This window comes from Oncorhynchus mykiss, chromosome 13, assembly GCF_013265735.2.
Source record: "Oncorhynchus mykiss isolate Arlee chromosome 13, USDA_OmykA_1.1, whole genome shotgun sequence".
NCBI classification, from domain to species: Eukaryota; Metazoa; Chordata; class Actinopteri; order Salmoniformes; family Salmonidae; genus Oncorhynchus; species Oncorhynchus mykiss.
The window spans coordinates 21028317-21153178 of record NC_048577.1 but is presented as its reverse complement, the minus strand read 5'-3'; the positions used below and the strand labels follow the sequence as shown (position 1 = coordinate 21153178).

General features: G+C 42.3%; 6 protein-coding genes and 1 long non-coding RNA gene across 14 annotated transcripts in view; 3 read left to right on the top strand and 4 right to left on the bottom strand.

Annotated features, from left to right (window-relative positions):
• Nucleotides 1–6656: 6656 nt before the first annotated feature.
• Nucleotides 6657–36816, top strand: LOC110485924 (integrin alpha-L). The gene is made up of 31 exons (XM_036940587.1): nucleotides 6657–6867; nucleotides 9200–9314; nucleotides 10147–10244; nucleotides 10463–10530; nucleotides 13399–13513; nucleotides 13716–13846; nucleotides 14685–14827; nucleotides 14958–15111; nucleotides 25839–25974; nucleotides 26199–26275; nucleotides 26516–26639; nucleotides 26781–26923; nucleotides 27157–27297; nucleotides 27453–27650; nucleotides 27773–27903; nucleotides 28065–28219; nucleotides 28732–28898; nucleotides 29096–29218; nucleotides 29373–29443; nucleotides 29558–29699; nucleotides 30116–30214; nucleotides 30556–30635; nucleotides 30868–30945; nucleotides 31052–31130; nucleotides 33182–33289; nucleotides 33386–33427; nucleotides 33551–33676; nucleotides 34911–35024; nucleotides 35123–35152; nucleotides 35262–35372; nucleotides 35469–36816. The coding sequence occupies exons 1-31, from the start codon at nucleotides 6819–6821 to the stop codon at nucleotides 35691–35693; spliced, it is 3573 nt and encodes a 1190-aa protein (XP_036796482.1). The 5' UTR covers nucleotides 6657–6818; the 3' UTR covers nucleotides 35694–36816.
• LOC118938239 lies at nucleotides 10114–13345 on the bottom strand. 2 transcript variants are annotated; one of them, XR_005035491.1, is made up of 3 exons: nucleotides 12935–13345; nucleotides 11239–11592; nucleotides 10114–11102 (listed from the first exon to the last, which is right to left on the bottom strand). It is a non-coding gene; the product is annotated as an uncharacterized LOC118938239 (long non-coding RNA). The 2 variants fall into 2 exon arrangements; XR_005035490.1 differs by having other exon boundaries at nucleotides 10114–11592.
• A 9070-nt stretch (nucleotides 36817–45886) lies between the features above and the next one.
• Nucleotides 45887–81028, top strand: LOC110485921 (integrin alpha-L). 2 transcript variants are annotated; one of them, XM_036940588.1, is made up of 31 exons: nucleotides 45887–46012; nucleotides 49593–49707; nucleotides 52765–52862; nucleotides 53080–53147; nucleotides 56003–56117; nucleotides 56326–56456; nucleotides 57325–57467; nucleotides 57598–57751; nucleotides 60099–60234; nucleotides 60457–60533; nucleotides 60774–60897; nucleotides 61039–61181; nucleotides 63043–63183; nucleotides 63386–63583; nucleotides 63706–63836; nucleotides 64023–64177; nucleotides 65875–66041; nucleotides 66239–66361; nucleotides 66516–66586; nucleotides 66693–66834; nucleotides 69800–69898; nucleotides 76950–77029; nucleotides 77235–77312; nucleotides 77419–77497; nucleotides 77740–77847; nucleotides 77944–77985; nucleotides 78109–78234; nucleotides 79235–79348; nucleotides 79451–79480; nucleotides 79580–79690; nucleotides 79791–81028. In XM_036940588.1, exons 1-31 carry the CDS (start codon nucleotides 45964–45966, stop codon nucleotides 79842–79844), a joined length of 3402 nt encoding a protein of 1133 aa, XP_036796483.1. In that variant the 5' UTR covers nucleotides 45887–45963; the 3' UTR covers nucleotides 79845–81028. The 2 variants fall into 2 exon arrangements, with proteins under 2 accessions (XP_036796483.1, XP_021412829.2); XM_021557154.2 differs by lacking the exons at nucleotides 45887–46012; nucleotides 49593–49707; nucleotides 52765–52862; nucleotides 53080–53147 and adding an exon at nucleotides 54014–54146.
• Nucleotides 81029–84398: 3370 nt separating this feature from the next.
• On the bottom strand, nucleotides 84399–95434 carry LOC110485920. 3 transcript variants are annotated; one of them, XM_036940586.1, is made up of 12 exons: nucleotides 93577–95434; nucleotides 93289–93424; nucleotides 92613–92841; nucleotides 92197–92526; nucleotides 91994–92154; nucleotides 91728–91844; nucleotides 91437–91551; nucleotides 91069–91178; nucleotides 90823–90962; nucleotides 86296–88016; nucleotides 86097–86198; nucleotides 84399–85863 (listed from the first exon to the last, which is right to left on the bottom strand). In XM_036940586.1, the coding sequence occupies exons 1-12, from the start codon at nucleotides 93648–93650 to the stop codon at nucleotides 85202–85204; spliced, it is 3897 nt and encodes a 1298-aa protein (XP_036796481.1). In that variant the 5' UTR covers nucleotides 93651–95434; the 3' UTR covers nucleotides 84399–85201. The 3 variants fall into 3 exon arrangements, with proteins under 3 accessions (XP_036796481.1, XP_036796480.1, XP_021412827.2); XM_036940585.1 differs by having other exon boundaries at nucleotides 91994–92175; nucleotides 92218–92526; XM_021557152.2 differs by having other exon boundaries at nucleotides 91994–92526.
• Nucleotides 95435–98717: 3283 nt separating this feature from the next.
• Nucleotides 98718–102473, top strand: LOC110485919 (group XIIB secretory phospholipase A2-like protein). 2 transcript variants are annotated; one of them, XM_021557150.2, is made up of 4 exons: nucleotides 98718–99667; nucleotides 100623–100699; nucleotides 101401–101566; nucleotides 101916–102473. In XM_021557150.2, exons 1-4 carry the CDS (start codon nucleotides 99412–99414, stop codon nucleotides 102032–102034), a joined length of 618 nt encoding a protein of 205 aa, XP_021412825.1. In that variant the 5' UTR covers nucleotides 98718–99411; the 3' UTR covers nucleotides 102035–102473. The 2 variants fall into 2 exon arrangements, with proteins under 2 accessions (XP_021412825.1, XP_021412824.1); XM_021557149.2 differs by having other exon boundaries at nucleotides 98719–99667; nucleotides 100623–100711.
• Nucleotides 102474–102560: 87 nt separating this feature from the next.
• On the bottom strand, nucleotides 102561–107373 carry LOC110485918. 2 transcript variants are annotated; one of them, XM_021557148.2, is made up of 4 exons: nucleotides 106934–107373; nucleotides 105586–106846; nucleotides 105208–105300; nucleotides 102561–105034 (listed from the first exon to the last, which is right to left on the bottom strand). In XM_021557148.2, exons 2-3 carry the CDS (start codon nucleotides 106552–106554, stop codon nucleotides 105226–105228), a joined length of 1044 nt encoding a protein of 347 aa, XP_021412823.2. In that variant the 5' UTR covers nucleotides 106555–106846; nucleotides 106934–107373; the 3' UTR covers nucleotides 102561–105034; nucleotides 105208–105225. The 2 variants fall into 2 exon arrangements, with proteins under 2 accessions (XP_021412823.2, XP_021412822.2); XM_021557147.2 differs by having other exon boundaries at nucleotides 105204–105300; nucleotides 106934–107372.
• Nucleotides 107374–114630: 7257 nt separating this feature from the next.
• Nucleotides 114631–124862, bottom strand: part of LOC110485108 (repetin) — a 10831-nt gene continuing 599 nt past the window's right edge. For both annotated transcript variants that reach the window (XM_036940583.1, XM_036940584.1), the window contains exons 2-5: nucleotides 123316–124732; nucleotides 120993–121130; nucleotides 115984–119803; nucleotides 114631–115887 (exon numbers count right to left, since the gene is read on the bottom strand). In XM_036940583.1, coding sequence (XP_036796478.1) covers nucleotides 119336–119803; nucleotides 120993–121130; nucleotides 123316–124732 — 2023 coding nt within the window. In that variant the 3' untranslated portion in view covers nucleotides 114631–115887; nucleotides 115984–119335. The remainder of the gene's footprint in view (nucleotides 115888–115983; nucleotides 119804–120992; nucleotides 121131–123315; nucleotides 124733–124862) is intronic.

Sequence of the window (124862 nt, the reverse complement as noted above, 5' to 3'; positions counted from 1 at the left end):
GCTCTTTATGGCCATGTCTGAGGTTCCCCTCGCTTATGAGTAGTCCCTGTATCTGTCTGCAGTTGTGCCAAAGATACATGCTCTTGTTGTTCTCTTACAGATTACAGGCTACACATTCAGCCAATTTGACACAACTGTGGGAAGCATTGGTGAGCTTGCGTAGTAAACAGTTAATATTGTCGATCACCAGATTTGATTTATTTATTATGGCAATTCTCTCTCCCTATAAGTTGACGTTTGCACTGCACCCAAACATATAGCGAAACAGAAGATCAGCAATCTGTTCACTAGCGCATCTGACCGGTGTTGATTCATTTTGCTGGTCCATCCAGAGGGCCGAGTGTGCGTTTCACTAGCCAATCTGTTGCACTTTTTCTTGCAAGGGCAGTGTTGGGGCTACTGTCTCTGCCTGAGTGGAGAGGAATTAATGGACTCTGTGCCACAAAATAAGTGACAAGATGTTGCAAAACATGGCCAGATAATTTCAAGTCATCAGTCTTAAATCAAAGTTGAGTCCTGAACCTTAAGGCTTCAAGTCAAGTCTCAAGTTTTTTTTTATTTAAATTTTTAATTTAACATTTATTTAACTAGGCAAGTCAATTAAGAACAAATTCTTATTTACAATCACGTCTTACCCTGGCCCAACCATAACAGCGTTGGGCCAATTGGACTCCCAATCACAACCGGTTGTGATACAGCCTGGAATCAAACCAGGGTCTGTAGTGATGCCTCTAGCACTGAGATGCAGTGCCTTAGACTGCTGTGCTACTCGGGAGCCCAAATCGGGAGCCTGAATCTATCAAGTCGAGTATCAAGTCATCAAATTTGTGACGAGTCAGACTCGAGTCCAAGTCAAGTCATGTAACTGGAGTCCACAGCTTCTGCTGACTTGTGGTAAGACTTCCTTTAGGCAGAACAAACTTAAACTTGCACCTTATTCAATGCTGATTTTAATGTCATTGGGAAAACAGAAGGTGTCAAGTATTTTTTTTCTTCTCGCAAACATCCTTTCTGAATTTAAAAGTAATCCTAGAAGTAATCATCTAGTTTTTCAAAAGTATCTCTAATGTGATTACAATATTTTAGCTGGTAACATAACAGATTACAGTTAGTTTTTCTGTAATCAATTACATGTAACAGATTTTTGTTTAAATTTCTTTTACTTTTTTATTATTAACCCCCCCCCACCCCCCCCCCCCCCATCTTCGGGGGACAAATATCTTAGTTTTTTACAGCTTTTTTGCTACATATACATTTATTTCTGAAATAAAACTGAAATTGTAACCAGCTTTGTATGGCTTGTTTAAAAAAGGGCGATGCTTTAAACAAACTTTCATTTTCAATTAGTCGGAAATTGAAAGTTTTAATCTGTATGAAGGCAAAAAGGCTATTTTTGAACAAAGGATAATCTACTGGAGAACCATTTTTGGTTTAAGTATAACTTATGTATGAGTGAAGCTTTTAGTGAAAGGTTTAAAGCTTTAATATTGAATCATTTTAGCCCCCCAAACTCATATTCATTATATAAATAGGCACGTCTAATTTTGTCTGGCTTAGCATTCAAAATAAAATGAAATATTTAATTTTGAATTTTAAATATCATCTGGAATAGGCAGTGCCATTAGTGTATGTGTCTCGATTATTTTCACAAGCTACCTGGAACATATCCCAGTCCTAGTGATCAAAACAATCCTGAAGCGTGGATTCCGATTGGTCAGACCAGCATTGAATAGTACGAAGCACGGGCACTTACTGTTTGAGTTTCTGCCTATAGGACCGGAGGAGCAAGATGGAGTCGTGGTCAGATTTGCCAAATGGAGGGCGGGGGAGGGCCTTGTAAGCATTCCGGAAGTTTGAATTGCAATGGTCGAGAGTCTTAGTAGCGCGAGTAGGACAGTCAATATGTTGATTGAACTTCGGCAGCCTAGTCTTCAAATGTCTTTGTTTAAAATACCCAGCTACAATAAATGCAGCCTCAGGATATGTGATTTCCAGTTTTCATAAAGTCCAGTGAAGTTCTTTGAGGGCCGTCAAGGTTTCGGCTTGAGGTGGGATGTAAAAAGCGTGGCGATGACGGAGGAGAATTCTCTTGGGAGATAATATGGTTGCCATTTAATTGTGAGCTATTCTAGGTCGGGTGAACAAAATGTCTTGAGTTCCTGTATGTTCCCAGAATTACACCATGAGTCATTCATCATGAAACACAGCCCTCCGCCCTTCTGCTTCCCAGAGAGATATTTATTCCTGTCTGCGTGATGTACTGAGAATCAGAGATGTTGTCAGGGTCCTCATAGTCTCTGTATCCAGGAACTTGGTGTCTATTGCCAGGAACCTTGTCCTGTAGGTTCCTGGCAATAGTTAACCTTCCCAATGACCTTCATAACCATGAGTTCACCTGTCATGTGTTGGTCCAGATTACATCCCAAGTATGTAATGCAGCATTTCTCCTTCACCGCTAGACCATTACACTTGACTGAGAAGTTGGAAGAGTTTCTCACTTGTGTTTGGAACCAAACAGGATACATTCTGTCTTGCCTAAATGCATAGACAGTTTGATGTCGGATAACCACTTACTGACTTTAGTCAGTTCACTGCTTAGGGTCTTTTCAATGGTCTCCTTATTCTTATGTGAAACCAATCATCCACATACTGGAACAGAGGGCATGAACAGACTGAATCCATGTAATGTATGTAGAGCAAGATTAAGAGTTGATCCTGTTACAAAAAGAATCTCACCCAGTCATAACACGCGGTATCCAGTATAGCATAAAAGCCCCACAGGGAACAAAACACAATTTTAAGCAAAACAAAGACACAAAAAGCATACAAATAAAGTGGAAAGACAGGATTAAAGTTGCCACTAGTATCAATACAACCGGAGGAGAAAGTTATGCAAGCCAATGTTGGGTAGCATGGTGGTTTCATTCGGTGGCCACATCAACTTTGATAAAATAATATGGTCTATATAGGCTTCTTAACCTATAAGATAAAACATATTGGGATATCAATAAGGCTACCAAAGAACTAGAAAAATGCAGAATTTCCAGAAATAGAATGGCACTACTTATTTATCTTGCTTCTAACCAGATCAGTAGAGCTGTTAATAATACTTAAGAGTCTAAGACGAATAGCACATTCATGAATGGCAAATAAAACCGTTTTTAAAAAAGACATCAAAAGGAATAAGGTTTTAAAATGTCTGTCCTATTTCTAGGAGATACTGTATAAGAAAGCTCTGGATGATGTTGTTTTACACACATTGAACCCCTTTTTTTGGGGTAGGCACAAAACTACCTCCATACTTCCATTAATCTTTTAAACTGGTACCGGTTACCTTCAGACGAGTCCTCTGACAATTGTGGGGGTCATAGTGTTCTCCGTTTTGCTCTATCTTTCCATAAAGTGGCCATACAAGCCAAACCGTCCGAACGCTACAGTCGTTTTCGTGAGAAGACCAATTTTCAGGATGTTTCATGGTTTTTCCAAAAACCGCTGTAGCTCGGCAATCTTCCACCACAGATGCAGAAGGCCGCCAGAAGGCCACTCACAACTAGTTAATGAGAAGGGTGTGCTTAAAAGGATGCTCATAACTCTGCAAGTTAGGTTGTATTGGAGAGAATCTGTCTTAAATCATTTTCCACACACAGTCTGTGCCTGTATTTAGTTTTCATGCTAGTGAGGGCCGAGAATCCACTCTCACATAGGTATGTGGTTGCAAAGGGCATCAGTGTCTTAGCAGAACGATTTGCCAAGGCAGGATACTCTGAGCGCCGCCCTATCCAGAAATCTGGCAGTGGCTTCTGATTTAAATTCAATTTTCACAGAACCACTTGTTGCAATTTCGATGAGGCTCTCTTGTTCAGATATCGGTAAGTGGACTGGAGGCAGGGCATGAAAGGGATAATGAATCCAGTTGTTTGTGTCATCCGTTTTGGGAAAGTACCTGCGTAATTGCGCACCCAACTCACTTAGGTGTTTCGCTATATCACATTTGTAAGCTTTTGTTCATTTGCACACAAAAAAAATCATACAATGATGACAGGACGTGTGTCCTTGTTAATGCAGACAGAATAGAGCTCCAACTTCTTAATCGTAACCTCAATTTTGCTCCGCACATTGAATATAGTTGCGGAGAGTCCCTGTAATCCTAGATTCAGATCATTCAGGCGAGAAAAAACCACCCAGATAGGCCAGTCGTGTGAGAAACTCGTCATCATGCAAGCGGTCAGACAAGTGAAAATTATGATAAGTAAAGAACTTTAAGCTCGTCTCTCAATTTAAAAAAACGTGTCAATAATTTGCCCCTTGATAACCAGCTAATTTGCCCCTTGATAAACAGTATGTCGCTGCCCATATCATAGCATAGTGCAGAAAATACACGTTCAGGGGCCTTGCTTTAACAAAGTCAACCATTTTCACTGTAGTGTCCAAAATGTCTTTCAAGCTGTCAGGCATTCCCTTGGCAGCAAGACCCTCTCGGTAGAGGCTGCAGTGTACCCAGGTGGCGTCGGGAGCAACTGCTCCATCAGTGCAGATACCAACATATCTTGACCACCAAAGTCCATTTGATGTCACAAAGCTGTCCAGTACTTAAAAAATATCCTCTCCTGTCATCCTGTTTCCAGTGGTTTGCAGAAGAAGATGTCTTCCTTAATTTACCCCCCATAAATGTAACGGACATATACCAGGAGCTGTGTCAGGCCTGTGCCACGTCTGTTGACTCATCCAGCTGTAACGCACAGAATTTGCAGGCTTGTATGCGAAGCGGTAATTGTTTCAAAACATCTCGCCATGTCACTGATGCGTCATGAAACTATTGTTTGATGAAGGCAGTGTATGTATAGTTTTTTTGGCCTTTCCCCCCCAGCATTGTCCCAGCCATATCCGCGGCAGCTGGAAGAATGAAGTCCTCCACAATAGTATGGGGCTTGCCTGTCCTAGCCACTCGGTAGCTCACCATATAAGACGCTTCTAGTACATTCTTATTAATGGTACCTGTTGCTTTTATACATGTCTTACTACTCGAAAGTCGTCTCATCTTTATTCTCGCTCAAAAAAGTCCTGTGGCTTATTTTTCAAATTGGCATGATTTGTTTCTAAATGTCTGTGCAAGAGTGAAGGTTTCATAGAATTGTGAGATAGTACTTTTGCACATATAACACACTGTGGCTGAGGAAAGACACTACTTCCAATATAAGTGAACCACCAAATCAATGTAGTTCTCATCATATTTGCGCCTTTTCGATGGTCCAATGTCCCTGTCTGTTGTTCTGTGCTTTCCCGGGTAAGGAGGCAGTAGCTATTCAGCTGCATCAGATTCACAACTGTCAGTGTCCATGCTAGTTGGTCTAACAACACATGTAGAATTACTGATGCTAGCATTGGATGTGCTCGTGGAAGCAGAACAACTTGTGTCGTCGACAGTTGCAGGTGTAGTACTGCTGGTAGTAGCAGTACTACCAGTAGAGCTGGTATGTGTCTCTATGGACGTGGGCCTTAGTAAATGGACTGTTTGAAAATGTGAATATTTTTTACATGTATTTATTTTATAGAATCACATTTTAATTTGGCGTACCGTCGAAGGCATTGTCCCAGTTTGGGAATACCTGCTTGATGGGTTTTAAACCAGTGGCAAGTATGTAGGCAATTCTGCAATTAATAATTTGCAGAAATTAGGCTTTTCGTTTCATACATATTATTTTATATCGCTTTTCTAAAACCCAAAGATGCTACAATAAGCAACTATAAGGAAAACCAACACAAAAACAACAAATTACCTGGGATAGGGTAGAAGAGGAGGCAGCAAGAAAGAGAACACAAACAATAACTTCTAGATGGTGTGTAGATAGTTCAAAACAGAAGGGAAATGTTGCAATCACCAGAGGACATCCTCTGAACTTTGCACTCTACAACACACTGCAATAAGTTATGCAATGACAGTCCAAACACATAGGGGGTTCCCAACACTAATGTAAGAGTTCTTATATTTAACCTTATTTTGACTGGGAGTCCTATTGTGACCAATGTCTCTTTTGCAAATGAGACCTGTGATTGCAAAGATACACACATCAAATACAATTATGATATGCAAAACAGCACAAACAGCAAACATGAAAGGTGTTGAAACATTTAACACTGTACAAGTGTGAAACTGATGTCACTGCATAGCCAAAGAGCGTTGTGGTTAAAAAGGTACCAACACCCTTCCCCCGACAGACATTTAGCAACTAGCTAACTATTTATCTCATTAGAGAAAATGTCAATGTGTACAATGTGGCAATTGGGACAACATTTGATTAAAATGATTATGTAACATTGAAGCAAGGAGAATCTCAATCAAACAGGGAATCCAGAAGTGTCTGGGGTTAGAAAAAGTCACTTTTCTTGCGCTGCTGCCTATGTGATTTCAAACACAATAAAAACTAAACTATAGTCATATGTGAAATAAAATGAAACTCAACTGAATAGCCAAATAAGCTTTCTCCTATGTTTGTTGTTGCCTCTGTAGTATGTACTCTGTACTCTGTTTTCTTGACAGGGTTCTCACATTTGACACTTATAAAGTATTCTCACTGGGGAAGTATAAAAGAAGGGGACGGGGTAATGTACCTATACCAATCATGCAAAAGAGGAAGCTGCATAAAACACGTACATCCACTTTCTCACCCAAATGATAGTGATTCACAGCAGCTACTTTCGTGAGTGAGGCACACAGGAAACAAAGTGCAGGAAGACGAGTAAGTTTCATTTGCAAAAGGTTGAGTGGTGCAAGATTTTCCTCACTGCATGCTAGTGAACAAAGTGAAGGAGAAGAGAAGATGTCCAGGCAAGGACCCCTCTGCCTGCTCACCTGCATGGCAGCCATGGGTAAGTGCTGACTATCAGGATTTGTACAAAACATCATCAGCTCAACTAGTAGAAACAAGTAAATTACTTTCAATATTACATGTTTTAAATTACAGTTTAGTTTTAGTTTTGCTATTCCTGACTAAAACTAAATATGTTGAACTGTTCACACCATTGTAATCAATAGACAAACTTGAAGTACTGTAGAGGAGTATATGCTTTCAAAATGGATGCTTAACTTGCACAAGGATAATTTATGTAAAAGGAAGGTGCCTAATGTTGCCATTGCCATCGGCTAATGGGGATCCCAACCAAATCAAAATCCAATGCTCTGAATTTAATTGACTTGTTAGTTGCTCCATTGTCACTATTTGGGGGGCTTTTTAGAAAACAGAACTAGTCATACTGTTGTTTCACGTCAATAAAGGTAACCGACTTCCACTTTTTTCAATTTAAGGCAGTAGTTGGTTTGAACCACAGGCCACTTTACCTTTTAAAACGAGATAGTAGTTGGTTTGAACCACAGGCCACTTAACCTTTTAAAACTAGATACAACTTCATTGTCGATTCATGTTTTTGAGACAGTCAATGATAAGCATTAACTATTGGCCATTTATCACACATTTTTCACAGTGAAAAATGAAGTTATTTACAATGTTACAGCTACGTTAACTATTAATGGCAGTTCTGGTTGAACCACAGTAGTCTATAGCACACCTATGTTCAGCCCAAAAAATGTAAATGATGATTCCTCAAAATATGTTTATGTACCTTTTCATCCATGTGCACATCTTCCAGACTGAACCTTTACTTGTTTTCACCAGAGCCTGCGCCAGACTATGATCAGCTGGGGGGTACTGTTTGATGCTATATTTATAGTTAGGCTATATATAATATAAGCAACGAATATTCCACCGACATGGTTATGTGGCAATGCACCACATAACCAATAAGCAAAGCATCAACAATGAAGGTTCCAACACACACGGGACCAGAGCCATTTATTTGGGCTGGACTAACCAATTATGGGACCATGGGCAAAAACATATTTCACCAACTGTTAGCCTAAATGTAACGATTTGGGAGAAGCCCAGGTAAAATGGAGACACGTATAGGCTAACCTGGGTTATCCAGACGATGTGCAGCCCAGCACTTGGCTGTTTTGTGAGTCTCCGCTGTAGGAGTGGCAATATCAGGACCATAGCCAGAGGCCAAGCGCTCGGCCAAATGGATAACTACAGAGATGCTAGCAGAGATGCGTGAATAGTGCAAGACGGGAATAGTGAATGCGCAACAACAGAAATGTATGAATTTACTTTAGGAAAAGTTCTGAATGGACATAGAGAGAATAAGCAAACTCACACACATACCCGTCAAAAGGACCCACCATTTAAAGCCACCAGCGCATTTCAAACACACAACAGCAAATCACATTTCTCCTTTCCTAAAAACGTTGGCTATTAAAAGCCTAGGCCTTGGATAATGCTAAAACAATGTAGCCTACCAAATGAATTGACAACGAAAGTTTGAAGGGGGAGAGAGAGACAGCAATGCGATAGTAGACCTTTATTATGAAGGCCTATATTATATTTAAATCTGTCTCTGGTGGATATTATTTGCCTCTGTCTTGCATAGCACAGGTCAGGTAGCATGGCAGCATAGGCCTACGAATGATTGATTAATATATGAATTACCATACATTTGTAACACATCTCTGTCTTCACTATTCCCGTCTTGCACTATTCACGCATCTCTGCTAGCATCAGCTCCACTGGCCTCGCTCTCTTCCCCTCTCCTCTGTCTATTGATAATAGCTCTGGCACGAGTATCCTAGCTCAAAGCAAATCCCAGGAATAGCAATATAGTTTGGTCACTTATTTTGAGCAATTTGTTTGTTACTAATAGGGAGAAGCAGCTTGCTCTTGCTTGCTGAGTATAAAATAGGCTACAGGGTTGGCAATGAACTGGCAGGCAGTTTGACTGGCTAGAGCATGTAGCTCTGGTGCAGTAATATTTATATCAATAAATAACTGTATCCAAATGTTGATAGGTTTTTTGGGTGGGCACAAAAGTCAATTTAGGGAGGCTTTGCCCCCCGCCCCAACGCCCCCATAGCACCTGCTATGATCTTCTCCCATCACTGACCACAATCTAAAATATGAAATTATTTCCTGTGTTGTAGGGAAGATCAGATATCTAATATTTGTGTGAAATGCTGTTTAAATGATGTATTTTATTGTACATCGTGGATTAGGCCTACTAGACAGCAAATATTGACGAATATCATTTTTATGCATCTAACCCAAATAGTTGTCTGTCATCCGATTGTACCTTTCTTTCTTTTCTTTGCCAGCTGTCTCTTCAATGGCTTTCAACATAGATGAAGCAAACCCAAAAATCTACAAGGGGGAGGAAAAGGATTTCTTTGGTTACAAGGTCCTGCAGTTCATTTCTGGCAAGGAGAAAGGGCAAGTGTTATTGTTATCGTCATAGTGAAAAATGCGAAGTATTATGTTACAAACATCTGCAAAACAGTATCACAAACCTGAGGAAACAAAAATGACCAGAAAAATATTCCTGTGTCTGCAAACATGCACTAAATATATCCATAGCAATGTATTTAGAAATATATGTGTCTCTGTAAGCTCCAAAAGTATTGGGACAGTTACACATTTGTTGTTGTTTTGGCTCTGTACTCCAGCACTTTGGATTTTAAATTATATAATGACTATGAGGTTAAAGTGCAGTCTGGCAGCTTTCATTTGAGGGTATCTTCATCCATGTCTGGTGAAGCGTTTAGAAAGTGCAACACCTTTTGAATGTTAGACGTACAAATATCACACCCCAAGACATGCGAACCTCTCACCATTACAATAACAGGGGAGTTATGCCTCTGTAACTTTCTCACTCATTATTATTCAAGACTCATTGAGGATTATCCTTTCATGGTAGCATCCACATATTATATTCTTATTTACTTTCTTAAATGATGTCAGCTGCACCCGATGCCCATGACTAATGTGTATCAGTGTATCAGTTATGCATACGTTGACGGGATGGAAATTCTGACTTGTGTTCTGTCATATCACACCTCTGACAACATCGTGCTTTCCTCTTTCGCCATGCAGTTGCTATTCTAACCTTAGTAACTGAAAGAAAACAGATATACAAAAGTAATTTACCAACATTGTCAGAAATGTTATGCAACCATTCTTGGATCTAAAGTGTATCATATGTAATAGAAGTGGATGCAGTCTCATCTAAATCGACCGAACTAACATTTTTATTTCTCACCCACAGGGTAATGGTCAGTGCGCCATATCAGAAGAATGGATCTGGTGGAATCTGTAGATGTGCTCAAGACCGAACAAACTGTACAGACTGTTACACTCCTCAAGGTAGAGATGGATGTTGATGATACACTATACTGTACTTACTGGACTGCAATTTAGAAAGGTGGTTAATTATAAGAACATTAATAATTATAAGAACATGTAACACCTATTCACGGTAACCATGGCTAATCGAGTATTAAAATATTGTTGAAATGTCAACAGGATCTTGAAAATGAGAAATACTAGTTGATTCTGCACGTCTGCCTTTTCCCTTTCAACAGAAACTGACACAATCAAGTACATTGGACTGTCTATGGTTGCACAATCTACTTCTCCTCCAACGTTCACTGTAAGATAAACCACCAAACATTTAATTTGATCACGTTCTTGTTTTCAAATACTCCATGTGAGTGTACCGTACATATGTAATATGTTTGGCAGCATTTACATAGGCAGCCCGATTCTGAATTTTTCTTCACTAATTGGTCTTTTGACCAATCAGATCAGCTCCACCAATTAGTGGAACAAAGATCAGAATTGGGTTGCCTGTGTAAACCTAAATGACTTGTTTCACTTGAGTTATAAAACAACACCTCAGCAATCTAAAAATGATCATGGCAAATTCCAGTAACTCTCTCTTTTGAAGACATCTGAGGTCCACCAGACAATCCATTATTTTTAGCACATTTACAATAAGGTGACCACAGTTCTGAAATTAAAACCGGGGACATTTCCAGTTCGGCGGTCAATATATCATTAAAATATCCGTTATTATCTATGAAATTAAAAAAGGGGGACAATTCCGGGTTTAGTGTATTTAGTCTAACAGGCACATTGTGACAGAGAAAACAACTGTTACAGAAACACTACAGACTAGACAGAACTGTCCAATCTGAACAGCCATTCAGTGGTCCTGGTAGTCTGGGTAGAATAAGAGCATAAGAGAACATTAGCAAAATTGAAAAAACAGGCAATAGTCTATGTGAAATACTTAACAACGTAATAAAGAAATAAGACGATGATGTGATTGGTAACTACATAATATACTTATACCAACCTAATCTGTATATTTCTCAGAAGAATGTATCTTCTTCAGGATTGCTCTCTTTGGCCAGCTTCACCGTGAACTCCTGGCAGGGGAGGTTGAAGTTTGTCTTCACAATAAGCGTAGGAACAGTGAGCTTATTTCTTGCTGCTGTCCATATATCATTCATTCCGTTTCTTGGAAAGAGCCATTGTACCTCCTCTGTCTGCTCTTCTTACTCTCTTAACTTTTTCTTCTGCTCCAATCTTTCTCCTCCTCTTTTCTTCACTCGTCTTCCTTCTCTTCACCTTTCCACCTCACTCTTCTACACTCTCCTCGCTTCACTCGTTTTACTCCCTTCATTTCTTCTTCTCCTTCCTCTCCAATCTTTAATAACAAATAGTAACGTAAACTCACCCCATTCCGTACAAATGTGCGCAACCGCGACATTCAAACAAGGCTGCAAAGAAAACTAATGGGACTGTAGCGACTGTGTTGACTTCAAAATCTGGGGTGTGAACTACGTTTCTATTCAAGTGTTGATGGACATGGTAATGGCTCTAGAGTGTTGGAGAAAAGTTGAGAAAACTGACCCTCCGTTACATCGTGACGTGTCATGTCCTAACGTACAGCACGCATAAAGCAACTATTTATGTCTTACAATCTCTCTCCACCAGGTGTAGCACTTCTCTCATCCTTTAAAAATAAGAAATGGACAGTAAGGGGGGAAACCTAGTCAATGTTTGCGTCATCACTGCAAGCGATCATGACTCAAAAGCCACTGTTTACTTCTGAAGACCACTTTAGCACCACCCTAAAAACCCAATTCAAATTCGACACAAACCTTCAAATTAGGTATGTAATGACACATTATATAAACTCTTTATAGTGTTTTATTTACATTTTCGAGGTGATAAATTGGACAGATCGAGTGAAAAAAAGCTGTTTCCCCACACAACATCTCTCCTTCTCACTATCACGCATTAGTTTCGCTTCCCCACCCGCCATTTTTAAAAAGACCCGACGGAGCTCATTACCTTCTTGAATCATGCAAAAACGGGCAGCGTGGAGGTCATGTCATTGATTTCATTGGAAAGGGGAGAAATTGTGCTTTACAATGGTATTGACATTACAGTTGATCTGGAAGTATTACGTTTTTTGGGCGCTAAAATAAGGTAAATTGTACAGACCAAGGCGATGTACAAGAGTGAGTTAGTTTACGTTACACTATTAGATAAAATACTTTGGTTAACAGATTCCCATTGCTTGCCTCATTTTTGTATTTTATCTCAAAAACATTGTTTGGAATAATAAGTTGGCAGGCTCTGTAATCATATCTTTCTTTATCTTTCCTCCTCTCTTCTTCCTATCCAGTCGTCCTCTCCACTCTCTAACAGAAAACATTATGCTAATGTTATTCCTGAAAATGTCAAAATATATTTTCACACTACTTATTATAAATGGCAAACCATTTTAACTGTAATCTACAAATAAATATTCTCAGAATTAATTGTGCACACATTTAATAAAATCATATTTTCAAAATTGCACGTTTTTTAACCTTGCTACCATGACAGTAGCTAGCGATCCTAGCTAGATAACTTAGTCGACATAGCTAATGTTAGCTAGCATAACCAATTTAAAACCTTATAGAGCAGATCATCTATCTATATAATGAATTGAGACATTATAAAATTACTAGCTAGTATCTCAAACGATTGTAACTTACCTGGCTTGAAAAGACGTTTGTGGTGATGTTGTGGATTCACTTGACACTTGTTAGGTTCTGGCCGAGTTTTCCACAGCAGTTTTCTCTAAAACTAGAGCGAGCAAGTAGTTAGTAGAAGAGTGAATGAAGCTGCTATAGCGAGCAGCCCGCTCTGCTGGACAAAACAAGCACAACGCAATTGAGACGTCAACCGGTAGGCTCTGCTGCCCGGTCTTTCTTGCCACGTCAAATATTATTTCACTTTGCAGTCTGTTTTTAATGCACTGTTAAAAACGGGGACACTTCCGGGGACGTCTGGTCACCCTAATTTACAATTTTGGGGCGGCAGGGTAGCCTAGTGGTTAGAGCGTTGGACTAGTAACCGGAAGCTGACAAGGTACAAGGTACAAATCTGTCGTTCTGCACCTGAACAGGCAGGTAAAATAAAATAAATAAATAAAAAATGACGTATTCTCCTCATTCAGGCCTGCAGCCCTGGCCTGGCACACGAGTGTGATGGGAACTCCTATCTGAACGGTATCTGTTATCAGTTCAACAGCCAGCTCCAGATCACCTCGAACTTTACACCTGCCTTCCAAGGTATAAGAGTGAAACTTGAACACATTTGTAGATAACATAACCTAAGATTTGGTATATATTGACTGTTTATTCATGTCATGCTAAATTACATTAGGTCACAAAATATTAATTGTGAATGATAAGATCTGGATTCCTGAATATGTGAAGAATGTTGTGAGTGTTATCCATCATATCCATTTATGTAATTCACTTTCTCTTCCAGAATGTACTAAGAAAATAGTGGACCTCGTTTTCCTCTTTGACGGATCAGGAAGCATGACAAAGGAAGAATTTGATGAGAACAAAGGTTTCATAAACAATATCATGACAACCCTAAAAAACTCCTCAATTAAGGTATTCCTCCCTTTTAAAGCTCATAACTTAAAACCTGCTTGTGAGGTTGCTGAACATACATCTGTTTATCTACACTCTTAGAAGTAAAGGTGCCTAGAAGAACCTTTTGGGTTGCCACAACAGAATAGCCTTTCCAGTTCAAACAGGTTCCTTGAGGCACCCCTCTGTGTAAAGTTTCAAACCATAACCTTAGTTATGGTTTGAAGTGCTGGCAGCCTATCATATTGAAGCCAGGGCTTTCAGATATTCACTTTTTGGACACCCGTTAGCGTAAATGTCATTCCTGGTCATCATGTTAATTTTCACACTGCAAACTAAATCCTTGAATATTTATACATATTATATATTTAAATAAAATGTTAATAATATTAATTATGTTCACATATAGTAATAAAGTGGCAACTATTCCCATTTTGGAAGAGCATAGGCTCTTGAGGAACACCTCTGTATGTCTCATTGACACTACAAAAATATTAGTGTTTAACCTTCACATGTGATGACAATACAGCAGAACAGATCAACAGGAGCGACATTTACTCTTACGGGTGGCCTACAAAATATATACAGTATCTTAAAGCCACGCCCCTACTAAGCCACGCCTCTAATCCAGGGTTCCTCCACGAACCCAATGCTACATTAAACCATTCAAAGTTCCTCCAAGAACCCCTCAACTAACCAAAGGTGCAAATATGAACCACTTGACTTGCAATGGTTCCTTGAGGATCTTCAGGGTTCCTTGAGTCACCACTAATTCTAAGAGTGCATGTGCTATGTTGTTGCATGGAAAGTATGGTATGAAATCAATATTAGTCATCTCTTCCTCTTTTGTAAACGACAGTTCGCAGCGGTTCAGTTCTCAACAAACACCAGGACAGTTTTCAACTTCAGAGACTTCCAAGAGGGGAGAGCCTTGACTAAACTTTGGAAAGAAGAGCACATGGCTGATCTAACCAACACACATAAGGCAATAGACTTTGTCTTGTAGGTCCCAGTTGATAATTATTCATCAGTTTTACTTTCAAAGTTCTGACCGAATACTCAGAATCTGATCAAAGGGGATTGTGGTGTAAGAAAGATAGCTTGATCTGTTGTTTGAATACATCTATTTCAGGAAAAACATTTTTGAAAACCAAGCTGCCGGCGCCACCGCAGATGCAACTAAAGTACTGGTCATAATAACAGATGGAAATCCCAGCGATACTGATAAAAGGTTCAACTCTATCGAAAGAAGTGATAAGAAAAACATCATCCGCTTTGTCATCGGGGTAAGTCCTATAATATCTATAATACCCCCTACACAACACCACACAACTGTATGACTTAATTCCATTACATTCTCGTGCTAGTTAGCTAATGCTAAAGAAGCAGTATATTTATCTTCTCGATTTACCATAAATTGTTGTGGGATAATTAGGAGTACAGCAACACCTTCCATCCCTGGATTGAGGTACATTTTCAAATTGTGTCACTTGAAGTTAACCAAGGTGCAAATATATTGGCATATGGCCGTATCGACTAGTTGATCACCAGTGTATACCAGTGTTAGTGCTTTTAATGTATGATTTCAATGTATGCTGCTTACATTTATGTGTGTTTCCCAAATATTACACTAGTTGGGAGTTTTTTAAAGCTGCAATGTATGTACCTTTTTGGGCCACCTGACCAATTTCACATAGAAATGTGTGTTATAGATCTGTCATTCTCATTGAATGCAAGTCTAAGAAGAGGTAGCTCTGGTAGATATCTTCTATGTGCGCTATTTCTATGCTCCCTGTTTTTAAGCTTTTACTTTCAATTTTGTACACCAGCCTCAAACAGCTGTAAATACAATATTTTTGATCATGGAAAATATATTTTACAGCGGTTTGGATGGTACAGTGATTCTCCACACTTGTTTGTTTTGTTCACAAACTGAAATTAAGCGAACTATTAGAAGTTCAGCAACCAGAAAATGGCAGAGTGATATCTGCATCGTGCATCTTTAACCTGTTAGAATCCTTTAACATTGTGCTACATGCCACAGGGCCTACACACAACAAAGGCCATACTCTTGATCTCCTGCTGTCCTATGGTCTGAATATTGATAACTTGGAAACTGTTGATGTGTGTGTCTCTGACCATATCAGTATTGCTTTTAAAATGCTTTCTCCTCCACCTAAAAATGTGTCTGTTTCCACTCCTTCACCCATCAATACCTCCACAACGGCTAGTAAATTTACAAATGCTTTTTTATCCTCTACTAAGGATCCTGTTCTGTGTCATCACACTGATGATTTGCTGAACAGGTTCAATTACATAATGTATGTCAGGCTACGTTAGACTCGGTGGCACCAGTTAAAACCAAGAATAAACTGTCTGCCAGAGTCTCATCTTTGTTAGAGGACCACACTCGTGCCTCGAACACTCAAATAGCGAATGGAGGCCATTTTCTCGCTTGTAAATATTTGACTGGCATTGGTCAAACTACTCCGGTTATTTCACTGCGTGACAGGCGATATTCCGCCCAAACTCTGTATGCCATGGGCTCTCCAACCCTGTCCCTGCAGCTACCGAGTGCTTAATTTGGGAAACCAAGTGAAATCTGTTAGGGAACATCGATAGTAACATGTTTCACAACTATTCAAAATCAAATACAAATGCGCTATAATTGTAGGCTAACTCTGAATTTGCTTCATTAGGCTAGACCAATTATGTACCAATCTTAAATTAGTGGGTTTTTTAAAATGTTTTTCTGCCATGTGTAATATGCGGTAGTCTATGTATTGTATACAGTGCCTTCGGAAAGTATTCAGACTCCTTGACTTTTTCCACATTTTGATATGTTACACAAAAAATTATTAAATCAAAAAAATCCTCAGCAATATACACACAATACCCCATAATGACAAAGCGAAAACAGGTTTTTAGAAATGTTTGCAAATGTGTGTGTAATGTGCACATACATATATATATATATAGAAACATCTCAAGGATGATCAGTGAAAACAGGATGCACCTGAGCTCAATTTCGAGTCTCATAACCCTTTGCTATGAGACTCGAAATTGAGCTCAGGTGCATCCTGTTTTCACTGATCATCCTTGAGATGTTTCTACAACTTGATTGGAGTCCACCTGTGGTAAATTCAATTGATTGGACATGGAAGAACCTTCCAGAAGGACAACCATCTCTGTATCACTCACCCAATCAGGCCTTTATGGTAGTTTGGCCAGACGGAAGCCACTCATCAGTAAAATGCACATGACAGCCCCCTGGAGTTTGCCAAAAGAAAAACAAGGTTCTCTGGTCTGATGAAGCAAGATTGAACTCTTTGGCCTGAATGCCAAGTGTCACGTCTGGAGGAAACCTGGCACCATCTCTACGGTGAAACATGGTGGTGACAGCATCACGCCGTGGGGATGTTTTTCAGCGTCAGGGACTGGGAGACTAGTCGAGATCGAGGCAAAGATGAACGGAGAAAAGTACAGAGAGATCCTTGACGAAAACCTGCTCCAGAGCGCTCAGGACCTCAGACTGTGGTGAAGGTTCACCTTCCAACAGGACAATGACCCTAAGCACACAGCCCAGGCAACGCAGGAGTTGCTACGGGTCATGTCTCTGAATGTCTTTGAGTGGCTCAGCCAGAGACCGAACTTGAAAATAGACCTGAAAATAGCTGTGCAGAAATGCTCCCCATCCAACCTGACAGAGCTTGAGCGGATCTGCAGAGAAGAAGGGGAGAAACTCGACAAATACAGGTGTGACAAGCTTGTAGCATCATACCCAAGAAGACTCAAGGCTGTAATTGCTCCCAAAGGTTATTCTACAATTTTATCTACAATTTCTAAAAACCTGTTTTTGCTTTGTCATTATGGGGAATTGGGTGTAGGCTGATGAGGGAAAAAAACATTTTTAATCAATTTTAGAATAAGGCTGTAATGTAACAATGTGGAAGGGGGTGGGCTTGGGCTCATATATACAGTGCCTTGCGAAAGTATTCGGCCCCCTTGAACTTTGCGACCTTTTGCCACATTTCAGGCTTCAAACATAAAGATATAAAACTGTATTTTTTTGTGAAGAATCAACAACAAGTGGGACACAATCATGAAGTGGAACAACATTTATTGGATATTTCAAACTTTTTTAACAAATCAAAAACTGAAAAATTGGGCGTGCAACATTATTCAGCCCCTTTACTTTCAGTGCAGCAAACTCTCTCCAGAAGTTCAGTGAGGATCTCTGAATGATCCAATGTTGACCTAAATGACTAATGATGATAAATACAATCCACCTGTGTGTAATCAAGTCTCCGTATAAATGCACCTGCTCTGTGATAGTCTCAGAGGTCCGTTAAAAGCGCAGAGAGCATCATGAAGAACAAGGAACACACCAGGCAGGTCCGAGATACTGTTGTGAAGAAGTTTAAAGCCGGATTTGGATACAAAAAGATTTCCCAAGCTTTAAACATCCCAAGGAGCACTGTGCAAGCGATAATATTGAAATGGAAGGAGTATCAGACCACTGCAAATCTACCAAGACCTGGCCGTCCCTCTAAACTTTCAGCTCATACAAGGAGAAGACTGATCAGAGATGCAGCCAAGAGGCCCATGATCACTCTGGATGAACTGCAGAGATGGGAGACTCTGTCCATAGGACAACAATCAGTCGTATATTGCACAAATCTGGCCTTTTTAGTGGCAAGAAGAAAGCCATTTCTTAAAGATATCCATAAAAAGTGTCGTTTAAAGTTTGCCACAAGCCACCTGGGAGACACACCAAACATGTGGAAGAAGGTGCTCTGGTCAGATGAAACCAAAATTGAACTTTTTGGCAACAATGCAAAAGGTTATGTTTGGCGTGAAAGCAACACAGCTGAACACACCATCCCCACTGTCAAACATGGTGGTGGCAGCATCATGGTTTGGGCCTGCTTTTCTTCAGCAGGGACAGGGAAGATGGTTAAAATTGATGGGAAGATGGACGGAGCCAAATACAGGACCATTCTGGAAGAAAACCTGATGGAGTCTGCAAAAGACCTGAGACTGGGACGGAGATTTGTCTTCCAACAAGACAATGATCCAAAACATAAAGCAAAATCTACAATGGAATGGTTCAAAAATAAACATATCCAGGTGTTAGAATGGCCAAGTCAAAGTCCAGACCTGAATCCAATCGAGAATCTGTGGAAAGAACTGAAAACTGCTGTTCACAAATGCTCTCCATCCAACCTCACTGAGCTCGAGCTGTTTTGCAAGGAGGAATGGGAAAAAATGTCAGTCTCTCGATGTGCAAAACTGATAGAGACATACCCCAAGCGACTTACAGCTGTAATCGCAGCAAAAGGTGGCGCTACAAAGTATTAACTTAAGGGGGCTGAATAATTTTGCACGCCCAGTTTTTCAGTTTTTGATTTGTTAAAAAAGTTTGAAATATCCAATAAATGTCGTTCCACTTCATGATTGTGTCCCACTTGTTGTTGATTCTTTACAAAAAAATACAGTTTTATATCTTTATGTTTGAAGCCTGAAATGTGGCAAAAGGTCGCAAAGTTCAAGGGGGCCGAATACTTTCGCAAGGCACTGTAGACCTATGCATAAGCTCTATGCATATGGGTGTTTTGAATTAATCATCACCTTAGAAAGCGCTGTCCATTTCATTGTGTTAGTTGTTCTCGATGTTGTTGCAAAGCCTATGTTGTCCACTCAGTTTCAACCTGTTGTATCACACTAGTGTGCGATCTGCACTGAATGGCCCTATAGTGACCCCTGTCAATTCTTCCCCTTGGTGGTATCACCCGCAATCATAACATTCCGTTTCACTGCTATGCAGATCACACGCAGCTCTATTTACCAATAAGACCCAGTGACCAAGCTAGCGTAGCTTCCATTCACAAGTGTCTTGTTGACATCAAATATTAGATGTTTGACAATTTATCCAGCTCAATGATAAGAAATCTGAAGTTATTTTATTTGGCCCCCACCGAATCTCGAGCTGCATGTAAAGAAGGTTGTCCAGACCTGCTTTTACGATATCATCTAAGAAATACATCGCCCTCCGTAATTATTGGGATAGTGAAGCACTTATTTTTCTTTTGGCTCTATACTCCAAAAGTTTGGATTTGAAATGAAACAGTTACTATGAGGTTAAAGTACAGACTATTAGATTTTATTTGAGGGTATTTGTGTAAATATTGTTTGTACCATTTAGAAATGACAACACTGTCATGTACTGTCATGTTGTCTTGTCTCTGTCCTTTCCCTTCACCCTGTCTCCCTCTGCTGGTCGTGTTAGGTTACCTTTTCTCCCCCGCTTTCCCCCAGCTGTCCCTTGTCTCCTCTAACTACCCATTCACCCCGTTCCCCACCTGTTCCCTTTTTTCCCTCTGATTAGGTCCCAATATCTCTCTCTGTTTCTGCTCCTGTCCTTGTCGGATTCTTGTTTGTTTGTGTCATTCATGCCTGAACCAGACTGTCGTCATGTTTGCTGTAACCTTGTCCTGTCCTGTCGGAATCTGCCGGTCCATCTGAGCCTACCTATGTTTGGTAATTAAAGAAGCTCTGTTTAAGTTGATTCGCTTTTGGGTCCTCATTCACGCACCGTAACAGAAGAATCCGACCAAGAATGGACCCAGCGACTTCGGATCCTCTCCACTCAGCCGTCGAGATCCAGGGAGCGATGCTAGGCAGACACAAGCAGGAATTGTCTGCTGCTCGACATGCCGTTGAGACCCTGGCCACCCAAGTCTCCAACCTCACAGAACAGGTTCACCATCTCCGCCTCGATCCACCGGCCACTTCCAGGGCTTTCGAATCTCCGGAGCCCAGAATCAATAACCCGCCGTGTTACTCTGGGGAGCCCACTGAATGCCGCTCGTTCCTCACCCAGTGTGATATTGTGTTTTCTCTCCAGCCCAACACTTACTCCAGGAGCACTGCTCGTGTCGCCTACGTCATATCTCTCCTTATTGGACGGGCTCGTGAGTGGGGCACGGCAATCTGGGAGGCAAGGGCTGAGTGTACTAACCAGTATCAAGACTTTAAGGAGGAGATGATACGGGTTTTTGATCGATCTGTTTTTGGGGAGGAGGCTTCCAGGGCCCTGTCTTCCCTATGTCAAGGCAATCGATCCATAACAGACTACTCTATTGAGTTTCGCACTCTTGCTGTCTCCAGTGGCTGGAACGAGCCGGCCTTGCTCGCTCGTCTTCTGGAGGGTTTCCGCGCAGAGGTAAAGGATGAGATTCTCTCCCGGGAGGTTCCTTCCAGCGTGGATTCCTTGATTGAACTCGCTATTCGCATTGAGCGACGGGTTGATCTTCGTCACCGAGCTCGTGGAAAGGAGCTCGCGCTCTCCGTCGCCTCCCTCTCCGCATCACTACCATCTTCCTCTGCCGGCTCGGGTGCTGAGCCCATGCAGCTGGGAGGTATCCGCATCTCGACTGAGGAGAGGGAACGGAGAATCACCAACCGCCTCTGTCTCTATTGCGGTTCCGCTGGTCATTTTGTCACTTCATGTCCAGTAAAAGGCCAGAGCTCGTCAGTAAGCGGAGGGCTACTGGTGAGCGCTACTACTCCTGTCTCTCCTTCAAGATCCTGCACTACCTTGTCGGTCCATCTACGCTGGACCGGTTCGTCAGCTTCCTGCAGTGCCTTAATAGACTCTGGGGCGGAGGGCTGTTTTATGGACGAGACCTGGGCTCGGGAACATGACATTCCTCTCAGACAGTTAAAGGAGCCCACGGCCTTGTTCGCCCTGGATGGTAGTCCTCTCCCCAGGATTCAGCGTGAGACGCTACCTTTAACCCTCACTGTTTCTGGTAATCATAGTGAAACCATTTCTTTTTTAATTTTTCGTTCACCTTTTACACCTGTTGTTTTGGGCCATCCCTGGCTAGTTTGTCATAATCCTTCCATTAATTGGTCTAGTAATTCTATCCTCTCCTGGAACGTCTCTTGTCATGTGAAATGTTTAATGTCTGCTATCCCTCCTGTTTCCTCTGTCTCTTCTTCACAGGAGGAGCCTGGTGATTTGACAGGGGTGCCGGAGGAATATCACGATCTGCGCACGGTGTTCAGTCGGTCCAGGGCCACCTCTCTTCCTCCACACCGGTCGTATGATTGTAGTATTGATCTCCTTCCGGGAACCACCCCCCCCCCGGGGTAGACTATACTCTCTGTCGGCTCCCGAACGTAAGGCTCTCGAAGATTATTTGTCTGTAGCTCTTGACGCCGGTACCATAGTCCCCTCCTCCTCTCCCGCCGGAGCGGGGTTTTTTTTTGTCAAGAAGAAGGACGGGTCTCTGCGCCCCTGCATAGATTATCGAGGGCTGAATGACATAACAGTGAAGAATCGTTATCCGCTTCCTCTTATGTCTTCAGCCTTCGAGATCCTGCAGGGAGCCAGGTTTTTCACTAAGTTGGACCTTCGTAACGCTTACCATCTCGTGCGCATCAGGGAGGGGGACGAGTGGAAGACGGCGTTTAACACTCCGTTAGGGCACTTTGAATACCGGGTTCTTCCTTTCGGCCTCGCTAACGCTCCAGCTGTCTTTCAGGCATTAGTCAATGATGTCCTGAGAGACATGCTGAACATCTTTGTTTTCGTTTACCTTGACGATATCCTGATTTTTTCACCGTCACTCCAGATTCATGTTCAGCACGTTCGACGTGTCCTCCAGCGCCTTTTAGAGAATTGTCTTTTTGTGAAGGCTGAGAAGTGCACTTTTCATGCCTCCTCCGTCACATTTCTCGGTTCTGTTATTTCCGCTGAAGGCATTAAGATGGATCCCGCTAAGGTCCAAGCTGTCATTGATTGGCCCGTCCCTAAGTCACGCGTCGAGCTGCAGCGCTTTCTCGGCTTCGCGAACTTCTATCGTCGTTTCATCCGTAATTTCGGTCAGGTGGCAGCTCCTCTCACAGCCCTTACTTCTGTCAAGACGTGCTTTAAGTGGTCCGTTTCCGCCCAGGGAGCTTTTGATCTCCTCAAGAATCGTTTTACATCCGCTCCTATCCTTGTTACACCTGACGTCTCTAGACAGTTCGTTGTCGAGGTTGACGCGTCAGAGGTGGGAGTGGGAGCCATCCTTTCTCAGCGCTCCCTCTCTGACGACAAGGTCCACCCATGCGCGTATTTTTCTCATCGCCTGTCGCCGTCGGAACGTAACTATGATGTGGGTAACCGCGAACTGCTCGCCATCCGGTTAGCCCTAGGCGAATGGCGACAGTGGTTGGAGGGGGCGACCGTTCCTTTTGTCGTTTGGACTGACCATAGGAACCTTGAGTACATCCGTTCTGCCAAACGACTTAATGCGCGTCAGGCGCGTTGGGCGCTGTTTTTCGCTCGTTTCGAGTTCGTGATTTCTTATCGTCCGGGCTCTAAGAACACCAAGCCTGATGCTTTGTCTCGTCTCTTCAGTTCTTCAGTAGCCTCCACTGACCCCGAGGGGATTCTCCCTGAGGGGCGTGTTGTCGGGTTGACTGTCTGGGGAATTGAGAGGCAGGTAAAGCAAGCACTCACTCAAACTCCGTCGCCGCGCGCTTGTCCTAGGAACCTTCTTTTCGTTCCCGTTCCTACTCGTCTGGCCGTTCTTCAGTGGGCTCACTCTGCCAAGTTAGCCGGCCACCCTGGCGTTCGGGGTACGCTTGCTTCCATTCGCCAGCGTTTCTGGTGGCCCACCCGGGAGCATGACACGCGTCGTTTCGTGGCTGCTTGTTCGGTCTGCGCGCAGACTAAGTCCGGTAACTCTCCTCCTGCCGGCCGTCTCAGGCCGCTTCCTATTCCCTCTCGACCGTGGTCTCACATCGCCTTAGATTTTGTCACCGGACTGCCTTCGTCAGCGGGGAAGACTGTTATTCTTACGGTTGTCGATAGGTTCTCTAAGGCGGCTCATTTCATTCCCCTTGCTAAGCTTCCTTCTGCTAAAGAGACGGCACAAATCATCATCGAGAATGTTTTCAGAATTCATGGCCTTCCGTCAGACGTCGTTTCGGACAGAGGTCCGCAATTCACGTCTCAATTTTGGAGGGAGTTTTGCCGTTTGATTGGGGCTTCCGTCAGTCTCTCTTCCGGCTTTCACCCCCAGTCTAACGGTCAAGCAGAACGGGCCAATCAGACTATTGGTCGCATCTTACGCAGTCTTTCTTTTCGCAACCCTGCGTCTTGGTCAGAACAGCTCCCCTGGGCAGAATACGCCCACAACTCGCTTCCTTCGTCTGCGACCGGGCTATCTCCTTTTCAGAGTAGCCTCGGGTACCAGCCTCCGTTGTTCTCATCTCAGTTCGCCGAGTCCAGCGTCCCCTCCGCTCAGGCTTTTGTCCAACGTTGCGAGCGCACCTGGAAGAGGGTCAGGTCTGCACTTTGCCGTTATAGGGCGCAGACTGTGAGAGCTGCTAATAAGCGTAGAACTAAGAGCCCTAGATATTGTCGCGGTCAGAGAGTTTGGCTCTCCACTCAGAACCTTCCCCTTAAGACGGCTTCTCGCAAGTTGACCCCGCGGTTCATTGGTCCATTCCGTATCTCTCAGGTCATTAATCCTGTCGCAGTGCGACTTCTTCTTCCGCGATATCTTCGTCGCGTCCACCCGGTCTTCCATGTCTCCTGTGTTAAGCCCGTTCTTCGCGCCCCCGCTCGTCTTCCCCCCCCCCCCCCATCCTTGTCGAGGGCGCACCTATCTACAGGGTCCGTAAAATCTTGGACATGCGTCCTCGGGGCCGTGGTCATCAGTACCTAGTTGACTGGGAGGGGTACGGTCCTGAGGAGAGGAGTTGGGTTCCCTCTCGGGACGTGCTGGACCGTGCGCTGATTGATGATTTCCTCCGTTGCCGCCAGGTTTCCTCCTCGAGTGCGCCAGGAGGCGCTCGGTGAGTGGGGGGGTACTGTCATGTACTGTCATGTTGTCTTGTCTCTGTCCTTTCCCTTCACCCTGTCTCCCTCTGCTGGTCGTGTTAGGTTACCTTTTCTCCCCCGCTTTCCCCCAGCTGTCCCTTGTCTCCTCTAACTACCCATTCACCCCGTTCCCCACCTGTTCCCTTTTTTCCCTCTGATTAGGTCCCAATATCTCTCTCTGTTTCTGCTCCTGTCCTTGTCGGATTCTTGTTTGTTTGTGTCATTCATGCCTGAACCAGACTGTCGTCATGTTTGCTGTAACCTTGTCCTGTCCTGTCGGAATCTGCCGGTCCATCTGAGCCTACCTATGTTTGGTAATTAAAGAAGCTCTGTTTAAGTTGATTCGCTTTTGGGTCCTCATTCACGCACCGTAACAAACACAGTAGTTCCTATATTTCAGGGCACCTAAAGTATTTGGGACAACTGGATTGACAGGTGTTTCTGATTAGTCAGGTGTGTTCCATCACATCATTTTTGCAGGCATAAGAGCGCTGTCAATGTTTAGTCTTGATTCTAGGCTTTGCGTTTGCCTTTGGTGGAAGGAGAACTAAGGATTCCATTTTTAAGGCTTGGTTAAGCACCATTCCATTTATTATATATTTTATCTCCCTATGAGCCTGGATGCAGCCTGAGATCCTCTGACGGGCCATTGTTGACCATTTCAAAGTCTAGGTTGAAAACGGTTCTTCATTCTCCTTCCTCCTGTCGTTGTTATTACTTTTTATTTTATTTTCTGATGTGAAGCACTTTGTGACTTGTATTAAGAAGCGCTATACAAATAGAGTTTTTATTATTACTCCTAGTCTCAAGGGTCCAGTCCAACGTCCCAGTTTTTATTTCACCTTTATTTAACTAGGCAAGTCAGTTAAGAACAAATTATTATTTACAGTGATGGCCTACACCGGCCAAACTCGGACGACACTGGCCCAATTGTGCGTCGCTCTATGGGACTCCCAATCATGGCCGGTTGTGATAGTCTGGATTTGAACCAGGTTGTCTGTAGTGACGCCTCTAGCACTGAGATGCAGTGTCTTAGACCACTGTGATGTGGATGTTTAAATATCATTCATATTGAAAAGGAAATTAGACATCACTATAATTCCTGCCCTCAAGTGATATATTTCTTGGCAGGTCAAGAACGTCGATTTGACAAAACTCAAGTCCCTGGCATCAGAGCCAAAAGAGAACAACACTTTCCTCATCCAGGACTACAACGGACTAAAAGGAATCCTAGACAACTTTCAAAAAAAGATCTTCAACATTGAAGGTACAACTCTGGATTCAGATAAACTCTTAGTACTACTTACTTATATTTCAGCAAAGTCCCTGTCAACTGAAAGTTGTTATTCATAAAAAAAAACACAAGGTGGCACTACTGGTCACTTCCTGAAATATACTGGTATTTATTTCTGATGATAACACCTTACTCAAAATATTCCACAGTAGAAGTATCAATGTATCGCTACTAATATCAGTGTTTGTATGTTCTAGGTTCCAAGACTGCTCTGGCTGGAAACTTGACTAAAGAAATGTCTCAGAGTGGGTTCAGTGCTGTCTACGTTAACAAGGTGAGATACACAATAGTAGGTCCAGTATGTTTTATCATCTTAAATGATAATTTGTAATATGTATAAATTGTTTTAAAATGTTAACAACAATGTACTACAAATCCTTGTAAATGCTTAAATACACATTTATAAATGTAATGACCACCATGGCAACTAGTTTATAGACACAGTATATAGTTAATGAATGCTTATTAATAAAAATGTCATACAGTATGACCCAATGTTTTATTTCCTCTACAGGACACCTTGGTTCTGGGCTCAGTGGGATCAAACAACTGGCGTGGATCTCTCTTTGAGACTGAGGGTCTGAGATCAGAGGAAAGGGAAATTCAGGACCCCACATTGGACAAAGATTCCTATATGGGTAATGGAACATTAAGCTCAAAAAAATATATTGCTCAAATGTGAATTTGAACAAACACTATTTTCAAGGCTCTGTAGTTCAGATGTTTCAGTGAAGGGAGTGTAGTTACAATGGGCCTACATGTCTTCATTTTTATTACAGGATACTCTGTAGCTGTTGGGAAGAAGAATGAGAACCTTCTATACTTTACCGGAGCACCAAGATCTGAACACATGGGACGGATCCTACTTTTTAACAAGGTTAACAACAACTGGACTGTGGCACAAAGCTTGCCTGGAGAACAGGTTGGTAACATTAGCTATTTCTGCAAGCAGTGATGTATATCAATCAAGTTATACAATAAGGACAGCATGAAACTAGCTTTTGGGGTTACTTCAAAGGTTGAATGAATCCTCCGATAGTAAAGAGGAACACATGATGTTACTTTTTACGTTTACTTATGAGTTCCATTCAAAACCAAAGGACTTAAAACATTTCAAAACAATTTTTATATGAATGTAAGTATTGATTTTCTCAGATGGGCTCCTACTTCGGTGCAGAGCTGTGTTCTGTGGACATAGACTCAGACGGCAACACAGACGTCCTCCTGGTCGGTGCACCAATGTTTCGCCAACCTCCGAGAGAGGGCAGGATCTACGTCTACACACTGACTGATAAGGTGGGCTGAACTGTGGGATCAGGGACAAGGTGATCTGGAAGCCGAAATATATTCATTTGGATATAAATTTCCATTATCTTCAATTATAATGCACAAAAAGACAGTGTAATATGGATTTATCTTCATGTGATCTCTCCTCGCCCTTCCGTTATTAGCTGGAACTGAGGATGGAGATGAATGTTTCAGTGCCATCTCAGGGTAGATTCGGCTCCTCCATCTGCTCTCTCACAGACCTGAATGGAGATGGGCTGAAGGATGTAGCTGTGGGCGCTCCACTTGAGGACGATCACAGGGGGGCCGTGTATATCTACCTGGGTGAAAAGCTAAAGGGGATCCGCCCTGAATTCAGCCAGGTGAGGCAGACGAAGATGAAAATCATTCAAAACGGCCCTTCATGATCAAAGAAAACAGACATCCCTCCTGGGATATCAATATCAATGGCTTTTCATTAAATGTCTATGTCTTCTTACTGCAGCGCATCTCAGCTGTGATGATGAGATCTAAGCTCCAGTTCTTTGGCCAGACGATTGATGGGAAGATGGACCTGGGTGAGGATGGACTGACTGATATCGTAGTAGGAGCGCGTGGTGCAGTTGTTGTCTTGAGGTACGAGTCCAAAAAATGATAAGAACAGCTGGTTTAAACAGACAGTTGTTTAACCAGTAAAAATATCTGCACTGAACGGGTGCTCAATGAGATGTGGGCGGAGCTACCCAACATCGTACAATGTAGGCTAACATCCCAATCTTTATCTCGATCGCTCACAGGTCCAGACCGGTCCTCAGCGTCTCTGCTCATCTCCACTTCTATCCCGCGGAGATCAGCACTGATAGATTTGACTGTCTGGCAAAAGAGATCATTTCCCCCATGGTCACTTTAACAGCCTGCTTTAACATGGCAGAGGCAACAAAGAGTAAAGCTGGTAAGAACTCTCAGAACTTTAGGAACACTGATGGCTTTGTGCTTTCCAACAGAAATGAAGTCATGATCTGAGACCACATAATTGTGGCCTTGGTGGTCCAGGTCGGAGCCTCGGTGAATAGCTAAATCACTGACCACAATAAGTGTGTCTTGGTCTCTTCCCAGTCTGAAGACCAGTGGAGGCTGTTGAGGGGAGTACGGCTCATAATGTCTGGAACAGAGCAAATGGAATGACATCAAGCACATAGAAACCATGTGTTTGATACCATTCCACCTATTCCGCTCCAGCCATTACCACAAGCCCGTCCTCCCCAATTAAATGCCACCACCCTGTGGTGAAAATGAAGTCCAATTGTATCGAAAGGTTGGGCCTTGGTCTGGATCTGGGTCACAAGAGATAAGGTCTTGACTCCATCTCTGCTTTCTAATGGTGTTCATCAGCAGACAACCATGAGGTTCTGAACTTCTCTCCCTGATAAGGAGGCCATTTCAGACTCTTGTTTACTTTTCCAGAGGTGCTGAGTGCAGGGATGAACGTCTCCTACCTGCTGGATGTGGATCCAGTGAGACAGAGGAGCCGAGCCTTTTACAGTGACACGAACAAAGGGGCCAGAAGACTTCTCTCCACAGTGGAGCTGAGAAAGGAGCGGACTTGCTTCAACCACTCAGTCTACATGACAGTATGATCAATGACAAACTGTAGCTATGCAATACAACAACCATAATGTCTCTCGTAAGGAGGGGATTTAATGAATAACATTAAGTTGTTAGGTTGTTGAATTCTTATTGTGTGTTGATTTTATTCAGTGATGAGAAGAACGAGGGTTTTTCAGGACTATGAATAGGGAAATTAATGACACATTTTATTTTCTTCCAGCAATGTGTGATCGACACATTATCGCCCATAATCATCCAACTAGTTTTTTCTCAATCTGAAAGCCAACAAGAGGGTCTTACTGCCATTCTGAATACTGCCAGTCCTACACAGGCTGTGGTCGAGGTACGAGGATACATTCTGGGTCTGACTAAAACCTGTTCACTTACAATGATCAACAGTTCTAGCGATGACTGTGGACTGAGTACTGTCATTTATCCAAAGACCTGTGAAAACAGGTCATCTAAACACATTCACAGTTGTCTTGAATTCTTCACAGGTGCCCTTTGAAAAGAACTGCAAAGAAAATGAAACCTGTTTGGCAGAGCTTGAGGTGGACTTCAACTTCATGTAAGTATCTGATAAACAGAGGCAACATAAAGTAACTTGTTTGTAGCTGTAATAATTACTGACTGCTCAAAAAAAGTATGTTTTCTGACTCTACAGTCTTGTCTCTCTTATCAGCACATCAACTTTATTAGTGGTGGACCAGAGTTACTTCAACGTGACTATAAGACTGTCCAATCACGGGGATGACTCATTCAACACCAGTCTAACTCTCCTCTACCCTCCTGGCCTCTCATTCTCCATGATGCATCTTCTGAAGGTAATACCGACACCCCTCCATCTATTGTGTAATTCATTCTGATGTTTTCTTCTTGCTCTCATCTAAAACAGTGTTATTGAAACCTGGAGACCTAAAACATGTTCAGCCAATCAAGGGTTTGATGATTCGTTTAATCAGGGGTGTTCCTCCTGGGCTGGAACAAAAGCTTGCCTTGCTCATCTTGTGGGTCTGCAGAACCAGGATAGAAGAACGTTGATTTAAACATCAGTTTTCCGCCAAACATTTCAATTTAACATGTGCTAATTATTCATAAAATGAAGCAACATATTAAGTGTTGAATTGATTCATTCTTTAAATTTTTAACATGCTTGTTTGTTTATTATAGATTATGTCAGTGACTCAGATGTGCAAACCGGAATTATTTACACACTTGACGTATCGTCTGTATTCCATAGTCTACAAGGAGAACGGTGTTCAGCTGTGGTGGTCTGGAAGGTGAAATGGACAGAACTACATGCAGTGTCAGCCTCCCTGTCTACCGTAGTAAAACCACAGTGAGTGATTACTTAGATATACCTGTAAATAATGCTGTGAATCCCACTGGTAAATCTTTTAAAATGTTGTCCTTAGATGATAGACTCAGCGCTAACAGCAGTGACAAAGCAGTAACTCAATGTCATTAAAACAGTTTTGATCTTTGAGTGATATATGCCTTGTGAGGAAAAAATTCAATTGAATCAATTTTTGAATTCAGGCTGTATCAAAATGTTGAATACGTCAAGAGGTCTGAGTACTTTATGAAGGCATGCCTTGAACTTTTTTTTCCCCACTTTTTATGATCTCATTTCAGATCGTCTTAATTTTTTCTTCTTAACTGTGCCATCTTCCTTCTCAGGCAGTGTTCACCAGTAAATTCCATATTTTGAATACATACGACTGGAAGGACACAATGGAAATGACCGTCATCGGACTGAGGTAGAAAATCTGCTTCCAGTGTGAACATGTTAGAGCAGCAGCTAGACGAGAGATTAGAATCAGTCCAGGAAACACCCTTCATTTCCCCATGCGGTCGAAGTTTTGAACAAAACATTGCTTAAAACTAACTCGTTTTATACAACCTCAATACCTTCTACTCAATTATCTGAAGGACTTTGTAGCATTCCATTTATGTACACAAAACATGCATTTACCTTTGCTTTATTTACAGTGACAACGGAAACTCAACCAATAGTTCCCTTACCAGGACTATCCCTGTTCAATTTGCAGTTGACCTGGTAGCAAAAGCGTAAGTCTTCACAAGACTATACTTGACATTTTGTTTGAGAATGACTCCATCAAGTTCATTGAATATAATCGAAGGTGACTTATATATCTTTTTGTTGTTGTTGAAGCCTTCCCCAAGACTCCACCACTTACATGAACTTTACTCTGGAGGACACATCACCTAAAAGACTGGTGAATGTATATGAGGTAAACAATCAACTGCTATTGCTGTGACTGACATTAAACGTGTGATTCACACGATGTGGGGGTAGTGTTCTGTGTTTTAAACAAAACATACTTTATTGTTACTCAAACCATTTACATACATTCAATAATAAGATATTGTGAATTATCTGATTAATATAATAGTTTGATGAGTAATGCAAGATATGGAAACATTAAGTGAATGAGAGAGTATAGAATACAGTATATACATATGAGATGAGTAATGCCAGATATGTAAACATTATTAAGTGACTAAGATACCATAGAATAGTATAGAATACAGTATATACAAAAGAGATGAGTAATGCCAGATATGTAAAACTTATTAAAGTGACTAGTGTTCCATTCCTTAAAGTGGCCAGTGATTTCTTTATTTCTTTATACGGACTCGGGAGAGGCGAAGGTCGAGAGCCATGCGTCCTCCGAAACACAACCCAACCAAGCTGCACTGCTTCTTGACACAATGCCTATCCAACCCGGAAGTGAGCCGCACCAATGTGTCGGAGGAAACACCGTACACCTGGCAACCGTGTCAGCATGCACTGCACCCTGCCCGCCACAGAAGTCGCTAGTGCGCGATGAGACTAGGATATACCCGCCGGCCAAGCACTCCCCTAACCCAGACGACGCTGGGCTAATTGTGCGCCACCCCATGGGTCTCCCCGTCGCGGCTAAAGTGGCCAGGGATTTCTAGTATATGCCTATAGGCCTCTAATGTGCTAGTGATGGCTGTTTAACAGTCTGATTGCCTTGAGAAACAACCTGTTTTTCAGTCTCTCGGTCCCAGCTTTGATACACCTGTACTGACCTCGCCCATGTTGACTCCAATGCTTCCCACAGTTGTGTCACGTTAGCTGGATGTCCTTTGTGTGGTGGACCATTCTTGATACACTTGGGAACCTGTGGTGCGTGAAAAACTCAGCAGCGTTGCAATTCTTGACACAAGCCGGTGCGCCTGACACCTACTACCATACCCAGTTCAAAGACACTTAGATTTTTTGTCTTGCCCATTCACTCTCTGAATGGCATATACACAATCCATATCTCAGTTGTCTCAAGGCTTAAAAATATTTTAACCTGTCCACTCTCCCTCTACACCTATTGAAGTGGATTTAACAAGAGACAAGGGATAAGCATTCACCTGGTCAGTCTATATCATGGAAAGAGTAGGTGTCCTTAATGTTTTGTACACTCAGTGTATAAAGTTTGTATGTGAAAAGTGATTATAAGATGGATACGTTAGGATTTTTTGGACTCGCATCACTCGCACCACAGAGGGATGCTCGCGGTGCTCATGACAGCAAATGCGCAGATACACCACAGGATACAGATACACCATTAAAGGGATACTGCAAGATTCTTGTTCTACTTACCCAGAGTTGGATGAACTTGTGGAAATCATTTATTTCTCTGCGTGCAGTACAAAGGAAGTTAGTGGTCGTTTTACGAGCCAATGCTAACTAGCGTTAGCTATCGCAATGACTGGAAGTCTATAAGTACGGTAGCATAGCTCTCTCACAGTATCCCTTTAAAGGGGTTTACATGTTCCAATCATTTGAAAAGATTGCAAATAAGATGTTTTAATAGGTTTACGCTTACTTCCCTCATAAGCGTACGCCGATTTAAGATAATCAGAGAAAGGTGTTTACATGGCTAATGCTAAACTGAGTATTGCCATAATCAGTTTAATATTGAATTATTAGTGTGCATATAAATATATTCTCAGTCCACAGGAGGTTGGTGGAACCTTAATTGGGGAGGACAGGCTCATGGTAATGGCTGAAGAGGAATCAGTGGAATGATATAAAATACGTCCAACACATGTTTGATGCCATTCCATTTGCTCCATTCCAGCCATTATGAGCCATCCTCCCCTCAGCAGCCTCCACTGCCTCTGTCGCCCTAAGCTTGCTCATTTGGGGGTTTAAGTATATGTTTTGTTACACGTTCTGTGACAAATGCCTTTGTATAAAATCTCAATATAAATGTCATTGTTAGGTTGATTGATTGATTGAATGTGTCATTGTTTATAGGTGGAGAACTTGGGATTTAAGTCTGTACCCATCACAGTCACCTTCACTTTCCCAACTAAGCTTGAGCACAAATTTGAAATGAAGGACTACCAAATATCTGTCTTACAGGTAAATTGTTCACATTGCTTACAAAAATGCTGACATTTTACCTCCACAATTTATTTCAATAGGAAACAGCCTAATACAAGTTTCCTTTCTTTTAAGAACCATACTCAATGTGGAAAGGTTATTAATTCAACAACAGAGGTGAGTATTCAAATATGCCACTCACTCTTGACATTGTTGGTAGTAACCTATTCAATCAGATTACAACTCAGTATAGAAATCATGTTACTGAAACACACATTTTGCTTCTGACTGTGTTTACAGTACTGCTCTCCAGAAAAATACTGCAAGTCCATCGAGTGTGAAAGTTTCCTTTTGGAGAAGTTTTTGACAGTTACATTTGTGCTGTCTGGAAATGTTTCCTTCAAGGACCTCGATCAACATGCAAGGGTCTGTATTAAGACAACTTGAACAAATGATGGTACAGAGTAACAACATGCTAATAATGAATGAGACTTTGGGACAGCAAACATCCCTCTTTAAATCTTTATCATGCTTATTATTCAATAGCACGCTACACCATTTAAAACGTGCAGAGTGGTCAGGACCAGTGTGCTTACATACAACTTATTATACTTTTATATTAGTATATATTAAGTATATATTATACTTTTAAAACTATTCATCTTTTTGTCCTCCATCCACTTCCATGGGATTTCTTCAACATTCAAAAGGTTCCATTGTTACAGACTCCCCTGAATTTCAACATTCTATTATACAAATCAAGATGTTAAGATGTCTTAACAACCGCATCAACTTCATTCATTAAGTTGACTTCCCACTGTTGAATACGCCATGCAAATAGCCTAGTAGTGGCAAATAGCCTAGTAGTGGCAAATAGCCTAGTAGTGGCAAATAGCCTAGTAGTGGCAAATAGCCTAGTAGTGGCAAATAGCCTAGTAGTTTAACAAAACTTTTGCAGGCTTTTGAATGGTCGTCAATGGGCAAAATTGTAGAGCAATAGTTAATTAACTTGAAGCCCATGCAAAAGACCAGGGACATGACCACGGAAGTATGACGTAGGAACGTGTCACTTGCTTGGCTTATTAACTGCCATGGAACTTTCAGAGTAATAGCACTGGGTGAACACGTTCTAAGCATGAGACAATGAGTAAACGGTGACTGACAAATCAGCTACGTTCCCAACAACGTAGACAAAAACGTAGAGGGCATGACTACTTGGTCTACTTCTCTGCTTTTCAAATCTAAAATCAGAACAGAAATATCTTCTACCTATCAAACGATGCAGCTTTGTTAGTTACTGCATCGACTACATTTCCTGTCAACTTTTACAATCTGAAATTTTGACCACTTTCCGAGCGTTTTATACAACAACTTAGACATAACATATGGGTCTACTTCTCTGCGATTCAAATCTGAAATCAGACAGTAACCACAACTATTTTCGTCAAAACTTTTTGAAACAATTGCCGTTTTGACCACTTTCCCAACAAGTTAGACAAAAACGTAGAGCTTCATCTAACTTCTCTGCTATTTAAATCTGAATTCAGAACACTTCTTCTACTACTACCAAAAAATACTTTTAAAGAACTGAAGCAAGTAACACAATTTTACTTAATGTAAAATTACCACCTAGTTCTACTAACAATATCTCACTTTACAGAGATTGTCATTGCCAAAGAAATTCACTGGGGATAGAGAAACAGTCCATTTCATCAGTTTTGTCAAACTCAGCTATGACAAAAAACGATATGTCCAGACAGCGAGTGACCCAAGGGTAAGTTTCCTGTCAAAAACCTAAAACAAAAATACAAATATTTATTGAGCAAAGATTCACAAAAGCATCAATTTTGTATGTATTTATTTGCTCATTAGGATAACTCTTCAAGCTTCCACCAAACACAGGTAATTCCATTTGTGGAATTAAACTGATTAAACTGATTCACTGTATAAGAATTGATTTAAAAAATGCTTGTTCCATCGTCACTCATTGTCTCAAGATGTGTTCCTCCAGATTGATGTTCAGGCTGAGCTCATCATTCCTCCCCATAGAAACCTGATAATAGGGACAGGAGTTGGAGTAGGACTCTTCCTCCTGATCATCATCACAATGTCCATGTATATGGTGAGTATCAAAGCTGCGACAGAAACTTTACTTGTCCATTGTAATGGACCAACACTTTGATTCACATTCTTCACATTGTTTTTCCTTTCTACTCAGCTGGGATGTTTCAAGAGAAAAAGGCCTGTTGATAATGCACAGGAAGATGAGAAAGAAGGGGAACAGCGTGAACAAGAGCTACAGCCTGAGAGTAGAGCAGTGGAGTCAAACCTTCTCCTTGATGAAAGTCAAACAGAAAACAATGGCTTCCCCATTAGTGAGGTGGTAGGGGAGGGACCAGAAGAGAAACAGGATGTGTCAGTCAGAAGCAGGCTAATGGAGTAGAGAAACTCTTTTCATGCCACTTCCATATGGAAGGGACTTTTTAATAGCAGGTTAGGAGAACTTACGCAGCAGGTTAAGATAATTAATGCAGCAGGTTAGAGAAAGGAGTAGAGGTCCGAGCAAAAAAAACTTAGATAGAGATGAATTGTTCGATTAATTAATATAGATTCTGACCTGACCACAGAACCACGCATATCACTCAATATGTGATTAAGTCTGAAATACTTTTTCAAAAATAGATGTTTCATGGACATTTATGTTTGATAAAACATGACCAAAGTGATTCAGTATTATACATACTATATATACTGTTTCAATGTTTATGTCAAGGTAAAAAAATATGACTTTGTATGATTGCTGTAATGTCATTCATTTAAATTACTATGGTCTTGCTAAAGAAATGTATATTATACTGTAAGATGTACACTATATAAATATATACAAAAGTATGTGCACACCCTTTCAAATTAGTGGATTCGGCTATTTCAGGTGTATGAAATTGAGCACACAGCCATGCAATCTCCATAGACAAACATTGGCAGTAGAATGGCCTTACTGAAGAGCTCAGTAATGCATAGCCATAACATGATGCAGCCACCACCATTTCTTGAAAATATGACGTGGTAGTCAGTGATGTGTTGTGTTGGATTTTTAGCAGTATTTATTTTGCAGAGCCTTATTTCAAGCAGAATGCATGTTTTTGAAATGTTTTATTCTGTACAGGCTCCCTTCTTTTCACTCTGTCATTTAGGTTAGTATTGTGGCGTAACTACAATGTTGTTGATCCATCCTCAATTCTCTCATATCACAACCATTAATAATTAAATTCTGTAACTGTTTTAAAATCACCATTGCCCTCATGATGAAATCCCTGAGCAGGTTCCTTCCTCTCTAAGTTAGGAAGGACACCTGTATCTTTGTAGTGACTGGGTGTATTGATACACCATCCAAAGCCTAATTAATAACTTCACCATACGCAAAGGGAAATTCAGCGTCTGCTTTAATCATTTTTTACACATCTACCAATCTGTGCCCTTATTTGCGAGGCATTGGACAATCTCCCTGGTCTTTGTGGTTGAACCTGTGCTTGAAATTCACTAATCGATAAAGTGGTCTTACAGATAATTGTGTGTGTGTGTGTGTGTGTGTGATTTGTTAAGCACATTTTTACTCCTTAAATCATTTAGGCTTGCCAAAACAAAGGGGTTGAATGGTTATTGCCTAAAGACATACATCTACAAACAAACTTTCACTGACATTATGGTGTGTGGAGATCAGTGACACATAATCTCAATATAATCACATTTAAAGTCAGGTTGTAACACGTGGAAAAAGTGAAGGGGTGTGAATACTTTCTGAAGGCATGAAAACCTTTACTTTCAGTTGTACATGTTACTTGTTTCATTTCAACTTTAAGTGGGTAGAGTATACAGGGGAAGTACTATATATTCAAGATCTGGTGTATTTGTTAATTGCACACCAATATACTTTTTGAGTTACTGTAAATACTAAGTTGAGAAAAATGAATGATCAGATCATTAAAAAAACATGCAACATGCAAAAGAAACAAAAACTATGAACAAACGTTTAACACTAATCACAGCCAAATCCTGAAACGGCTCAACATTATATACCTTACTATAAGGAGGGAAAACCAATACATGCTGTTTGTGTATAACATTTTCCTCATGGGAATATGGGCCAGTTGACTGTAATAACACTCCATTGTTCACTCATCGAATAACAGGAAATGTAGTCTGCAGGAGTGGAGGACGAGAGAAAGGGTAAGTTGTTACTAGTTTACTGGCTAAGTGTTTTAGTATGTTACTTTCTGCTTTAGTCAAATTCAATGAACATGATTAGTGTTGATTAATTCTATCAAAAAACATTTAAACATTTTTGTGAGCTGTATGCCTCATGTAACGTAAAATCCAGACCCCATTTAGTCGACTGATCGATTATTTGGTTGATAGGTTGTTGGTCGACAGCTTTTTTTAGTCAAGAAGTCGCAATATAATTTTAAAAATGTCATGGCACATGAGACACCAGTCTGATTCGCACACTACCACTCCCTTGGATTCTGCTCCGGACCTGTTTACCCTGTCCCAACCCAGCTCTCTCCAACCTCAGCCTCCACATCTGGTTTTCTGCAACCCATCCGAGCCCTGTGTTACAGTAAATATCTTGGTTCAATCATCCCCGTTTCCTTTTCTGAGTCTTCTCTTTGGTTCCCCTGTGCTCAGCCTAACACACAGTCCATCAGGTGATCTGCAACATAAGGCACGCAAGGGTATTTGCCAGGGGCACGCCAAACAATTTGATAAAACTGAGAAAATAAGTTACATTTCAATCATTTCAAAATTACATTGTTTTTCCAGAAATGGCTACTGCTTTGGACCTGACAGTGTATGTGAGAGTATTCCTTCGGCCTACAGTTTGTGTGAAGATAATGTGTCTTGTTGAGTTTGGGGGAATGTGACTTAGACGCACAAGGCACGTCTCTCTATTCAGAATGCACCAATTCGTGCACATTCACTGTTTCGTAACTTCCTTCTGTGAATTGTTTGCCCTTTGGTTGTTAGTTTCTATCAATTCTCCATTACATATATCCACTGGTGTAATGCCGTTTCTCGACTGGATTTACCACCGTAGATAAAGCTGAGGAGACAGCGTTGCAGAAGAGGTGTGAGAGTGCGGAACAGACAGAGACATTGCAAGCCTTACCTTCCGTCCATGGGGAACGTGCGCTCACTGCCCAACGAGGGAGGTGAGCTGTCCGTGAACCAATGGGACTTTCGTGATGGGAGCTGGTTTTGTTTCACAGAAACTTGGTTGGAGAGGATACACCTGTTGAAATCAGTAACTTTGGACGGGTTTTCTCTCGTGCGCTTGGATAGACTGCCACAGTAAAGGTTAAAAATTGGGGGGCAGTCTTTTTATGTCAACACCAGATGGTGTAACCTGGACATTTAAATGAGGATATCCCCCATTTTGACGTGTACCTGTTTTAGCACTTACCTATACTGTTGTTTGATATCCCACGACAGTTTGTGGTCCATATCCCAGATATAGATACTTTATAGGCATATCCTGTTATTCCATTTGCCCATAGGATCCCATTCAATGTAGAAATTAATAAAAAATTGTCAAGGTTGTGCTCTACTGGTAAGAAGTCAGGTGCAGGAGAGCAGAGAGTTGTGATCAGGCACACTTTATTTGGCAGAAGCACAAAAGACGGATGCAACTGCATCAAAAACCTCCAGCCAATGGCAAAATTGAATAAGCACGAAAACACTCACAATAATGCAGATGTATGCCAATAAACAAACAACGGGTCAAAACACGATACCCGGGAAAAATCAGTCTGGCGCATAACACTGAACACGTAACAAAACATTCCACACAGAGACATGGGGGGAACAGAAGAACATATATATGCAGTGTGATTAGGGAATGTAAACAAGGTGTGCGGGGAACAAGACAAAACAAATGGAACAATGAAAAATGGAGCAGCGATTGCTAGAAGGCCGGTGACAGTACCCCCCCTTGACTGTCACCCCCCGCCTCGGGACGACCTGGACGGCGAGGCGCCGGGTGATCCGGCCGGAGACGGTGGAACTCCCGCAGCATTTCAGAGTCCAACACGTCCGCCACCTGAACCCAGCACCTCTCCTCCGGACCGTACCCCTCCCACTCCACGAGGTACTGAAGGCCCCTCGCCCGATGCCTCAAATCCAGGATGGAACGGACGGAGTGCGCCGGAAACCTCTCGATGTCCAGAGGGGGCGGAGGAACCTCCTGCACCTCAGACTCCTGGAGTGGACCAACTACCAACGGCCTGAGGAGAGACACATGGAACGAAGGGTTAATGCGCTAATCGGGGGGATGCTGTAACCTGTAACACACCTCGTTCACTCTCCTCAGGACTTTGAATGGCCCCACAAACCGCAAGCCCAGCTTCCGGCAGGGCAAGCGGAGGGGCAGGTTTCGGGTCGAGAGCCAGACCCGGTGCGAACACCGGGGCCTCACTGTGGTGACGGTCCGCAGCCTGGCCTGCTGGAGGTGAACATGGGCGGCTTCCCATGTCTCCTCCTCGCGCCTGAACCAGTCGTCCACCGCAGGAGCCTCGGTCTGTCTCTGATGCCACGGTGCCAGAACCGGCTGGTACCCCAATACGCACTGAAAGGGGGAGAGGTTAGTGGATGAGTGGCAGAGCGAGTTCTGCGCCATCTCGGCCCAGGGCATGAACGCCGCCCACTCCCCCGGCCGGTCCTGACAATAAGACCGCAGAAACCGGCCCACATCCTGGTTAACTCTCTCCACCTGCCCATTACTCTCGGGTGAAAACCTGAGGTGAGGCTGATCGAGACACCCAGACGTTCCATGAACGCCCTCCTGACTCTCGAAGTGACCTGGGGATCTCGATCAGACACTATATCCTCAGGCACCCCGTAGTGTGAGACGTGTGTAAACAAGGCCTCCGCAGTCTGTAGGGCCGTAGGGAGACCGGGCAGAGAGAGGAGACGACAGGACTTAGAGAAACAATCCACAACGATCAGGATCGTGGTGTTTCCCTGTGAGGGAGGAAGATCAGTCAGAAAATCTACTGACAGGTGTGACAAAGGCCGTTGTGGAATGGGTAAGGGATGTAGCTTACCTCTAGGCAGGTGTCTAGGAGCCTTACACTGGGCGCACACCGAGCAGGAGTAAACCTAAACCCTCACGTTCTTTGCCAAGGTAGGCCACCAGTACTTCCCACTCAGATAGCTCACCGCCCGGCTGATCCCCGAATGACCAGAGGAGGGGGACGTGTGGGCCCAATAGATCAACTGGTCACGGACAGCAGACTGAACGTACAGACGCCCGACGGGACACTGGAGGGGAGCGGGCTCTGTATGTAACGCCTTCTCAATGTCCGCGTCCAGCTCCCACACGACCGGCGCTACTAGGCATGAGGCCTATGGGGAGAAAAAGGGGTAAAATCCCCTCCCCCCCAAAAGTGCAAAACTGGGGTGTATAATCGGCAGCCTAGTCTTGCATGTCTGATCTGTGATGGATTTGTTATTATAATGCATATAATGGTCACAATAAACATTGTGGTAGTCTTTTCAACATTTTACTGAGCAAAAAATGTGTGCATTAAGGAAATTTCAAATAGAAGCCCGCTTCGAACAAGTGCCGGTGATTGAAGCAACGGAGGTGAGGAAAGGAAGGAAAGGGATCATGGAATGGAAGCCAGGATAGAAGGAATGGAAGATAGGAAAGATCAAGGAAAGGAAGCTAGGAAAGGAGGAGAGGAAGCCAGGGAAGGAAATGGAGCAAGTAAAGGAGGAGAGGAAAGGAATCTAGTGAACAAGGACTGGAGGAAAAGAAGCTAGTATAGGAGGAAATTAAAGGGAGTTAGGAAAGGATAGGAGGAAAGGGAGCTAGGAAAGCAAAGGGGAGGAATGGAAGGAAAGGAAGATAGGATACCAAAAGGATACATCTCTAAAAGTAATTGTGATATATGAATTTGTATCTTATTTCCATGAGAACAGAGGATGTGCTAATATGGTATCTGTATCTTAGATCTGCACAAACTGATCTGTAAAACGCAACTCATGAATACGTGGAACAACTCACAAATATAATCATAAATATGTCAAATGTTGGTCACAAATGTCATCTCTGTAGTCACAAATGTCATATTCACAAAAACATATTTTACCACTGTTGGGTTTGCAAAATAAGAAATATTTTTGTAAAATATGATGTGTTAACTAGAAAAACCCTGTCTTGCATCGAGACCCCTTGCGTAGCCTATTAGTGGCAACTTCAGGAGTGTGAAGGCAGAATCTGCAAAGGCCAGCAGGAGCAGCAGGAGGAGAGTCGGGAACAGTTTTTTTCTGGTTATCTTGCGCTCTGGCTTCCTCTTGAGTCGACGGTGTGTCTCAATTATTTAATAGAACAGTGCGCTTAAAGCGTCAGACAAGCTCAGTGCATATAGTTGATTTTATTATCAAATCATATCATCAAATAGCATTTTATTTGTTACATGCATCGAATCAAACAGGTATTACTACCAAAATAACATGGAAAACAGGCAAGCACGCAATTTAATAACACATTTTAGTATTTTATTTTTGTGCAGTATTTACAAAATCCCAACAGTGTACCAATGTCATATTTAGGCAACAATGACCTAGTTCACACATTAAGTTTGTATGCACTAAAATCTTTACATAACAATTGTGGATTTATTTTCTAAGAAAATCCCAATAAAAGGATCCTTAAATTGTATCACAACTGATGAATGAGATGCATTGTACACCGTGGTGACCAGTCATTTAGGGCAGGTGGGGCAGAGCATCACATATTTAGCAGTAGGCTATATGATTATTTCTTCTAGACTTAAATGTAAATATGTTGATGTGTATTTATTTTCTCACTCATCTGTCATTTGTTGGCCTCTTGGTACAGGTGTAGATAAGGTGGTTTAGTAAGTGTAGATATTGATATACATTACCCCAAAACATTCACTCCTCCCATTTGTCATTTGATATATTCCTGTAAATTGGATGTAAATCTCCTTAGATGGGTTGATATGCTGTCTATTTGTTTGTAAATATTTACGTGTGTCCTCAGTATCTTGTCTCATTGGCAAACTAGTGTCTGTCAACATAGTTGTATTTCTGTATCGCAATAAGTTGGGGTGGATGTATGCGCAACAAAAAAAGTTATCCTTCAAACATGGGAAAGGGTGGTTCCTGGTGGCGGTGTAAAGTTAATCATCACAAACAATGAAATACTGATATTCATTGATTTGCACAAAATGACTCTCAATGTAAATTCAATTCTTATTGGCATTGAAAATGAGTTGCTTCATGTTATTACGCTAGCTTAAAGTCGCACAGATAATTAGCCTTTAACTCCACAGGCTACTATGGTCTTGTGGCACCCAGGGGTAGCACTTGTCTGTGTGACCCTTTTGTCATACTTACAACACACAGAAGTTCTCCACTTGTCAGAATTCTGCAATTCCTCTTTTCTGCAACATTAGGTGGATACAGAAATACTGATACAGAAATAAGAAACCCACCCAGTCATAACACTTGGTATTCCCACGGGTGACTCGATTCCCACGGGGGAACCAGTATGAAAACAGCATGAAAATGTATGCACTCACTACTGTAAGTCGCTCTGGATAAGAGAGTCTTCTAAATGACTCCAATGGAAATGTGACCATGTCTGCAGTAAAGCCCCACGGGGAACAGAACACAATTTTTTTTTGGTGCTGTTATTATGATGAAACTTGCCACAAATTGCAACGGGTAAAGAGAAAGTTCTGCGTAAAGTTCAAAGATCAAATGTTGGGTAGGATGGGGGTTTCATGGTGTGTAGCTGGTCTGTAGACAGTTCAAACAGAAGGGAAATGGTGCAATCCACAGAGGACATCCTCTGAACTTTGCAACACACTGCGATAAGCTGAGCCCCGACAGACCAAACACACAAGGGGTTTCCGAACACTTACCTACAAATGTATTGTATCATTTCTTATATTTTATATTTAACCTTATTTGGACAGGGAGTCTTATTGAGGCCGAGGTCCCTTTCGCAAATGAGGCCTGTTCATTACAAAGAGACACACACATCAAATACAATTGCAAAATGCAAAACTGCACAAACAGCAAACACGAGGGTATTGAAACTCAGCAACAGTTCACACTGTGCGTGTCAGTGTCAAACGGATGTCTCTACATAGCCAAAGAGCATTGTGCTTAAAATGGTACCTAAACCCTTCCTCTCACAGACTACTTGTGTGCTGAGCTATCATACTCTCTACTTATCTTATTAGAGAAAATGTATAGGTGTGCAATGTGCCAATTGGGACCAAATTTGATATATTCATATGTGAAATAAAATGAAACTCAACTGAATAGCCAAATAAGTTCAGGGTCACCCTGTTGAAGGCTGTCGTAGCTGCAACACATCAGTGTTTTTTTGTTCTTGCCATGCATAAGCCACAAGGCTTTAAACATTTTCCACTACATGAGGGCCTTCTTCGGGAAGTTTGTTTGGACAAACGCTTTCCCGGCATTGTTTACTATCCAGCAAAAAAGTATTTTTGTTCTATAGTATTTTATCCCATGATCAAAGAGCAACTTGTGGATTAATTATAAACCACAGAAGCACTCCTCTCCTGTGTCTCTAATCATTCTCATATGTTTGTTGTTGGCCTCATTCAAAACATCACTTCCAGACACCTGTTCTGACTCAAATAAGACATCGTTATAGATTGGTGTAGTATGTAGTCTGTGCTGCTTTTCTTCTCAGGTTTCTCACATTTGATACTTAGGTATTCTCACTGGGGAAGTATAAAAGAAGGAGATGGGGGAATTTACCAATACCAATCATGCAAAAGAGGAATGAGCAAAAAACATGTACAGCGCCTTCAGAAAATGTCAACAGGCCTTCAATTTTGTTGTTACAAAGTGGGATTCAAATGGATTGAATTGTCATTAGTTGTCAACGATCTACAACAAATACGCTGTGATGTCAAAGTGGAAGGGAAATTTGAACACTTGTAAAACCTTACTGAAAAATGAATAACTAATATATCTTATCTCAGTAATCCATCCTGAGTCAATACATGTTAGAATCACTTTTGGCAGTGATTACAGCTGCATGTGAGTCTTTCTGGATACGTTTCTAAACAGATTTCCACACCTGGATTGTGCAACATTTTTCCATTATTCTTTTCTAAATTCTTAAATGCTCTGTCAAATTGGTTATTGGTCATTGCTAGACATCCATTATCGGATATTTAAGTCAAAACTGTAGCTCAGCCACTCAGGAACATTCACTGTCTTCTTGGTAAGCAACTCTAGTGTAGATTTGGCCTTGTGTTTTAGGTTATTGTCCTGCTGAAAGGTGAATTCATCTCCCAGTGTTTGGTGGAATGCAGACTGAACCACATTTTCCTCTAGGAATTTGCCTGTACTTGCTCTAATTTGTAAAAATTTTATCCTGAAAAACTCCCCAGACCTTAATGATTAGAAACATACCCATAACATGATGCAGCCATCACTATGCTTGAAAATATGGAGAATGGTACTCAGTAATGTGTTGTATTGGATTTGCCCCAAACATAACACTTTGTATTCAGGACAAAAAGTTCATTGATTTGCCACATCTTTTGCAGTATTACTTTAGTGCCGTGTTGCTAACAGGATGCATGTTTTGGAATCACAGCCATTAAACACTGTTTTAAACTCGTGCTGAAATCCCTGGGCGATTTCTTTCTCCTCCGGCAACTGAGTTAGGAATGACGCTTGAATCTTTGTAGAGACTGGGTGCATTGATACACCATCCAAAGTGTAATTAATAACTTCACCATGCTCAAAGGGTTATTTAGTATCTGCTTTTCATTTCATGTTTACACATCTACTGGCCTTCTTTGTGAGGCATTGTAAAACCTCCCTGGTGGTTGAATCTGTGTTTGAAATGCACTGTTCGACTGAGATACCTTACAGATAATTGTATGTGTGGGGAACAGAGATGAGAGATTCATTCAAAAATCACGATCAACACTATTATTCCATGCAATTTATTCTGTGACTTGTGAAGCACATTTTTACTCCTGAACTTAATGTAGACTTGCCGCAACAAAGGGGTCGAAAACTTATTGACTCAAGACATTTCAGCTTTTAATTTTTAATACATTTTCACAAACTTTATATGTTCGAACTCATAATCAAATATGCTTCCCAAAAACAGCAGAAGGGCGTTTATTTGGATTGGTGATTTTCTGCATTTATCAGAGTGCCATAAAGTAGCCTAATTTCAGATGCGTCCATTTAAACAGGATTATTAAGGAAATTGTTCTTCTTGCAAAGCATGGACATGTTTTAATCAAACTGTTATCTTAATCTGAATATCCACAATAATCAAATTATTGTGTGCATGTAACCATACTCATTATGGGGTATTGTGTGTACGCCAGTAAAACGTTTTTTTATTTAATACATTATTTATTCAATATTTAATACATTTTAAAGTCAACTAAATGTGGAAAAAGTCAAGGGGTGTGAATACTTTCTGTACATCCACATTCTTACCCAAATGATAGTGAACTACCACAGCTACATTATGGGGGTGGAGACGCCTCATTTAAGAAGAGGCACACAGGAAACAAAATGCAGGAAGACGAGTAAGTTTCATTTGCAAAAGGTTGAGTGTTGCAAGATTTTCCTCACTGCATGCTAGTGAACAAAGTGAAAGAGAAGAGAAGATGTCCAGGCAAGGACCCCTCTGCCTGCTCACCTGCATGGCAGCCATGGGTAAGTGCTGACTATCAGGATTTCACTCTGCTTAATATTCAATTACACATTAAAGGGGTTGGAGAAAACATCAGCGGAACTCATAAAAACAAGTAAATGACTTAAAATTGAAATTCTGATTTCTCAAAATACGTTTGTGCACCTTCTCATCAAGGAGCGCATATTACAGACTGAACCCTGTTAACACCAGCGCTGGTTGCCAGAAAAGGATCAGCTGTGGGTCATTCTTTTCTTCAACGGATGGCACTGTTTGATGCTATATTCCTAGTTATATATATATATAATATAAGCAATGAAAATCCCACCGACATGGTTCTGTGGCAATGCACCACATAACCAATAAGCAAAGCATCAACAATGAAGGTTCCAACACACACTGACCAGAGCCATTTATTTGGGCTGGACTAATCAATTATGGGACCCAGGGTAAAAACATCTTTCACCAACTGTTAGCCTAAATGTAATTCAGAACACAGCGGCGCCACATGTAGTGTACATGTTGTAACGATTTGGGAGAAGCCCAGGTTATCCAGACGATGTGCAGCCCAGCACTTGGCTGTTTTGTGCGTCTCCGCTGTAGGAGTGGCAATATCAGGACCATAGCCAGAGGCCAAGCGCTCGGCCAAATGGATAACTACAGTCTCATCACAATGCTCAACAACAGAAACAAATTAATTTACTTTAGGAAACTTTCTGAATGGACATAGAGAGAATAAGCAAACTCACACACATATCCGTCAAAAAGACCCACCATTTAAAGCCACCAGGTCATTTCAAACACACAACAGCAAATCACATTTCTCCTTTCCTAAAAACGTTGGCTATTAAAAGCCTAGGCCTTGGATTATGCTAAAACAATGTAGCCTACCAAATGAATTGACAAGGAAAGTTTGAAGGGGGAGAGAGAGAGCTATGCCTAGCATTAGAAGCACATGTATTGATGCAAGGGATGACATGTCTGAACCGAAAAAACCTTCTCTAAACCGCGGATTATGGCTTTAGGCAGAAGCTTTGTTTGACCTTTATGATTTATTCTACAATTCATTGTGTATTGACAGTAAATCAACTTTGGATTCGATTATTGTATCAGACCAAGGCAGGAGTCTTAAATATTGGTTTTAGTGATCATATGGTAACCTACTGTACCCGTAAGAAATCCAAAACGCTACTTGAACCAGGTATTGGTGATGTTTTATGCAATGACCAGGCAAAGGTTGCAAATGATTTTAACAATTTGATGTACCGCTATAGCTTAAATCGCTAGTTAAGAAGTGCCCGAGCTGCTCTGGACACTATGGCCAGTCTTTCATTAACAACTTTTACCAGAGCAAAAGGATCACAAATGATTTGTTTGAGCTGTGCATGGGAACAGACGACAAAGTTTCCAATCTACTATGCTTGATGAGCAGAAAACCTTCCTGCCAAGATTCATAAAGGATTGTGCTTGTATCACAGCTAAAATGATAACGCATATTGTAAACCTTTCTATTAGTAGTGGTACATTTCCCAATGATCTCAAAACAGCCCGGGTGGTTCCACTCCACAAGAAGAGCAGTAAAACAAATGGAGGAAACTACAGGCCTGTGTCGATCCTCAGCACCCTATCCAAAGTTGTTGAGATGAGTTTTTAATCAACTTGAGGGATACCTTCTCGAGAACTTCTTTATGAACTCCAATCTGGCTTTACGACAGCTCATTCCACTGATACTTGCCTTATCCACCTTTTTGACCACATTAAAGCAGGAAAGTGAGAAGGGGAACTATACAGGTATGGTCATGTTAGTCTTACAGAAAGTGTTTGACACTGTGGACCAAGATATTCTCCTGATGAATGCATTTGTCTAAAGGATGTAGCGGTGGTTTCGGTCTCTTATTACAGATTGCTTAGGGCTGACAAGATAAAGATACACTTGTTTTAGATCCATGCCTGCATAGTTTAACTTATATTGCTGTGTCCCTAGATCAATCCCTTTCTGGAGACTTGATTGCTGCCAAAATTATTTCTAAAATGTTCATATCGTAACACTAGATATTTTAACATCAAAGTTAAGAAACTGCTTGTCTCAATCTTGATTGTGTCATTTTGATTATGCCTGCTCTGCTTGGTATAGTGGGCTATCAAAAAAGCTGAAAAAGAGAATGCAGGTCATGCAAAATAATGTTATCAGGTATATGCTGAATGTCCCCGCTAGGACCCACATAGGGGTACAGGAGTTTCGGGAGGTGGGCTTGTTGCCTTTGGAGTCCAGAGCAGACAAACTTAAACTTAATCATATGTTTGACATCTTAAAGGATTGTGCCCCAGGTTATATGAAAAACCACATTGATATGGTCTATAACCAAAACAGTTACAATACCAGAGTAATTGTAGAATCCCAAGAGTAAACAGTACTGCGAAGAGTACGTGTTTCTATACAGGCATTTGTCTATGGAATAGCTTCCCTTTGGAGATCAAGCAAAGAAAAAGCAGAAATAGCTTTAAAAAGCAGGCAAAGGTTTTTATTTGGACAAGGTTGTCGAAGTAAGAGAAACCACTCCACTGTTCCTTGTGCCCCCCCCCCTACTGCTGGTAAGGTGCATTTATTTGAATGATAGGTAATGTGCAATGAATAGATTGTTTTTAATGTCAAATGAATATGGTTCATTTTTACGGTTAGGGAAAAGTGCAGTGAATAGTGCCACTTTTTAGGTTGTCAATATAAATGAATGTTTTTATGGTCGTTTGTAATTTTGTCTTGCCTTTTAATCCTTATATGTGTTAGGGTTTTCACCATCGAGGACCACTTTGGAAAAAAACATTTTAATGAATGCTTTCAAGTGATATCGTCTGGGTTCACATTGTACATTTTGTTGTACATGTCTGTTTCCCAAAATAGATTCAATTCAATTAAATATGTGATAGTAGGCCTTTATTATGAAGGCCTATATGATGATATTTAAATCTGTCTCTGGTGGATATTATTTGCCTCTGTCTTGCATAGCACAGGTCAGGTAGCATGGCAGCATAGAAATACGAATTATAGATTAATATATGAATTACCCTCATTTCTAATTTACACATCTCAATCTTCATTGTTCCTGTCCTGCACAATTCACACATATCCGCTGGCATCATCTCCACTGGCCTCTCTTCCCCTCTCCTCTCTCTATTCCTAATAGCTCTTGTATGAGTTGGCTAGCTCAATGCGAGTCCCAGGAATAGCAATATAGTTTGGTCACTTATTTTGAGAATGTAAAAAATATATATATATTCGAGGGGATAAGGGGGACTTCACAGGGTGGTGAAAGTGCAAAATGATGAGCTTGATGATAATTTCCAATAAATATCGAGGGTCTTATTCTGGTGACACGATCATCAATGCTTGGCTGCCATTTGACAAATAAAAATAATCTAGCTTTTCCATGTGCACTACCTCATTACGAGCGCACTTCAATCCTCAACACGTCAACTCGATCTCTGGTGAGAAAGAGTGCATGTTGTTTTTATGGACATTTTAGAATATTCTAATGGAAATCTGTCGCCAATTGGATGGACACCTAGCTAATCATCTGATTGTGCTTCTCTAACCTTCTTTGCCAGCTGTCTCTTCAATGGCTTTCAACATCGATGAAGCAAACCCAAAACTCTACAAAGGGGAGGAACAGGATTTCTTTGGATACAAAGTCCTGCAATTCATATCTGGCAAGGAGAAAGGGCAAGTGTTACTGTTATCATATTAATGAAACATGTCAAGCATTATGTTACAAACGTCATCTTCAAAACAGTATTACACACTTGAGGAAATAAAAATGACCAGAAACATGTCTGCAAACATGCACTATATACAGTACCAGTCAAAAGTTTGGACACACCTACTCATTCAAGGGGTTTTCTTTATTTTTACTATTTTCTAAATTGTAGAATAATAGTGAAGGCATCAAAACTATGAAATAACACACATGGAATCATTTAGTAACCAGAAAAATGTGAAACAAATCCAAATATATTATAGATTTTAGATTCCACCCTTTGCCTTGATGACTGCTTTGTACACTTGGCATTCTCTCAACCAGCTTAATGTGGAATGGTTTTCCAACAGTCTTGGAGTTCCCACATAGGCTCAGCAATTGTTTGCTGATTTTCCTTCACTCTGCGGTCCAACTCATCCCAAACCATCTCAGTTGGGTTGAGGTCGGGGGATTGTGGAGGCCAGGTCATCTGATGCAGCACTCCATCACTCTCCTTCTTGGTCAAATAGCCCTTACACATCCTGGAGGTGTGTTTGGGGTCATGATGCTGTTGGAAAACAAATGATAGTCCCACTAAGCGCAAACCAAATGGGATGCCGTATCGCTGCAGAATACTGTGGTAGCCATGCTAGTTAAGTGTGTCTTGAATTCTAAAAAAATCATAGACAGTGTCACCAGCAAATCACCCCCTACACCATCACACCTCCTCCAGCATGCTTCCTGTGGGAACCACACATGCGGAGATCATCCCTTCACCTACTTTGTGTCTCACAAAGACACGGCGGTTGGAACCAAAAATATAATATTTGGACTCATCAGACCAAAGGACAGATTTCCACCAGTCTAATGTCCATTGCTCGCCTTTCTTGGCCCAAGCAAGTCTCTTTTTCTTATTGGTGTCCTTTAGAAGTGGTTTCTTTTTGGCAATGAAAGCCTGAGTCACGCAGTCTCCTCTGAACAGTTGATGCTGAGATGTGTCTGTTACTTGACCTCTGTGAAGTATGTATTTGTGCTGCAATCTGAGGTGCAGTTAACTCTAATGAACTTATCCTCAGATTCCAGAGGGAACTCGGGGTCTTCCTTTAGTGTGGTGGTCCTCATGAGAGACAGTTTCATCATAGCGCTTGATGGGTTTTGCGGCTGCACTTGAAGAAACTTTCAAAGTTCTTGAAATGTTCCGGATTGACTGACCTTCTTGTCTTAAAGAAATTATGGACTGTCAATTCTCTTTGCTTATTTGAGCTGTTCTTGACATAATATGGACATGGTCTTTTACCAAATAGGGCCATCTGCTGTATACCACCTATATCATGTCACAATATAAATGATTGGCGTAAACACATTAAGGAAAGAAATTCCACAAATTAACTTTTAACAAGGCACACCTGTTAATTGAAATGCATTCCAAGTGACTACCTCATGAAGCTGGTTGAGAGAAGGCCAAGAGTGTGCAAAGCTGCCATTAAGGCAAATGGTGGCTACTTTGAAGAATCTCAAATATAAAATATGTTTTAATTTGTTTAACACTTTTTTGTTTTCTACATGATTCCAAATGTGTTATTTCATAGTTTTGATGTATTCACTATTATTCTACAATGTAGAATTCTTTTTTTTTTTTTTATAATAATTTTTTTTTAAAACACTTGAATGACTAGGTGTTTCCAAACTTTTGACTGGTACTGTATATCCATAGCACTGTATTTAGAAAATATATGTCTCTGTATAGATCTATATTCCTCAGTGCACATTTACTTATGTTTCTTAAATTATGTGAGCTGCATCAAATGCCCATGACTATTACACAGTGAAACTACCTAATGTGCATTGGTGTATTTGTGATGCATATGTTGATGGAATGGAAATTCTGAACTGTGCTTCTTCATATCACACCTCTGATAACATCCTGCCTATGCTTTCCTCCTTCATCATGCAGTTGTTATTGTAACCTTAGTAACCAAAATAAAACGGATATACAAAAGTAATTTACTACATTGTCACAAATGTTTTGCAACCACTCTGAATCTAAAGTTTGTCATACACTCAGCGGCCTGTTTATTAGGTACACCAACCTGTTCACGAAACTGGATTGCTCCTATAGACAGTCAGTCTCGTGGCCTTGGCTTGCTATATAAAGCAGGCAGACATACATCGAAGCATTCAGTCACTGTTCAATTGAATGTTAGGACTAAACGAGTGACCTAAGCATGTGGCATGATTGTCAGTGCCAGGCGTGTCGGATCCAGTATCTCAGAAATGTTTGTCCCCCTGGGCTTTTCACATGGTCTAGGGTTTACTGAGAAGGGTGCGACAAACCAAAAACATCTAGTCAGCGGCAGTTCTGTGGGTGAATAAAAGCTTGCTTTTTCACCCACAGAAGGTCAAAGGAGAATGGCAGGAATCGTGCAAGCTAACAGGCGGGCCACAGACAAATAATGGCACAGAACGGCATCTCAGAACTCGTCAATCCTTGTCACGGATGGGCTACTGCAGCAGACGACCACACCAGGTTTCACTCCTATCAGCTAAAAACAAGTAGAAGCGGCTCCAGTGGGCACATGAAGCAACAGGAACCATGATTCATCGGACCAGGCAATGTTTTTGCACTCTTCAATTGTCCAGTGCTGGTGATCATGCTGATGGCAGAATCAGGATTTGGCGTAAGCAGCATAAGTCCATCGATCCGTCATGCCTGGTATAACCGGTACAGGTTGGTGGAGGTGGTGTACTAGTGTGGGGAATGTTTTCCTGGCACACGTCAGGTCCCATGGTACCAATTGAGTAACAAACGTTTCTGACACCTTGTAGAATCCATGCCCTGAACAATTCAGGCTGTTCTGGAGGTAAAGGGGGTCTGACCCAGCACTAGATGGGTGTACATAATAAATTGAGTATATATATATATATATATATATATATATATATATATATATATATATATATATATATATATATATATATATATATAAGTAGTGACACAGGCTCATCTAAATCGACCAATCTATACTGTTATTTCTCTCCCACAGGGTAATGGTCAGTGCGCCATATCAGAAGAATGGATCTGGTGGAATCTGTAGATGTGCTCAAGACCGAACAAACTGTACAGACTGTTACACTCCTGAAGGTAGAGATGGATGTTGATGATACACTATACTGTACTTACTGGACTGCAATTGAGAATGGTGGTTATCTTAACAAAATGAATAATTATAAGAACATGTAACACCTATTCACGGTAACCATGGCTAATCGAGTATTAAAATATTGTTGAAATGTCAACAGGATCTTGAAAATGAGAAACACTAGTTGATTCTGCACGCCTGCCTTTTCCCTTTCAACAGAAACTGACACAATCAAGTACATTGGACTGTCTATGGTTGCACAATCTACTTCTCCTCCAACGTTCACTGTAAGATAAACCACCAAACATTTAATTTGATCACATTCTTGTTTTCAAATACTCCATGTGAGTGTACCGTACATATGTAATATGTTTGGCAGCATTTACATAGGCAGCCCGATTCTGAATTTTTCTTCACGAATTGGTCTTTTGACCAATCAGATCAACTCCACCAATTAGTGGAACAAAGATCAGAATTGGGCTGCCTGTGTAAACCTAAATGACTTGTTTCACTTGAGTTATAAAACAACACCTCAGCAATCTAAAAATGATCATGGCAAATTACAGTAACTCTCTCTTTTGAAGACATCTGAGGTCCACCAGACAATCCATTATTTTATCACATTTACGATAAGGTGACCACGTTTCTGAAATTAAAATCGGGGATATTTTCAGTTCGGCGGTCAATATATCATTAAAATATCCGTTATTATCTATGAAATAAAAAAAAAGGGGAACATTTCCGGGTTTAGTGTATTTAGTCTAACAGGCACATTGTGACAGAGAAAACAACTGTTACAGAAACACTACAGACTAAACAGAACTGTCCAATCTGAACAGCCATTCAGTGGTCCTGGTAGCCTGGGTAGAAGAAGAGCATAAGAGAACTGTAATGCCCGGGGTGTAGTGGAGGAAGAAGTCAGACGCAGGAAACAGAAAGTTCAGAGTAGCGATACTTCTATATTCACCACACAGGTGAAAACGACGCCACTCAAACAAATGCCCCAAAACACAGGGGAACGAAACAGTCCCGAACAACACACCTACACGCAAAACCGTGACTTACAGGCGTACACATAAAACAATCCCGCACACCCAGCAGGCGGGCCGGGTGGCTAATAAAGCCCAACCAATTAACTTAACTAATACATAACTAAACGCAGGTGTAACTAATAAACAGACAAGGGGGGGATCAGTGGCAGCTAGTAGGCCGGTGACTACAACCGACCTCCGAGCGCCACCCGAACAGGAAGGGGAGTCACCTTCGAGTCGTGACAAGAACATGAGGTAAATTGAAAAAAACAGGCAATAGTATTTGTGAAATACTTAACAACATAATAAAGAAATAAGACGATGATGTGATTGGTAACTACATAATATACTTATACCAACCTAATCTGTATATTTCTCAGAAGAATGTATCTTCTTCAGGATTGCTCTCTTTGGCCAGCTTCACCGTGAACTCCTGGCAGGGGAGGTTGCTCTTCTTACTCTCTTAACTTTTTCTTCTGCTCCAATCTTTCTCCTCCTCTTTTCTTCACCCATCTTCCTTCTCTTTCTTCCTTTCCTTCTCTTTACCTTTCCACCTCACTCTTCTACACTCTCCTCGCTTCACTCGTTTTACTCCCTTCATTTCTTCTTCTCCTTCCTCTCTAATCTTTAATAACAAATAGTAACGTAAACTCACCCCATTCCGTACAAATGTGCGCAACCGCAACATTCAAACAAGGCTGCAAAGAAAACTAATGGGACTGTAGCGACTGTGTTGACTTCGAAATCTGGGGTGTGAACTAGGTTTCTATTCAAGTGTTGATGGACATGGTAACTGCATGTCACTGCAAGCGATCATGACTCAAAAGCCACTGTTTACTTCTGAAGATCACTTTAGCACCACCCTAAAAACCCGATTCAAATTCGACACAAACCTTCAAATTAGGTATGTAATGACACATTATATAAACTCTTTATAGTGTTTTATTTACATTTTCGAGGTGATAAATTGGACAGATCGAGTGAAAAAAAGCTGTTTCCCCACAGGACATCTCTCCTTCTCACTATCACGCATTAGTTTCGCTTCCCCACCCGCCATTTTTAAAAAGACCCGACGGAGCTCATTACCTTCTTGAATCATGCAGAAACGGGCAGCGTGGAGCTCATGTTATTGATTTTGTTGGAAAGGGGAGAAATTGTGCTTTACAATGGTATTGACATTACAGGTGATCTGGAAGTATTAAGATCAATTGTACGGACCAAGGCGATGTACAAGAGTGAGTTAGTTTACAAAACACTATTAGATAAAATACTTTGATTAACAGATTTCCATTGCTTGCCTCATTTTTGTATTTTATCTCAAAAACAGTTTGGAATAATAAGTTGGCAGGCTCTGTAATCATATCTTTATCTTTCCTCCTCTCTCTTTCACTCTTCTTCCTATCCAGTCTTCCTCCTCTCCTTCCTCTCCACTCTAACAGAAAACATTATGCTAATGTTATCCATGAAAAGGTCAAAATATATTTTCACACTACTTATTATAATGCCAAACCATTTTAACTGTAATCTACAAATAAATATTCTCAGAATTAATTGCACACATTTAATAATCATATTTTCAAAATTGTTTACATGTGAACGTTTTTTAACCTTGCTACAATGACAGTAGCTAGCGATCCTAGCTAGATAACTTAGTCGACATGGCTAATGTTAGCTAGCATAACCAATTTAAAACCTTATAGAGCAGATCATCTATCTATATAATAAATTGAGACGTTATAAAATCACTAGCTAGTATCTCAAACGATTGTAACTTACCTGGCTTGAAAAGACGTTTGTGGTGATGTTGTGGATTCACTTGACACTTGTTAGGTTCTGGCCGAGTTTTCCACAGCAGTTTTCTCTAAAACTAAAGCGAGCAAGTAGTTAATAGAAGAGTGAATGAAGCTGCTATAGCGAGCAGCCCGCTCTGCTGGACAAAACAAGCACAACGCAATTGAGACGTCAACCGGTAGGCTCTGCTGTCGGGTCTTTCTTGCCACGTCAAATATTATTTCACTTCGCAGTCTGTTTTTAATGCACTGTTAGAAACGGGGACACTTCCGGGGACGTCTGGTCACCCTAATTTACAATGACGTATTCTCCTCATTCAGGCCTGCAGCCCTGGCCTGGCACACGAGTGTGATGGGAACTCCTATCTGAACAGTATCTGTTATCAGTTCAACAGCCAGCTCCAGATCACCTCGAACTTTACACCTGCCTTCCAAGGTATAAGAGTGAAACTTGAACACATTTGTAGATAACATAACCTAAGATTTGGTATATATTGACTGTTTATTCATGTCATGCTAAATTACATTATCATTAGGTCACAAAATATGAATTGTGAATGATAAGATCTGGATTCCTGAATATGTGAAGAATGTTGTGAGTGTTATCCATCACATACATTCATGTAATTCTCTTTCTCTTCCAGAATGTACTAAGAAAATAGTGGACCTCGTTTTCCTCTTTGACGGATCAGGAAGCATGACAAAGGAAGAATTTGATAAGAACAAAGGTTTCATAAACAATATCATGACAACCCTAAAAAACTCCTCAATTAAGGTATTCATCCCTTTTAAAGCTCATAACTTAAAACATGCTTGTGAGGTTGCTGAACATACATCTGTTTATCTACACTCTTAGAAGTAAAGGTGCCTAGAAGAACCTTTTGGGTTGCCACAACAGAATAGCCTTTCCAGTTCAAACAGGTTCCTTGAGGCACCCCTCTGTGTAAAGTTTCAAACCATAACCTTAGTTATGGTTTGAAGTGCTGGCAGCCTATCATATTGAAGCCATGGCTTTCAGATAGGCACTTTTTGGACACCCGTTAGCGTAAATGTCATTCCTGTTCATCATGTTAATTTTCACACTGCAAACTAAATCCTTGAATATTTATACATATTATATATTTCAAACAAATGTGTATAATATTAATTCTGTTCACATTTAGTAATAAAGTGGCAACTATTCCCATTTTGGAAGAGCATAAGGCTCTTGAGGAACACCTCTGTATGCCTCATTGACACTACAAAAATATTTGTGTTTAACCTTCACATGTGATGACAATACAGCAGAACAGATCAACAGGAGCGACATTTACTCTTATGGGTGGCCTACAAAATATATACAGTATCTTAAAGCCAGGCCCCTACTAAGCCACGCTTCTAATCCAGGGTTCCTCCACAAACCCAATGCTACATTGAACCATTCAAAGTTCCTCCAAAACCCCCTCAACTAACCAAAGGTGCAAATATGAACCACTTGACTTGCAATGGTTCCTTGAGGAACTCTAGGGGTTCCTTGAGGATCTTCAGGGTTCCTCGAGTCACCACTAATTCTAAGAGTGTATGTGCTATACACCCATGTTGCTGCATGGAAAGTATGGTATGAAATCAATATTAGTCATCTCTTCCTCTTTTGTAAACGACAGTTCGCAGCGGTTCAGTTCTCAACAAACACCAGGACAGTTTTCAACTTCAGAGACTACCAAGAGGGGAGAGCATTGACTAAACTTTGGAAAGAAGAGCACATGGCTAATCTAACCAACACACATAAGGCAATAGACTTTGTCTTGTAGGTCCCAGTTGATAATTATTAATCAGTTTTACTTTCAAAGTTCTGACCGAATACTCAGAATCTGATCAAAGGGGATTGTGGTGTAAGAAAGATAGCTTGATCTGTTGTTTGAATACATCTATTTCAGGAAAAACATTTTTGAAAACCAAGCTGCCGGCGCCACCGCAGATGCAACTAAAGTACTGGTCATAATAACAGATGGAAATCCCAGCGATACTGATAAAAGGTTCAACTCTATCGAAAGAAGTGATAAGAAAAACATCATCCGCTTTGTCATCGGGGTAAGTCCTATAATATCTATAATACCCCCTACACAACACCACACAATTGTATGACTTAATTCCATTACAAGTGTTCATTCTTGTGCTAGTTAGCTAATGCTAAAGAAGCAGTATTTTTATCTTCTCGATTTACCATAAATTGTTGTGGGATAATTAGGAGTACAGCAACACCTTCCATCCCTGGATTGAGGTACATTTTCAAATTGTTTCACTTGAAGTTCACCGAGGTGCAAATATATTGGCATATGGCCGTTTCGACTAGTTGATCACCAGTGTATACCAGTGTTAGTGCTTTTAATGTTTCAATTGATTGGACATGGAAGAATCTTCCAGAAGGACAACCATCTCTGCATCACTCACCCAATCAGGGTTTTATGTCAGTCATCCGTAAAATGCACATGACAGCCCCCTGGAGTTTGCCAAAAGAGAAACAAGGTTCTCTGGTCTGATGAAGCAAGATTGAACTATTTGGCCTGAATGCCAAGTGTCACGTCTGGAGGAAACCTGGCACCATCTCTACGGTGAAGCATGGTGGTGACAGCATCATGCCGTGGGGATGTTTTTCAGCGTCAGGGACTGGGAGACTAGTCGAGATCTAGTCGAGATCAAGGCAAAGATGAACGGAGAAAAGTACAGAGAGATCCTTGACGAAAACCTGTTCCAGAGCGCTCAGGACCTCAGACTGTGGTGAAGGTTCACCTTCCAACAGGACAATGACCCTAAGCACACAGCCCAGGCAACACAGGAGTTGGTACGGGTCATGTCTCTGAATGTCCTTGAGTGGCTCAGCCAGAGACCGAACTTGAAAATAGACCTGAAAATAGCTGTGCAGAGACGCTCCCCATCCAACCTGACAGAGCTTGAGCAGATCTGCAGAGAAGAAGGGGAGAAACTCGACTAATACAGGTGTGACAAGCTTGTAGCATCATACCCAAGAAGACTCAAGGCTGTAATTGCTCCCAAAGGTTATTCAACAAAGTAAAGGGTCTGAATACGTATCTAAATGTGACATCAGATTTGTATTTTATCTACAATTTCTAAAAACCTGTTTTTTGCTTTGTCATTATGGGGAATTGGGTGTAGGCTGATGAGGGGAAAAAAAAATTTAAAATAAATTTTAGAATAAGGCTGTAATGTATCAATGTGGAAGGTAAAGGGGTCTGAATACTTTCCAAAGGCATTATAACAACGGCACAGTCGTTATTCACTTTTTTTAGGGGGGGGGGGGGGGGGGGGGGGGGGGCTTGGGCTCATATATAGACCTATGCATAAGCTCTAATATGCATATGGGTGTTTTGAATTAATCATCACCTTGGAAAGCGCTTTCCATTTCATTGTGTTAGTTGTTCTCGATGTTGTTGCAAAGCCTATGTTGTCCGCTCAGTTTCAACCTGTTGTATCTCACTAGTGTGCGATCTGTACTGAATGGGGGCTGCGCTCAATGAGGTGTTGGTGGTGCTACCCAACGTTGTACAATGTAGGCTAAGTGTTTGTGATTTTTGATTGCATTTACATTAATGTCAGAGTGGTTAGAGGGACAATACAGCTCTGAGTAACAGCTCTGAGCCACCCGATGATCATTAGCGAGTTGGGTGCCACTAACACATGTCCAGATTGCATAAGAGGACATTTACCGTGACTCAGCAGTAACACAGAATTTGACTGCGGTCATGACTCATGAGTGCCTGTGTGGCAGTAATACGGTCACCGAAACAGCCCTATTGTGACCCCTGTCAATTCTTGCCTTTGGTGGAAGGAGAACTAAGGATTCCATTTTTAAGGCTTGGTTAAGCACCATTCCATTTATTATATATTTTAACTCCCTATGAGCCTGGATGCAGCCTGAGATCCTCTGACGGGCCATTGTTGACCATTTCAAAGTCTAGGTTGAAAACGGTTCTTCATTCTCCTTCCTCCTGTCGTTGTTATTACTTTTTATTTTATTTTCTGATGTGAAGCACTTTGTGACTTGTATTAAGAAGCGCTATACAAATATAGTTTTTAATATAGTTTTTAAGTCTCAAGGGTCCAGTCCAACGTCCCAGTTTTTATTTCACCTTTATTTAACTAGGCAAGTCAGTTAAGAAAAATTATTATTTACAGTGATGGCCTACACCGGCCAAACTCGGACGACACTGGCCCAATTGTGCGTCGCCCTATGGGACACCCAATCATGGCCGGTTGTGATACAGTCTGGATTTGAACCAGGTTGTCTGTAGTGACGCCTCTAGAACTGAGATGCAGTGTCTTAGACCACTGTGATGTAGATGTTTAAATATCATTCATATTGAAAAGGAAATTAGACATCACTATAATTCCTGCCCTCAAGTGATATATTTCTTGGTAGGTCAAGAACGTCGATTTGACAAAACTCAAGTCCCTGGCATCAGAGCCAAAAGAGAACAACACTTTCCTCATCCAGGACTACAACGGACTAAAAGGAATCCTAGACAACTTTCAAAAAAAGATCTTCAACATTGAAGGTACAACTCTGGATTCAGATAAACTCTTAGTACTACTTACTTATATTTCAGCAAAGTCCCTGTCAACTGAAAGTTGTTATTCATAAAAAAACACAAGGTGGCACTACTGGTCACTTCCTAAAATATACTGGTATGTATTTCTGATGATAACACCTTACTCAAAACAGTCCACAGTAGAAGTATCAATGTATCGCTACTAATATCAGTGTTTGTATGTTCTAGGTTCTAAGACTGCTCTGGCTGGAAACTTGACTAAAGAAATGTCTCAGAGTGGGTTCAGTGCTGTCTACGTTAACAAGGTGAGATACACAATAGTAGGTCCAGTATGTTTTATCATCTTAAATGATAATTTGTAATATGTATAAATTGTTTTAAAATGTTAACAACAATGTACTACAAATCCTTGTAAATGCTTAAATACACATTTATAAATGTAATGACCACCATGGCAACTAGTTTATAGACACAGTATATAGTTAATGAATGCTTATTAATAAAAATGTCATACAGTATGACCCAATGTTTTATTTCCTCTACAGGACACCTTGGTTCTGGGCTCAGTGGGATCAAACAACTGGCGTGGATCTCTCTTTGAGACTGAGGGTCTGAGATCAGAGGAAAGGGAAATTCAGGACCCCACATTGGACAAAGATTCCTATATGGGTAATGGAACATTAAGCTCAAAAAAAGATATTGCTCAAATGTGAATTTGAACAAACACTATTTTCAAGGCTCTGTAGTTCAGATGTTTCAGTGAAGGGAGTGTAGTTACAATGGGCCTACATGTCTTCATTTTTATTACAGGATACTCTGTAGCTGTTGGGAAGAAGAATGAGAACCTTCTATACTTTACCGGAGCACCAAGATCTGAACACATGGGACGGATCCTACTTTTTAACAAGGTTAACAACAACTGGACTGTGGCACAAAGCTTGCCTGGAGAACAGGTTGGTAACATGAGCTATTTCTGAAAGCAGTGATGTATATCAATCAAGTTATACAATAGGGACAGCATGAAACTAGCTTTTGGGGTTACTTCAAAGGTTGAATGAATCCTCCGATAGTAAAGAGGAACACATGATGTCACTTTTTACGTTTACAGTGCCTTGCGAAAGTATTCGGCCCCCTTGAACTTTGCGACCTTTTGCCACATTTCAGGCTTCAAACATAAAGATATAAAACTGTATTTTTTTGTGAAGAATCAACAACAAGTGGGACACAATCATGAAGTGGAACGACATTTATTGGATATTTCAAACTTTTTTAACAAATCAAAAACTGAAAAATTGGGCGTGCAAAATTATTCAGCCCCTTTACTTTCAGTGCAGCAAACTCTCTCCCGAAGTTCAGTGAGGATCTCTGAATGATCCAATGTTGACCTAAATGACTAATGATGATAAATACAATCCACCTGTGTGTAATCAAGTCTCCGTATAAATGCACCTGCACTGTGATAGTCTAAGAGGTCCGTTAAAAGCGCAGAGAGCATCATGAAGAACAAGGAACACACCAGGCAGGTCCGAGATACTGTTGTGAAGAAGTTTAAAGCCGGATTTGGATACAAAAATATTTCCCAAGCTTTAAACATCCCAAGGAGCACTGTGTAAATAATATTGAAATGGAAGGAGTATCAGACCACTGCAAATCTACCAAGACCTGGCCGTCCCTCTAAACTTTCAGCTTATACAAGGAGAATACTGATCAGAGATGCAGCCAAGAGGCTCATGATCACTCTGGATGAACTGCAGAGATCTACAGCTGAGGTGGGAGACTCTGTCCATAGGACAACAATCAGTCGTATATTGCACAAATCTGGCCTTTATGGAAGAGTGGCAAGAAGAAAGCCATTTCTTAAAGATATCCATAAAAAGTGTTGTTTAAAGTTTGCCACAAGCCACCTGGGAGACACACCAAACATGTGGAAGAAGGTGCTCTGGTCAGATGAAACCAAAATTGAACTTTTTGGCAACAATGCAAAACGTTATGTTTGGCGTAAAAGCAACACAGCTCATCACCCTGAACACACCATCCCCACTGTCAAACATGGTGGTGGCAGCATCATGGTTTGGGCCTGCTTTTCTTCAGCAGAGACAGGGAAGATGGTTAAAATTGATGGGAAGATGGATGGAGCCAAATACAGGACCATTCTGGAAGAAAACCTGATGGAGTCTGCAAAAGACCTGAGACTGGGACGGAGATTTGTCTTCCAACAAGACAATGATCCAAAACATAAAGCAAAATCTACAATGGAATGGTTCAAAAATAAACATATCCAGGTGTTAGAATGGCCAAGTCAAAGTCCAGACCTGAATCCAATTGAGAATCTGTGGAAAGAACTGAAAACTGCTGTTCACAAATGCTCTCCATCCAACCTCACTGAGCTCGAGCTGTTTTGCAAGGAGGAATGGGAAAAAATGTCAGTCACTCGATGTGTAAAACTGATAGAGACATACCCCAAGCGACTTACAGCTGTAATCGCAGCAAAAGGTGGCGCTACAAAGTATTAACTTAAGGGGGCTGAATAATTTTGCATGCCCAATTTTTCAGTTTTTGATTTGTTAAAAAAGTTAGAAATATCCAATAAATGTCGTTCCACTTCATGATTGTGTCTCACTTGTTGTTGATTCTTCACAAAAAATACAGTTTTATATCTTTATGTTTGAAGCCTGAAATGTGGCAAAAGGTCGCAAAGTTCAAGGGGGCCGAATACTTTCGCAAGGCACTGTACTTATGAGTTCCATTCAAAACCAAAGGACTTAAAACATTTCAAAACAATTTTTATATGAATGTAAGTATTGATTTTCTCAGATGGGCTCCTACTTCGGTGCAGAGCTGTGTTCTGTGGACATAGACTCAGACGGCAACACAGACGTCCTCCTGGTCGGTGCACCAATGTTTCACCAACCTCCGAGAGAGGGCAGGATCTACGTCTACACACTGACTGATAAGGTGGGCTGAACTGTGAACCTCTGAACAACAGATTCAAATGCTGAATTTGTGGGTGAATATGTTCATCAGGGACAAAGTGATCTGGAAGCCGAAATATATTCATTTGGATATACATTTCCATGATCTTCAATTATAATGCACAAAAAGACAGTGTACTATGGATTTATCTTCATGTGATCTCTCCTCGCCCTTCCGTTATTAGCTGGAACTGAGGATGGAGATGAATGTTTCAGTGCCATCTCAGGGTAGATTCGGCTCCTCCATCTGCTCTCTCACAGACCTGAATGGAGATGGGCTGAAGGATGTAGCTGTGGGCGCTCCACTTGAGGACGATCACAGGGGGGCCGTGTACATCTACCTGGGTGAAAAGCTAAAGGGGATCCGCCCTGAATTCAGCCAGGTGAGGCAGATGAAGATGAAAATCATTCAAAACGGCCCTTCATGATCAAAGAAAACAGATATCCCTCCTGGGATATCAATATCAATGGCTTTTCATTAAATGTGTATGTCTTCTTACTGCAGCGCATCTCAGCTGTGATGATGAGATCTAAGCTCCAGTTCTTTGGCCAGACGATTGATGGGAAGATGGACCTGGGTGAGGATGGACTGACTGATATCGTAGTAGGAGCGCGTGGTGCAGTTGTTGTCTTGAGGTACGAGTCCAAAAAATGATAAGAAAAGACAGCTGGCTTAAACAGACAGTTGTTTAACCAGTAAAAATATCTCACTAGTGTACGATCAGCACTGAATGGGGACTGCGCTCAATGAGATGTGGGCGGTACTACCCAACATCGTACAATCTAGGCTAACATCCCAATTTTTATCTCGATCGCTCACAGGTCCAGACCAGTCCTCAGCGTCTCTGCTCATCTCCACTTCCATCCCTTGGAGATCAGCACTGATAACTTTGACTGTCTGGCAAAAGAGATCATTTCCCCCATGGTCACTTTAACAGCCTGCTTTAACATGGCAGAGGCAACAAAGAGTAAAGCTGGTAAGAACTCTCAGAACCTTTGGAACACTGATGGCTTTGTGCTTTCCAACAGAAATTAAGTCATGATCTGAGACTACATACACTACATGACCAAAAGTATGTGGACACCTGCTCGTCGAACATCTCATTCCAAAATCATGTGTATTAATTTGGAGTTGGTCCCCCCTTTGCTGTTACAGCCTCCATTATTCTGGGAAGGCTTTCCACTAGATGTTGGAACATTGCTACGGGGACTTGCTTCCATTCAGCAACAAGCATTAGTGAGGACGGGCATTGATGGGCGATTAGTCCTGGCTTGCAGTCGGCATTCCAATTCATCCCAAAGATATTAGATGAGATTGAGGTCAGGGTCCTGTGCAGGCTAGTCAAGTTCTTCCACACTGATCACAACAAACCATTTCTGTATGGACCTCACTTTGTGCACTGGAGCATTGTCATGCTGAAACAGGAAAGGGCCTTCCCCAAACTGTTACCAAAAAGTTGGAAGCACAGATTCATCTAGAATGTCATTGTATTCTGTAGTGTTAAGATTTTCCTTCACTGGAACTAATGGGCCTAGCCCAAACCATGAAAAACAGCCCTAAACATTTATTCCTTGTACACCAAACTTTACAGTTGGCATTATGCATTCAGGCCGGTAGCGTTCTCCTGGCATCTGCCAAACCCAGATTAGTCTGTCGGACTGCCAGATGGTGAAGTGTGATTCATCACTCCAGAGAACGCGTTTCCACTGCCCCAGAGTCCAATGGCGGCAAGCTTTACACCACTCGAGCCAACGCTTGGCATTGGGCATGGTGATCTTAGGCTTGTGTGCGGCTGCTCGGCCATGGAAACCCCTTTCATGAAGCTCCCGACGAACAGTTATTATGCTGACGTTGCTTCCAGAGGCAGTTTGGAACTCGGTAACGAGTGTTGCAACAGAGGACAGACGTGTTTTACGCATTTCAGCACTCGGCGGTGCCGTTCTGTGAGCTTGTGTGGCCTACCACTTCGTGGCTGAGCCGTTGTTGCTCCTAGACGTTTCCACTTCACAATAACAGCACTTACAGTTGACCGGTGCAGCTCTAGCAGGGCAGAAATTTTAGGAACTGACTTATTGGAAAGGTGGAATCCTATGACAGTGGTACTTTGAAAGTCACTGAGCTCTTCAGTCTCTTCTTCTACTTCCAAAGTTTGTCTATGGAGATTGCATGGCTGTGTGCTCAATTTTATACACCTGTCAGCAACGGGTGTGGCTGAAATAGCCAAATCCCCTACTTAGGGGTGTCCACATACTTTTGTATATATAGTGTAATTGTGGCCTTGATGGTCTAGGTCGGAGCCTCAGTGCATAGCTAAATCACTGACAACAATAAGTGTGTCTTGGTCTCTTTCCAGTCTGAAGACTGATGGAGGCTGCTGACGGGAGGACAGCTCATGATAATGGCTGGAAAGGAGCAAATGGAATGGCATCAAACACATGAGAAACCATGTTTGATACCTTTCCACTTATTCCGCTCCAGCCATTACCACAAGCCTGTCCTCCCCAATTAAGGTGCCAAAGGTTGTTCCTTGGTGTGGATCTGGGACTTGAGAGTTAAGGTCTTGACTCCATCTCTGCTTTCTACTTCAATGCTGTCCGTCAGCAGGCAACCATGAGGTTCTGAACTTCTCTCCCTGATAAGGAGGCCATTTCAGACTCTTGTGTACTTTTCCAGAGGTGCTGAGTGCAGGGATGAACGTCTCCTACCTGCTGGATGTGGATCCAGTGAGACAGAGGAGCCGAGCCTTTTACAATGACACAAACAAAGGGGCCAGAAGACTTCTCACTACAGTGGAGCTGAGAAAGGAGCGGACTTGCTTCAATCACTCAGTCTACATGACAGTATGATCAATGACAAACTGTAGCTATGCAATACAACAACTATAATGTCTCTCGTAAGGAGGGGATTTAATGAATAACATTAAGTTGTTAGGTTGTTGAATTCTTATTGTGTGTTGATTTTATTCAGTGATGAGAAGAATGAGGGTTTTTCAGGACTATGAATAGGGAAATTAATGGCACATTTTATTTTCTTCCAGCAATGCGTGATCGACACATTATCGCCCATAATCATCCAACTAGTTTTTTCTCAATCTGAAAGCCAACAAGAGGGTCTTACTGCCATTCTGAATACTGACAGTCCTACACAGGCTGTGGTCGAGGTACGAGGATACATTCTGGGTCTGACTAAAACCTGTTCACTTACAATGATCATCAGTACTAGCAATGACTGTGGACTGAGTACTGTAATTTAGCCAAAGACCTGTGAAAACAGGTCATCTAAACACATTCACAGTTGTCTTGAATTCTTCACAGGTGCCCTTTGAAAAGAACTGCAAAGAAAATGAAACCTGTTTGGCAGAGCTTGAGGTGGACTTCAACTTTATGTAAGTATCTGATAAACATAGAGGTAACTTGTTTGTGGCTATAATAATTACTGACTGCTCAAGAAAAGCATGTTTTCTGACTCTACAGTCTTGTCTCTCTTATCAGCACATCAACTTTATTAGTGGTGGACCAGAGTTACTTCAACGTGACTATAAGACTGTCCAATCACGGGGATGACTCCTACAACACCAGTCTAACTCTCCTCTACCCTCCTGGCCTCTCATTCTCCATGATGCATCTTCTGAAGGTAATACCGACACCCCTCCATCTATTGTGTAATTCATTCTGATGTTTTGTTCTTGTTCTCATCTAAAACAGTGTTATTGAAACCTGGAGACCAAAAACATGTTCAGCCAATCAAGGGTTTGATGATTCGTTTAATCAGGGGTGTTCCTCCTGGGCTGGAACAAAAGCTTGCCTTGCTCATCTTGTGGGTCTGCAGAACCAGGATAGAAGACCGTTGATTTAAACATCAGTTTGCAGCCCATCATTTAAATGTTCACTACATGTGATAATTATTCATAAAAGTTAGCAAAATATTAAAAGGTGCACTGTGCAGAAATCACTCCATTTCCTGGTTACTAAAATTGTAATAGCCTAATTTCAGTTTTTGACAAAAACAAGTACGTATAGTGTGGAGAATCATTGTACCATCTAAACAGCTGTGAAATATATTTTCCAAAACCAAACATATTGTATTTTTTGTTTGAAGCTGGTGTACGAAACCAAAATGCAACGGGAAGCACAGTTCCTGTGTTCCTAACAAGCATTGTAAAAAGACTAGAAAAAACACAAACCAAGTTTATTCACCCACTGGGTCATACAGCTGCAAAGACAGGGTATGATTACACAAGCATATATTTTTATAACCTCCTACTAGGCGGGGTCAACACCTTATAGGTTTCTGTTGCTAGGCAGGAACTTAATTCGCTCCTCTCACCGATGTCGTCATGGCCCTGCCTGATGCTGGACCCTTCGTGGGCGTGGAAGTGTGTGTGTGATAGGACTGTAGTAAGAGGGTCTGTGGTGGACCCCTTTTGGCTCCCCTCCCAGAGGTTTCTTCTCACTTCATCAGTCCTCCCTCGTTCTGCAGCTGGCCTGAAGCTAGACTGTTGCCCTTTGCTTTTCTCTGTCGGAACATTGATCTTCAACAACATCTTTGAACAGAATCTTAACTTAGTGCACTTCCCCTTGTCTCCCTCAGTAACTTTCCATAAACCAAATTCAATACTCTACATGTATAGGAATTTGGTGTATGGAAAGTTACTGAGGGAGACAAGGGGAAGTGCATTAAGTTAATGGTAACATTAAGTGCCTTGCGAAAGTATTCGGCCCCCTTGAACTTTGCAACCTTTTGCCACATTTCAGGCTTCAAACATAAAGATATAAAACTGTATTTTTTTGTGAAGAATCAACAACAAGTGGGACATAATCATGAAGTGGAACGACATTTATTGGATATTTCTAACTTTTTTAACAAATCAAAAACTGAAAAATTGGGCGTGCAAAATTATTCAGCCCCCTTAAGTTAATACTTTGTAGCGCCACCTTTTGCTGCGATTACAGCTGTAAGTTGCTTGGGGTATGTCTCTATCAGTTTTGCACATCGAGAGACTGAAATTTTTTCCCCATTCCTCCTTGCAAAACAGCTCGAGCTCAGTGAGGTTGGATGGAGAGCATTTGTGAACAGCAGTTTTCAGTTCTTTCCACAGATTCTCGATTGGATTCAGGTCTGGACTTTGACTTGGCCATTCTAACACCTGGATATGTTTATTTTTGAACCATTCCATTGTAGATTTTGCTTTATGTTTTGGATCATTGTCTTGTTGGAAGACAAGTCTCAGGTCTTTTGCAGACTCCATCAGGTTTTCTTCCAGAATGGTCCTGTATTTGGCTCCATCCATCTTCCCATCAATTTTAACCATCTTCCCTGTCCCTGCTGAAGAAAAGCAGGCCCAAACCATGATGCTGCCACCACCATGTTTGACAGTGGGGATGGTGTGTTCACGGTGATGAGATGTGTTGCTTTTACACCAAACATAACGTTTTGCATTGTTGCCAAAAAGTTCAATTTTGGTTTCATCTGACCAGAGCACCTTCTTCCACATGTTTGGTGTGTCTCCTAGGTGGCTTGTGGCAAACTTTAAACAACACTTTTTATGGATATCTTTAAGAAATGGCTTTCTTCTTGCCACTCTTCCATAAAGGCCAGATTTGTGCAATATACGACTGATTGTTGTCCTATGGACAGAGTCTCCCACCTCAGCTGTAGTGATCATGGGCCTCTTGGCTGCATCTCTGATCAGTCTTCTCCTTGTATGAGCTGAAAGTTTAGAGGGACGGCCAGGTCTTGGTAGATTTGCAGTGGTCTGATACTCCTTCCATTTCAATATTATCGCTTGCACAGTGCTCCTTGGGATGTTTAAAGCTTGGGAAACCTTTTTGTATCCAAATCCGGTTTTAAACTTCTTCACAACAGTATCTCGGACCTGCCTGGTGTGTTCCTTGTTCTTCATGATGCTCTCTGCGCTTTTAACGGACCTCTGAGACTATCACAGTGCAGGTTCATTTATACAGAGACTTGATTACACACAGGTGGATTGTATTTATCATCATTAGTCATTTAGGTCAACATTGGATCATTCAGAGATCCTCACTGAACTTCTGGAGAGAGTTTGCTGCACTGAAAGTAAAGGGGCTGAATAATTTTGCACGCCCAATTTTTCAGTTTTTGATTTGTTAAAAAAGTTTGAAATATCCAATAAATGTCGTTCCACTTCATGATTGTGTCCCACTTGTTGTTGATTCTTCACAAAAAAATACAGTTTTATATCTTTATGTTTGAAGCCTGAAATGTGGCAAAAGGTCGCAAAGTTCAAGGGGGCCGAATACTGTCGCAAGGCACTGTATATTTGAAGCTAGAATCCAACAGAAATAGCAGACATAGAACAGATCTACCCCTTCTCAGATTTGCTTTCAATGAGAATGACAGATCTATAACTCCCATTTGTATGTGAATTTGGTCGGGCCGCCCAAAAACGTACACATTGCGATTTATGCGTAGTGCACCTATAAGTGTTGAATTTATTAGTTCTGTAAAGTGGTTCATTTTTAACATGCTTGCTTGTTTCTTTTAAACTATGTCAGGGACTCAGATGTACAAACTGGAATTATTTACACACTTGAAATATTGTATTGTCTGTATTCCATAGTCTACAAGGAGAACGGTGTTCAGCTGTGGTGGTCTAGAAGGTGAAATGGACAGAACTACATGCAGTGTCAACATACCTGTCTACCGTAGTAAAACCACAGTGAGTAATTACTTAGATATACCCGTTAAATAATCCTCAACTGTGAATAAACAGGTAATTCTTAAATGATAGATACAGAGCTAAAAGCAGTAACTGTCGAATTGAGTGACAGCTTTGATGGGTGATACAGTGTCTTCAGAAAGTATTCTGACCCCTTGACTTTTTTGTTGTGTTACAGCCTGAATTTAAAACAGATTACATTGGTTTTTAATTTATTTTACATTTTTAAAATCACTGGCATACACACAATACCCCATAATGTCAAAGTGGAATTATGATTGAAATTTTTACAAATTAAAAATGAAAAGCTGAAAATGTCCAGACTCAAAATGAGACCCCTTTGTTATGGCAAGCCTAAATAAGTTCAGAAATAAAAATAAGTCTTAATAAGACACATAAATTGCATGGACTCACTATGTGCAATAATGAGTAGAGCATTACTTTATTCATCTCAACTTGGAAAATTGTTTTTATCACAGCATGCATCAATGACTTAAAATGACAGGACATGCAACAATGACCAACATGATAAAAACCAAACATTAAGACGAAAAGGCACATAGTATCCCTAAAATAAGAATCTGATTCAAGTGCTGTCTTCTTATCCTACTTTGGGAAAGAAATAAAACAAGCAACAACATTTTCCAATAGGAAGACCTCATAACAGTTAATCAATTACTCATTAAAAGCACACAATGGCATCGGTCGCTACACTCGCCACGACATTGCTATGGAACAGACAAACCATTTTGTCACATACTTTAAAAAGATCAACACTTCCTTAAGTGCATTTTGGATTGGGCTTTTGAAGCCACGGAGAATCCTCCTTCCAGTTCAGTTTGTTGTCCACTGTTACACCTAAGAACATATAAGTGTCAACAGTGGCAATCTCTTCCCCAGTGGCTCAGTTCATTGTTGTGTGAGAAGTCATGTGTAAAATGGTAAACACAAAAGGTGACAGGAGAGTCCCCTGCGGCACACCCATCTTTGTACACATCCAATCTGATACTGCCTGGTTCAGTCTTACGAACTGTGGTCTTATTGGTCAGGTAGTTCACAATCCATTTGATTGTGTGTGGGTTTACGTGAATGTCATTTTGGGGAAAAAATGTGGGGTTGTATGGTAATGAAAGCACTGGAGAAGTCAAAGAACACTTCTCACAACACAGCCAGGCTTCTCCAGGTGCTCATATACTCTGGTCTGCTCTGTCTCCTCCAATCTTCAACACCAGTTTTTGGGTGGTAGGCAAACTGCAAAGGATCCAGATAGGCTGCCACCTCGACTCCTAATAAGGGTATTAAAACCTGCTAAAAGGTTTTTATGACTTGTGATGTCAAAGCCACTGGTCTTAAGTCTTTCAGTGCAGTCCCTCCTGGTTTCTTTGAGATGGGAACTATGCAGGATGTTTTCCATTTAGTAGGAATATCTGAGCATGTCAGGGACAGGTTGAAAACATGCTGCAGCATGAAAGCCATTTGATTAGCACACACCTTGAGTACTCTGGTGTCAACTCCATCAGGCCCTGCTGACTTACTGGGATGGATCCTCTTCAGCTGCCTCACTTGTTTCTTCGAGATGCTCATGGGCTCAGTGCTTCCCAGATCAGAGTGCAGCACCGCCCCCATCTGATGTTGCTCTGCTGACAAATCGTACTTATCGAATCTGGTAAATAAAATAAAAAAATAAACTCTGTTGTCCGCTGTTGCTGTAACCGGTTTTCTTCCTACCATACTAGATATCCTGCATGTTTTTTGCTTGCAGCTTGCGTTCTAACATCAGTATGTATTCATATTTTGCTTGGCACAATATTGTCAGTAGAGAAGTTAACATAGTCCGTTATGCATTCAGAGACTCTTAAGATGCTCCTCCCAGTCGTCTACAAATAGAATCCAATCTATACCTTCAAAGCAGCTCTGTAGCACCTCTCCAGTTTCAGGTGTCCATTCGTGAATCCCCGCTTGAGTGACATGTTACCTCTGGACCAGTGGGCGGTACTTTGGTAGCAGCTGGACGAGGTGGTTAGATTGTCCAGTGGAGGCAGAGCAGTCTAGCAGTAGGCATCTTTCACATTGGTGTAGAGAATGTCAATGGTCTTGTCCAGACGAGTTTGAACTTTAACATACTGTTAAGGTAGGAAGTGTTGCGGACAGCAAACGGTGGTTGAAATCTCCAGAGATAACCGAGTAGGGTGATCAATTGAGTAGGTAATGTGGTGACTTCGTGGATAGTGTCTGTGGCCAGTTTAAAACTTGCAGACAGCAGGATGGAGACAATCACTGTCACGCTAGGGAACTCTTGGTAAATAGTAGGGTCAGCAGCCCACTGCTAACACCTCCACATGAGGTGAACAGATCATCTTCACTGTGACGCCATTGATTGTTCACATACAGGCAGACGCCTCTCCCCTACTTGTCCCCGAAACTTCTGAGCTCCTGTCAGCTCTGATGATTGTGAAAGCAACCACCACATGAGAATCAGGTATGACCTCCATTAGCAAAGTTTCCGTGCACCATACCAGACTTGTTTGCTGATGTAATCTCATATACGAAGTTGTTGCCGATAGTACCTCCGTCTTAATTACAAGCGAGCGGAAATTTCCCATGATAAAGGATGGGAGATTGAGCTTATATCCTCTCTTGTTTTGTAGTCATAAGCCTCCCCTGCTTCCCCTTTTCCTTGGTTGCATCTCAGGGGGCAGCTCTAGCTGTAGTGGGCCAACTTCACTTGGCTGTAGGGCATGAGGTTCATCCTGGCTGTACGTTACCAAGGTCTCTGCACTATCAGTGTTTGGTGCACTCCACAGTATCTAAACTCAGTGTGGCTAGTAGTAGAATAAACAAATACTTAATCTTCTTAGTGCCATCAGTACAACCACACAAAAAAAAGCAAGACAAAATAATTTGCTCACTACAACAGGGTTAGGAGCCTTGGACGCTATTGATTAACATGAATTTTGAATGACTACCTCGTCTCTGAACCCCACACACAAAATTATCTGTAAGGTCCCTCAGTCGAGCAGTGAATTTTAAACACAGATCCAACCACAAAGACCAGGGAGGTTTTCTAATGCCTCACAAAGAAGTGACCCCATTGGTAAATGGGTAAAAATACATTGAATATCCCTTTGAGCATTGTGAAGTTATTCATTTGACTTTGGATGGTGTATCAATATACCCAGTCACTACAAAGATACAGGCGTCCTTCCTAACTCAGTTGCCAGAGAGGAAGGAAACCGGTCAGGGACTTCACCATGAGGCCAATGGTGACTTTTAAAATAGAGTTTAATGACTGTGATAGGAGAAAACTGAGGAATGTAGAATGCGCCGGAGAGGATGGCTGATGTTTTACGTGCTCCTAACCAACTATGCTATTCAGATTTTTTTTGCGTTTGTAACTTTATAAAAAAAAAAAAAATTCGGTCTTACTTCTCAAGACCGAAAATAACTTCTGGACATCAGAACAGCGATTACACACCACGAACTAGAAGAAGCTTTTTCCTTTAACGAGTCCGACGTGAAGGATATAGTACTTTCCCTGTCATTTGTGTGAAGAAGAGACAGAGAAAAGGGGGCCTCCGGCTCAGGCTGCCTTCGGAGAATTCGTAGGCAAGCGACTAAACCCCCACTGAGATCCGTTCTATTGGCCAAAGTGCAATCATTGGAAAATAAAATCGATGACCTACAAGCAAGATTAAACTACCAACGGGACATTACAAACTAATATCTTACGTTTCCCTGAGTTGTGGTTGAATGACGACATGAATAACATACAGCTGGTGGGTATACATTGTCGTCAGGATAGAACAGCAGCCTGTGGTAAGACAAGGGGTGTTGGTGTATGTATATTTGTAAACAACAGCTGGTGCACGATATCTAAGGAAGTCTCGAAGTCTCATGATAAGCTGTAGACCACACTATCTACCTAGAGATTGTATTTTTCGTAGCTGTCTACATACCACCACAGACCGATGCTGGCACTAAGACCACACTCAATGCGCTATATACCGTCTTGAGCAAACAGGAAAACGCTCATCCTAAGGTGGCGCACTTAGTGGCAGGGGACTTTAATGCAGGGAAACTTAATTTCTACCAGCATGTTAAATGTGCAACCAGAGGGGGGGAAAAACTCCTCTAGAGCACCTTTACGCCACACACTGAGACTCATACAAAGCTCTCCCTCGCACTCCATTTGGCAAATCTGACCATAATTACAATAAAAATTAAAGCAAGAAGCACCAGGGACTCAATCAATAAAAAAAAGTGGTCAGATGAAGCAGATGCAAAGGTACAGGACTGTTTTGCTAGCAGACTGGAATATGTTCCGACATCCGCACTGAGCTAAAGGGTAGAACTGCAACTTTCAAGGAGCGATACTGTAACCCGGAAGCTTAAGAAATCCCGCTATGCCCTCCGACGAACCATTAATCAGGAAAAGCATCAAAACAGGACTAAGATCGAATAGTACTACACCGGCTCTGACACCCGGCAGATGTGGCAGGGCTTACAAACTATTAGTCTAAAAAGGGAAGCACAGCCCAGTGATACGAGCCTACCAGACAAGCTAAATTACTTCTATGATCGCTTCGAGGCATGTAATACTGAAACATGCATGAGCGCATCTGCTGTTCTGGACGACTGTGTGATCACGCTCTCCGCAGCAGATGTGAGTAAGACCTTTAAACCAACATGTTTCAAGCAGACCACCATAGTGTTCTTAGGCACAGGGACTAAGGTAACCTGCCTAAATGACTGACCTGAAGCACTAACGTCTGTAGCCATGAAGCGCTTTGAAAGGCTGGTCATGGCTCACATCAACACCATTATCCCAGAAACCCTAGACCCACTCCAATTTGCATACCGCCCCAACAGATCCACAGATGCAATCTCTATTGCACTCCACACTGCCCTTTCCCACCTGGACAATGTGAGAATGCTATTCATTGACTACTGCTCAGCGTTCAACACCATAGTGCCCTCAAAGCTCATCACGAAGCTAAGGACCCTGGGACTAAACACCTCCCTCTGCAACTTGATCCTGGACTTCCTGACGGGCCACCCTTAGGTGGTAAGGGCAGGTAACATCTGCCATGCTGATCCTCAACACGGGGCCCCTCAGGGGTGCGAGCTCAGTCCCCTCCTGTACTCCTTGTTCACTCATAACTGCACGGTCAGGCACGACTCCAACACCATCATTAAGTTTTCCAATGACAACAGTGATAGGCCTGATCACCAACAATGACGAGACAGCCTATAGTGAGGAGGCCAGAGACCTGGCTGTGTGGTGCCAGGAAAACAACCTCTCCCTCAACGTGATCAAAACAAAGGAGATGATTGCGGACTAAAGGAAAAAGGAAGACCGATCACACCCCCATTCTCATCGATGGGGCTGTAGTGGAGCAGGTTGAGAGCGTCAAGTTCCTTGGTGTCCACATCAACAAACTAACATGTTCCAAGCACATCAAGACAGTCGTGAAGAGGGCACGACCAAACCAATTCCCCCTCAGGAGACTGAAAAGATTTGGCATGTGTCCTCGGATCCTCAAAAGTTTCTAAAGCTGCACCATCGAAAGCATCCTGACTGGTTGCATCACTGCCTGGTATGGCAACTGCTCGGCCTCCAACCGCAAAGCACTACAGAGGGTAGTGCGTACGGCCCAGTGCATCCCTGGGGCCAAGCTTCCTGCCATCCAGGACCTCTATACCAGGCGGTGTCAGATGAAGGCCCTAAAAATGGTCAAAGACTCCAGCCACCCTAGTCATAGACTGTTCTCTCTGCTACCGCACAGCAAGCTGTACCGGAGCGCCAAGTCTAGCTCCAATAGGCTTCTAAACAGCTTCTACCCCCAAGCCATAAGACTCCTGAACATCTAATCAAAATGCTACCTAGACTATTTGCATCCCCCCACCCCTCTTTGAAGCTGCTGCTACTCTTAGTTATTAAAGTGACTATGCATAGATAATAACAATCAACATGTACATATAACCTCGACTAACCTGTACCCCCACACATTGACTGTACCGGTACCCCATGTACACAGCCTCGTTATTGTTATTTTACTGATGCTCTTTATTTGTTACTTTTATTTAATTTTTTTAAACTGCATTGTTGGTTAAGGGCTTGTAAGTAAGCATGTAAGGTCTACACCTGCTGAATTCGGCGCATGTGACAAATAAACATTTGATTTGAAGGAGGAAGCCTGTACATTATACAAATATTCCAAAACATGCATCCTGTTTGCACAAAGACACTAAAGTATAATACTGCAAAAACTGTGGCAAAGAAATAAACTTTTTATCCTGAATACCAAGTGCTAATCCAATACAACACATTACTAAGTACCACTCTCCATATTTTCAAGCATAGTGGTGACTGCATCATGTTATGGGTATATTTGTAAATAGTTAACTGGGGAGTTTTAGGATAAAAAAATAATAAACAGAATGGAGCTAAGCACAGGCAAAATCCTATATCCATTGTCTGCTTTCCACCAGACACTGATGAATTCACCTGTCAGCAGGACAATAACCTAAAACACAAGGCCAAATCTACACTGGAGTTGCTTACCAAGAAGAGTGAATGTTCTGGAGTGAGTTACAGTTGTCACTTAAATCTACATGAAAATCTATGGCAAGACCTGAAAGTGGTCAACAATCAATTTGACAGAGATTGAAGAATAAAAAAAAAAAATACAAATGGGCAAATGTTGCACAATCTAGGAAAGCGCTTCGACCTACCCAGAAAGACTCACAGAAGTAGTCTCTGCTAAAGTTGCTTTAACAAACTATTGACTCAAGGGTATGTAAATGAGTGCTTTCATTTTCATTAAATTTACAAAAATAATAAAAACAAGTTTTTACTATGTCATTATGGGGTATTGTATGTAGATGGGTGAGGTTTTTTGATTTAATCCATGTTGAATTCAGGCTGTAACAAAATGTGGAATAAGTCAACAGGTATGAATACTTTCTGAGGGCATGACTTCCACTCCCACAGTTATGATCAATTTCAAATCAAGTCTGACTTTGTCAACGATGCCATTTTCCTTTTCAGGCAGTGTTCACCAGTAAATTCCATATTTTGAATACATACGACTGGAAGGACACAATGGAGATGACCGTCATCGGCCTGAGGTAGAAAATCTGCTTCCACAATGTGAATGAGAGAGAGAATCAGTCCAAGAAAATCCAATTTCCCCATGCAGTCAAAGTATTGAACATACATTGATTTAAACTATTTTTTATACAACCCCAATATCTTCTACTCAATTAGCTGAAGGACTTCGTAGCATTCCATTTATGTACACAAAACATGCATTAGCCTTTGCTTTATTTACAGCGACAATGGAAACTCAACCAATGGTTCCCTTACCAGGACCATCCCTGTTCAATTTACAGTTGACCTGGTAGCAAAAGCGTAAGTCTTCACAAGACTATACTTGACATTTTGTTTGAGAATGACTCCATCAAGTTCATTGAATATAATCGAAGGTGACTTATATATCTTTTTGTTGTTGTTGAAGCCTTCCCCAAGACTCCACCACTTACATGAACTTTACTCTGGAGGACACATCACCTAAAAGACTGGTGAATGTATATGAGGTAAACAATCAACTGCTATTGCTGTGACTGACATTAAAAGTGTGATTCACACGATGTGGGGGTAATGTGCGCGATCTTATTATACTCCAAAAACAAACCATTTTAATGTCTGTCACTCTAACCTTGCTCTTTTGGGAGTTAAGGTCTATGTTTTGTTACAAATTCTGTGACAAATGCCTTTGTATGAAATCTCTATACAAATGTTAGTATGGGTGAGTGATTAAATGTCCCACTGTTTACAGGTGGAGAACTTGGGATTTAAGTCTGTACCCATCACAGTCACCTTCACTTTCCCAACTAAGCTTGAGCACAAATTTGAAATGAAGGACTACCAAATATCTGTCTTACAGGTAAATTGTTCACCTTGCTTACAAAAATGCTGACATTTTACCTCCACAATTTATTTCAATAGGAAACAGCCTAATACAAGTTTCCTTTCTTTTAAGAACCATACTCAATGTGGAAAGGTTAATAATTCAACAACAGAGGTGAGTATTCAAATATGCCACTCACTCTTGACATTGTTGGTAGTAACCTATTCAATCAGATTACAACTCAGTATAGAAATCATGTTACTGAAACACACATTTTGCTTCTGACTGTGTTTACAGTACTGCTCTTCAGAAAAATACTGCAAGTCCATCGAGTGTGAAAGTTTCCTTTTGGAGAAGTTTTTGACAGTTACATTTGTGCTGTCTGGAAATGTTTCCTTCAAGGACCTCGATCAACATGCAAGGGTCTGTATTAAGACAACTTGAACAAATGATGGTACAGAGTAACAACATGCTAATAATGAATGAGACTTTGGGACAGCAAACATCCCTCTTTAAATCTTTGTCATGCTTATTATTCAATAGCACGCTACACCATTTAAAACGTGCAGAGTGGTCAGGACCAGTGTGCTTACATACAACTTATTATATTTTTATATTAGTATATATTAAGTATATATTATACTTTTATATTAGTATATATTAAGTATATATTATACTTTTATATTAGTATATATTAAGTATATATTATACTTTTATATTAGTATATATTAAGTATATATTATACTTTTTAAACTATTCATCTTTTTGTCCTCCATCCACTTCCATGGGATTTCTTCAACATTCAAAAGGTTCCATTGTTACAGACTCCCATGAATTTCAACATTCTATTATACAAATCAAGACATACAGAATAACCTCATCAACTTCATTCATTAAGTTGACTTCCCACTGTTGAATACACAATGCAAGCGATGTGGCAAGTAGCCTTGTAGTTTTTGAACTTTTGTAGGCTTTTTCTTCAATGGGCAAAATCGTAGCAACGTCATAAAAGGCATCCGATTTCATGATAAACTTGAAGCCCATGCAAAAGACCAGGAACACAGAAGTATGACGTAGGAACGCGTCACTTGCCTGGCTTATTAACTGACAAATAAGCTACTTTCCCAACAACTTAGAGGGTATGACATCTTGGTCTACTTCTCCGCTATTCATATCTGAAATCAGACAGCTGTTCTAGTAACCACAACTACTTTGTCTGAACTTTTTATTTTTAAACAACTGCCGTTTTGACCACTTTCCCAACAAGTTAAGACAAAAACTTGGAGCTTTATATAACTTCTCTGCTATTTAAATCTGAATTCAGAACACTTCTACCACATAATATTTTAAGAACTGAAGCAAGTAACATCCTATTTAATGTAAAATTACCACCTAGTTCTACTAAAAATATCTCACTTTACAGAGCTTGTCATTGCCAAAGAAATTCACTGGGGATAGAGAAACAGTCAATTTCATCAGTTTTGTCAAACTCAGCTATGACAAAAAACGATATGTCCAGACAGCAAGTGACCCAAGGGTAAGTTTCCTGTCAAAAAAAAACTTTCAACAAAGATATAAATATTTATTGAGGAAAGATTCACAAAAGCATCAATTTTGTATGTATTTATTTGCTCATTAGGATAACTCTTCAAGCTTCCACCAAACACAGGTAATTCCATTTGTGGAATTAAACTGATTCACTGTATAAGAACTGTTTTTAAAATGCTTGTTCCATCATCACTTATTGTCTCAAAATGTATTCCTCCAGATTGATGTTCAGGCTGAGCTCATCATTCATCCCCATAGAAACCTGATAATAGGGACAGGAGTTGGAGTAGGACTCTTCCTCCTGATCATCATCACAATGTCCATGTATATGGTGAGTATCAAAGCTGCGACAGAAACTTTGCTTCTGCAATGTAATGGACCAACACTTTGATTGTTGAACTGTTCAACATTGTTTTTTCCTTTCCACTCAGATGGGATGCTTCCAGAGAAAAAGGCTTGATAATGAAGAGAATGAAGGGGAATAGAGTGAGCAAGATGACACTGCTAAGGCTAACAATGTCTATGCTAACACTTTGGAGAAGCAGCCACAGCCTGAGAGCAGAGCCAAAACCTCTCCTTGTTGACATTGACAGTAAAAAATGGTTTCCACGCTTGCAATGAGGGGGCAGGGGAGGGACCAAAAGAGAAACAGGATGTGTCAGATGCAGGATAAAGGAGTAGTAGTCTAAGCAACAACATTTAAAAAATAACTCAGGCCGATTCAGACTTAGGAAATGTACTTGGTATTCAGACTTATGTTGCTTCCTTATGCACACTGAATACATGTAATTCAACCGCCTAAAACCCTCACACTTGTTGGCCAACAGATTTTCTCATGGAGTTTTCATGCAATAGGGTTTTCAGTACATTTATCTAATGTAAATATTATCCAATATTTAATGTATTGAACTACTGAATGGCAACTTTCAGTATTAAAACCATTATACTGAGAAGGGCATACATTTTCTAAGGGGCCCAACTCAGATTTAGGAAATGTATGCCTTTTCTTAAGCACTCCTTTCCTATGCAGTAGTTGGTATTCAGACAACTTATGCAGCTGTGCAATGGGCTTTGCAGGCATGGTTTCCTTGGGCATACCGTATACATATAATTAAACAGCTGAAAACCTTCCCACTTGCTGGCCAACAGATTTCCTTGTGGAGTTGTCATTCAATAGGGTTCAATATATTGATGTTAAGCCATCCCTTTAAATAGTGTGGCTTTAATTCGAATGTGTCGACAGGCTAGACATAGAGAACGTGTTCAGAATATATGGATCAATGAAAGATGAATATGCATATAATTAGATGGCCGGTTCAGCACCAGCCGGTATATTTAGGGACATTTTTTGGGTTAGAAAAGTATTAATCATAAAAATAAAAACACAGCTTTAGAGAGCCTTTAGGCACAATATATATTGCAAGAAAATGGTTTGATTCAAGCTGAAAGTTGTCAAATTCGATACATAATTTGGGAAGGTGTATCAAAAGTGTACAATAAAGTTTTGAACAATAGTCCAGTCGCCGTGCGCCATGCTCCCAAATTATTGCGCAACATGTTGGCTTGGTGGGGGTGGAGGCCCCCCTTTTGTGTTTTATTTTCCGTCATTGTAAATAAGAATATGTTCTTAACTGACTTGCCTAGTTAAATAAAGGTTCAATAAAAAAATGTATTGTGCTGGATATTAGTGCTTTGAGATGATCAAAATTATCAATACTTTGTAGTTATGTTCCTTTTGAAATGTCTTCATGGTGGCAGCCCAGGTGCAATGTACGAAATGGTGAATTGAAAATGTTAAAATGGAAATCATTAAAAAGGTATTTATACCCTTTTTAATTGCAAGCCTAAATTTGCTCAGGTGCAATATATTTCCTCAACAAGTCATAATTTGTTGGACTTCTGATCCTCTTCCAAGCTGTAAGAAATGAATAGATCACCTGCCTTAAATTAATCTGTAAGGATAAATACCACTCTCTCTGTATGAGAGACTTAAAAAAGAAAGAGCAAGTCAGACGTGATTATAAAAGACGCACAAATCTGGGGAAGGGTACACGACCATTTCAACGTCTCTGAGCTCAGTGCAGTCCAAGTGGAAAAATTAAAACCACCACGACACTCCATACATCAGGCCCCCACTCTAAACTTAGTTGCCGGACAAGAAAGGCACTTCTTAGGGAAGCTACTGGGAGGCCAACTGTGACCGAGTAATATTATTAATCAGCAGCTGCAATGGACAATGTTGATGTATCAACAGTCTCCAAAGCATTCCACAAGGCAATCTCCAAGGCACTCTACAAAAAGGGTCTTTATGGGAGAGAAGCAAGGATGAAGCCCTGGGTGAAGAAAATCCTTGTCTGCAAAGAGTTTGCAAAACGTCCCTTAGAAGATGCTGCAGTTGTGGCAGAAGTCTGGTGAACGCCAAGCGGGATGTGTGGCTTTTCAGCAACATGGACTGGCAATATTGTCAGGATTGATGGGAGGATGAATGATACAAAATAGATAGAAATGCTGGATAAAAACTTGCTCCCCTCTGCCAAAAAATGTACTGTGGAAGTTTGTTTTTCAACAGGACAATGACCCAAAGCACACTGCCAGAGCAACACTGGAGTAGCTTAAAGAAAATAGATGTCCTTGAGCGGCCCAGTCAGACTCCTGACCTTAATCTCATCAAACATCTGTGGAAAGACCTCAAAATTGCAGTCCACCGTTCCACAACTTGACACAGCTTGAGGCATGGGGGGGGGGGGGGGGGGGCGTACTCTGAAGAAGAATGACTCAATTTCCCAATCTAACGCATCAAAATCTGAGGCAGTGTGACGTAAAATGTGAAAAAGTGGTGAGGGTCAAAAACCTTTTCAAGGCACTGTAATTAAAACATTCTAAAGTGTATACAGTACAGAAACTCTGCTACTTCAGCCTTGAAGCCTAATGCCCATTGCCCACCAGATGCATACGAGTTGTGTTTTACCGGATGTCTATGCAGCATTTTCTGTTTCTGACACGTGCTTTGCTTTTCAACTAGCTAAAAGCTAGCTGCTTGGAGTCTGTGTTTTAAATACACTGCTCAAAAAAATAAAGGGAACACTTAAACAACACAATGTAACTCCAAGTCAATCACACTTCTGTGAAATCAAACTGTCCACTTAGGAAGCAACACTGATTGACAATAAATTTCACATGCTGTTGTGCAAATGGAATAGACAACAGTTGGAAATTATAGGCAATTAGCAAGACACCCCCAATAAAGGAGTGGTTCCGCAGCAGGTGGTGACCACAGACAACTTCTCAGTTCCTATGCTTCCTGGCTGATGTTTTGGTCACTTTTGAATCCTGGCGGTGCTTTCAGTCTAGTGGTAGCATGAGACGGAGTCTACAACCCACACAAGTGGCTCAGGTAGTGCAGCTCATCCAGGATGGCACATCAATGCGAGCTGTGGCAAGAAGGTTTGCTGTGTCTGTCAGCGTAGTGTCCAGAGCATGGAGGCGCTACCAGGAGACAGGCCAGTACATCAGGAGACGTGGAGGAGGCCGTAGGAGGACAACAACCCAGCAGCAGGACCGCTACCTCCGTCTTTGTGCAAGGAGGAGCAGGAGGAGCACTGCCAAAACCCTGCAAAATGACCTCTAGCAGGCCACAAATGTGCATGTGTCTGCTCAAACGGTCAGAAACAGACTCCATGAGGGTGGTATGAGGGCCCGACGTCCACAGGTGGGGGTTGTGCTTACAGCCCAACACTGTGCAGGACGTTTGGCATTTGCCAGAGAACACCAAGAGTGGCAAATTCGCCACTGGCGCCCTGCATCAATGCTAGACCTCATGTGGCTGGAGTGTGTCAGCAGTTCCTGCAAGAGGAAGGCATTGATGCTATGGACTGGCCCGCCCAATAAGCATGTTGACATGATTTTCAGTTTGCTTCCATATGACTGATTTCAGTCTCCAGTGATCGTAGGGAAAAATAATCTAAAAGAATTGCCATGTCTCCAAACGGGTTACTCATTTACCTAGCTCTTATCAATTTATACATTACAGTGGATGGAGAACGCTGTTATTTCTATTAACTACAGAAATCTATTATCTGCTTTTTCCACTTAAAACCGGTAGGTTCGCTCGACCTTATACATGTTTCCTCACGTGTAAAGGTGGAATTAAGTCGAGGTCAAAATACAGCATATCTTTAGACACACCTCCACACCTTAATGTCTTACGATCTCCACTCTGAACGAATAGCAGATGAATAACCTGCTGTTCTCATGCTTAAGTTAAAGGTCAGAATATGCATAGAGAGAAAAGTGCATTTAAGGGAATTAAGTTTGAGTTACGTGCGCTTAACTTGGGTCGGAATAGTCCCCATAGAGAATGACCTGTTGGGGAATAAATCAGAATTAGTTGGTAACATAGGAAAGATGTTTTATATTCATCATATGTTTGTAAGTTACTTCTCATCAGAATGTTTATTTTTGTATAATACTGTGGCGGTGTTGCAGTTATCTGTTCTATGCCAGGTCTTACTTAGGCCGGAGAGAGGGGAGAGGTCAAGCGTGTATCTCTTGGCTCCACAATGTCTGTGTGCCAGTCAATGTGTCTCTGATCTTGTCAAGATAGGATGGATTTGATATATGCCTGTTGATATGGAGGATTTGTTTAGGTTCTGAGTTTGAGAAAAGAACATAGTTTAGGAGACAAAGCTGAACGATAAATTATGCCTAATGCGGTCTTGCTATGTGTGTCTTTGCTATGAAGGATCTCAGTTGCAATGTGTAAGGGACTCTCAGAGAATTCATATATAGACACTGAATTGATCTGAGAGTCACAGGGTTGTGATGGAGCTCATATAATTAAAGATGGACTTTGTGATAACTAACTCTGACTTGTGTGGTTTGCTCTCATGATTTGGTAAATACAGGAAATGTCCACGACAAACTGCTAAATAAATTAATATAGTCCGACCTGACCACAGAACCAGGAAAATCACTCAATGTGATTACATCAAAGGCTTTCTCAAAAAAGTGGGTAATTAATTTCTCACACTGGGGCATTGGGTGTTGCATAACTTTGTTTATGAAATAAGTAGTAATTCTGTAATTATTAACTCAGGTTCCCTTTATCTAATATTAGGTTTTGGTTGAAGATCTGAAAGCATTCAATATAAAAATAATATGCAAAAGTAGAGGAAATTAGAAAGGGTTGGCAAATACTTTTTCACAGCACAGTACCCTACTATAAGAAAAGAGAAGCACTACATGCAGAGCAAAACTGGTGTGCCATTAGTTTAAATAATGACATTTTCCACACAGGAATACGAATCAGTTGAGCAATAACCCATTGTTCACTTATCAAATAAGAGGAAATGTAGTCAGCAGGAGTGGAGGATGAGGGCAGCGGTTAGTTACTAGTTAACTGGCTAATTGTTCCAATAGGTTACTTCCTGCTTTAATAAAAATTAAATAAAATGTCATTCGTTTTTGTAAACCTTAAAAATGTACATGATTGATGATTTAGTCAGTAAAAAAACATCAACATGCCTCATCTAAGAAAATCCCAAAACAATTCACACCGAGACAGACTAGGTTGACAATTCATCAGTAACATTAGCTGTTGCTAAGTAAAGATATGGGAGTAACACTTCATCAAATGTAGTTAAAGAGGGTTGTGTGTGTGCATGCATAATTGGCGTCCTGCATTTTACACAACCATTTTTGCAATGAATTTCTGTTCTGACATGTTAGCGGGAAAATACATTAGAGCAAAAGCATTCATATGAAGGACAAGTGTTTGTGTAAGTCTTGGTGCGTAGTCCATTGACCGACAGTGCATACAATATGAGCCATAGTCCAAATGCAGTTACTGTCCGAAGGGAGATGATGTGGGGTCAAAAGTCTTAAAAAGGTCTTTCAGTGTTTTTTTTTCACCCACGTTGCCACTTTTGCACCTCATTTGTCCAGACAGTCTCTTTGGTTGTACATCACTGTTATGTCGAGTGATCCGTACCATCGCTTGGATCGGTAGGTTGTGAACGCCGGGGGTATCCACCTGGACCTGTCCCCTACCTGAATTCCTGGAGGGAATGAGATGCTCTCCTGCAGCCTCCTGAGAGTTGGAGTCCTGTGGGGAAGGCTGTGGCCTGAGTCCTGCAGGACTGGACAGTCCAACAGCAGAACCTGATGTTCTCTCAGCAGAGCGGGAGGCCAGAGGGACAGACGGCTGGTGATGGAGTGAGAGGGGAGTAAGGTCTTCAAAGGACCACACCACGTCCTGGGCGAAGGTGGACCGTGGCAGGGTGATATCAGCCTGGCGATGGTGGCGAGGGTCACCAAGTGGCACGTAAGGTACTAATGGCTCTAATGGAATTACTAACAGCTCATCTCTCAGAACGCACTCCTCCGGCTCCTCTCGCTCACTCTCCAGCTCATCAATGTCCTCCACCTCCTGGCTCTGCCTCTGCTGTCCTGTGGAAGTAGATCCTCTCTGGATTTCGTCTTCACTGGAACACAGGCCATCGCCTCCTGAAAGGGGTCACAACAGGTCTAACACACTTCCAACGGTAACGGAGACAATCCTGAATATATTTTGATACACACTAGGAGCCAAAACATTCTAATAGTTTAGCCAGAAGTAGGTGAGAGAAAATAAGTATAAAAAATATCTATGCAAGCTTACCACAATGCATTTATGTAAAAAATATAAAAAACATTTAAGGACAAATGCACTACTTCTAGCATGATGTGTCTGACTGTACCTGGATCTTTGCAGCTGTTACTGATTGCCTGCTCCCCCTCCTGGCGGCATGGGCTCAGGCGTAGGAAGAGGGTCCTCAGAACAGAATGGGTTGTGGACGGCTCTGGAGGCCATGAAGTGGTGATGAAATGTCAATAATATAGGTGCATTTCCAATAAAGGGACATTTAAAGTATTGTATTGAGTAAAGCAGGGCCTTACCGGTGAATGGTGTTGGGTCACGCTCCTTCTGTTTAGGCTTGACTATGGGGGGATATGGCCAGGTCTGTGTTGGAGGGTCAGGGAGGGTTGTCTGGCTGATGGGGCCTGCAAAAAGGCTTCGAAAGGGTTTTCCCACTGGCTTCTGAGTCTCAAACATAGCCTCAAGTGAATGAGAAGCTGGTCTTTCAGCAGTGAAGTTTCTAGGGGGATCTGGTTGGGTCTGTGTTGGATGGCCAGAAGTAGAGGTCTGTGTGAGAGGGCCGGCAAAGAGGCTACGAAATGGTTTTTCAATGGACTTCTGGGACTCACTGACAGCCTCAACTGAGGATGTCCGTCTCTTGCCGACTGGCAGAGGCTCAGAAGACCGAACGGGGTCTGGAGGACTAAATGCAGTGCTGGGGGGATTTGGTCGGGTCTGTCTGGGAGGGTGGTTATTGGGTGTCTGGCTGATGGGGCCTGCAAAGATGCTACGGAAGGGTTTTTCCATGGGCTTTTTAGAAGCTGGTGCCTTACAACCGAGGGAGTTTAGGGACTGTGAGGGAGGGTCGGTAGTGGTCTGACTGATGGTTCCTGCAAAAAGGCTGCGGAAGGGGTTTTCCACAGGCTTATCGGGCTCAAGCACATCCGTAACAGAATACGAAGCCGGCCTTTTACAGCCTGCAGGAGGAGCAGAGTCTGAAGGACCAAATGTAGCGCTAGAAGAATCTGCTTGGGTCTGAGTGGGAGGTTGGGGAGAGGTCTGGCTGATGGGGCCTGCAAAGAGGCTGCTGAAGGATGGTTTCAAAGGTTTAGGAGATCCAAGCACAGCTTTATCTGAATAATAAGCCGGCCTCTTATAGACTGAAGGAGGATCAGGGGGCCGAATGGAGTCTGGAGGATTTAATGTAGTGCTAGGACGATCTAGTTGGGTCTGTATATCAGGGTGGCGAGAGGACTGGTTGATGGGGCCTGCAACGAGGCTGCGAAATGGGTTTTCCACAGGCTTGTGGGACTTTAGAACAGCCTTAACTGAATAAGAAGCTGGTCTCGTACAGCCTGGGGTGTTGATGGGAGAATTAGCAGAGTTCTGTATGAGAGGTCTAGTAAAGGTCTGGCTGATCGGTCCTGCAAAAAGACTGCAAAAGGTTTTTTTCACTGGCTTCTGGGGCGTAGAGAGAGCCTCAACTGAATAAGAAGCCTGCCTCTTATTCAGATGAGGACCAGACAAACTAATGGGGTCTGGAGAAACAAATGTAGTGCTGGGGGGATCTGATTGGATCTGTGTGGGGAGTGTGAAGGACTGGGTGATGGATCCTGAAAATTGGCTGCAGAAGGGTTTTTCTACAGGCTTCTGGAATCCAAGCACAGCTTTGACTGAATAAGGAACATTTCTCTTGCTGCATGTAGAGTTTAGGGGTGGATCAGGAGTGTGGATAGAGTCTGGAGGAACTAATGTAGTTGTGAGTGGATCTGGTTGGGTCTGTGAGGTCTGGCTGATAGAGGCTGCAAAGAAGCTGCGGAAGGGTTTTTCCAGGGGCCTATGGGACCCAAGCACAGCCTCAACTGAATAAGAAACCGGTTCCTTAAAGCCAGGAGAGCTTGGGGGAGGATCAGGAGACCGAATGGACTCTGGAGGGGCAATTTCCTTCTCCACGACCTCAGCTGACACTTCATTCTGACACATGGGGGTACTTTCCTCAGCAGGTGGCTCAGAGGGTGATGAACTGTTGTAAAAGTTTGGCCTGAAATCCAGACAAATGTAGCCAATCAATAAAACACGAGTGATTAACTTTAATTTACTATCAACAGTGTAAAATATAAAGCTCATCCACATACACACACTACTATTCTAACACACTACTGTGGTGTGGGGGACTTACTATTCTAACACTACTGTGGTGTGGGTGGGCCTTACTATTCTAATACTACTGTGGTGTGGGGGGGGGCTTACTATTCTAACACTACTGTGGTGTGGGGGGGCCTTACTATTCTAACACTATTGTGGTGTGGGGGGTTTACTATTCTAACACTACTGTGTTGTGGGGAGTTTACTATTCTAACACGACTGTGGTGTAGGGGGTCTTACTATTCTAACACGACTGTGGTGTGGGGGGCTTACTATTCTAACACGACTGTGGTGTGAGGGGGCCTTACTATTCTAACACACAACCGTGGTGTGGGGGGTATACTATTCTAACACGACTGTGGTGTGAGGGGGCCTTACTATTCTAACACACAACCGTGGTGTGGGGGTCTTACTATTCTAACACTACTGTGGTGTGGGGGGTTTACTATTCTAACACGACTGTGGTGTAGGGGGTCTTACTATTCTAACACGACTGTGGTGTAGGGGGTCTTACTATTCTAACACTACTGTGGTGTGGGGGGCTTACTATTCTAACACTACAGTGGTGTGGGGGGCTTACTATTCTAACACTACTGTGGTGTGGGGGGTTTACTATTCTAACACTACTGTGGTGTGGGGGGGCCTTACTATTCTAACACACTACTGTGGTGTGGGGGTCTTACTATTCTAACACTACTGTGGTGTGGGGGGTTTACTATTCTAACACGACTCTGGTGTGAGGGGGCCTTACTATTCTAACACACAACCGTGGTGTGGGGGGTATACTATTCTAACACGACTGTGGTGTGAGGGGGCCTTACTATTCTAACACACTACTGTGGTGTGGGGGTCTTACTATTCTAACACTACTGTGGTGTGGGGGGTTTACTATTCTAACACTACTGTGGTGTGGGGGGTTTACTATTCTAACACTACTGTGGTGTGGGGGGTTTACTATTCTAACACGACTGTGGTGTGGGGGGTCTTACTATTCTAACACGACTGTGGTGTGGGGGGCTTACTATTCTAACACGACTGTGGTGTGAGGGGGCCTTACTATTCTAACACACAACCGTGGTGTGGGGGGTATACTATTCTAACACGACTGTGGTGTGAGGGGGCCTTACTATTCTAACACACTACTGTGGTGTGGGGGTCTTACTATTCTAACACTACTGTGGTGTGGGGGGTTTACTATTCTAACACTACTGTGGTGTGGGGGGTTTACTATTCTAACGCGACTGTGGTGTAGGGGGTCTTACTATTCTAACACGACTGTGGTGTGGGGGGCTTACTATTCTAACACGACTGTGGTGTGAGGGGGCCTTACTATTCTAACACACAACCGTGGTGTGGGGGGTATACTATTCTAACACGACTGTGGTGTGGGGGGTCTTACTATTCTAACACTACTGTGGTGTGGGGGGCTTACTATTCTAACACGACTGTGGTGTGGGGGGCTTACTATTCTAACACGACTGTGGTGTGAGGGGGCCTTACTATTCTAACACACTACTGTGGTGTGGGGGGTTTACTATTCTAACACTACTGTGGTGTGGGGGGTTTACTATTCTAACACTACTGTGGTGTGGGGGTCTTACTATTCTAACACTACTGCTGTGTTTTTTTTTACTATTCTAACACACTACTGTGGTGTGGGGGGCTTACTATTCTAACACTGTGGTGTGGGGGGGCTTACTATTCTAACACGACTGTGGTGTGGGGGGGCTTACTATTCTAACACTACTGTGGTGTGGGGGGGCCTTACTATTCTAACACTACTGTGGTGTGGGGCTCTTACTATTCTAAAACTACTGTGGTGTGGGGGGTTTACTATTCTAACACGACTGTGGTGTGGGGGGCTTACTATTCTAACACTACTGTGGTGTGGGGGGCTTACTATTCTAACACTACTGTGGTGTGGGGGGCTTACTATTCTAACACTACTGTGGTGTGGGGCTCTTACTATTCTAACACTACTGTGGTGTGGGGGGTTTACTATTCTAACACGACTGGTGTGGGGGGCTTACTATTCTAACACTACTGTGGTGTGGGGGGCTTACTATTCTAACACTACTGTGGTGTGGGGGGCTTACTATTCTAACACTACTGTGGTGTGGGGGGCTTATTATTCTAACACACTACTGTGGTGTGGGGGGTTTACTATTCTAACACGACTGGTGTGGGGGGCTTACTATTCTAACACTACTGTGGTGTGGGGGGCTTACTATTCTAACACTACTGTGGTGTGGGGGGCTTACTATTCTAACACTACTGTGGTGTGGGGGGCTTATTATTCTAACACGACTGTGGTGTGAGGGGGCCTTACTATTCTAACACACTACTGTGGTGTGGGGGGTTTACTATTCTAACACTACTGTGGTGGGGGGGCTTACTAGTCTAACACGACTGTGGTGTGGGGGGCTTACTATTCTAACACACTACTGTGGTGTGGGGGGCTTACTATTCTAACACACTACTGTGGTGTGGGGGGCTTACTATTCAAACTACTGTGGAGTGTGGGCTAGTAAGGATAGTTTAACAAGAAATTATCCTTCGTGGGGACATTTCTCAGGACTAGGTCTACTATAAATTTAGGTTTACAATTAGGATTAAGGGTTAGGGGAAATGAATGGAAATACATTTTAGGTCCCCACAAGGACAGTAAAAGAAACGTGTGCACGCGCACTCGCATTCTTAACCTTAGGGGATTCAGGAACATGTTAATGACAGGCTGTGTCTCCTCAGCTGACGCCGACTCCTTTGTGGCCACTGACTCCTCCATGCAGATTGGCTTGTCCTTTTTAGCCAGTTCCTCAATGTCCTTGTCCCTCTTCAATGCCTGCATAGGAGAAATAAGCCCTAGTTAGTAGATAATGGTAACAGGGAGCAACAATATGTCAGTGTGTAAGGGCAGGAGTGTCATCTCAGGGTAGACAGTTACTGACTGCCTCCAGTAGCTGTTTGGTGAGCTCAGTCAGAGGTTCATGGGAAAACCTGCACTGGTCTCCTTGGGAGCACTTCTCGTAAGTATGGAAGAACTTGCAGGGGAAACTCTGTGGGTACTTGGTCAAGGAAAGAAAGCAAAAACATCTGCGTCTACCCCTACGGCATCCACGTTGGTGTTAAGGCACAGTCCGCTACGGGTCGTTAAGTTATTGTTTTGTGATCAAATGTGAAGTTTTTCACAAAATATAACGAGGTAGTAGGACAGATACACAAGGAAACCGTATAAAAACAGTAGTCATTTCCCCCTCACCCACCCAGTGGCAACCACAACATAAGGGACATTTCGAATAAGCTGAGAAAAGGATATTGTGCATGTATATGCAGCTCTCTCCTTTCGAACAGGATCCCTGGACGTAGAATTTACACACTTCGTTGATCGAGTAGTTGACGTCCAGAGCATGTTCTAGCTGGCAGTCATCACCCTGCAAAACAAAATAAGTTGACGGGGTCTCTAAACAAAATGGGTCAGGCCACTGACAGTAAAAGATGTCAACATCAACATACCTGACTATCATTTGGATATATTGGGTTTAGGTTCAATTTGTCAATTGCCCATTAATATTGTTACAATTTCTAATCATAAAATATAGAAACCTGCCTTGATGCACTTTCCCCTGAGGAAATGTCGACAGATTAACCTGCCGTCAATCTCCAAAGCATTCTGGTCTTTGAATTCCTTTGTCATGTTCTTCTTCCCCTTTCCTGTCAAAGTTTCCTGGAAGAGGTTGGAATTAGCTGTGAAAATGTACGTAAGACTGAAATCACTGACTTGGGTTACCTAGCTGTAACCGAGCATTGTAAAGCTACAAATGACATTTCTATGGAAATTGACAAGGAAGTTTGCATGATTTCCTTTTGAATTACCAGTGTTAAACGTCCATCATCTGGAAACTGTCGTCCACCACTACGTGACCGGTCAGTGCCTCGCTTTGACCAATCACCTCTTTGGAGAAAACTGCCCCTCTTGTCACAGCCCTGGCCTCTATTGCTCCCCTCTCCACCCCTGTTGGAGCCACCTCCACCGGCTCCACCCCTGTTGGAGCCACCTCCACCCCTGTTGGAGCCACCTCCACCCCTGTTGGAGCCACCTCCACCCCTGTTGGAGCCACCTCCACCCCTGTTGGAGCCACCTCCACCCCTGTTGGAACCACCTCCACCCCTGTTGGAACCACCTCCACCCCTGTTGGAACCACCTCCACCCCTGTTGGAGAAGACTCTGGGCTGGTTAGTTCCGTGTCCACCCAGTCCGGTAAAATCCCCACCCCTCCTGGCAGAGTTTCCCCCTCTGCCTCTGGCCTGGTTGTCAAGTCTCTGCTGCTGAGGCTCCCATCGCTGCTTCTTCTGCTCCCGTCCCTTCTTCTTGTTTACACCTTGAACATCCTTGTTCTGATCAGGATCTGTGGAAACAGTTCAATTAAAATCCTACACACATTTTAAAGTCAATACATTGCTAATAGTAAAGGGTTAATCCATAAACACACACCCTTGGCTTCTCCGGGCCTCATGTTCTTCCAACCCGACTTCTCTGTAGCATGACCTGGGTATGCACCCTCCTTGCTATCACTGTAGAAGTCCAGTTCTCTACTGAAGTCAAAGCTTGGTTGCTCGAAATCACACTTCACCATGAAGTCTCGGGCCACAGAGTCAAAGTCTTTATAAGATTGTGGTAGACATTTATGAAGGTTACTTTTCTTGGCCTGGCCACACTGCTCCTGCAGAAAAACACAAAAAGGGTAACGTTACAACAACATCAAAAGGGGCAATACCAAATGGTAACGGTTTGCAGCCTATTTCTATACTAACTTTATAATCCACAGTAAGGCTTGCGGACACCGTTCCTGGAGAACTTCCGTCCTGTAGGTTGTCACCCCAACCCTAATATGGCGCACCTCAATCTAATAATTAGCTGGTTGATGAACTGAACCAGATCAGTTACAACTGGGATTGGAGCAAAAAACTATAGGAGAGTAGCTCTCCAGGAACAGGGTTGGAGAGGCCTGATCTACAGGTATGTGGTGTGCAATTCGCCTAGTAGTATAAAACACGGCACAAACACAAGATATGCCTATGTTAGTTAGGCTTATGTCAATGTTTAGCAAACAAACTTCTCCATTCTGAATTGGCCTATTCAGCATCTGTTTAGTACATGACACGCTCACCTGTTGGTCCCTCTTTTTCCTCTTCCTGGGGCCACTCTGCTGACCCTGTTGCAATGGCCACTTTCTGGACTGGGCATCCCTTTCGTTCCCCTTCTCCAGTTTAACTGGTTCCAGTTGTCTTTCATCCCTTTGAAATCTGCGAAAAATGTAAGAAACAAATTCTTTGTTGGCTATGTATTCCAAGTCAAAGCTGAAATACTTGACTAGGTTAGTTAGCTTGTTACATTAATTCAGCATAGTAGAAGAGAGACAGTCGAAATAATGACTATTTGTGTTATAGTAGCTTACCTCTCTCTCGGCTCACAAGGCGTCGGGTCAAATTCTTTGTTTGGAAGACTTGAAAAAAGGCTGGTGAATGCCATGTTGCTGACATACACTGTTGTGTCGGGTAGGCCTTACTCCTCTCCTCAAAATAGAAATGAGTGGTTTTCATTCATTACCACTACAAAATGTGTCTAGGTCATAGTTATATACTGCAGTAGCTAGCCAGGTAACTTGCTAACGGGTTTAAAAAGTAGCTGGCAAACTGTCGAGGTTATAGCTAAATAATGTAGCGCGAAATGCTCACTGCAGACAACGTTGCACATGCGTGTCGGCTCGTGCACCTGCACCGCTCTATCTTGACGCTCGCGCACTTCACTTGCAAACGGTTCGTCTTAGATGAGCGCACACCACAAACACGTTTCGTAATGTTTCCACGATAAGCGCTCCCAAAATATAATTTCCACTACGACGCCAGTGCTATCGCCAGACAAACAGCTCGCCAGAGAAAGACATGACGTTTTCCTTGCTTACTTCCGAGCACGTGTGCACCAAGTCGCCGCCTACTTGTCAACTGCGTTCCTTCAGAAGTAGGGCACAGCAAAACGAAGGGCACAGCAAAACGAAGGCCACAGCAAAACGATTCAAAATGATTCAAGACCTAGGGGTTATCGTCATCCTCTTCACTGCCAGATTATAGAGGGATGCAGTCTGGGAAGCTGCTAGAAAGAACGCCTTCCTTCAGAGCCATGGTATGCGTTTCGCCGACCATCTCAGCCCGGAGGACATAGAAAGAAGTAACAAGTTGTGGCCAACGATCAAGATAGCACGAAATGAGGGAAAGGCTGCTTACTTCGTCGGAGGACGAGGCTTCATCAACGGTTCAGAAATCCATATTCCTCCCTAAAATCTCACTAGAAGGAACAGGTTGATGGTTTCAGCCATGGTATTCTCATTTTCCTTATGTTGTTTACCTAACAATCATCAGGTGACTTTTTCAGGAATACTCAGGTATTTCAATTGATTAGTTTGTTCTTGTATGACCAGAAGACCTATTTTGTTTACACACTTACCAAGAAGATTGAAAGCTGTATTTATTTATGTATACAGTAACTTAAGATACTGTTTTAAATGGCATACAGGTCTGCTCTGACTTTACACGGTTATTGCTCTATTTAGTTATTAATACTTATTTCCAAAAAAGGTCTTAGGAACGTTTATATGTAAAACATTTTTTTATTCAATTATTTTATGATCAGTTTTCATATGCACTTAAAATAGTAGGTACCCTTTTATTTAAATTATTATTTGTTATTTTATTTCTCAGAATAGTTCCTGATTACACTAAAGGGGGTTTTTCGTCTCTTACTACAAGAACCCTTGGTTTGGTCTTGAACATAATTTTCAGTTGAGTTGAATTTCAAAGCCAGATAACGTCTAGCTCAAAGGTTATGGAATAAGCTATTTTCACTTTAAATTTATTTAAATGGTGTAGATCTCGGTTCCTTGTCGTTTACGTTTACTGCTCCTACGTCTTTGACTCATCCTACTACAGTTTATACTTTTATATAATCTTTGTTGTTTTGTCTTTGTCTATAGTTTCTCTTAATACTAGGGGATTACGAAACAATGTGAAGCGCAAGGCCTTATTTTTATTTGCTAAACAATTTCGAACAGATTTTTGCTTTTTTCAAGAGTCTCACTCAATTTCGGCTGGTGCCAACTTCTGGAGGTCACAGTGTGGGCAACGATATTTGGCTCTCCCATGGATCTGAACGCTCCGACGGTGTCACTACAATGAAAAACACCTTTGGTGGTAATATTCTACACTCGGAATGTGACCCCTTTGGTCACTTTATTTGTCTTGTGATCAGTTACAATGACATTACACTCATTACTGTAAACTTCTACGGGTACAACACCAAACATGAGAATGATGAGTTACAATGACATTACACTCATTACTGTCAACTTCTACGGGTTCAACACCAAACATGAGAATGATGAGTTACTTGAATCTATAGAGAAACATATACTTCATTGGTTATCTAAATTTCCCAAATCGTTATTATTGATAGGAGGGGACTTTAACATTACAATAGATAATTCAACTGATAGATGGCCCCCAGGTAGGCCAACCAATCAGAATTTGGGTTTAATACTTTTTATGGAAAAGTTTGATCTTACTGATATATGGAGAGAGAGGTTTCCGGCCGACAGCTCATTCACTTGGAGTAACAAAACAGGTTCCAGACAATCCAGAATAGATTTTTGGCTTATATTCAAATGTATTGATAGTGAGTGTGTGATACTACAAATATTTGTACTACTTCCCTCACAGACCATAGGGCTATTTACATTGATATCAAAATATTTACCCCCGATACTAACCTTGGTAGAGCATCCTACTGTAAGCTAAATAGCTCATTATTAAATAATGATATCGTTAAATTTGAGGTTAAAGATCTGTTCTCACACTTTTGGGAAAGGGCTTGTGAAGAAAAATCTTATTGCAAGAACTGGGAGCTCTTTCTAAGGTCCAAATACCTTAGAAAATATGGTAGTAATCTTGCTGAGGAGGAAAAGGTGATCATTAAGATAACTTCTCTTTCTCAGAGGTCCCCAGCCGACCTTTCGGGGGAGGAGAAGATGGAACTAATTGAGTTACAAAATAAACTGGATAATATATATAAATTAAAAGCAGGAGGAGCCTTTATTAGATCTAGGAAAAAATGGATTGAGGAGGGAGAACAGAATTCATCCTAGTTCTTTAGACTTGAGAAATTTCACTCTAAAAATAACACTATCCATAAGTTAAACATTGATGGTGTTATTACAGATGACCAAAAATGTATCGCAAAATACTGTAGCAATTTTTACAGAAAATTGTATAGCTCTACGTATTGTCAGGAATCCACAGATATATTTTTTAACTCACTGAATAATGTTCACTCTATCAGTGATATAGAATCTAAACAGTGTGATGAACCTATCAAAGTTGAAGAGATTATAGAGTCTATCAAACATCTAAAGAACAATAAATCACCAGGTGTTGATGGAATTACATCAGAATTTTACAAATTATTTTCTGAACAAGTAGCTCCCTATTTGAAGTCTTTTTAGAGAGTATTAAAAACAATGTTCTCCCTCCTACAATGAGTCAGGGGTTAATAACACTGATACCTAAGCCTAAAAAAGAAGTGCTGCTCATCGATAACTGGCGTCCAATTTGTCTTCTTAATAATGACTATAAGATATTAGCCTTACTACTAATATAATTAAAGAAGTCCTGGATGCAATCATTGATGAAACACAGTCTGGCTTTATGAGGAACAGACATATTTCTAACAATGTCAGACTAGTATTAGACATACTTGACTACTCAGACCTAATAACTGAGGATAGCTTCATATTATTTTTTGATTTTTATAAAGCATTTGACACAGTAGAGCATCAGTTTCTCTTCCACTCCCTTGAGAGACTTGGCTTTGGGGATTTTTTTCTGTAAGGCTATTAAGACTCTATGCAAATGGTAACAGCTCTATCAAATTGAAATATGGCACCTCACCCAGATTTGAGTAAAAGAGAGGTATTAGTCAAGGTTGTCCTATCTCTCCGTACCTGTTTTTATTAATCACCCAACTTCTTGCAAATTCTTTCAATAAGGTATTTCCATAGCTGGTAAGGAAATTATTATAAGGCATAACCATTACAAAGGATCAGAAGTCTAGAGGCTAAATTTTAACCCTCTTATTAAAAAAACCCAGAAGAAGCTAAATCAATGGCTACAGAGGGACTTATCTTTAAAAGGTAGAGTCCTAATAACCAAGGCTGAAGGTATCTCTAGACTAACATATGGCACTCTATCTTTATATCTTGACAGTAAAATAAGCAAGGAGATAGACCAGATGCTTTTCAACTTTCTTTGGAGAAACCATACCCATTACAGTAGGAAAACTGTTGTAATGAACACTTATGAGAATGGTGGACTGAATTTTCTGGACTTTACTATTTTAAATAATACTTTTAAGATCAATTTGGATAAAACAATTCCTAAGAAGACCCACTTCTATCTGGTATTTTATACCTCATGTCTTCTCTACTTTTGGTGGCCTTAACTTCATGTTGTTTTGCAATTATAATATTGACAAAGTTCCAGTGAAACTTTCTGCTTTTCATCGGCAGGTTTTCTTGTCATGGTCCTTAATTTTAAAACACAATTTTTCTCCACACAGATATTATATATGGAATAATCGGGATATATTTATAAAAATACTTCTTTGTTTTTAGAATATTGGTTCCCGAAATAATATCCTATTGGTGAGCCAACTGGTAAATGCAGAGGGTCTTTTACTCAGTTATAAAGAATTCTTATCACTTTACAAGGTCCCTGTAACACCTAAAGATTTTGCAATTGTTTTAGATGCCATTCCCCCAGGTGTTGCTATGTTATTCAGGAACGTGTCAAGACCTGACCCTCAGAGCCTACCTCCCATTACCCCTGTTGACTCATCAGTAGGAAAGATTTGTTTCTCTTTTGGTCCATTCAACAACAGAGCGATACGATCCTTGTTTCAGCAGGATGCTGTATCTATACCTTATGTCATGCCTTATTGGAATGGATTTATTGATAATATCTGTTGGAAAAAAGGTTGGATGTTGCCACACACATACCTACTTGTTAACAAAATTAAGGAAGTTTCCTTTAAAATTATTCATAAATATTATCCTGCCAACCACTATATGAAGAAGTTTAAGGAAAACATCAACTCAAATTGCTCCTTTTGTAATGACCACCCAGAAACAGTTTTGCATCTTTTTTGGCATTGTATGCATGTAAAAAAACTGTGGCAAGACATCAGTAGGTTTATAATTGAACACATTTATGAAGATTTTCCACTATTGTGGAGAGATGTACTGTTTGGATTCTTTACATACAATAGAAATAAGCTGAAACATTTTTATGTAATTAATTTTATTATTCACAAATGTAAATTTACAAACAGAAAACCACATTTTCGTACCCTACAAAAAGAAATAGAACTGTATTTTAAGAAGATTAAATGCTCTACTAACAAAAAAGCTGTTAGAATTGTAAGTATATGCATGTCCCTTAAGGACCTTGTGTAATTGTAATGTGATGTTGTACCCCCTAGCTCGATTGTCCATTGTTTGTAATCTATGTATGCTTGTGTTCCCTCATGTGCTTTATGTATCGATTTGTTGTTAATAAAAATAATAATAATAATACAATTTTTAAAAAGGGCATGTTCTATCAGCACACTAGAACGTGTTGAAAGATAAATAATCAGTAGTATACGTGACACAATTAGGTCTCTGGGCCAAGCTTTGCCAATGTTATTTGTTTAATAAGTCAAGTGTAGTAATGCAGTGCATTGATTTTTTTCTAACCATAATTTGTAAGAAAACTGAATAGTGAACAAGTGTGAAGTACAATTAGTTAGTTGACGGTTTCATGCCATAATCACCAGTCTTTTGATTTAGTCAAAATTGGTGACAGAACGTCAGTCTTTATAGGATCATAGTCAAAACAGAACATCAAGTCTTTATAGGATCATAGTCAAAACACTGAGACCAATATGATTACAACGAAACAGATACATATAGCACACCTTTGAAACAGAAATACAATCTAGATAGGAGCTGACCTTCGTTCCTCCACAGTGGAGGCTGTCCCGGTGTCTAGCTCAAAGTCCAGGTCTGGGTGCCGGTTGACGTGACAGAGTGAGTTGTCTCGTTCCCTCTCTCTCTGTGTGTTTGTGCTTCTCTCATTCCTCCAGCTGAACTTGGTGGATCGTCAACGCTGTGTCCCTAGCTGTCCCTCCGCTTCTCTGAACCACAATGACGCACTGGGCCTCCCTTGCTCTCCTTCTGGTTTTGAGCCTCTCCACCCAGGGGACCCTCTCCCAGGACGCTGAGGAACCTGCACCAGTGGACCCAAGCCAGGCCCCTGTCGACCCCTCCCAGGCAGAGGATGAGGACGAGTGGGGACTGAACTCCGTTAGGGGAGGCTTTGAAGCCGTCAATGGATACTTTGACTCCGTGCTGGAGCTTATGGGCGGACGCGATGGAGTGTGCCAGTACCGCTGTCGATATGGTAAGAACATGATCGACTCCTCTGGCTAGCCTATCATACATGTATCATATGCGTGGCATGCCAACGATAGTCAGAGGAGTTGGCGAAACAAGCCCACCTAGACCAGGCTAGTGATTAGTTAGCCGAGATATTCTGTTCTGTATAGACCGCTTCCATGTGATCCTAAATTCAAATTGCGTAACGATTATCCGGGCAGGTAGAGATCCATTATAGATTAGCGAGATGGTACCCAATGGAGATAAACATGGACATTAAGATTTTCTGAGGTTTTTAACACATCCTCATGTTGAAGCCATTTAAACTCTTAAATGCAAGGACACCATATAAATGATTGGGGAGAGCTTATACTAGGATTTCCTTTGACATTACTAATAACCTTTATCACCTCACATCTGATAATGCTCCTTAGTCAGTGGACTATGAGCAAGGAGAGAGAGCTGGCAGAGGTGTCATGAGGTAAAGTGTGAACTACTCAGTGATTCACAGCTAGGATGTAGTGTTCACCTTTGATATCACATGTCCCATGGGCTTTACCTGTGTTGACCATGGACTCTGTTTTGGTTGCCACCATTGATGAACTGATAATCTTCTCCAACAACGTCTGTTGTCTGACATACAATTTATGGACATCCAACCTCCCACTGGGCACACACTGGTTGAATCAACATTGTTTCCACATCATTTCAATGAAATTAGGTTGAACCAGTGGGGATTAGACTTTGAATTGACATCTGTGACCAGTGGGCTCCCTTTGCTGGGTTGGTCAATCAAGTGTGGATGGCAAACAAGGATGGGTTCAGTTCCATTTCAAGTCAATTCAATGAATTTATCAAGTAAAACTGAAATTCCAGTTCCTACTTTCCTCCTTGGATTTAAAAATAAATTAAAAGTGGAAATAAATATTCCTTTCTTGAATTGAAGGGAACTGATGTCTCTAACATTCTTTCTACCTCAGGTAAAGCTGCTCTTCCTCGCCCTGACTACCAGATGCCAGAGCCCAACGGATGCAGCGCCTACTTCCTAGGCCTTCCGGTACCCAATAGTGTATGCATATGTAGATGATTGGATACACACCCACACATTAATGCTCGGTGAAACATTTCCCCAATCAAGTATTTTTCGACTTGTACATTGGTCATACAACTCCAATAATATACAGATTGAAGAGTATGCATGCAGAGTGTACAAAACATTAGGAACACCTGCTCCTTCAATGACAGACTGACCAGGTGAACACTTATTGATGTCACTTGCTAAATCCACTTCAAATCAGTGTTGATGAAGGGGAGGAGATAGGTTTAATAAGATAAGATAAGCCTTGAGACAAGTGAGACATGGACTGTGTATGTGTGCCATTCAGAGGATGAATGGGCAAGACAAAATATTTGAGTGCCTTTGAACAAGGTATGGTAGTAGGTGCTAGGCGCACCATTTTGAGTGTGTCAAGAACTGCAATGCTGCTGGGTTTGTAAACGGTCAACCGTTTCCTGTGTGTATCAAAAATAGTCCGCCACCCAAAGGACATCCAGCCAACTTGAGCATTGGAGTCATCATTGGCCAGCATCCCTGTGGAACGCTTTCGACACCTTGTAGAGTCCACACCCCGACAAATGGAGGCTGTTCTGAGGGCAAAAGTATTCAAGGGGGTTCCTAATGTTTTGTACACTTAGTGTATAACACCATTATAGCACACCACAAACACACACTCACCACCCTTGTCCTGTTCCATCAAGGTTGATCTGGGTATCCCTGCCATGACTAAGTGCTGCAATCAGCTGGACATGTGTTACGACACCTGTGGCTCCAACAAGTACCGCTGCGACTCCAAGTTCCGCTGGTGTCTCCACAGCATCTGCTCTGACCTCAAGAAGAGCCTGGGCTTCATGTCAAAGGTTGAAGGTCAGTCAACCTGATGCAGTGTACATGGAGAGTTCCACAGTCTGAAAAGTGTATAAGCCATCAAGCCCTCGATTCCTCTGTTCCTCAACTCCCTCTCGAAGTCCATTGCAGGAGGCGCCAACGTCCCTCCCCTCAAACTTTCTCCAATGAACTTTGAGGGGGCGCAAGGAATTAAGTAAAAATCTAAGATTTGACAGCTTGTACACTTTTCATACAGAGCCACAGATTACACCTACAGCCCTATACCTGAACTTCATTGCACTTTCATCAGGCCTATTGATATTTTGCTCAAGATGTTTAAATAGGCCAGTAATTAACTCTCATCCCCATGTCCCTCTTTACCTTCAAGCCTGTGAGACGGTAGCAGACACCCTGTTCAACACAGTCTGGACTCTGGGCTGCAGGCCCTACATGAACAGCCAGAGGGAAGCCTGCCTCTGTGAAGGAGAGGAGAGGGATGAGCTTTAAATTAGGGTTACACACACACACAGCTCTCCTATTCACCAAGTAATATGGGATGATACGTCACTCCAAATGACTGCTGGAGATTCGACTTGATTAGGGTTTTTTCAAAAGACTCATATTTTGGCTATTTGTGTAATTTATTTGGTGTTTTACTTGGTTTTGTTTAACAGAACAAGTGCTGTATATTTGCAACAACTGTTGGGTTTATTTTTTTTAAATCTACAAAAAAATGTGTACTACAATACAATCTTGTATTTGTCTTGAGTTCTGGAAAATATGAATGCCATGTGCTTCAGACTGCATCTCTTCCTGAAAACAGGGGAACACAGAACGCACACAAATCTGAAGTTCAAACTATACACTAACTATACAAATATACTGTACATGAATTTACAAAGATGAATGCCAGACATTATCTTCTATTAAATTCAAATGTGTTTTATATCTCGCCATAACTTAATTCATGATTCATTTTTTAATTGACACAATTAGGTAGAAATTATACATTACTCCACACTTAGTCCTGAGATACAAAGAAAGCAGTTTATTCAGTTAAATATATACAAAATGAAACCGGACAGGATCTATAAGCTTGGGATTGAAAATAGTTAGACAGTTTCCCTGGCTTTTATAACTAAAACAACCTCCTGGTACTGCCCATGCCATAAAAGCAATCTGAACATACAGTACACTGAAAAAAAACTTCAATATGAATCCTCAGAGGATATGGCCAAAAGACAAACCTATGGTGGTATTATTATACTGAACAAAAATATAATAGCAACATGCAACTCTGTTTTTACTGGGTTAGAGTTCATATAAGGAAATAAGTTCATTAGGCACTAATTTATGGATTTCACATGACTGGGCAGAGGTGTAGCCATGGTTGGGCCTTGGAGGGCATAGGCCCACCCACTTGGCAGCCAGGGCCACCCACCACCAGGCTCAGCCAATCAGAAATATTTCTTTCCCCACAAAAGGGCTTCACTACAGACAGAAATGCTCCACAGCACCCCCCACGTGGTCTGCAGTTGTGAGGCCGGATGTACGTACTGACAATTTCTCTAAAACGACGGAGATGGTAGAGAAATCAACATTAAATTATCTGGCAAGAGCTCTGGTGGAAATTCCTGCAGTCAGCATTCTCCCTCAAAACTTGAGACATCCGCGACATTGTGTTGTGTGACAAAACTGTACATTTGAAAGTGGCCGTTTTATTGTCCCCTGCACAAGGTGCACCTGTGTAATGATCATGCTGTTTAATCAGCTTCTTTATGACACAACTGTCAGGTGGATGGATTATCTTGGCAAAGGAGAAAAGCTCACTAACATGGATGTAAACAAATGTGTGCATATGGAACATTTCCTGGATTTGTTTTTTCTTCAGCACTTCACATGTTGTGTTTATGTTTTTGTTCAGTGTACAAATCTAGAAATATTCTGGTGGTAGAATGCAATGTCATTCCAGGTGGTAGAATGCAATCAGTGGTGGAAAAACTACCCAATCGTCATACTTGAGCAAAATTGAAGAAAATGACTCAAGTAAAAGCCACCCAGTAAAATACTACTTACGTAAAAAGTATTTGGTTTTAAAGATACCGAAGTATCAAAAGTAAAATGTAATTGCTAAAATATACTTAAGTATCAAAAGGTAAAATAATTTCTAATTCCTTATATTAAGCCAACCAGACGGCACAATGTGTTCTCTTAATTTACGGATAGCCAGGGACACACTCTAATACTCAGGCCGCCAGATCAGAGGCAGTAGAGATGACCAGGGATGTTCTGATAAGTGTGTGAATTGGACCATTTTCCCGTCCTGCTAGGTATTCAAAATGTAATGAGTACTTTTTGGTGTCAGGGAAATTGTATTGAGTAAAAAGTACATTCTTTTCTTTACGAATGTAGCAAAGTAAAAATGGTCAAAAATAAAAAAGTCAAATAAAGAACAGATACTCCCAAAAACAACTCACTCATCGGCCAGTTAATTTGGTACACCACCCCATTTACGAAAATGGATCGCTCTTACAGACAGCTATATAAAGCAGGGAGACAGGGATTGAGGCATTCAGTTACTGTTCCATTGAACGTTAGAATGTACAAAACAACTGACCACCTTCCTGGGCTTTTCAGGCACAACAGTGTCTAGTGTTAACCGAGAATTTATTTGACCTTTATTTAACTAGGCAAGTCAGTTTAAGAACAAAATATTATTTTCAATGACGGCCTAGGAACAGTGGGTTAACTGCCTGTTCAGGGGCAGAACAACAGATTTGTACCTTGTCAGCACGGGGGTTTGAACTTGCAACCTTCCGGTTACTAGTCCAACGCTCTAACCACTAGAATGATAAAAAAAAATAATAATTAAATCCATTCTGCAGCAGTTGGCGAAAACAACTAGTTGATGAGAGGTCAAAAGAGAATGGCAAGAATCGTGTAAGCTAACAGACGGGCCACAAACAAACAAAAAATGGCGGTGTGCCGAACAGCATCTCAGAACGCACAACTTGTCGATCCTTGTCACGGATGGGCTATTGCAGCAGACGACCACACCGGGTTCCACAGCTAAAAACAAGAAGCAGCAGCTCCAGTGGGCATGTGATCATCAACACTGGACAATCGAGGAGTGAAAAAACATTGCCTGGAGCATGACAGCAAGTTCAGTTTACTTGAGTGGCCTGTGCAGTCCTCAGACCTCAACCCAGTACAGCATCTTTGGGATGAGATGGAATGGGCTGTTTGCAGCATGAATGTATTGCCGTCCAATCTGCAGCAACTGCGTGATGCCATCGCACCAGCATCCCTGTGGAACATTTCAGACAACTTGTAGAATGCCCCGAACAATTCAGGCCGTTCTGGAGGAAAAGGAGGATCCGACCCGTTATGTACCTAATAAACTGGCCAGTGAGTGTATATTAGATAAAGAGAATGTTAGCCAACGGATGTCCAAGGGGTCTGGATGGGTCAGCAGCAGGTTTGAAGGGGAGGTGAGCTCATGACGCACTGTGAAGATCAGCAGAAAAGAAGAAGACTTGAGATGAATGATGTCATTGCGTGAGTGTCACAAATAAAAGATTCTCTAGGTATTATTAGTGACATCTTATATTTTAAGGTGTGATCTGACTACACATTCATTGACATGAAACAGATGTTGAATTTCAAGCTGTTTTACCTACAACATCCGCCCTTTCAGGTTATGTTGGGGCTTCTGATGGGACTTCTTTTAAATGCGTCGATTTCTGCTTCATCTTCAGGTTGAACTCACCAAGCTGCGGAAAAAAACAACATAATTATTGTCTTTAAAAAGGCTTGGTCATATTGATCTCTCAAATCCTCACTATTTGATTAGTAGAAAATCAAGAGGGACATATATCAAGGTTTTGGTGTTTCTGCCACTCTTTGGGGATGAAATGTATTAACGTTTAGAATAGATGCAGACATGCATTCTTCATAACCAATAGGGGACATCACAAATTAGTGAAGTACCTTCATAGCAAAGACAGTACTTTGATTCATTCGAGCAAATGTAGTCTCAAACTCTAAATGTCACAAACCTTTTTCTTTAATTTCACCTTCATCTCTTCGTCTGTCCTTTTCTGCTCTGTCTCCCAGTCTGGCTTTTTCTCAGCCTCGGGTTCAGAGAGGGCAAATAGGTCCGTTGCAGCCACATTCGCCACAGAGTCTGCAAACACCCTCTGCCATTCTGTCAATGATTTGTCCTCCGCTTCTGGCGCCGTCTTGGGCTCTGGTTCAGAGGGGACCTCAAGGCCTTTTGCAACCGCTTCCGCCAAACGCAGTTTCCACCTTGTCATATAGGCTCTGTTTCTCATGGATAAACCTTGGTTGAATAAACCTCCTTTTTCTTCCAGGTTTTTCACCTTTCTCCCTTTTCTATTTGGGAATCCTGTTCTAGAGGGTGCCCCAGAATACTTTGTAGCCACCGGAGGGACCACAAAATGCAATTTCTCCCCTTCTATGACTGCATCTCCTTCTGGCACTTTCTTTGTACCGGGCTCCTTGGCAGCCACCAGAGGAGTTTCTTTAAGCTGCCTCAATTCTTGTATATTTTTGCGATTAATCAAGTTAATCCGATAGCGTTGCCTCTTCAGTTGCATTTTTATACTCAAACGGTTTAGTCCGGCAGGCTTTGAGTCTTGGTTTATGCTGGGATGGACAAGTCTGGGCCACACAGTCTTTACTTCCTGTTCAGGGATGCTCAGGGATGCGTCTGGGTCCCTCACTTGTTCATCCATGTTTGTGAACTGAGGGTTTCCAGTGGCCTGTGTGTATGGCTGGAAAAATCTTTCTGGAGTGCCACTATAGTAAGAAGGTGGGCAGTTGGGGTACAGTGGATACCCAAGGGGGTTAGGGGGGGGCACTGTACCAGGGAGCACGATACTCGGGGGCATGGTACTAGGGAACACGGTAGCAGGGGGAAAGCTACACCCTGGAGGGAAGGCGCTGGCGTAGGGGCCGCCGTGGTATGCCATGTACTGAGAGTACTGCACTGGGTCGGTTGCCATCAAAGATGCACGAGGGTGTGTAGGATCGTTGGAGTATGGGTAAAGCCCCCGGAAGCTTTCCTTGTCCCCATCCCACTCTTTGTCTCGCTCCCACCATCCCTCTCTGTCCTTGTCTCTCTCAGATCTGCTCCTGTCCCACTCTCTGTCCCCGTCTCTAGTACTAGTGCGTATTTTCCTTTCTGTCTCCCACCATCTATATCTATCCAGCTCTCTGGTACTAGAGTGTCTGTCTCTCTCAGATCTGCCCCCGTCTCTCTCTCTGTCCTGGTCTCTGGTGCTTGAGCGTCTGTCTCTGTCTCGCTCAGATCTGCCCCTGTCTCTCTCAGATCTGTCTCTGTCTCTCTCTCTGTCCTGGTCTCTGGTGCTTGAGCGTCTGTATCTGTATCTCTCTCTGTCCTGGTCTCTGGTGCCTGAGCGTCTGTCTCTGTCTCTCTCAGATCTGCACCTGTCTCTGTCTCTCTCAGATCTGCCCCTGTCTCTGTCTCTCTCTCTGTCCTGGTCTCTGGTGCTTGAGCGTCTGTCTCTGTCTCTCTCAGATCTACCCCTGTCTCTGTCTCGGTCCTGGTCTCTGGTGCTAGAGCGTTTGTATTTTGAGGTCCACCGATGGCAAGGAGGGCTGGAGTTGGAGCTATCTGATAACAAGGTAATACTGTGACATTTACTTGAGCATGCTCTCTCCTCTTTATCTTTCCCTTTCTCGCTCTCCTCTTTCTCCTCCTGTTTATCTTCCTCGCTCTCCTCTTTCTCCTCCTGTTTATCTTCCTCGCTCTCCTCTTTCTCCTCCTGTTTATCTTCCTCGCTCTCCTCTTGTTTATCTTCCTCGCTCTCCTCTTTCTCCTCCTGTTTATCTTCCTCGCTCTCCTCTTTCTCCTCCTGTTTATCTTCCTCGCTCTCCTCTTGTTTATCTTCCTCGCTCTCCTCTTTCTCCTCCTGTTTATCTTTCTCACTCTCCCCTTTCTCCTTCTGTTTATCTTTCTCGCTCTCCTTTTCCTCCTTCTGTTTATCTTTCTCACTCTCCCCTTTCTCCTTCTGTTTATCTTTCTCACTCTCCCCTTTCTCCTTCTGTTTATCTTTCTCACTCTCCCCTTTCTCCTTCTGTTTATCTTTCTCACTCTCCTCTTTGTCCTTCTTGCTCTCCTCTTTCTCAACCCCCCACACGCTTTCTTTCTTGCCCCCCTTCTTCCCCAGGTCTCTCTTCTTCCCATACAGCCTCTCCTGGATCCTGTCATTCAGTCGGCCCAACTCCTCCACCCCCAGATCCAGCCCAACAGTCTGCAGCAGGCTCTGGATCTGTCCGTACTTCTGCTCATCCTCAGGCCTCATTTTCCTCTTCTCCTCCACCTGTGGAGACATGGACTTGAGCCTCCCTTTCCTCTTCTCCTCAACAGGTGGAGACTTGGACTTAAGCCTCCCTTTCCTCTTCTCCTCAACAGGTGGAGACTTGGACTTAAGCCTCCCTTCCCTCTTCTCCTCAACAGGTGGAGACTTGGACTTAAGCCTCCCTTTCCTCTTCTCCTCAACAGGTAGAGACTTGGACTTAAGCCTCCCTTTCCTCTTCTCCTCAACAGGTGGAGACTTGGACTTAAGCCTCCCTTTCCTCTTCTCCTCAACAGGTGGAGACTTGGACTTAAGCCTCCCTTTCCTCTTCTCCTCCACCTGTGTAGACTTGGGCTTTTTGTTTTTTGGGCTATCCATAGCCTGGATGAAGCCTAAACTAAGGCTATGTTGCCCAATCTCTCCTCCTCCACTTTGTAAGAGACTGCGGTGCTGTGGCAGAACGTTACCTGCTTGGGCCACTTGACGCAACAGATCCCCAAACGGATTGGGCTGAACCCCGAGTAGTGTGGGCTGACCCCAGAGTATATTGAACGAACCTTGTGGGAACTCATCAAATCGGGAGCGCCTTTTGCGAGAGGGCACCTTCCTCTCACTCTTAGAGTTGGTCTCGAGCTGGCCATGAAGTGGAGGCGGCTGACCTTGTGGCAGCTCCTCTCCCATAGAGGGTAAATCCTTGAAATTGTTGACAATCTTTGAGAGCCTGTCGATGTCCACCCCTTTGTTGAGGACATTGAGGAAGTGCTGGAAGCCCTTGGCTGCTTTGTCCTGAACAATGGGATAAGGGACCAAACATGAGGAAACATCAACAAATAACCATCCACTGCAACAGCTATATACATTTTAAACGTGTATGCTGGTCCGCTTCCAAAACACAATTGATCCCAGATATGGTACATAGTACACACCTCCTTATTCACCATGGGATTGCGTCGCTGCGCCAATAAAGCCTCCACTTTGAGTTTCAGAGGATGCTCCTCTTCATGGACGTCCAGGGTAAGGCTGCCCTTCAATCTGCTGTCTTTGTGCAGGATGGACTCGTTCATCCGTTCCACAAAGCTTTTGACCACTTTGGGCGGATGGAGAACAAGCTTGGGAGGGACCTTCTGGTTGGCAGCCTCCTGGAGTAAATTGAGGAAAATATTGAATGTACCGGCACCACCAGTATCAGAGAATTAAACAAACTATTCTGACCAACAGAAAGAAAAAACATTTGATTTTGAAACCATTCAATTTTGAGATAACCCACTAACTAAAAATGAAGTTAGTTAGTGGGTTATGCCGATTTCAGAACCATAAAACATTGTCCACCCAAATCTGCCAGGGGGGTGCCTAGTCTCCCTTACGGCCAGATCAGGTGCCTACATAGTACACACACCATAGACATACAGTGCCTTGGGGAAGTATTCAGACCCCTTGACTTTCTCCAAATTTTGTTACGTTACAGCCTTATTCCAAAATTGACAAAAAATATATATATAATCCTCAGCAATCCACACACACAATACCCCATAAAAATCTGAAATACATTATTTACATAAGTATTCAGACCCTTTGCTGTGAGACTCAAAACTGAGCTCAGGTGCAACCTGTTTCCATTGATCATCCTTGAGGTGTTTCTACAACTTGATTGGAGTCCACCTGTGGTACATTCAATTGATTGGACATGGTTTGGAAGGCCACACAACTAGAGGTCGACAGATTATGATTTTTCAACGCCGATACCGATACTGATTATTGGAGGACCAAAAAAGCCGATACCGATTAATCAGCCAATTTATTTATTTGTAATAATGACAATTACAACAATACTGAATGAACACTTATTTTAACTTAATATAATACATCAATAAAATCAATTTAGCCTCAAATAAATAATGAAACATGTTCAGTTTGGTTGAAATAATGCAAAAACAAAGTGTTGGAGAAGAAAGTAGTATGTGCCAATATGCAATATGTGCCATGTAAAAATGTGTGCCATGTAAAAAAGCTAACGTTTATGTTCCTTGCTCAGAACATGAGAACATATGAAAGCTGGTGGTTCCTTTTAACATGAGACTTCAATATTCCAAGGTAAGAGGTTTTAGGTTGTAGTTAATATAGTATTTATAGGACAATTTCTCTCTATACCATTTGTATTTCATATACCTTTGACTATTGGATGTTCTTATAGGCACTATAGTATTTCCAGTGTAACAGTATAGCTTCCGTCCCTCTCCTCGCTCCTACCTGGGCTCGAACCAGGAACACATCGACAACAGCCACACTCGAAGCAGTGTTACCCATCGCTCCACAAAAGCCGTGGCCCTTGTAGCGCAAGGGGAAAACTACTCCAAATCTAAAAGCGAGTAACGTACGTTTGAAACGGTATTAGCGCACCCCGCTAACTAGCTAGCCATTTCACATTCGTTACACCAGCCATTAGGCTGATAGTCTTGAAGTCATAAACAGCGCTGTGCTTGCGAAGAGCTGCTGGCAAAACGCACGAAAGTGCTGTTTGAATGAATGATTACGGGCCTGCTGCTGCCTACCATCGCTCAGTCAGACTGCTCTATCAAATCAGACTTAATTATAACATAATAACACAGAAATACGAGCCTTTGTTCATTAATATGGTCGAATCCGGAAACTATAATTTCGAAAACAAAACGTTTATTATTTCAGTGAAATACGGAACCGTTCGGTATTTTATCTAATGGGTGGGTGGCATCCCTAAGTCTAAATATTCTTGTTACATTGCACAACCGTCAATGTTATGTCATAATTACATAAAATTCTGCCAAATTAGTTCGCAATGAGCCAGGCAGCCCAAACTGTCGCATATACCCTGACTCTAAGTGCAATGAACGCAAGAGAAATGACACTATTTCACCTGGTTAATATTGCCTGCTAAAATTGATTAGTGATTACGATTGATTGTTTTTTTAAAGATAAGTGTAATGCTAGCTAGCAATTTACCTTGGCTTCTACTGCATTCGCGTAACAGGCAGGCTACTTGTGGAGTTCAATGGTTAGAGCGTTGGACTAGTTAACTGTACGGTTGCAAGATTGGATCCCCTGAGCTGACAAGGTGAAAATCTGTCGTTCTGCCCCTGAACAAGGCAGTTAACCCACTGTTCCTAGGCCGTAATTGAAAGACTTGCCTAGTTAAATAAAGGTATAACAAACAAACAAAAATTGTAAAAAAGAAAGGAAATCGGCGCCCAAAAACACAGATTTACGATTGTTATGAAAACTTGAAATCGGCCCTAATTAATCGGCCATTCCGATTAAACGGTCGACCTCTACACACAACTGTCTATAAAGGTCCCACAGTTGACAGTGCATGTCACAGCAAAAACCATGCCATGATGTTGAAGGAATTGTCTGTAGAGCTACGAGACAGATCTGGGGAAGGGTAACAAAACATTTTTGCAGCACTGAAGGTCCCCAGGAATACAGTGCCGTCCATCATTCTTAAATAGAAGAAGTTTGGACCACCAAGACTGTTCCTAGAGTTGGCCGCGAGGCCAGACTGAGCAATCGTGGGAGAAGGGCCTGGGTCAGGGAGGTGACCACGATGTTCACTCTGACAGAGCTCTAGAGTCTCTGTGGAGATGGGAGAAACTTCCACTAAATCAGGCTTTAAATGGCAGAGTGGCCAGTTGGAAGCCACTCCTCAGTAAAAGGTACATGACAGCCCGCTTGGAGCTTGCCAAACGGCACCTAAAGAAACAAGATTCTCTGGTTTGATGAAACCAAGATTGAACTCTTTGGCCTGAATGCCAAGAGTCACGTCTGGAGGAAACCTGGCACCATCCCTATGGTGAAGCATGGAGGTGGCAGCATCATGCTGTGGGGATGTTTTTCAGCAGCAGGGACTGGGAGACTGGTCAGGATCGAGGGAAAGATGACTGACGCAAAGTACAGAGAGAGCCTTGCTGAAAACCTGCTACAGAGCGCTGGAAGGTTCACCTTCCAACAGAACAAGAACCCTAAGCACACAGCCAAGACAACGCAAGAGTGGCTTCGGAACAAGTCTTTGAATGTCCTTGTGTGGCCCAGTCAGCGCCCAGACTTGAACATCTCTGGAGAGACCTGAAAATAGCTGTGCAGCAACGCTCCCCATCCAACCTGACAGAGCTTGAGAGGATCTGCAGAGAAGAATGGGAGAAACTCCCCAAATACAGGTGTGCCAAGCTTGTAGTCATACCCAAGAAGACTTGAGGCTGTAGTCGCAGTCAAAGGTGCTTCAACAAAGTACTGAGTAAAGGGTTTGAATACTTATGTAAATGTGATTTCAGTTTTTTTTATTTTTTTATATAATCGGTGATACTATCAAGAGCAGTGTGCGGTTTCTTTTTCCCCTCATGATAAATTAGCAAAAATGCCTAAACCCGTTTTTGCTTTGTCCTTATGGGGTATTGTGTGTAGATGTGTAGATTGTGTGAGGAGAAATTTGATTTAATCATTTTTAGAAATCAGACTAATGTAACAAAATGTGGAAAAAGTCGAGGGGTATGAATACATCCCGAAGGCACTGTATATAGTTTACTCACACACAGCTCCAGCTCTGAGAGGCCCAGCTTATGAGCTAAATCAGCAGCACGTTTCAATTCAGAATGAAAAATGTATGTGTTTATGCTACAAATGTGAGTGTATCAAACCCAAATCTATTAATTCTCTAATCAAACCGAATCGTTTCAAACTAAAATGTATCGTTCCCGTATCAGAGCACATGCATGTCAAATCGTCTTGAAAGGGAAAGATGCACATCCCTATTGTATTTATGTATATGTGGTGAAGTTGTGCTGTTGAGTTTGCGATGTAAGACACATTTCCTGAAAAGGACACACAAAGAACTAAGAAAGACTTTGAAGATGTATGATGCTTATCAAGCCTACGTTGTCCCTGAATACTGATCTAAGATCAGTTTAATATTTTTTTATCTCTAAATGGTTAATAGGGACAGGTTTATGGGTAACTGATTCTAGATCTTCACTTGGGGGTTATTTAACTGCCTCTCCTTAGTCTATGTAATGGAACAGAACAGTGCATCAAACATCAGGAAATCAATTGATTCATCAATACAGATGTAGTAACAAGCACATACCTTTGAGCGACATTCATTGGTCCATGCCCGCTTTCTCAAAATGCAATTCACCCTCTCTTTAAGAGTAACATCGTTATCGGAAACATTTGTTGGTAACACTTCAAGGTCCTTGTCCTTCGTCTTCTGTTTACAGATGGCCTTTGATTCAGGCCCAACCAATTCCATGGCAAAAACAACTTTTTTATGGGCAATCTGTTCCTCGATCTCCAGCTCCATCCTGTTCCGAAGGAGCTCCAGCTCCTCCACACTGAGCTCCACAGGATCTCCATCAACCTCCCCATCTGTGTCTGGGGAGAAGGGAGCACCACTACCCCTCAATGAGCCTTCGCTCCAGTCTCTGGACGATGGGTCCATTGTGTAGCTCATATCAGAGGAAGCACCATAGTCCTCCCAACCTTCTCTAGTCCTCCTCATGCTGGAGTATTCACTGTAGAGCTCTCTGGCCATAGCCTGGCCGTTGCCTCTCGTCTCAAGGCCATCGTCCCATTGCCCTGAGCTCGGTTCTCTGTACTCCCTCCGCTGACTGCATCTCTCTGGTTCTTCATACTCCCTCCGCTGACTGCATCTCTCTGGTTCTCCATACTCCATCCGCTGACTGCATCTCTCTGGTTCTCCATACTCCATCCGCTGACTGCATCTCTCTGGTTCTTCATACTCCATCTGCTGACTGCATCTCTCTGAATCTCTATACTCCATCTGCAGACTGCATGTCTCTGGTTCTTCATACTCCATCTGCAGACTGCATGTCTCTGGTTCTTCATACTCCCTCTGGTGACTGCGCCTCTCTGGATCCATTGGGTACATTCTGCCAAGGTGCCTGAGCTGGGCTGATACTCCAGAGAATAAAGGGGTGGTGAACTGTACTGTGTGTCTAGGTGACAACTATGAGACTAACGTTAAGCATGTGATGAATATAAACATGTTTTGTCGTTGATTATGCTACATTGGATGTTCTTTGCCCATATATGCCTGTTCAAGGCAAGACATAAGGACTCTAAGTAATTAACAGGCTTCTAACAAACAAGTTCAAATATATAGGTAGTTAAATTTGACTTATATAATGCCAACCTGCTTGTAAAATATTGTTTTGAATGTCAGCTGAAATGTGCTAGGTAGTCATCTAATTTTCAGAGCAGGCCCGCATATAGTTGCTAGCTAAATATTGTCAAATGTAAGCATGCCAGGTAGAATACCGACAAAATATATAAAATATCCAAATCTAAAGTCACGTTGCCACTTAAAAGGTGCAAGCAATGATTGTAATAATTGTTTACCTCCCGTCTGCCCCCTTCTAACGCGCTAATGCTACCTTCGCAGGCCTTTGTGTTCGCCGTCTCGTTCTGGATCTTCAGAGGTACCGATAACGTGCACGTACACAACCAGAGTCTGAAAAAAAATCGAAGTGCTTTGACTTGGAAATACTATTGTATATTGTAAATTGTTAGAACGGTAACTGATCAAACCATAAACTCGTTTCCAGGCCCCTAATTCGAGTTAAATTATTTCAGCTTCATAGGACCAAAAATTCCAATACTGCCACCAATAGGGCAGAATGCGAAAGTGCATGGGATTTTCTAATACAAAACCAATGGAAGGTGTCCCTGAAAAGGACTAAAGCTCAATGCGTTGAAATATGACACACTACACACTTACAATATTAGACAGAATATTTTATTCAATTACATATTTACAAAGTGAAAGATGATCTATAGAAATCGGTGGGCTGACTGAACTGGGGAATGAAACAATGGCAGTTATTTTAGCTATCAGGCATGACAACTTACAAACATAATTCCGCCGCTAGTCTTTTCATCGCATTGATACACATGTACTATGTCCAGGGCCAGGAGTGTTTCCTGACCACATGACCAGACCAAGTAAACTCCACGCCCTTATTTGGTTTATAAACAGGCAAATTGTCTCTGGCAGCCAAATACTCCATCTAAATTGAGGTACGGTTCTAGAAACATAAAGCCATCTACTTTCATATGCAAAATATAAATTTACTCCAGTGTTATAAAAGCAATAAGGCCAGAGGAAGAGTGGTATATGGTCAATATACCACGGCTAAGGTCTTTTCTTATGTATGACGCAACACAGAGTGCCTGGACACAGCCCTTGGCAGTGGTATTGGTCCTAATCCCAAACCCCAGAGGAGCCTTATTGCTATTATAAACTGGTTACCAACGTAATTAGAGCCGTAAAACTAAATGTTTAGTCATACCTGTGGTATACGGTCTGATATACCATGGCTTTCAGCCAATCAGAAATCAGGCCTCAAACCACCCAGTTTATAAAACCGGTTTTAACAGTTGCAGCCGACAGTATTTTTCGGGGATGAGTTTGTGGTGTCCATCTTCCGTTTCTACACAGGTTTTTGGAGACGCAGATCGCTAATTAGCACAGGTAGTCAACTGTCTCTGTACGTTTTCCGTAAACCAGCACTGGAACATGGAAATATGGCCGTGGGGGAACCCTAACCCAATAAACGGGCGTTTGTTTCTCTCCACTGATGTGTAAGATAGTTCCTTATGTTTCCAAAATCGTACCGCAAACGATGTGTGAAATGATGCATGTTAACATTTAGTGCAAGTGTCTGGGGTCTTAATAAAACTCCCCCGGCCAGAAGATACTATCGTCAGTAGACGCTAAAGGTACTTAGCATATATGAGCGGCCTAGGTCCTACCACATACACACAATACCAATAAATTACACTGAAAATAACTTCAATGTGAAGCATTTAAGGACAAGGCTCAACTTTAACAAATCCTTTGTTAGTGTCATTACAAATCTATAAAATGGTTGATAGGTAACAACGTAAGCCAACTGATGTCCATAGGGTCTGGATGGGTCAGCAGCAGGTTCTATTCTAGTGGGAGATGAGCTCATGACGCCCAGTGAAGATCTGCAGAAAAGAGAAAGAGTTGAGACGAACGACTTGCTATGATATAATACAATCATGTTCCCTTGAAACCAATGTATTTCTGGTGCTTTTACTTACAACAGCTAGCCATCCTTTGAGGCTGCGTTAGGCGCGCCTATCTTCAGCTTGAACTCTTCAAGTTGAGGAACATTTAAGAAATTCAATGTCATTAAAAGGCTTTGCCATAACAAGGACAAAATGTGGTTGAATGGTGAACGCCAAGTCATAGGTAGATAAAAGGTCAACAGAACCTCATCTTAGTGAAAACATGGGTATTTCAGATAACCAAGGGAGAACTTGTTGTTTCTCCCCTCGTCTCTTTCTCAGCCTCTGGTTCAGAGAGAAAGCCAGGGCCCATTATAGCCACATTCTCCACAAGGTCTGCTAGCAGTTTCTCGCCATCTTTAATTGCGTCGTCCTCTCCTTCTCGGCCTTTGGTTCCAAGAGGGCCTGAGGGCTCTTTGCAGACACTTTCTCCATATGATCTGCAAACAGTTTCCTCTTTCTGTTTTTTTGTTGGGCCCTGGTTCAGAGGGAAGCCAAGAGTCATTTGTAATCAACTGAGGAACTACTTTCTCTATTGTGTCTGCAAGCAGTTCCTTCCCTTCTGTCATTCCTCCCTCCCCTTCCATCTTGGGTGCTGGTTCAGAATTGGCCTCAGTGCCTTTAGCATCTGCTTTTGCCTTTGACAGTTTCCCCCTTGTCAAATAGGTTCTGTGTACCGTTATGAATATCTCTCCTTTTTCCTCTAGTGTTTATTTTTTATTTTTCTTGGGCTTTGGCTCAGAGGGGTCCCCTGAGTCCTTTGCAGCCTCTAGAGGCACTTTCTCCTTAGTGTGTACAAGTGGCGTCTTCCCTTTGTACTGGCAAGCCTTTTTCCTCCTCTTTGCAAGATGCTTCCCCTTCCCTTTCATCTTGTACTGATGCCTCTTTAGACATCCGATTAGAATCCTCATGAAGACACCTGGATACAACATTTTTAGCAGATTTTATTCAGAGGGGACCGCAGAGTCCATTGCAGTCACCTGAGGAGCCACTTTCTCTGCAGCGTCAGCATGTGGTTCCTCGCCTTCTAGTTCTTTCTTAGGCCCTGTTTCAGAGGGGGACTCCTTTGTCGCTATCCGAGTGGTCAATACCGCGGGGGACTTCTTTGTCACCATCTGACAGGACACTTTCACTACGGCTTCTGCATGCTTGTCTCTTTTCCTTGTGGTTGCTAGCTGGCTGGGTGTATGTGAGATGGTGGTTGCTAGCAGGTTGGATGTATGTGCATCTCTGACTTAAGACCGCTGGAGTGCTGGCAGGCTGGGAAGATGTGAGCTGGAGGTTGCTAGCAGGCTGGGTAGATGTGAGCTGGAGGTTGCTAGCAGGCTGGGTAGATGTGAGCTGGAGGTTACTAGCAGGCTGGGTAGATGTGAGCTGGAGGTTACTAGCAGGCTGGGTAGATGTGAGCTGAATGTTGCTAGTAGCAGGCTGGTTGCTAGTAGCAGGCTGGGAAGATGTGAGCTGGAGGTTGCTAGCAGGCTGGGTAGATGTGAGCTGGAGGTTACTAGCAGGCTGGGTAGATGTGAGCTGAATGTTGCTAGTAGCAGGCTGGGTAGATGTGAGCTGAATGTTGCTAGTAGCAGGCTGGGTAGATGTGAGCTGGAGGTTACTAGCAGGCTGGGTAGATGTGAGCTGGAGGTTACTTGCAGGCTGGGTAGATGTGAGCTGGAGGTTGCTAGCAGGCTGGGTAGATGCGAGCTGGAGGTTGCTAGCAGGCTGGGTAGATGAGAGCTGGAGGTTGCTAGCAGGCTGGGTAGATGTGAGCTGAATGTTGCTAGTAGCAGGCTGGGTATATGTGAGCTGGAGTATGCTAGCAGGCTGGGTAGATGTGAGCTGGAGGTTACTAGCAGGCTGGGTAGATGTGAGCTGGAGGTTGCTAGCAGGCTGGGTAGATGAGAGCTGGAGGTTGCTAGCAGGCTGGGTAGATGTGAGCTGAATGTTGCTAGTAGCAGGCTGGGTAGATGTGAGCTGGAGTATGCTAGCAGGCTGGGTAGATGTGAGCTGGAGGTTACTAACAGGCTGGGTAGATGAGAGCTGGAGGTAGCTAGCAGGCTGGGCAGATGAGAGCAGGAGGTTGCTAGCAGGCTGGGTAGATGAGAGCTGGAGGTTGCTAGCAGGCTGGGTAGATGTGAGCTGGAGGTTGCTAGCAGGCTCGGTGTATGCATATGTCTGGTTTAAGGCTGTGGTTCCATTAGAGTAATATGGGGGGGGGGGGGGGTTAGGTAGGAGGGGCTTGTTACCAGGCAGCATGGCAACAGCGGGCATGATTCCAGGAAGCATGGTACCAGGGGACATAATACCAGGAAGCGTGGTATCAGGGGGGCATGGTACCAGGGGGATAACCCCTCCCTGGAGGGAAGGCAATGGTGTAGGGGCTGCTGTGGTATGCCATATACGGAGAGTACTGGGTGGGGCAGTAGATTCTCATCCTCCTCATGCATCTATGATGGCAAACAGGGTATATAGGGTCCATGGAGTATGAGTAGAGCTCAATGGAGCCGTCTATAGACTCATCCCCATGCCTAATCCTCTCAGATCTCTCTATGTCCCAGTCTCTAGTAATAGTGTGACAGTTGCTGTCGGTGTCCCAGTTTCTGGTCCCAGAACGTTTGTCTCTGGTCCTTTGCAGCCACCTGTCTATGTCCTTGTCTATCTCTCGGTTTCTGTCTTTCTCAGATCTGCCCCGGTCTCTCTCTCGGCCTCCGTCACAGTCTTTCTCTGGGTCTCTGTCCCGGTGTCTCTCAGATCTGTCCCGGTCTCCCTCTTGGCCTCCGTCCCAGTCTTTCTCTGGGTCTTTGTCCCGGTCTCCCTCTCGGCCTCCGTCACAGTCTGTCCCGGTGTCTCTCAGATCTGTCCCGGTCTCCCTCTTGGCCTCCGTCCCAGTCTTTCTCTGGGTCTTTGTCCCGGTCTTTATCTCTGTTCCTTTCTGATCTGTTAGTTTCTCTGACTACCGGTATGTCCTTGTCTCTCACTGGTACTGGAGTATCTGTGCCCGTCTCCCTTTCAGTTTTTCTCAGATCTGTCCCTTTCTCTGACTCGGTCCTTCTCTCTGGTACGAGAGCATCTTTGCCCGTATCTCTCTCTCGCAGGAATGTCCCCTTTTCTGACTCTGTCCTCGTCTCCCTCTCTGTCCCGATCTCTGGTACTAGAGTGTCTGTGACTATCTCCCTCTCCATCTCTTTCAGATGTGTCCATTTATCTGACTATATCCTCCTCCCTCCCTCTGTCCTTGCCCAGAGTTTCGGTGGCAGTCCCTCTCAGATCTGTCCCTGTCTCTATGTCCCATACCCTGTTACTAGAGCTGCTGTATTCAACGGTCATGTTTGAGTGCTGGTTTAGAAGGGGGCTGGCGCTGTCTGATGGTAATGAGGAAGTACTGAGATGTTTAAATGAAGGCTCGCTTTCCTTTTTCTCTTTTCCCCTTCTCATTCTCAAACTCCTTCCTTTTCAAGTCTCCCATCTTCCCATACAGCCTGTCATTGGTCCTGTCTGTCAGCTGACCCAACTCCTCAACCCCCAAGTCCAGCCCAACGATCTCCAGCAGGGTCTGCATCTGCTCGTGCCGCTGCTCATCCTCAAGCCTCACCTTCGTCTTCTCCTCAACTAGAGAAGACTTGGATCTACTGCTGGAGTCAACATGACCCTCGGGCAGAGTCGGCCAAACTTGTGGTAGCTCCTCGCCCACAATGAGTAACCCATTTTTGTTGTTGACGATCTTTGAGAGCTTGTTGAGGTCCACCCCTTCATTGAGGACATTGAGGAAGCGCTGGAAGCCTGTGGCTGCTATGTCTTTCTCCTGTGTCCTGAGTGAATGAACTGGCCTCTGAATTTGCAGTTTATCATTCGGGACCACCTAACAGGAAACATGATGAAATATCAATGAATATCTAACCACTTCAGCTATCAACAAACTAGTGCTGGGCGATTAACCGAAATTTGGGGTATTTTTCTTTTTTTAAACTAATTGACCGACGTATGTTCAATTATTTGAATACCACTTCGTTCAGTTTTTTTTAGTTGGGAATTGTAGTTTCCAACAGGCCAATATTCAGCATGCTTTAGCGCATAACTACAATGACCATAATCCATCTACTTGTCTGGTCTGTTTCTTTCACGTCATCTATTGAAGAGAGAAGAATGCACAATTGTGAGGTGATATAGAGAGCAACTGTTGCTTTGTGAGGTCTCTCTCCCTGAAAATACATAATCTAGTTGGTATTCAGCAGTCATAAAAGTATGCCTTATTTACTTTGAAGGAAATAGTGATTTTGTAAGACAGCATAGGCAGAAGCTCTATAGAGATGATATGACTTGGAATGAAATAAGGTCATCAAATAAAACAAATGTAATATTCACAAATTAAATATTTTATTAAATTAAAGTAACGTGAATAAATTAAAGGTTAATAAGTGATAAGCAGTAATTGGCAGTCACTACCATCATGGGGCTTTTATTAATAGTTTTACTCTATTAGAGCATTCAACCCACATAATCCACAATGCATTTCATGTTAAAAAATGATAAAACTGAAAAAGCACTAATCGCTCCGCACTAAAACAATCAAAATGTGTTCGATTTGCATCATCAACACCGGCCCATCAAACGTATCCTTCACTTACGTATCACTTGTGAAATGCTCGCACACACACACACACAACCTTTGTGTTATCATGGGCTTGGCTGTGTTCATCTGAACGTCACAATGAATGCATTTGGTTGCATAATGACTCATTCGGCAATGATTGGTGTTTAGCTGGCTAGTTGTGCTACAGGTTCTCTCAAGCTAGGTAGCAATTGATGCATCAGGTGGCTGACAGGGATAACACTAATGTAGCGGTGACATTTTAGAAAAAAAAATATAGGCCTATAAGAACACAACAAAATATTATGAAGCGTACAATTAAGTAGGCACTTCATTTCCTGCCAATTTGAAATGGGTGTCAATGGGAGAAATCGATTGTATAAATCGGGGGCCATGGTTTTCTTGACTTCATTCTTATGATACTTTTGCCGACCTCTATGGTTTTGTTATGGCTACATACCTCATTGTCGGGATAGCGTCGCTGGTTCATTAAAACCCTCAGTCTCAGAAGACGGGCCTCTTCATTTTCTAGGGGAGCGCTAATCATCAGCTCCAATGCTCGCATCTTGTTTTGTTTCTTCAGCTCGGGAGGGGTATCCTGGAGGAAAATAGAGACAATATTTTAGTATGTGCAATGCAGTTGTCTCTGAATAGTGATCTCAGGTCAGTTTCTATTTCCCTCTTAGACTCTTAATGGTTTTGGGTAGCTGATCTTAGATCTGTGTTTGGCGAAAAGGGGTTCTGCTGCTAAGTCCATGTAGCAGAAACATCAGAATCAGGAAAGATCTGATGGTCACCCTGACGAAGGCTGTTGTAGCCGCAACGCATTGGTGGATGTGTTTATTTTTGCTATGCACAAGCCACAAACAATAAAAGGCTTAACATGTTTTACGCTGAGGCCTCCCGGGTGGCGCAGTGGTTAAGGGCGCTGTACTGCAGCGCCAGCTGTGCCATCAGAGTCCCTGGGTTCGCGCGCAGGCTCTGTCGTAACCGGCCGCGACCGGGAGGTCCGTGGGGCGACGCACAATTGGCCAAGTGTTGTCCGGGTTAGGGAGGGCTTGGTCGGTAGGGATGTCCTTGTCTCATCGCGCACCAGCGACTCCTGTGGCAGGCTGGGCGCAGTGCGCGCTAACCAAGGTTGCCAGGTGCACGGCGTTTCCTCCGACACATTGGTGCGGCTGGCTTCCGGGTTGGAGGCGTGCTGTGTTAAGAAGCGGTGCGGCTTGGTTGGGTTGTGTATCGGAGGACGCATGACTTTCAACCTTCGTCTCTCCCGAGCCCGTACGGGAGTTGTAGCGATTAGACAAGATAGTAGCTACTACAACAATTGGATACCAAATTGGGGAGAAAAAGGGGTAAAAATTAAATAAATTTAAAAAAAACATGTTTTACGCTACACGCCAGTGCCTGGATTTTTTTGGACAAAGGCTTTTTTGGCATTCTTTACTATCCATCAACTTCTTTTGGATCTCTCAGGGAAAATTTATTCATAAGTGTTGAGATCAATTCAGAATTTAATTCAATTCAACCCATTAATTGAAATTTGAATGAGTTGTTTACACCCCACAGGATGCAGATTTCTTTAATAAAGTAGAATTTTAAATAAATTAAACTTAGATATGGCCATATGAGACTCAATCCTTCGACAAATACTTTGCCAAAATCACCTGACACCTCTTACTAAAGGATAGATACCATTTTAAATGCTAGTTTGATTATAACTCAATGATGTCAAACAGTATTTTGTTTGTATTTTTGTCATGAAATGTTCCTTCCAATCTGGAGTGTTTGTTCAAATGGATTCTGAGAAATGTATGTTTTTCTATCATTACATGTAATAACATGTAAAGTGAATGATTCATAATTAGAGAACCTCCATAACTAACTTTGCATATATCTCCAGACCACTGTAATTGTAACTTGTTTTAGGGGGATGAGTTAAAAAAAGGTTTAGCCCAGGGGTCTAGCAGTATGGCATTTTTGCCGCACTGCTTTGCTTTATCTTGGCCAGGTCACAGTTGTAAATGAGAACTTGTTCTCAACTGGCCTACCTGGTTAAATAAAGGTGAAAAAATGTAAATAAAATAGCACTTACCCACCTTGCCTCTTATTTCCCGAACCTAGACTGTGCCTGTTTGGTGACACTTTCCCCAAGTAGGAGGGAATTTCCGTGGTTGGTAGACGGTTATGTCGCCAAGCAGTGCCCAGGAAATAATTCAATTTAATTGTTAACCCCCCTCCCCTCCAAATCAAACATGGATTCCAATTTCTGTTTTTGCTTTACGCGCACACCTGTTTCTCCCACCTGTTTGGCCTAACTAATCAGCCTCGCAATACGGGCGCCGTGCTGCAACAGACAGGAAGCAGAAATGGTGTGCGAGCAAACCTTGAAATCCATCTTTGATTAATAGTCATTTCAGCGTGACTTGACTTGAACGCTTCTCCAATGTCACGCCCCAAGACAGAAAGTTAAATAAATGTACTTACACGTTATTAACTGTATATATGATGGCGAGCTGGTCGGGCTACAACATGTCAAACATAGTTTTGGTAAAAATGCATGATGTCAACATGAACATAATGATGTATGGAATAAATTAAAAGGCGAATTTGACACAAATCTAGATTTTTGCATGAACTATCCCTTTAATTCAAATGTAATTCTGCTTCCTGTGGAGTGTGGCCAATTCAAATCTAATACTTTTATGGGAATTAAAGACCAATTAGCAATTCAGAATTAACCCCAACCCTGATTAATAAATACAGCACTAATAGGTACATACCTTACTCAGAATGTCCAGCACCCTCCGTTTAAGAGGTATGCGTGACGACTGGTCCGCGACATTACTGTTGAATGTTCTATTGTTCGCCTTCCTCTGTTTAGACATGCCCTTCGCTGTTGTGTATGCAGTCTGTGTTTTAGGCATGTCCTTAGCTCCGCGTTTAACCTTTTGCAAAGCAAGAACAGCTCTCTTCTCCTCTATGAGCTCCAGGTCCTCCACACTGGGCTCCACAGGATCTCCATCAACGTCCCCATCTGTGTCTGGGGAGAAGGGAGCAGCACTACCCCTCAATGAGGCTTCGCTCCAGTCTCTGGACGATGGGTCCATTATGTAGCTCATATCAGAGGAAGCACCATAGTCCCCCCAACCTTCTCTAGTCCTCCTCATGCTGGAGTATTCACTGTAGAGCTCTCTGGCCATAGCCTGGCCGCTGTCTCTCTTAAGGCTATCGTTCCATTGTCCTGAGCTCGGTTCTCCATACTCCTTCCGCCGACTGCGCCTCTCTGGTTCTCCGTACTCCCTCTGGTGACTGCGCCTCTCTGGTTCTCCGTACTCCCTCTGGTGACTGCGCCTCTCTGGTTCGCCGTACTCCCTCTGGTAACTGCGCCTCTCTGGTTCGCCGTACTCCCTCTGGTAACTGCGCCTCTCTGGTTCGCCGTACTCCCTCTGGTAACTGCGCCTCTCTGGTTCGCCGTACTCCCTCTGGTGACTGCGCCTCTCTGGTTCGCCGTACTCCCTCTGGTGACTGCGCCTCTCTGGTTCGCAATACTCCCTCTGGTGACTGCGCCTCTCTGGTTCGCAATACTCCCTCTGGTGACTGCGCCTCTCTGGTTCGCCATACTCCCTCTGGTGACTGCGCCTCTCTGGTTCGCCATACTCCCTCTGGTGACTGCGCCTCTCTGGTTCGCCATACTCCCTCTGGTGACTGCGCCTCTCTGGTTCGCCATACTCCCTCTGGTGACTGCGCCTCTCTGGTTCTCCATACTCCCTCTGGTGACTGCGCCTCTCTGGTTCTCCACACTCCCTCTGGTGACTGCGCCTCTCTGGTTCTCCACACTCCCTCTGGTGACTGCGCCTCTCTGGTTCTCCATACTCCCTCTGGTGACTGCGCCTCTCTGGTTCTCCATACTCCCTCTGGTGACTGCGCCTCTCTGGTTCTCCATACTCCCTCTGGTGACTGCGCCTCTCTGGTTCTCCATACTCCCTCTGGTGACTGCGCCTCTCTGGTTCTCCATACTCCTTCCGCTGACTGCATCGCTCTGGTTCTCCATACTCCCTCTGGTGACTGTGCCTCTCTGGTTCTTCATACTCCCTCTGGTGACTGTGCCTCTCTGGTTCTTCATACTCCCTCTGGTGACTGCGCCTCTCTGGATCCATTGGGTACATTCTGCCAAGGTGTCTGAGCTGGGCTGATACTCTGCAGAGAATAAAGGGGCGGTGAACTGTACTGTGTGTCTGGGTGACAACTATAAGACTAACGTTAAGCATGTGATGAATATAAACATGTTGGTCCTTGATGATGCTATTTTGGCTGTTATTTGCCCATA

What these genes read in the sequence shown, in the direction of transcription:
- LOC110485921 (XM_036940588.1), top strand. Translation starts at nt 45,964, where the DNA reads ATGTCCAGGCAAGGACCCCTCTGCCTGCTCACCTGCATGGCAGCCATG. An exon ending in CTTTACACCTGCCTTCCAAG is followed by an intron (nt 56,118 to 56,325) that starts GTATAAGAGTGA and finishes TTTCTCTTCCAG; the next exon opens with AATGTACTAAGAAAATAGTG. An exon ending in GACTGGTGAATGTATATGAG is followed by an intron (nt 77,498 to 77,739) that starts GTAAACAATCAA and finishes CACTGTTTACAG; the next exon opens with GTGGAGAACTTGGGATTTAA.
- LOC110485919 (XM_021557149.2), top strand. Translation starts at nt 99,412, where the DNA reads ATGACGCACTGGGCCTCCCTTGCTCTCCTTCTGGTTTTGAGCCTCTCC. An exon ending in CCAGTACCGCTGTCGATATG is followed by an intron (nt 99,668 to 100,622) that starts GTAAGAACATGA and finishes TTTCTACCTCAG; the next exon opens with GTAAAGCTGCTCTTCCTCGC. An exon ending in GCCTTCCGGTACCCAATAGT is followed by an intron (nt 100,712 to 101,400) that starts GTATGCATATGT and finishes TGTTCCATCAAG; the next exon opens with GTTGATCTGGGTATCCCTGC.
- LOC110485918 (XM_021557148.2), bottom strand. Translation starts at nt 106,554, where the DNA reads ATGGCAACCGACCCAGTGCAGTACTCTCAGTACATGGCATACCACGGC. An exon ending in AGGTGAAATTAAAGAAAAAG is followed by an intron (nt 105,301 to 105,585) that starts GTTTGTGACATT and finishes TTTTTTCCGCAG; the next exon opens with CTTGGTGAGTTCAACCTGAA.
- LOC110485924 (XM_036940587.1), top strand. Translation starts at nt 6,819, where the DNA reads ATGTCCAGGCAAGGACCCCTCTGCCTGCTCACCTGCATGGCAGCCATG. An exon ending in AAAGATCTTCAACATTGAAG is followed by an intron (nt 25,975 to 26,198) that starts GTACAACTCTGG and finishes TGTATGTTCTAG; the next exon opens with GTTCCAAGACTGCTCTGGCT. An exon ending in GGCAACAAAGAGTAAAGCTG is followed by an intron (nt 28,220 to 28,731) that starts GTAAGAACTCTC and finishes TTACTTTTCCAG; the next exon opens with AGGTGCTGAGTGCAGGGATG.
- LOC110485920 (XM_021557152.2), bottom strand. Translation starts at nt 93,650, where the DNA reads ATGGCATTCACCAGCCTTTTTTCAAGTCTTCCAAACAAAGAATTTGAC. An exon ending in GGAAAAAGAGGGACCAACAG is followed by an intron (nt 92,842 to 93,288) that starts GTGAGCGTGTCA and finishes GTTTTTCTGCAG; the next exon opens with GAGCAGTGTGGCCAGGCCAA. An exon ending in TGACCCAACACCATTCACCG is followed by an intron (nt 86,199 to 86,295) that starts GTAAGGCCCTGC and finishes CATGGCCTCCAG; the next exon opens with AGCCGTCCACAACCCATTCT.